General features: G+C 36.9%; 3 protein-coding genes across 8 annotated transcripts in view; 1 reads left to right on the forward strand and 2 right to left on the reverse strand.

Annotated features, from left to right (window-relative positions):
- The first annotated feature begins 33602 nt into the window (after positions 1-33602).
- Positions 33603-46921, forward strand: LOC117403548 (progestin and adipoQ receptor family member 3-like). 2 transcript variants are annotated; one of them, XM_058989715.1, is made up of 7 exons: positions 33603-33722; positions 35643-35860; positions 36546-36708; positions 36947-37102; positions 43939-44136; positions 44808-44898; positions 45032-46921. In XM_058989715.1, the coding sequence occupies exons 2-7, from the start codon at positions 35676-35678 to the stop codon at positions 45172-45174; spliced, it is 936 nt and encodes a 311-aa protein (XP_058845698.1). In that variant the 5' UTR covers positions 33603-33722; positions 35643-35675; the 3' UTR covers positions 45175-46921. The 2 variants fall into 2 exon arrangements, with proteins under 2 accessions (XP_058845698.1, XP_033861620.1); XM_034005729.3 differs by lacking the exon at positions 33603-33722 and adding an exon at positions 33790-34060.
- A 1005-nt stretch (positions 46922-47926) lies between these two features.
- On the reverse strand, positions 47927-114281 carry LOC117403562 (BMP-2-inducible protein kinase-like). 4 transcript variants are annotated; one of them, XM_058989673.1, is made up of 17 exons: positions 114051-114281; positions 113412-113721; positions 78673-78791; positions 76967-77072; positions 76339-76481; positions 74838-74959; positions 72769-72850; positions 68939-69071; positions 68145-68248; positions 67693-67772; positions 67092-67252; positions 66810-66985; positions 65937-66044; positions 63364-63521; positions 62938-63095; positions 60212-60325; positions 47927-51138 (listed from the first exon to the last, which is right to left on the reverse strand). In XM_058989673.1, the coding sequence occupies exons 2-17, from the start codon at positions 113560-113562 to the stop codon at positions 49724-49726; spliced, it is 3330 nt and encodes a 1109-aa protein (XP_058845656.1). In that variant the 5' UTR covers positions 113563-113721; positions 114051-114281; the 3' UTR covers positions 47927-49723. The 4 variants fall into 4 exon arrangements, 3 of the variants coding, with proteins under 3 accessions (XP_058845656.1, XP_058845651.1, XP_058845659.1); XM_058989668.1 differs by having other exon boundaries at positions 113412-114281; XR_009307534.1 differs by lacking the exon at positions 47927-51138 and adding an exon at positions 57819-58439 and having other exon boundaries at positions 58501-60325; positions 113412-114280.
- A 12524-nt stretch (positions 114282-126805) lies between these two features.
- The window catches only part of LOC117404107 (annexin A3-like), an 11006-nt gene continuing 2429 nt past the window's right edge, over positions 126806-135382 (reverse strand). For both annotated transcript variants that reach the window (XM_034006825.3, XM_034006823.3), the window contains 11 exons: positions 131760-131847; positions 131387-131481; positions 130803-130916; positions 130433-130523; positions 130010-130089; positions 129848-129904; positions 129212-129305; positions 129031-129126; positions 128512-128570; positions 127667-127789; positions 126806-127084 (listed from right to left, as the gene is read on the reverse strand). In XM_034006825.3, the coding sequence (XP_033862716.2) occupies positions 127025-127084; positions 127667-127789; positions 128512-128570; positions 129031-129126; positions 129212-129305; positions 129848-129904; positions 130010-130089; positions 130433-130523; positions 130803-130916; positions 131387-131481; positions 131760-131847 (957 nt within the window). In that variant the 3' untranslated portion in view covers positions 126806-127024. The remainder of the gene's footprint in view (positions 127085-127666; positions 127790-128511; positions 128571-129030; positions 129127-129211; positions 129306-129847; positions 129905-130009; positions 130090-130432; positions 130524-130802; positions 130917-131386; positions 131482-131759; positions 131848-135382) is intronic.

The following is a 135382-nucleotide window of genomic DNA, read 5'->3' on the forward strand; positions in this document are numbered from 1 at the left end:
AATTGTTTAAATAGGTATTTATCATAAAAAAATACTTATGTTTTAGATTCCAGTGTCATTTTTCAAGTTTTAATTGACTAAAAAGTGATGCTGGGTCAGCCACTGTTGACTGATTCATTGCTTTACACTGTAATTCCAATAGTAGAGCATTGGATTTCAAAAACTGTGAAAACCTAAACAACAGAACAGCGATCCTCCACCATATTTAAAGTATGACTATAAACATTTCTGGCAGGTTTCACAGACCACAGTTATCACTAATCTTGAACTAATCGTGGACTTGCTATTTTAGGTAAAGTAGTCCAAGACGAGTGCTAAGCACAGTCTGTGAAACCAGCCCTTCAACAGGAATTAAAAGCTATCTATTTGTTTATATTTTCAGATGATCCTATTAAAAAGGTGTGTCGACAAATAATATAGATCTTAAAATAAGCAATTTATAACTTCACCTTTAAATCAGGCTGATACGTTTTGATAGGTAGTTGAAGCATGCATACAGAATTTAAATCAAACAGATGCATGTTTGCACTTAAAGGCTATTATCACAGTCGTATTCAGAACAGAGGGCTTCATTCATATGTTATTAATACAGTATCAATTCGAGATGTAGATCACTGACAGATATCTGCATTAGTGAGCTTAAAACCCTGTCTATAATGCAGCAGCAGCCTGAGCTAGGTATGCTTATTCGTTCTGCTGCTTTGGCCCCTCCTGTACTAGCCTTTCAGATTATTATTTAATTGCAGTTTCAAATCAGAGACAAGACGCCTTCATGGAAATCTCCACGGATTCTAACTAGAGTGTTGAGGATTTAAAGCAGTACAGAGAGTTGATCAAATTAGATAACTGTGGTCTAATTTTATAATAATAAACAAAAACACTGATGTGTATTTAATGCAGCAATTATGACCCTAATGATGATAATTTAAGTTTTAATTTTGATCTCACTATACTGCCAGAGTCTATCAATTACTGCATTAAAGCAGCCACCAGCTGCAGATGCACAAGCCCAAATTGCTGTTTAAACTGCCATCCTCTCCATCCGATTTTCACAGGCATAATTGGAGTTCAGACTGTTCATCATAATCATGTTTCTGCTGGAAAATACTTTATTGTTTTCTTTGTTTCAAGGATTCTTTTAACTGCCAAATTTGGAAAGAAGTGGAAACCAGTGTTTTAACGTGTTGGGTATTAATTAAAAAGGGGGGAAATCTGTTAAAATCATGTTAATTACAACACAAAACAAATCTTTCCATTGCCTGTCCTAGTCAATACCAATCAATACAATCTGATAGTGTTATTTTAAATATAACCTATTGTGATCAAAGCAACTAAAAGCACTTATATTGTGTCTCTGATTATTTTTCTTAACTTTATTTTAACTGATTGATATAAAATAATTTAGATTTCACATCCTCATTTTTACTTTGCTTGTTTCCATAGAAATGTGTCAATCTTCCAATCTGCGCAACATCTTTGCAGTGAACTGTGGGATTGTAGTCCTGGGAAAGATTTAACTTGTGATTAAACTTGACAAAAAAAAAGTACATCTCCCAGTATGCCCAATAAGGGTTAAGGAAACATCATGTGCAATTGACGACTCAGTGGCATTTGCTAGTTTCACAACATGTTTTGTGGCTGTTTGCAGCACCACCTGTGTTACAGCAGTAGAAATGTCAGCTGCCCGGGTGAAGCGAGCATTTGCTTCCAATCACCTTTTAAATCACAGAGTATTGGAAGTTTATGGATTCCATTGATTGATACTCAGGTTTTCCTGTTGTGAAATAAACAACAAGCTCAGGGGGGCGCATGTGATTACTCTGCTGGCAGATGTTGTAATAACCAACGGATGGTAAAAATTCAGTATTTTAAAAAAAATTACAATATGTTGTCTCCGCTACCAAAGAACAAGTTGGGTTGTGCAAATTGAAAAGAGCAAAAAAGGCAGCTACAGCTTTGTCAGAAAGAAAAGAAAATGCAAAGAAAAAAGTATATTGTAAATGGTTTAATCTAACCCAGTAGATTAGATGGCGTATACATGGCCAGAGAAATTTTTATAGAAATGTTTTCATACTAACTTTTTGTACTTCAGAACATTCATTTTTAAATCGTATTGATGCCTATGATTAATATGTTTTTGTTACTAATTTGAAGCTATTAATTTGTTTCAATATTAACTAAATCAGGTTATTAATCAAATTGATTAATCTTGTTACATAATTGATTTATTAAAATGTTTCTTGTTTTATTAAAATGTTTCAGTGTATTGTTACTTCATTGATTACTGTCTTGTTTACAGTCAGCTTAAAATAAAGAATGTTTTGTTGAAAACTACTTTTTTTGACGGGTTCAAATTTTGTTGCTGATGTTTTTATTTTCAAAAGGCTTTCTTTAGGTTAAGCGCTGCGGGGGAGGGGGGGGGGGGTGGGGGCGGGGGGGATACTACAGAACGGATGGGTTATTGAACCAAGATTCTATGTACTCTGTGGACATGAAAGATCCCATTGACCAATTTCAAAGAAGAACAGGGATGTTAAGTTTCAACCCAGGTACAGTAAATATTGGCCTGGCTTAATCCCTCCTACCATGACTAATTACGAAAAAAAAGTCTTGAATTCCTCAATCCCTGTAAACAGAGGCAAGATGTTTAATCTCACTAGACTTATTTGTAATGGGATCCCTGACTTTCTGTAAAGGTCTAGGTATTTTATGCAAAGGAACTACACTACATAGGTTTGACAAACTTTAAATACTTTAACTGGTAGCTAATCCAAAAAAACTGTTGTGTCGTATATATTTTGTTAGTTGCCAAGGTCAAATAAGATCTGTGTTAAAACCGTAAATTAGAAAAGAGATGTTTGAATAATTTGTAAAAGCAGAGAATGAGCAGTTAAGAAATCTTGCCTTCATATGCGTCTTTGCAAAACAAATATACCTAGCAGGTCATATTTCACAATGGAAACGCGTTCACACTTCCTGAGCTACTTCTCTTTTCTTTTAAGCTTGAGCTGCTGGGTTCAAACTGGTCAGGTGTAACAATGCTATCGAGGAACAGATTTTCCGGTCCTGAATGACCACAGGCCTTTTTTTTATTCAAGTTCAGTAGACTGGAAAGCTATGAGAAATTCATGTGCATCCAAAAGTTTCCAGAAGAGCAGATGAAGAAAGTCAAAATGTGGAACAACTGGCCTGCGCTCTCTGGTGTTTGCCAAGCTGTTGATTGACTGCAGGCCTGCATGGCCATCTTGCCTTTCTGGCAGGCATGAGACTCTAACAGTTTGATTGAAAAAAGAGAGAGATGTGTGGGGGAGAGAGTGGGGTGGAGGAGGGTGAGAAAAAGGGTAAAAAAGAAGGATCTAACAAGCCTACTAAACTGTCCTTGAGAGAGATGCCCATTTAGAATTACATAATTCCATCAAACTGAGATATTATCCTGAGACAGCTGGCTCTTGCACTTTCCAAGGGTTAATGTCATAGTAGCCAACATTTCAATGATTCCAATAAGGACAGTTGTGGCAATGATTAAGAACAACAGGCTCTGTTTTTTCTCAGAAAAAAAGCTTTAAACCAAGTTTCTCTGTCTGAAAAAAGGGAGTATTTGTTGGCCTACGTTGCCATTTTGTCCTTATATTGTATTGCTGATTTTAATGTTTATTGTCTCTTTCTGGTCTAAATCGCTTGGACAATAGGCTATGAAGTGTAAAATACTGACAGTGTCTTAGTGTGACTGGGTATTTTTTTTTTTTTTCTACTGTTTAGTCAGCTTAGTCAACTAAAAATATTTTAGGTTTTGTTTTGTGAAAATGTTTTATATTTTATTCCAATTCAATAAAAAAGAGCAACTCAAATGTAATGTGTCCCAATTTTGTCCTAGTTTAACAGCACAGGTTCTTTTATTGGGAAAGAGCAATGCATGAACCACAAGGAAAGCAGAGGACAAGCAAAATTGAGTTCAATGTTTTTATTTATAAGATAGAATATGCTTTTCACATTTACAAAAAAGAGAATATATCAAATTGATCTTTTTTTCCAGGGCTTCATAAAAACAGAGGCATATTAGTTAACATCAGCTACACAAATTAGACACTGTCGTTCACAAGTCAGCATCACAGTTTGTAAGGCACTGAAGGGCACCTAAGCAGAATAAGACAATCATGAGTTTGTCTTATTTTGATGACCTGCCTCTTGGCCATCTCCTCCTGGATGCACTCGCCTCATCTCAAGCTCAACCTCTCCAAATCAGACCTCCTTTTCTTCCCCCCTCTTCCTCCCCCACCGCTGATCTCTATATCTCTATCCCTCTTGAATTCACAACCCTCTCTCCCTCCTCATCCACCAAGAACCTCAGTGTCACCCTCAAACCCCTCTCTCTCCTCCTCTCAGCACACCTCTACTCTGGCACACTCCTGTCACTTCTTCTTCAGCAACATACGCAGAATGTGTCCCTTCCTCACCAACTACACGAAGCTCCTAGTTCAGGCCTAGGTTGACTACTGCAACTCCCTCCTGGCTGACCTCCCTGCCTCTGCCATCCGTCCGCTCCAGCTTATCCAAAACTCTGCTGCTCACCTTATCTTTTCCTTCCTTATTTCTCCCATGTTACACTGATGCTCCGATCTCTGCACTGGCTTCCTATTGCTGCTCGCATTCCAACTCAAAACTCTTGTACTCGTCTATTGCTGTCTTGACCCTTCTGCTCCCTCCAATTTCCACACTATCATTTCTCCCTACACCACCTCTCCTCCACCACCAGCAGATTAGCTGTACCCCTCCTCCGCTCCCCCGCTTCCACCCTTGCTCCTCAGTGGTGGAACAACCTACCCATGGATATCAGGCCCTGACCACCTTCTGGTGCCTCCTCAAGACACACCTGTTCAAACAGCATCTGTAAACCTCACAACTCCTTGTCCAGCTGCACTGGCTACCTGTAAAGTTCAGGATTATTTTCAGAACTCTCCTGCTCACCCACAATGCCCTTCATCACACAGGTCCCGAGTACCTCCTCAACCTGCTGACCCACTATGTCCCTGCCCGCAAGCTGAGGTCCTCTGACTCTGGACTGCTTGTTATCCCCAAGCATAAGTGCACCACACTTGGAGAACACTTGTTTAGCTTCATGGCTCCGACTCCAGCTTTGGTGCATGATGCTCTCACCGTTGCTCGCTTTAAATCAGCTCTCAAGACCCACCTGTTCTCTCTTGCATTCCATACTCTTGCCTGATATCTGCTATTAGCTGCTGTATTGCTGCTACTATTTCATGTATTATGTTACTATCATGTATTATGCACTTTCCACTGTATTTAATGTATTATGCATTGTTTTGTTTTTTTACTGTATAGCATGTAGTATCCATTTCTCTGTATTTCAACTATTATGTATTTTCTTGTTGTTACTGCATCTTGTAAAGCAATTTGTGATGGTGGTCCACTATGAAAGGCGCCATATAAAATACAGATCGATTGATTGATTGATATATGGCACCCAGCTGTACAAGTACTTGCATCAGCTTGTACTGGCACTGAACTGCTCCATACCTTGCTGTATTCGACTACTGCTCTTAATTATAACTACTTCCTGTATCTTGTATTTGACTTTACTCTTATAGGTATCCGTATTCATGTTTTTTGTAATTGCTCTTATTTGGATGGATTCTCATCCATTTATCGAACTTACGGGACTTTACCCGCATAAGCTAGTATTTTTAATATAAGTTAACTGCCCTTAGTCGAACCCACTCTTACATGTAATCATTTACTGTATTCTCTATGTTTTGCTCTTATTATACTTTACAACTGCTCTTTTCTGTGATATGATACTCTGTAATGTGATAGTCTGAAATGTGATACTTTGTAACAATTGCAAGCAGCCCTGGATAAGGGCATCTGCTAAGAAATAAATAATAATAATAATAATAATAATAATAATAATAATAATAATAATAATAATAATAATAACAACAAAGTAGCAGTTTCTCAAAAAAACCTACTGCCGCTCCTACTTCCCAGCCTGGCATCCACACGAACTGCTCGTTATCCTGAACGTCCTCCCAGGTCTCCTCGTTCTTCTTAGTCAAGCTTTTTTAAAGTATTCAACTACAAACTATTGGGCTAATTGATTTATTACACTGTGATTACCTTGCACACATTCACACGTGCTTTAAAAACATATCAATATAAAATAATCAAAGTGCAATAAAAACAGACACATCTTAAATCATTATAAATACAAAATAAAGTGCAAAGAAAGCTTAACCCTGTTACATCAGCACAGGTATCTGCCAACTACCAGTATTCAGCCTTTTCTGTTAACAGCACTGCAACATGCAGAATGCATCACATACACATTTTTGTACACTGCATTGATACAGCCTTCTTTGTTTTTAATTACTGTTGCTTAGTGCCTTACGCAATGAGCTACTGTAGAGTCAGGACCTGTGTGCAACTGCCCATTACCTGATTCATTTCATGAGGTCTCATTATGTAGACCGCAGTGTGGAGTAGTGGTTAGGGATCTGGACTCTTGACCAGAGGGTTGTGGGTTTAATCCCAGGTAGGGGACACTGCTGCTGTACCCTTTAGCAAGGTACTTTACCTAGATTGCTCCAGTAAAAACCCAACTGTATAAATGGGTAATTGTATGTAAAAATAATGTGTAAAAAATAATGTAATTGTATGTAAAAATAATGTGATATCTTGTAACAATTGTAAGTCGCACTGGATAAGGGTGTCTGCTAAGAAATAAATAATAATAATGATAATTATGCCTTAAGGCTTGAACTTAACTGCTTGCAATAGCAGCCAATGTGAGTGCTGGATTTGTATTCTATCACTTTGAAGTGTTTTTAATTGTAAAGGTATGTGTTATTTGAATGTGCCCCTGTCCATCTTACAGGCGCTGACCATACACAGCTTTTACTGCAAAATCATTATTTTTCTTACTTTTCCTATATGTTTGTAGCTCAGTTGCACACATATTTGTGGGTCGAATCTTGCCTGGGGTTCACCTCTACATGCATACAAACACATCAGAATAGTGGTTTGCGGCACTGTGCCCCTTGGTTTATGAAATGGTAAATTGAGGACATGTCTGATTTTACTGACATTGATAAACTTGAGCAGTGTTGTTTTTTCTAAACAAAGCCTGCCCTAGCTAAAGGATGGTCCATCGTTGAACATGACCTTTCACGAGTAAATTGTTCTTTCCTTAAAATCAAAAAAGCTGTTTAATGTTCTTAGCAAACCAAGTTGTATTTGCCGTTCATAACACTATTTGACATCTTCACAAACGGAACTAACTTACTTTAGTCTTAATAAAGATGGTCAAATCTGTGTTTTATCTAAGCCTAGAAGAGATCACAACAAGTATTAACAACTATATTTTAAGAAAGTTAAAATCCTGTAGTGTAATAATGATATTCGATTAAGTTGAACCAGTTGTTAGCATTTGAGAGAAATAAAGTGTTGTTACTAATGACTTGATAATAAAACTATAGGCTGTATATCATTTACCAGTTAAATTAAATGTCATATACATTAATGCTCAAGTATTAACTCCAATTCTTCTTGGTAGCATGCAGTAACTTTTAATACTGGGATGTAAACTTTAAAGTTAAAGAAAATACTGTAGCCTTCAAATATTTAAAATGTGAAGCAAAATATTTACCCCAGACTAGAAGCTTCTATGTGATATGCCTGAATAGGTGTCAGTACTTATGATAAAACTGTCTTATACAAATTGTGTTTCATTTTCATTTTATTTTAGACTAATCATAGACAATATGTATTATCTTTTAATTAAGCAGGTGAAACAATTATTGATTTGGTATCTGAATCCACAGGATGTATATGACAACAGTATATTGTAACATGTCAGGGGGGTACCCCCTATAGGGTTTACAGTCGGCTGTCAGGCTCACTTGGTGTAGGAATACATCAACCAGTCTGGTAGCGCACTGCCACGTTAATTATTGGGAGGGTTCCCCTGTTACATTACTCCCTGTTCTCTTATTGGGTTGTTTTCCTGCCACTAAGCTGAGTACATGTGGTAAGTGATTGGGTTGGAATCTTGTCCGTCAGTGACGATAAGTGGTAGGCGGGATTGTTAATTAATATCGGCAGAACGGTTGAGAAGGGAGAGATTACAGGCACTGAAAAAGAACAGACCTGCACCGTGCCCTAGTGTTTAAATTAGGGATCGTTGGGGCTGTTCCTGCTTCACACTGTATTAGGGCTAACTAATAAAAGCCTAAGTATTTCCCGCACAGGTTATTAGGGTTGACCGCTGCCTCACAAAGTCCCCTGATGAAGCGACAGAACCCTGGCTCGTTACAATATGATAAGTGATTAATAGGAGACAGAGAAGCCAGTAATGTATATACATACATGCTGAGTAGTTACAAATAGCCCTCTTGTGGCTACGATTCTAATGTTTGTGGGATAGGTTGGACTACGGTCAGAGAAGAAAAAACAATCCCACAAAAGAAAAACAGTTAAGCACAAGGCTTTATTTATATATAAAAAAAAACACAATAAACACAAAATGGAAAACTAATTTTCTGTCTCATTAAGACTGGGGTGAGCATTATGATAAACACCTGAACATGATTTCAATGACCAGGACAGAGAGCACAAGAATCTACTCTTCTTAATTCCCAGGTTCAACTGAACAGACTAGAGACTGGTCATCCCCCTTAAGTGCACAAGGCAATTCCCAATTAACCAATCTAACCTGTTCTTTCCACAGTTTATAATATCAGTGTGGTACATACAATTCAGGCCTATGCTTAGGTGCTGGAGTTTTTTTGTTTGTTTGTTTGTTTGTTTATTCCTCCAACCATAACAGTACAGTTAAACCAGCACTGCCAGTCCACTAGTGACATCTTCTGGGTGGAGGCTGCATTACAGTAGCAACAAGTTCCCTCACATCTGCTGTCTGCTCCTGATTAAACAGCCTGCTTTGGCTTAACCCACAGGGGATGTCTTTAGCTCCAGATTTCCTCCTCCTCCAGGGCATCTGCTTTCTCCCTCACTTAGAAAAACTATCCTCAAGTCAGATGCGCAAAAAGTCGCCATATTTTTGCAACCAGTTTCAATGCTGTCACATTTCTTTACTGTGTAATTGCGCATTGTGCTTGAAAAGGTTTTAAAAATGTAACAGCATTTCAATCTCAGTGTGGGTATTGTTTAGTTTCATACAGTATGTTGTAAATTATATAAAATGACCATTTAATTACATGGTAGGTATAAATCATTTGCAGTGTGAACAGTGCCACCTAATCTAGGTGTTACTGAATAAATACCGCACAGCACTGAAGGTGAAAGCATACAGTATGAGACACAGGGCTGCAGTGCGTGAATCTGCATTGCTTGTTCTAGTGATTCACTTGACTGATTACTTCATGTTATGTTGATTTTATTGTATGTGCTATTCTTCTTTGGTTCCTGCAGCCTTTCTTTTCACCATAGCCTGTGTGTTTTAATACAACAGAATATTTAGCTTTTAATGTTACAGTTATTTTCATATTGCATATTCCTTAAACCAGGATATAGGGAACAGTTAAAAAAGAAGGTCTGGCTCTCTCCCCATAGACTTCCTGTATGGCAGTGGTTGGCATATTTTAATGACATAGTTATGTTAGAACTATCGACTGCCAGGATAAATATGGCAAAAACTGCCATCTTGGAGACTTGGAGTGGAGTAGCGGCTGAGATAGCCAAACTACTGACTTCTGCCTAATCATCATGGGGACGGTTAGGAAATGTGGGGCTTGTCGGGGTTCATGGTGTTCTTGTTACCTAATTTCTGTGTCAATTACTCTCATGGGGAGGGGTGAAATGTGTTTATTATTGTTTGATTGTCTTTGTTCTGTGTTATAAAAAACAATACAAATGTGATCACGCAGCAGTGTGGAGTAGTGGTTAGGACTCTGGACTCTTGACCGGAGGGTCGTGGGTTCAATCCCCGGTGGGGACACTGCTGCTGTACCCTTGAGCAAGGTACTTTACCTAGATTGCTCCAGTAAAAACCCAACTGTATAAATGGGTAATTGTATGAAAAAATAATGTGATATCTTGTAAGTCTCCCTGGATAAGGGCGTCTGCTAAGAAATAAATTAAAGAAGGTGTTCATTATTTTGACATGGCTAACAGGTGTCTGTTTGCTGTTTCCCTGTGAGATGAGCAGTGCCCTAGCTACAGTGCCCTAGCTGTACCCCAGCTACAGTGCCCTAAGTCCTTGGCTTGATGCACAATTACTGCTAATATTTTAACACAAGCCCCATTTGCCTCCAGTCGCTATCTCTCCTAAACCTAAGCATCGGTCTCCATTATACTGCCCTACTGCTCCTGCACTTACTAGTACAAATAGCAAAACCCAAAACGACCCCAATGAAACACAACTAAAACAATCAGCATATTACTTGCTCCTGCATTTGCTGTAGAAATTTTTCGCCAGTCTCTCCAATGTGCCCAATATGTGTCCTCTTCTAGCCAGAACCCTGTTCCTGGCCCAGCTAATGGGAATGTTCATATGGGTGTTAGAGACATTTTGTAAGTATTTCAGGAAAAAAAATAATAACATTTATACTGACAAATGAAAATAGTACATAACTCATCACTGTATTTTAAATTTGACATGTTAATCAGGCATGAAAAACGTTGAGCATGCCAATACATCTAAATCCACTAAAATAAACTAAATAGAGTAAACTGAGCATGTTTAGCATAAATAGAAGTTTATTCAAATTTGTATTATTATCAAGTGCAAGTTTGCGGAGGGTGTTCAGGAACGTTATGAAAACAGGCTCTCTCGGTTGAGTTTGACATCTCAGACGTCTATCTTCACATTGGCAGCCGTAGAGCACAGAAATGTTCCTTTCCCTGTTAGCATGTCAGAGGAAAGGGAAAAGTGACACATGTAGGCAAATGAAACCCTCGCTGGGGTTGAGGACTGCATTAACCCCAGAGCTGCACTAGTGCGCCTGTCAGCCTTTCCTAGCTCCACTGTCTCTCACACCCTGACCTCTCGCTCTGATTAGAAATGATCAATGTGCCCCTTTGCAATGAGCACATCTTAACCCCTCGCTCTGAGGCACTCAGCCGGATAATAACGGACATCCAGTCACTTACCTCACACCGGCTTTATTACATGGAACGACTGTCACCAAAATACATAATGATAATAATAAAAAAGACTCTTTAGCTGTCTTGTTGACAGCAGCCAGGTCAGAGAATTGTTAAGGTAAATAAAAGAACACAATAATGACAATGCTGTTAAATGCTACTTCTCTGTAGCATACCACCTTTATAAATTCCCAACTCTCTCCTTAGATATTATGCACTTTTAAAGTAAATAAGGTGACCTCATCAACAGTCTTTAATGGCTGCTATGCATTAATATTAATTACATCCATAACTATAAAACATTCAATCATAAGATATGCAGATATACTAAAAGGAACTTGAAAAAAATAGAAGTGTTCCAAACTGAATTGAAATGATCAAATATACAAGGTGATTAATAAACAACACACTCTGAAAAACAAAAGATCACGCCAAACAAAAACAAATTTGAATACTATTAGGATCAGTACAATGTCCAAGTTAACTAACATCAAAGAATGACCATGTGCCAGGTCACAAGTCGTGTTCTGCAATCATGTTGTTTACATATGCTGCATCGTTTATAAACCATTCTGTATATGCACAATTAGTTCATTAACTACAATCATGTGATGTTCCTACTTGAGTCCTGTAGTCTTGCTGAACTACCACAGTGGCAGAGCTTTCAGCTTTCATTCCCAAAGGCTCTGGATGTCTTCACCCAGATATACAGTACAAGAGTCCTGTTCCCTCCAGCTTGTTAAGTGTCAAGTTAAAATACCTTTGTTTGACCAGGCTCATCCTCACTTGTTTTATAATCTTGCCTTCTTTATCTTGCCAAGTTTTTAGTTTTTAGTTATTTATAACAATAATTGTTACTGTACTGCTCAACCACATTATACAGTAACTTTATAAATATAGTTTGTAATGTATTTGTCACATTCATATCATAAACATTTGAATACCTGATTTATGGCACTTTAATTAAAACTTCAGTTAAAACCTAAGCTAAAAAGTAAGCATCATTCCAGCTTCTTGTAAATATAATTCCACATTGTGTGGGATGACAAAGAAATGTTTTTTTTTTTCTTAAACATTTCTCAGAGATAATCAGATGGAAGAATCAGCTAAAGATTAAAGATTGTCAATTCATTGTACAGTTCTATATGAGATTTATGACAGATATTCATTGGAAAATGGCACACGGTTACTCACTACTCCTACTAAACAGCCATCGAGGAGGCAGTGGCATTGTCTCAAAAATGAATCAAGACGTTAAAAAGCAAAGCTGGAGTCGCTGTCAAGCACTTCTTTCTGTAAATGTGCTGATCCCAATACTAATACATGAAAGGGTGGCTTCAGCAATATATCAAGGTAATTGCCATATTAAGCTGCAAATTGGAGCTAAAATAACCAGATGCAAAGGAGATAGCCCTGTTCCACTTGTGAGATGGAGCTTCAAAGTTCAAGGAGAGTTCAAGCGTAGAGGAGGCAATCGAAGAGGGTCAAGTGTACGGAGACGGCTCGTTTTCAGGAGAAAATATCTTCACAAAAATGTGATTTCCATGGGGGGTAATTGTCTTCTCGCTTATGGCTATTCATACCTCATTTCCTTTTCCATAAGTCTTTATTTTCCTTACACTATTATGAGGGCATATCCATATCTAAGGCACTAAGATGATATAGTTTTATTTTTCCATTTAGAATCCATTATTTGTGCAAATGGCTATCACTCTAAATGCAAAGAAATGGGAACTGCTTGAAACTTTTATTGCTTTTTTAAAAAGTGCTTCCCCTTTGAAAACAATGGACCCTGAAGCTGACCAATCAAAAAAAAACCATCAACTGGTCAGGGTCCAGTGACAGTTTTCTTTCTCGAATATTACTTTGTGCTGTTTATGGCAGGTTTACATCTACTATATCTCATAGGACTACTCAAAGACAACTTCCCAATAGAGACACCTTTAGAAAAAAGATTGAATCAGGCCCATAACCACTATTAAAATAATTTCTATGTGTAGGTCAAACAACGAAGAACAATCTCTTGCTTAAAACATTATTTCATGCAAATATTGAAAACAGTGTTATAAATAAATACAATTTAGGGATACAGTATTTACAGAAATAGTTATCTTTGCATACCTCTTTCCTGTTATCATAATTCCTTCTTATTTTTTTCTGCTAATTTACTCGTCACCAGAGGCACTGAACATATGTTTCCAATGTGCCTCCATTTTGAGTTTTGCTTGTAATAGCCGCTGATTATTTAATTCAAGCTCCTGTTAACACAACTTCAACTGTTTACCCCTCTGCACCTGGATTGTCTTTTGTCTCGAAATCAGATATTTATAACTGGACTACTGTTATACTGTACCTGTGTATAAATATGTTTGTTTTTTTTTCAATTACGCAACATATATGTACTGGTTTAATATTTAAACCTAATATGTATATATTGTTTCATTTAAAATCTCTAGTCAGGTTTAATGGATTGAAACATATAGAGTAAAAAGGAGCTAATCCTACTATCAATGATGAATCACAGGGTAGAAGCATTTACTAGGGGACCTAAACTTGCTGAATGATCCCATTAGGTACCTAAAGTCCTGCAATGTCTTTTGGTACCCGTTCTAAATAATTATTTTAGGCTGTGCTCACACTGGGTCTGTTTAGAGGGTTTGGTCCGCACTCGGTATGGTTCGGTACGTTTGAACCGTACAGAGCCTGCTTTGCTTGCTAAACCTCAATGTGAACAGCAGCTGGGCTCGGTCATTTTGCACATGGGAAGCCAACCCGGTTTTGTGTTTTTTTTTTTAAAGTACAAAACTGTATCAGTGTGCTCAGCAAGTTAATAGCAGAGTAATGTATTAGGTTGTGTGTTAGCACCATTCAAAAATAAAATAAAAACAGTCGCATGGATTATTTGTTTAATCATTCTGATTTTGTGTATACCATATGTTTAAATGGTAATAGCTGATGTATTTTTTAAATCTGGCTTTTTGTACATTTAAGATGTTTTGACTAGATAGCAATATAGAGAAAATAAGGAGTTGTTATCATCTGCAATTCATTTTATACACTGTTATTTTTGTATGGTGTCAGTGATTTGAAAAAAAAAACTCCCCATTTTCACTGTGGAAATCTGGTAATCCTAAACTACATAAACAGTGCGAGAAACTGAAGCTCTGGTAGGAAATTTGGTCAGACACCAAAATCTAAGCCGAACAGGACAAAACTGGTAAAATATATTCAGTCTTTTCTCAAATTACTTTGTTTAATGCTGACATTAGGAGAACCGTGCAGAATTGCTTAAAACTGCATTCTCCTGCTGTAGGCATTCAAGAAATCTATTCATTAAATTAGCGAAGTGCTCCCCCAGTGCTTTTTAAACAGCAATATGTAAGAATCTAAAACATGCTATATTAAACTGCTTCAGGCAACTCCAGTCTATCCTGAAGCCTGGTGCTTTTTTTACATTTTGGCCTAAGTCCCAGAATTAGAGCCTTAATTTTTTTCTGGCACAGTGTACCCCAATAAAAGCGAACTTTATACAAAGTAGCTGCTCAGCTTGCTCGGATCTAGGATGACTGACCACAATGACATTTAGACATTTTTTTTAAAAATTATTTTTAGACACTATTAAAATGTCATTTTTTAATTTTCGTAAAATGCCTACTGCCTTGAATTAATAAAATATGAATGTCCCTAAACGTATCTTTCTGTATATTGTGGCAGCAAGGAATTAAACAGAACTGTATTTCACTCAAATGATTTTCTCCATAAGCATTAACTCCCCACAACAGCTCAGGAGAACTGAAGGTCAGTGGGAATCCTCATAATTATCTCATACACCCAGGAGCCTGTCATTGGTGTCTGCCCTGGACACCGCCAGGGGAACATCACAGTATACCAAACTGAACACTTTTCTGTAACCTTAGCTTGGCAATCCCTTACATTTTAAATCGGGCAACCAAATAAAATGTATGAAAAATTGTTCATCAGTGTTCAGCTTTATTCTAATCAAAGTGATATAAAATGACATACCCCACTGATCTTATATAATTGGCACTACAAAGGGTGGTACTAGTGTACAGTTTCATCTTGTCACCCAAGAGCACGACCGTGTCAGATATGCTTACCAGCAGCAGCAGTGGCTTGTTTCCAACACACCTGTAAATGCTCTCGTATTTGATGTGTTTATACAAGCCTATATTTCTACCAGCTGTGTTTCTTTAGCGATGTGAGTCTGCCTGCAAATGTGTACCTGGGACGCCCTCCCATCAGCCATAGAGATCTCACTGCTGTCAACAACCGGGAGCAATGTTCCACGAGACACTGCATATGAGATGTAGATTATTATGAGAGTACAGGGCATCCTACAGCTGAGACTGCAGATTTAATGCCAATTTAGGGAGCGTTGGGGATGTGTGCTCAAGTGCTTATCAGGGAGCGAGCTCTGACTGATTGAACACATGGGACCCTCACTGCTATCACTTCTAAAAGGTTCTTACTTCAGCAAGTGTGAGTGCCTTTTCAGGTCAGTGGGTGGCCTAAATGAATTGGAACAAATGTATTTGTATCTATTCATATATATTTTTTTATTAGACCCTGATATATGGCATCTCATTTTAAAGTGGAGGGGGCAGCAATTATTAATTCAGTCAATATGTTACACCATCCAAAAATAATAATAATAATAATAATAATAATAATAATAATAATAATAATAATAATAATAATAATAATAATAATATACAGTAACCCCTTTACTGTAAAGCAGTATTTTTTGCAATATAATTAAATACTTTAGGTTTTAAAGGTAAATATTTTATTCAGTAATAGCTGTACATTATCCACCAGTTCCAGATCTAATAAGAATATAGTCTGCTTTCAGCATGACTACTGGGCTAACTAGTATATGACAAAACCTATATACTAGTTGAGTTCAGATATGTTGTTTTTATATGCATTTTATGGTCCTAAAATGACTCACGTGACAAAGCATTATGTTTCATAGTCTGAATAGAGCAATAGACTAATGGGGCACATTTTCTTGTAAAGGTGGATATTATCATGGCTGTTTAGGGATGAAAAGATGTTCCACATCCACACACAGCTGGCAAGGCAGAATTCTACGACAGTGAGGGCTAATGATTTATTCAGTGTACAAGGCATAGAAGAATTACCAGTAAAGGTCATCCTCAATTTCTGTACAGAAATGATCTTTTTCCAAGATGTAATAAACATTTATCTGATCCCTTTATTAGCTATATTGGATTTGACAGTTTAGTTAAGCCATTTCCCTCCGCTGTGCTCGGTCATGACAGTTAACGTTGCTAAAAGTTTCAGCGCTGCGTTTGATATATATTGGAACGTGACAGGTAAGGGCAGAGTGGTCCATTCAGATCATAATTACAGGAGTGTGGGAAGGTTTTTATCCATGCTTTGTGTGTAAAGACATACCAGGGCAGTGGAGTGTTTGTACAGATATTCAAGGTAGTTTTAGACAGAAGATCACAATATTCACAGCATGTGTGCAGAACAGAAACGCCTGCACTGATACTCTGAATAGGATGTAGAGTCCCAATGAACAGCCATGTGACAAGTCAGAAAGGTGTTTAAATTAAATTCCTAGTTCCACTGAAGTTGAGAGTGGACTACATATTCTCCTGAACAGACCATGTAGACCTCATTTTGAGACTGTCCTAAGTGAAACATCAGTTACTGTGCAGTCTTAAATACCAAAGCACCAGTCAACAAAATGCCTGCTATCAGCCCTCTGCCAGGTGTGATGGGTGGCCTATTGTGACTGAAACAGATTTGTAACAGGGGGTATTTTATTTACTGTGTGACATATATTTCTGGGTAACATTTGCATAACACGTTAATCAGCTTGATGGCAAAACTTACTGTGGAACATACATAGGGTTACCATATGACTCCATGTTCACTGGGACAGGTAAGGCTTTTTTTTTTAACTCCCACCCTATTTCATTCTGGTTTTACCTGTCTAAGGTTCCAAACAAAACAGATTTCTTGAGATTCTTCTCAAGTATGCAGCAGAGAGTGTAGCCGATAATAGACTCCCAAGGTTAATTAAGTAATCAAGCTTTTAATAGTGAAAAGAACACAAGAACACGCTGCATTTCTTGCTTTCTTATTTTTATTACTGACCTAAGGGAGCCCCCAGGGAGTCGTGTTGGAGCCCATGCTGTTTAACCTTATTGAACACTGAATGCAGGGCAACTGAGAACGTTATGTGAAGGTAAAGTTGTCACTGAGAGACAGCAGAGGTGCAGTATGGGACTGAAGAGATAACAGTTCCTGCACTGCTCTGGATCCAGACCATCTGTGCCCCCAGCTGGAGTGCCAGTAATAGTCTGGCACTTGTACCACACCATATTTACAGATCTAAACACAAATGGCTACTGCCTGATTGTTTCACGATTCATTAGTCAGACAAGCTCTCCTATCCCGCCAGCACAGCTGTTACAGAGTAAACCTTTGTCACTTAATAGGGCTGATTATTACTTTCCATCAAACTTATTGATCTGTGTCAGGCCTCTTTAAGGGAAGGTGACAGCAACACACCAAGCCAAAACAAAGGTGGACTATTTGTTTTGACTGATACCATTTGTTGGTGGTTTTAGTGTGCTTAATGTTCACAGGATAGGGTAAGAAAAGCTTGTCATTAATGTTACTGCTTTTGAAGATGTCACAATCAATTTCTGTTGACCTTTATAGTAGTGTACTTGTATGTTTAACAAGCTCAAGTATTAACTACTACAAGTATTAGGGTTTTATTTTAAGTTTAATGTTACATAGTCTTTGGGAAGCCAATTGAATCCTCAAGAGCAGTCTCAATCAAAATCCTCTTGACAGGTTTCTATGACAACTAAGCAAACTTCATGGGGTTGCCCTTACACTAAAAGGGTGATATATAACTAAAGTGAATATTTCCTTAAAACACTGACCATGATAAATGTGCAGTTCACCATGCTACAGTATACTGTAGTAAACTTTTAGAAGACCCCAGTATATTTACATGAAGTAAAATATCATACCCAGATACAAATTTAAAATTAGGTTTGCAGCACTTCAAATGTTCACAGTGCAGAACCATTCACATTTCCGAACTACAGAACAAAAAAAGCAGTTGCTTTAATGAGGAATAACTTAATTCTGTGATGAACTGGAATGTCTAGTGCTGCCCTTTGATCTCAAGCATATGTAACTCCTTGAAAATAAAGGATGTCCAAGAGCCTATGTAGCAGCAAAATCGAAACTGCAGGTCAACCGTTTTACGTCTTGGAGGGCTATTGATTTTACATTAAGGGACAAAGACTGCTATACACTATGAAAATAATTCATTGATCTGGGCTGGGGACCGGTTTCCATATTGGCTTTATGCCATTCCCGATCCTTCTCTCCAGAGAATATTTACATCCCTGTGTAAAAAAGAACTGCTACCGTATGTTTGCGTAAATGTTCCATCTGAATTGATTGAATTAGTGCTTGTGAAGACTGTGTTATTCTTTGTTAGTATATGGTGATCAGTGATATAAGATTAAATCCCATCCATGTTACTGAGCAGATTATTCGTTTCCCTTTTTAGTCGATGTGAGGACTCACACAAGCAACCGTTTCGGTCCTCTCTCTGTTATATACAAACACATGCATTAGCAGGCTCTTTCAAGGATTGCCAGTTCCCTGCATCTGGGCATCATTAGAATGATAACAGCAGCTCGCTCTTTCAAGGAGCTAAAAAAAATGAACCGGTATGCTAGAATAAGCAGTCATTTGGTAGAACTTTAAATACATCATTTAATTAACATGTTATTAGCAAATTAGTACATGTTAGCTACTGCTCTATTAATTTTTCCAGACCCAATTGAACCTTTAATAGCTATTCAACATGGAGCAGCAATATTGTAATTAGTGAGAATTGATACACTGCAGTTTTATATTTTGAAGGGATCATTTTTAAATTGAAAGGAATGCTAACATAACCTAATTGGAATTGTTTGAACTAAATATCAGACATGCACTTTTGAACATATTCAAATTAAAGAACCTGGGATATTAAAATAATATATTACAACAACTTTTTACAATTCAGAGAGCCAGCTTCAGCATTGATATACAGTATTTTAGGGAGATAAAAACTGCTAGACAGATATATCGACAGAAAGCTCATAATATAAATACCAGCAGATTAATGGATAATTTCATAAACAGATAAAGAACATACAGCTCTGGTGCAAATTAAACAATTAGCACGTCTCATTGCGTTTGAATAAACAAAAAAAACAATTCAGTCTGAGCTAAATAATAATCCTTACATAAGAACATAAGAAAGTTTACAAATGAGAGAAGGCCATTCGGCCCATCTTGCTCGTTTGGTTGTTAGTAGCTTATTGATCCCAGAATCTCATCAAGCAACTTCCTGAAGAATCCCAGGGTGTCAGCTTCAACAACATTACAGGGGAGTTGGTTCCAGACCCTCACAATTCTCTGTGCAAATGTTCTGCTGAATGCCCCTTTATCTAATCTCTATTGGTGACCCCTTACGGTGGTTGTTATTGTAAACATGTACTTTTATTATAGGGCAGAAGTGTGGAGTATAGGGCAGCAGTGTGGAGTAGTGGTTAGGGCTTTGGACTTGACCGGAGGGTTGAGTCTTCAATCCCAGGTGGAGGACACTGCTGCTGTACCCTTGAGCAAGGTACTTTACCTAGATTGCTCCAGTAAAAACCCAACTGTATAAATTGGTAATTGTATGTAAAAATAATGATATCTTGTAACAATTGTAAGCCACCCTGGATAAGGGCGTCTGCTAATAAATAAATATTAATAAATAAATAAATAATAAAACATGACACCAGGTACTACATTAGGTTAACGAAATCTCTGTTTGCAAGCCATGGTTTCAGACAGTGTTGCACTTTGTGGTCATTGGAGGGTGAAATTGCACCCACCCCTTCAGGGACTGATTTACTGTCATTAACTATCCAGCTGCTTACACTATTAACTGACTTGCTTTCAGCCAATAACATGCTTTGACCCAGAAGACACTGCTGAGGTGAAATGACCAAGGAAGCTCAAGAAACAGATTTCGTTAAAGGCATGGAAAGAGAACTTTCTTTGACTTGGTGTTGTAGCACCTGTCATACATGCTCACTATAATGTGCTGCTTTCAAAACGGCACATTTAATGGAAGTGCAGAACAGGTTGTATTCACTTTAAAAAGAATTCAATATTCAAGTGTTCTGTGCTGTCCTACATACAGTACCCTGTGATGTAAAGCCTCCCACATCAAATCTAAAACAACGTTATCTTTTTCTAGAAGCCTTGGAAGACCAGACCACACCAGTGCAATATCCTGAGTTTGTTTTAATTTTAAATACAGGAAGTATGCAAATAATTCATCTATTATTATTATTATTATTATTATTATTATTATTATTATTATTATTATTATTATTATTATTATTATTATTATTTATTTCTTAGCAGATGCCCTTACCCATGGTGACTTACAATTGTATACAAAATAAAATACATATCAAGAATTACAGTACAATTCAGAGCAAGATACAAAATACAATGACTTCAGTAATAAGAGCAAATACAAAACACAGTACGATTTGATATTGGGGCAATTCAAGAGCAGATAACAGTGTTGATAGTTACATCAGGGTTAGATATGAGTGCAAGTGAAATACAAAAAAACTACAGTTTAGATTAAGTGCAGGATTAAATATAGTAAAATAGGGAGCAGATAAGTGCAAGTTAAAGTGCATTACAGGGGTGCAGTCTGGTCAAGTCATCGGTAAGTAGCAAGAGTCTTGAACTGGATGCGAGCGGTGATCGGGAGCCAGTGGATTGAGCGGTGCAGTGGAGTTGCGTGGGAGAAGCGAGGCAGAGAGAACACCAGGCGAGCAGCGGAGTTCTGGATGAGCTGGAGCAGATGGGTGGCGGACGCAGGGAGGCCGGCCAGGAGGGAGTTGTAGTAGTCTAGGTGGGAGAGTACCAGGGCCTGGACGAGGAGTTGCATGGAGTAGTTGGTGAATTTACTTAGACATTGGGCTTCATGTAAATTGGAAGTAATGTTAGAGAAGAATAGATGAAGGAAAGATGAAGAAAGAGAGCCCTGTGTTTCAAACGTACTGTATGGAAAACAAGTCCAATTAGATCACGTCACATCTATTGTTTGTTCATCTTTTTTAAGGTGCAGGTCCAGGTGGTTATGTTAAGATCTAAAACGTGGCATATCCCTGAGCTACCATACTGCATGACTAAGTATCTCATTCTGCACTGGTAATAGATGCACATACGTAAAAAGAAAGGTGCCTACTGTATATGGATTGTGTCGTCATCCTACATGTATTCACTTACCTAAACACATGAAAGAATGAATACATCTGTTGAAAGTTAATTTGCAAAGTACAGAATATTTTCCTTATAAAACCTTTTTTGTCATCCTATCTGATTTTAACATTAGCACTGTTCTTGGATTTTAATGTCTGTAATTACCAACCCATTTTAGATAGACTTTGATTTAATAGTTAGGTAGGTAAGTACAATGATACAGAAAATGTAACCTTTATTAATAAATGTTTACCAGTAGTGTGTTGTCTCCTCAGAAAGCTACAGTAAGCCCATTGGTTCTTGTGCTCCCAGTGTATCTGTCATCCAGCTGGCAGCTTTGTCCCTTCACACTGTTCCCTGTGATGTCTTCAGTATGGCTGCTTACAAGCTAATGAATGCTTGAATTTCAAGTCTAAATGAAATGAGCTCAATGCATAGGGGTTCCATTTAATAAATCCCCCCCCCCCCCCCCCCCCCCCCCAGAAATGTAACAAACTGGACTTTGTCTTTAGTGGACTGTAGTTAAACATGAATTATAATTAATAACTTAGTGCAACATACAGACAGGCTGCCTCTCTATATAGTACCACCCGATGCTGATACTCTCACTACAGTACAGACTCATAGCCCCCCCCCCCCCCCCCCCCCCCCCCCAGATTAATAGCGTGTTACCAACTATTCATCATCACAATTGGACAAGTGCTTCAACACATATACAGTATATTAAAATACAAGTGTGACATACAGAAAATCAAACAGTCTATATATTCCCAAAAGATTATTAAACATTATATAGCTAAATAAGGTCTAATCAGCATGTTTAGTCACAAATGAACAACTGGTTCACTAGATCTATACAAAAAGTGTGACACACACCCAATACAGTATATTGTTCTAGGCCTTTCTGGATAGCTTCAATTAAAAAAGTTGCAATTAATAGTGGAGTTGAACTGAATATGTCAGTATGACAGATGTATCCGTTGTGTTCTTCCAACCCCCTGGGTTAATGTTAAAGGACTGAAGCATGTTGCAGAGGTCCAGGTACTTTCAAATGTTTGTTTCGTGTGCACCAATCCTGACAGGGAGAAATCATTTTACATAAAGGCCAACGTTTGGACTCAATATGGGCTAATTATACATATGCCCCATGAAAACTCCCTTCAGCCGCAGGTATTATAGCTACTGTAGTTTCAGCTGTATTTCAGCTAATACATTTTACAATGATACAGACATGCACAGTTGTGATGTTGCCAGTCTTCACAGATTTATTACAAGATAGTAACCTAAGATGCTGGTTTGCATCATTCTTAAGACTACTTACACCCCCTGAATCAAATGGGTTGGTAACTTTATTGGATTGTTCTTCGTTCTCAAAAAAAATCTGTTCCATTAGATAAAGTCTTCGGTTTGCTTTGCCCAAACGATCCTTAATATGACTTAACACCATATTCTCAAGCCATTTGAGAGAATAAACCAAAATATAGATTATCTACCCATGTAGCCCCAGTATGTTATCAACATTAATGTCACTGTGTTTGATTGCAGGAGCAGTGACTTATGTTGAGTGTTATTAGTCATACCTCGCTCTCCGATTTTCATTTTTTGTCCCATTTTGTTGGTGAGCTATATTTGGCCCATGTAAACATTGTATCCAAAACATGCTTCCAATTGTTAATTGTCAAGCAATCTGATATACAAGAATCAATTCAAGAACTTTCAGTGTGGAAAGTCATGACTATGACAAGTTGCTGAGTCTAGTCTGCAAGTAAGTTATGTTCTGCAGTATCCTGGCACCGACATGGATTATGTGTGCCAAGACTCAGCCTGCTCCACATGGACTCTCTGCACCTGTTTTGCCCTTTGTGATACAAAGGAACGATTATTTGTATATGTTCAAGACTTGAGTTTGTTCTATTGTTATTCTTTTATACCAGATATTTTTCTACTGTATGAGGAGCATTGTTGTGAGGGTATATATTTTAGGAAATGTTAAAAACAAATATAGTAGTGTAATATTTTGTTTTGTAAATTAAAAAATGATGTTTAGCTTTTTTGTTTTAAATGGGTTACAAAACATGTGTATATAACCTAAACATGTGACACCAGAAATGAGTTTTAAGGGCCAGGGTTATGGGGGTTGTACTCACCCAATTGTATTGAGGTTGAATGATAATGTACCATGGTGCTCAGAATAATACAGAAATCAGTATCTTAAAAATGAATTACTGACAGTCTTTCAAAGCAAAGGTAATAGGCAATCTATGAGGTGATACACATGTGTACGAGCATCTCAGCAGAAGCAGTCTAACTGCAAAAAACAAACAAACAAAACAAAAAGAAAAACATTTTTGGGGTCTGACTAAAAAGCTGTCTCTTTTTACATGTCAACCCCCAAGGGCAAACCCAGTATATTGAAAAACAGTTTCAGAGAAGGCCTCAGTGTTTCCTGGGAGCCTTCGATCTAAGTTTCACAGAGATTACAGCACATTCTCAGTTAGATCAACATAGTATCTGAATGCACTAGGGGATAAGAACCGAGGAAGCATTCATAAAAACATTTTTAAAATAAAAACATTTTCAAGTTGATTTTCATAACACTCTCCTATGCCAACACATTATCTCTTTAAATTAATATTACATTTACTAATCAGAATATAAATTCTCCCTCTGTCTCATCAAGCTTTCACAGTATGGCCTCCTCTGACTGATATTGGCTCATCATACTTAATCTAGGGTGAAATTTCCTAGTCTGTGCTAAATGACTTGCAGCCGTCAGGAGGGAAGAGATATTTATTTTTCTCAGGGCTAATGACCTGTCCCCCAGTCCCACCCACTGATGGTTATTTACTAGGGCCCAGATGCTTGGGCTCAAAATGAGTGGTAATGTCAGCAGGTGCCATCCCTCATTCAGCTCCCTGATTGAATCGGAGTGATCCCATTGACATTGACTCGGTGACTTTTAAGGCCATTACCTTCTGCACGAGATGATCACCTCATCATCGCTCCAAAATGACAGCTGATTAGTAACAAATTATGGACAGGAAGAAGCTCTGACATCAATGGGAAAAGGGAAGAAATGCGAGAAGCCGGGCACAGCTTTCTCTGTGTGTGTCAATTAATGACTAGATGTTAGTTGTATTTCCTGTTCAGTATCTAGTGCTGAATAAAACAGACTTGACTTGCTTTAGCTTGAAGTTACTGTAGTGTCCCTCATGAAAAAAAATGAAAAAAAATGAAGAGCTTCTGCTGTTAAAATGAGTATTATGTATAGGGCCAAAGTGCAGCCCAAAAGTAATGAACAGCTCTGTTAGGTAGTCCAATATTGTTCACCCTTAAGTAGCATATTCAACATTCATTTTAAAACAAACTACTAAACCATTAAAACAAAGGAAAAGCAAGAACCTAGCAGTCCACACATCATATGAATACAGAAATGCTGGAGGGACAAACTCTGCAAGGGTTGGCAAAGCTACACCTGTGCATGTCTGTAAACTTGCACGCTTGCTACCTGCAAGTCCACGCAAAAGAAGCCAACACTGGATAGGCCTTTTTTTTCTCAAAATATCTTTTTTTTCAAATAAATCAATATCTAGTTTTTGTAAACTGTATGAAAATGTATATTCTACAACACCAAACTTACTGTTTGGAAAACCAACAACTTTTCGTAATGCTTGCTTGACAAGTTACACTGCAGCATTATACTGTTGGCAGTGGTGTATACGTTGTTTTCTGCATCAACAGCAGTCAACTCATCATGGGTTTTTAAATATGCCACTGTTTAGATAATTAAAATAGGGCCCATAGTGGTATTGTAGCTACAGTCCCCAGCTGCTATGAGTCTACTAACCGTCTGCTGCATTTCACTCATGCATTCCTGTGATCAGTACTCCGCTCTCCTCTCTCTGACACCCCTATCCACACAGCACCCTGCCTTAAACAAAACATACACTTTTTATCAACAGATACCTAGGGGTCCTTGTGTTTTCAGACCACAAACATCTCTGCAGATGAAATGCTGTATTTATAATGTCCAGACAGGAATGTCAAGTGGTATATTCACAGCACCCTCAAGTTCTATTTATTTCAGTGCAATGCTCATCTACATAAACAGACAATCCCAGTTTAAAAAATATATATAATAATAATAAAAATCCATTAGACAAAGGTGAAATGGATCCATTTTCTCTGCCAAGATAAATCTCACATCTTACACCGACAGGGTCATTACACAAGCCACATTTCAGAAAGAATGTATTTAAAAATCAGCCGATAGCAGCCATTTCCAGCTTTCCAATTATCTTTAAGAAAAGCTTATTCTGTGGACAATAAAGCACATTACTGCACAATATGATACAGTCCATAAAGATCACAGTGTTTGATGAAAGGTTAGAGAAAGCTCAGCATATTTACGGCAATGTCACAACCCTCAAGTCAATGCAGGCATATCTGAGTGCCTGCCATGCAAATGTCCAATTCTATCAAGTCAAAATATATTAACACTACTGTTTAAGAAAAATCAACCATTTATTATATTTTAATGCACATGAAAGGTAAGCGATTGACAGTACTGGAAGGGGGTGTCCTCTATTTAAACACACTCCTGGTGAAGGCCAAAGGGGGTCTCATTGGTTGTCGGCTTCCCACAACACAGTGCCCTAAACCTGACCTTGAGACAGCCCCCTTTTTTTTGGGAAGAGAAGGCCATTCTGCCTCCCTGGCTTCTCAGTCAACCCTAAGGTCTCTCTATTGAGCAGCAACTGCCGATTATGCTGAATTAGTGCCAATTCGAAGGACGGCTTTGTGCTCTGTTGCTCTGTACTCCAGGGAGAAGGCTGGAGAACGAGTTTGAACTCATTTCACAAGACCCCCACTGCACAGCTCATGGTTAAGAATGACTTTCAGTCACTTTTAAAGAGCCTGGATGCAAACCAGTTGCTTCCAGGTAATCGGCTGCCAATACTATATGCAGCAGTCTATTGGTAAGCTCTATGTGTGTGTATGGTAGTGCCTTACATTAAAATTGTAATACAACCCAAATGTCTAAGTATGGTAACTGGAAGATGTTGAATTTCAGGGTGAAGACATTATGGGGAACATCGCTAATATATGCTGCAGTGCACTTCTTTTTTACCTTTATATTTACATCTCAAATACACATGTTACACGGTTTAAATATCACAACACAATAGATAATTAAACACTTGCAACATCCCCATCTAGTGGACAGCAATCAATCTGTCTGTGAACGTCCTTTAATAGTACAAGGATGCTATTAAAATCATTTGTTTTTTTAAACCATTTTTCATCTTTATTTTTACTGCAATTATAAAACATACCAAAAGGTAACTCGAACATAATTGTTAAATGTTGCAAATCCTCACATGAATCACCTCTGTCTAAAAATTCTGTTAATTTGTGCAACCAGATATGGCCTAGAGGTCATCTACTTACTCTATTGTCATCCATTCAACAGTATTCATGGATTGTTCAATAAAAATAATTAACCATTGTATATTGTCTGTTGTTGTACCTTTTCTGTTTTTGCATTGCCAATAAATGACAAATGCACAACAGCATTGTGTTCTATCAGTGTTCTTCCTTGGCTGCAGAACATCTCTGAAGCAGATGATACATCACTGGTCTGATTCTGCACAGCTGGAGGGTGACACCTGCAGGAGGATTGTGATGTTGAATAATCAGTCTGTCCACAGCCTCCTGTGAGACCAACCAATCCAGCAATGATTATTAGTATTGTTATGTATGCTACCACCATACTTATCATATGAAATGTGCTATATATAATAAAGGCAGCACATCCTGCACACAATTTTCTTTGTCATGCATCATATAATACATTAAACCACAATCATATCGTAACTTTACATTTGTGAACAGTAGTGACCAGAGGAATGCAATTAGTTTTTAATTAACATTAAATCTGAATAATGGAAACTAATTTAAATAAGGCAAGTACCAGTACTAATCAAATAAATTTTTAATTGCAGATTGAACATACGTGATTATTTTATTAATTATTTGTCAAGATGCAATACAGTGTCAAAAAGTCCTGCCTCCCAGAGGCCAAGCTTTACAAGCACTTCATTCTACATTAAAATGTACTGGGAGGTATTTGTGCCAATATTGATGAACTGGGCCAGCGGTAAAGAAAGAATTATTATTATTATTTGTTTATTTAGCAGACACCTTTATCCAAGGTGACTTACAGAGACTAGGGTGTGTGAACTATGCATCAGATGCAGAGTCACTTACAATTACATCTCACCCCAAAGACGGAGCACAAGGAGGTTAAGTGACTTGCTCAGGGTCACACAATGAGTCAGTGGCTGAGGTGGAATTTGAACCAGGGACCTCCTAGTTACAAGCCCTTTTCTTTAACCACTGGACCACACAGGCTCCTATAATGCTGACAAGCCGTAAATTCTAGGCAAATTTCACTGTATGTGGTGGAAAAGGCATCCTGGCTTTTTAAGGATGCTAACTGGTAATAGCAAAACCACATTTTCAAACAGGTACAGGTAAACAATTCAAAAGTTCAAAGTAGCATATTAAGCGATAACACGGCCTGAAGAGTATTATTATAATTATTAGCATGTAATTCCGTCGCTCTTCTTGTGGAAGGAATATTATTTCTAGTTTCTAGTGATAAGGTCTACTGTGGTATACAGTATGATGGTAAATGTATAACGGTATTGAAACCATAGTGAAATGATGGTACAGCACATGCAAGCATGGTTAATCATCTTGAAATACAGTGTGTTAAAGCAAAAACATACAGTATTGTAAAAAACATGGTTAACCATTGTAAAGCATGGAAACCCTACTGTAAATTGTAGGGAACGTAGATACACATTCACACTGCCAATGTTTCCAGACCTGTATATAACATTAGTAAATATTTTCTTCATGATAAACTGATGAAACATTCCTAGGCTCTTGCTGGACAGTCTATTTCTTTCAGTAGTAGCAGCATTGTGCTATTGAGATGAGAAACTGACATTAAACCATTAGCTATGACATTCACAGCTGAAATGTGAAAGTTGCAAACTCTTGCTACCATGGTGTTTCTTTATTAATAATATACCTAAATAAATGTAATAAAACGTGAAGATATCTGATTGCTTTTCAGCGATAGCTTATGATTTAAACCCCCTGCCTAAGAACCTGTGATAGCCTTAAAAGGTGAAACAAGCAGAACAGCTGCAATTATTACAATGTATTCATCATCCTCATGTAAATACTAAATGGAATAAAAGATAATCACATTGTTCCCTTGATCTCTTTCTTATTGTGGAAATGGTTGCCTTCTTTATTCTCTATGGAATTATGAATATTAAGGAAAGCTTTTGTTATTTCTTTTAAAGGAAATAATTGCAAGAAAAAAAAAAGTAAAAGTAAATCTCAAGATAAATACGTAATCCCACAAAACAAATGTAAAAGCGGATCAAAAATTGGTTTAGCAATTTATCTTATTTTTAACATGGTTTTTTTGAGAAACACTGCTTAGAAAGTTACAGTAGATAGATTTGTCTATTTGAAATCTTCCAGTAAAATGGTATGCTAAGCATGTTTCTTGGTGCAGTCTGTTGACATTCATGTTTATGAACTGTACCTCATACAGGGAATGTTTTGATGTTCTTTTGTTTTAAATAAATCTGTGATTTTTATATCCTGCTGTTTCCCAATACATAACCTCAGGCACTAGTTACAATCTAATTCTACTGCAAAAGATTTAACAAGGTTTAAACCTGAAAATGAGTCTTAAGAAGAAACGCTTTAGCTCAAAATTGTATTTTAATTTCAAGATATACAGTTTTAATTTAGACCATGTGAGGTAAATGTTATTTTTCTCATTAGGTCCGCTTCATATTTTCGAATGCTAAACCCTGTGTCAACAAGAAACACTTTTGTTGGGAAACTGACTTGGTTTACTGTACATGAAGCTTAGGAACTCCTAAATCTCTCTCCACTGTCAAGAGAATATAACGTAGCACGGTCATACCACACACATTGCTCAGGCTGTATAGTGCATGGCTAAAAAAGGGTTCAGCTAAAAAGGCCTTAAGAGTTATGCATGTCAACAAGTTTGAAAGCCTGGTCATATATTTTGCGATGAAGCTCCCAATTAGTGACTGAACATTGCACAACTCTCCAGTAATAAAAAGTGATACCAAGAATTTCTTATATCAACTAAAAAAAAAAAACAGTGAGAAGCCCTGGCAAACTTCTTTCACCAAACAAGAAAAAATAAGCATACCAGGTTGCACACCATTATTGTTTACCATTTTCCATTAGCTGATGACTCTTAAAGTATTGTAGCAAGGTGCTTCTATTTTTTTGTAGTTTGATGAGGTAATATATAGGCTTCTATCATAGCTGAGGAAAATCTGCTGTGTCATTATACAGTACATGATGATTAAAATGAGATGCAATGCATGTGTTTATACTTCAGCAGCATCTATCTCCTGTTACAAGAAGAACAAAAAAGTAACCTCACATTTGTATCCCAACATGTGTTCATTAAATTAGCTTAGAGGTGGTTTGTTGCTTATGGGAGACGCATTACATTCATTAGGAGTTTTTTTTTTTTTTTTCACATGACTGGCAATTTAATGCAAAAGCAGAGTGGCAGCAAGACTAGTGTCCAAATTGTTTTGTAGTTGCAAAAAGCAAAACTGTAAGCTGTTCTACCATAGAATGCATATTCTGCAACAGGTTTTTTCATGAGAAAAAAAACAACACTAAATACAGTCATTTGCAGAATGCATTATTTATAAAAAAAAAAATTAAAAAAAATAGCATAGCTCACAGTGGGATTCACAGTGTAAATATTAATATTCATGTGCGTTTTTGCATTATTTGGTCTTTTGTGACCCTGTCATAGCTTACAGCTTACTGCTGCTGTGGGAGGCCCGCAGCCACTGTGGGTACACACTGTAGGCTCTTGCATCAACATCAGCCATTTCAGATCTGAACAGCACAAAGGGGGCTGGCTTTGTCTTTTCATGTCGCAGGCAACTGTTAGGAGTGAGACCCCCTGAAGTGTGACATTGTAATAAAAAACAAACGTCACATCAGAACTGTCCACCCAATTGTCAGATGTTGACAATGGAACTGTGGCACAGAGTAGACACAACACAAATAGCACTAGGATCAAACCTAGTAAAAATCGCTCTGCCCAAACTAAATGAGAAGTCTCCCATAGTCTTCATATCTTATTAATCAGGCACAGAAGACAGGATTCAAGTGGACACCCATCCTATTGGAACAAACTACTGTACTTCCTGCAAGTGACCAAGCCTCTAAATGTATTCCTTTGAAAAGCTGACATGCAGTTTTCATGTGGACACAAAGGAGCTAGTCACATCTGCAGCAGATGTCTTGTGGCGGAGGCTATAAATAAAGCCAATCAGACCTCAGACCACGAGTCCACGGATAAGCCTGGCAACATTCATGACAAGCTGTTCCCTTTTTTATACACAATCATTTCACGAATGACACTGAAGTTGTCACATCCTTGGTGGATATGTGCGCTTGTGTTTCTTTGTAGGAAAACAGACTGTTAAAGCATACAGCCTGAACATGTGGTGATGACAGTGAATTAAAGGTCCTGAGAAGAGAAAGTGGTTGTCATAGAGATAGCAGAGAGGGACAAAGGCCTTAATAAGGGGAGCACCACTTTTTAATTATACTGGTTTGCTTAAAAACAGACAACATTTTTATGAATTACACCATGACACACAGACACGTTTTTATCCAGCTGTTTTGAAATGTTCTCAAGAGCTCCCCTAGATTTTCCAAAAGACGTGTGCCAGTACAGTACAATATATTGAGTCACAATAGTTTATTTTCCACCTTTTATTAGATTAGTTAGATTCACTCCTGCAACTTCAAAACAACTATTTTATAAATGTATTTTTCCAAACAGGAGGTCTCAGGGAAGATGTAGTAGGGTACAGGATTTACAAATACTAATACAACAAATCATTCTGACCAATAATCAAACTTGTATATAACAAAAACATGTATAAGGGTCTTGGTATCACAAGTGTCCTGGACCATAGCGCAACAATATTCCTAAAACTATCAGAGCAGACATTGCTTGTAATTCAGGCACATGGCACTCAGATCATTTAAAATGGTTTATGGGCTGAGGCAGCAATTAGTTCACTTTTCCAGATGTTGGACAGTTTTAGAAAATCGTTTAAACTAATATTATTATTATTTATTTATTTCTTTCTTAGCAGACTCCCTTATCCAGGGCGACTTACAATTGTTACAAGATATCACATTATACATTATTTCACATTATACAGATATCACATTATTTTTACATACAATTACCCATTTATACAGTTGGGTTTTTTTTTACTGGAGCAATCTAGGTAAAGTACCTTGCTCAAGGGTACAGCAGCAGTGTCCCCCAGTGGGGACTGAACCCACAACCCTCCGGTCAAGAGTCCAGAGCCCTAACCACTACTCCACACTGCTCCACACTGCCATGTCTGGGTGTTTTTTTCACAGGGTACGTTCTAAAATGTGATAATTAGATTTTACAATTTAAAAAATCCTTACTTACAGTAGCTGCAGTTTGTATGATGAAACATTAAAGGACAATGTTTGATAGTCATTTAATCTCAAGTGGGACAAAATCCAGATAACTGGTGGCCTGCCTGGGAAAGGTTTTCATTGAAAAGTTATTACAGAAAGGGGTCCACAAGAAATCCAAAGTTAAAATCCAAAGTTTCATCTCTCCAGGCCCCTTCCAATTTTAGGAAATTCTTACTTACTGTAGCTTAATTGTGATTGTGGTGTGCACACTGTACATATACAAGAATATGCATCTCTATAGATATCAAGGTTACCAATCTGTATAGATTTTTTTTTTTTACATTCCCTAATAACCATGATTTAAGTATGTAATACTACATATCATGTGTAAAAAGAGCATGGAATTCAAAACATGGAAACCAATTACACAGGAATGTATTTTAGCCACACATATTTAAAGAAAGCATATCCAACATTAAGCCTGGCAAATCACAGTGCATTGCATTCCAATTACACTCTGCCTACAAACACTTTGAGTCCAATAACAGCTCATTAAAATGGGTTGTTATGTAGAACACTAAGAGAGTGATAATGAAGTATTTCACCCATATACTGTAAGAACATAAAACAATTAACCCATGACTGTCAATGGAAGGAAACAATCACTGTGATTATAACATTAAAGGACAAAGCATGTACAACTGAAATGATACTGTTTTAATAAAAATGACTGGATAATCATCCTATCTTCAAATACATACTGAATATTTTAATGCGCAAATCATCCAAGTGCAGTCTTACCCCAAATATTTTTAATTTACAACCAATGCAGAACGACTGGATGGAAGGAGCCAGTTCATGACAGGATAGCAACTGTGAAGAAGCTATAACAACGGTGTATGATAACTCAATCAGAATTTAAAAGTTACACATAGGGTGTATTTATAGCAGATCACCATAACAATTCAATGTTATGATTATCTCCTCGCTGGGGAGGTATGAGGGAAGTATGGACCATCAGTAGAGGATTTCATGGCAACTCCCAAACTGTTAGATACAACAATATTGCATGATGGTGAAGCTTACTGTGGCTCAACCAGGAAGGTTTAAGGATTTTAAAGTCAGCCGAACTGACTTTAAAATAATTATAAAGTAAATTCTCAAGCTTGCTCCTCGCTTCATGTTACACTCAAGTGATCTAATCGGAAACCTTCCAGTAAGACTACCGAATATGAGCTGAGAGCGCCAGGGTCAGTGAATGAAAACACGGATCTTAGGATCGACATTGTTCATTTATGCTGAGCCAGTCTGGCTTCCCTCAGTGACACATAAAGCACAGTACACGTAATAAATCACTTGGACTTTGCAATCACGGTTCACAGGCGCATCGCTGCAAAGATCCACAACTTCCTTGAAATCACAACGTCAATTGATGATTATTTGAAATGTGAAAATGATACACATTTCAAAGAAGTGGTTAAATACTCATTCAAAATAATTTGCAACAATCCAGACTTCTCCTACTGTTCACCAAGCCATGTTTTTTACAGCAGTGTTCAAAATGATCCGTCGTAAGGACACGGTACAACCTGGGTACCTTCAAAAAAGCCCCGACACTGCATTTTTTATTTATTTTTTGATGCCAAACTGGAAGGCGTGACGTAAATTACACCAAAGAAAAGGTCCTTTACGTTATCTTAAATTGTTTTCACTAAAATTATACAGATGACAAGGGAATAATTCAAATATGACGTGCTTTTGAGAAACATATATTTTTAATGCGGTTCGTTTCGTGGTGGAATGTGTTTATTTTGTGTTTCCACAGGCATTCAATTGAACACTCAGTGAGGGTCCATTCTGATCCCGTCGCAGAGCTGCTGTGAATCAGGGAGGAATTAGGAATTAGGAATTAGGAATTAGGAAGATGGAGATTGTTGGCTGAATAGTATTCAGTTTTGTTATTTATGTTTTTAATTCGCCAGTTATGCTTTCAGTGTAATATGTTTGTTGTATTTACAAGGTAAGTGTTGCACTGGGTTTCACGAACTAAAGGGGTAGAGATAACTACTTACATATACCGGTTGCGGCAATATAACGTGGTATGTCCAGTATGTAATGATGTGAAACGCGAGGGTTATACTGTACATGAAAAAAAAAAATTAAAATAAATAAATAAATAAATAAAAATAATTAACAGATTCTAGTCGATTTATAGTATCGTTAAGCTTTTTTTTCATTTATTTAATTATACTGGTGGCTGTATTATTTTATCTAAGCCTTTTTGTGTTTTAATCTATTGAATAATGTTACTGCTTGTGGGAACAGCGTTCGTATAGTATGTTGTATGTAACTACTTTTTACATTTCTGGATCAGAATTATGACCAACTCTGACAATTTCAGACACTTGTGCAAGAGAGACCAGCACGAGTTTGGAATCACTGCTTTATGCCCAGATGTTATTTACAGTCACTTGATTTTAAAACATGAACACATTTTGTACATTCTTTTTTTTATTATTTCTGATTGTATTTTAACCAACATGAACACCTCTTTAAAAAGCACAGCAGATGATGACAAGCACTGACTCATGCTGAAATGTCACCAGAGAGGTTGTTGACAAACAATACGTCATTGTGTGGTGCTAAGTTACATATATCAGTAAATACAGTGGATATTGAAACCTCAAATAATGTGTTTACATTAAATAGAAAAGAATATACTTCCTGGTTTAGTAGTAGGTGACAATAACTTTCATGACTGAGGATGGGCTGCCTATTAAAACACTTGTTTCCAATGTGTTTATATTAGACCATCTGAGGATAACATATGTTACATACTGAACAGTGATGCATTATTGGAAATGGGGGGGAAAAAAGCTATTTTATTTCAAATGCAATCCTGTCTGGGTCATTCCATGACAAGTGGTAGCAAGGAGGTGGCTGACCCGACTTGTGGTTGTGCTGTATTTTTGATTTAAGAAATGGATTCTACTGTATTAACATGCAATGCAATGCCGTTTATCTGCCAAGGAGATGCATATTATTGATGAGAGGGCTACCGTGGAGGACAATCCTGTGTGTTCTTCCATTTATAATATGTCACACTTTTATATTTTTACCTACATCTTGATAAGCGCCCACAGTAGGCTTCTTAAACCAGGCTTCTTGTAAAAGATACGCCTGATTGAGTCATCTAAGCTATGTCTTATAAACTGCTCAGAATTTGAAACAAGAAATTCTTCATTTAAAAAATATAGTTTTGTAAAATACATTTCAACACATTTTTTATAAAAAAAAATGTAACTGTACAAATGTAAGATGACTTTTTTTTTCTAGTGTAAAGTACACAGTTTTGTTACCGAAGGATTGCAATTTCTTACCTTACAACTTGCTGCTCTTCTTCACCTGCTTATTTGGTGCGGTGTGCTTTGTCGTGACACGGGATGCTTTGCTTTTGTCTACAAAAAGCATATCTTGTGTTTTCAAGCAAACCCAGTTGGGTCAACCGCAATTCTTGTGAAAACCGGACCTCTTGATTTGTGGTGGATGTGACAGGAAAGCAGTACTTACCTGCTGTTTTTGTTTGTTTATTTTTTTCCCAGTGCTGTAGTTGATCAACATCTCATGGTTCCAGCATGCCACAGAAGCTGCTAAAGAGTGCCCATTACATAGAGCTGGGGAGCTATCAGTACTGGCCAGTGCTAGTTCCAAGAGGGATACGTTTGTACACATACGAACAGATTCCTGTGTTCCTGAAAGAAAACCCCTACATCACAGATGGGTACAGGGCATATTTACCTTCTAGGCTGTGCTTAAAAAGGTGAGTTGTATAGTAGTGTCTATTTACTGACCATTGTTCTTTTTGTTGCCTGTATTATCGCTGGTAGATGTGATCTTTAGGTAGTATAAAAACCTCCTAGGATTAAGTGGTTTATATACATATTTATACAAGTGATTTCTAGCATTGGATAGCTTTTAAAGAGATACAGAACATTTTTTTACCTCTCATTTTTGGGATTTAGCTTGCATTCATTCAAATCCAACAACAGAATAACCAGGCAAATTGCAAATTACGCTACTTTGCTAAGCAGATGCAGAGCTTCATCCAAGAAAAGTAATTCTCTGATTTAGCTGTTTAATTTAGGGTTATACATACTTTTGCTTCCATGCATTGTACGTTTTACAATGGTTCATATATCCTGTAACGTTATTTGCCCTAATCTTGGACTACCTACTGTAATGTTACCAAAGGTAAGGTATTTAAAAGGTAAGGTATTAGTACTTTTGAGGGTCTGTGTAACCAGCCAAACATAAATTAACACATTGAGCGTGGGTAGGAGTGGGATGTGTATGGAAGAGAACATTTTGGAATTAGATAATTGCATCTTAGTTGGTATTGTAAGAAATTATTTTAAAAAAAAAAGTAAATATTCATGTGTTGTTTACTGAACCTGATCAGAATGTCAGTGGAGACCGAGCTAATTAAGCTTGTGTTCCCATTTCAGTCTCTTCATCCTGTCCAATGAAACGGTGAATATCTGGAGTCACCTCATGGGCTTCTTCCTCTTTTTCACCCTGGGGGTCTATGATATGTCAGCAGTGCTGCCTGCAGCCGGGGCCTCCAGGGAAGACTATGTCATCTACTCCATCGGCCTCTTCTGCTTTCAGGTGCTTTTACTTATTTGACTGCTCTTAGCATTAATCCTCCATGACTTACCACCCACTACCCGATGCACCATTCTTTAGCTGTACTTTCCACCCTAATTATATTCTAGTTAAGTAAGATCTCAGAAGTGTTGTACCTGGTTAGTGCTCTGATCAGAAACTTTCAAGGAACACCTAGAAGAGGTGCTGGTATTGATGTGGCTAGCGTCTGATAGAATGTATGCACTTTGTCTCTGTCCAGGTGTGCATGCTTTGCTCAGTGGGGTATCACCTGTTCTGCTGCCATCGCTCAGAGAAAACAAGCCGCCGCTGGATGGCATTGGACTACGCCGGCATCTCCATAGGAATCCTTGGCTGTTACGTTCCAGGGGTTTTCTACGCCTTTTATTGTAATGATGTAAGTTTTTAAATTTCAGCCATAACTTTTAGACACTAAATCATAAAATATAAGTAGTACTACTGAATACAATTTCATTCAGAAGTTCATGTTTAGGATTTTTAAGTACACTTTTAGGATTTTTTTTCAAACAAATGTTTTTAAAGAGCGTTTATAAAATGTTTAATTATCTGATAACCCATACAAACTTGATTTAATTAATCAAAATGGGCTTAACAAATGTTTTTAATAAAAATTGTGCTTTTTACACATTATTGAGTAACATGGTATTTAATATATAACCCTAAATGCTTGAAATACTCCATACAATATAGGGCTGGACGATAATTACATTTTCACTTATCGATTATCGGCTGTAAATTATCACGATAATCACAATTATCGGCTTAATAAATAAAATATGTAACATTTCTTGGAATTGATCAAATTTAAAGCTATATATACTTGAGCAACATGAAAACTGCTTCTACAAGTCACTGCGTTTAAAAGAAATACAACTAGACAGTTTTCAAAGACAAGCCCTTTTAATAAAAGTTATGAAACAATGGTTGGTTACAAGAAAGCAAAAATAATACCGTCAAATGTGTTTGTTTAGTAGCTTTTCAAAATACAGTCTGCTCAGTAAAAAAAGTGTTTCAAAAATGCTTTCCAGTTCATGCAAATTCTGAATTGCGATTAAAAAATATCAGCTGTTGAACACTGAGTCACTGTCAATCCACATCCACTGAACAGCCTTAAGTTTCAGACTAAACAATACTTGCAAGCTAAAGGTTTTTCTATTTAAGAAAAAAAAATGCTACAGTATTTATAGTACTCGTGTCTGTAGTTTTCAAATAAAGAAACAAAAAAGTAAGTTTACGCTAATATTAAACGCCATAAGGGTTTTTTTTTTTGCACTGAGAACAGCAGTTACATTTAATGTACGTTAAACTTAAAATTATTATAGGAAAAAGGTCCACTTTTCTACAGTACAGGGCTTGAATTTCATTTTTGTGTGCTTGAGAAATTTCCCCCCTATGCTCCAGCCAATGGGGGGGGGGGGGGGGTGATGGCCAAAAAAGGGACTCTTGCATATAAAAAGCTATTAAAGCTATTTTAACTTATCTTATCACTCACAGTGGTGTTGCTTCAGGTAAGTAATTTGTATTGCATATATTGCATAACAACTATTAATGTGAGTGACTTAAGTCTGCTCAACAAAACCTCTGCATGCATCTACTGTTCTATTTATCTGGTTGTATGGAATTAAATATTCCAAAAAACATCCTACCTTTTTTCCTGAAATCGAGTGTCCATCAATGCACCATAGCAAAACTGTAGATCCTTTGCAATTGTGAATTTCAAGTAATATGAAACTACATACAGTCTCTGAAATGTAAACATCTAAAGCCTATGTACATCCTTCATTTCTTCAGTTTATTTTACAGCATCATTGTTTGTCCTCTTCTCTTTTTCATTTGTTTCCATTTTGCAGCTGCCCTGAAATCAAAGTTCTCTCTGGAAGGGCCGAGTTCTGAAATGATCATCAGGTTGTCAATGTTATGATTGTTCAGCGAATTTCGGGAATTTAGATTTCACTCTGTTCTGAGTACTGAATCCACGCTCACAGGAGACACATGCAACAGGGAGGACCATTGCTATTTGAACAAGCTTTTCAATCTCTTGAAAGACTCCATTATGTTCACTCAGCACAGTCTCTGCAAACTGTTGAAAAGACATTAACGAGTACGTGTCATTTGAGACCACAATCTGTAAACTCTGATGTAACTACCTCTACACATACAGTAGTGGTGAAGTGTTTCAGTAGACGATCATGCTCTTCCTGGCAATACTGGCTAAACTCCTCTTCAGCTGACTGTTTTGCAGCCAGTGTTCTCCTTGGCTCTAAAACAGAAAACCAGGTGAGAAGATGCATGTTATCAGCAGGGAAACGTCGCTCAGTTTAATCAATTAAAGAGCTCACATATCTGCTCTTCACATTATCAAAAGCTGGCTTTTTAGTGTGGCAATCAAACCGTTTGTCTCCTTTAAACTTATTACCTTCAAGGGAGTTAAAGAATTCCTGCTCTGAGGCACCAGGATTAACTATTAAATCTCCCAGTGCTTCTTCAGTACCATGTACCACTGGCTGTACAGTGGAAAAATCTAAGCTTTGCCTTTTGTAAATGCTTGGAGAGAAGAACAATGTGCGTTAATACATCCATCATTAAATGACAAAGGGCCACACAATTAAACTACCTTGCTGAATTTAGCAGACCTTTGGCTTTGTCTGAATCCTGAGTGTGGGAGGCAGCAATGTGTTCCAGTACATCTCTCAGGGATTTCAGTGTTCTGCACACTACTGAAACAGCGCTGTGAACTGACAGCCATCGCACTGCATGTGGCTGGGTAAGCTTTAATGTGGGTTCCTCCCAATTGTCTCTGCAACTCATGCAGCTTATTGCTCCTTACAGCCAAACTACTAAAATAAATTAAAATGGACCTGCTGGAATTTTTTTTACCTGTACTGCTGACTTCACTGGCACTCTGCGAAAGCCTGTGTGCTGTACAGTGCACTCCTGCTAATTTTGAATTGTATTCTTGCCTCAGTTTTTGCACTAATCCCTGGCGGCATCCTGTCATAACTGCAGCTCCATCAGTACACACTGCTACAAGGTTGCTCCCATCTATGCCTTTCTTACTAAGTAACTTGTTAACTTCTTGAAAAATGGTTTCTGCCTTTCCATCCATAACTTCCACATTATTATTATTATTATTATTTATTTCTTAGCAGACTCCCTTATCCAGGGCGACTTACAATTGTTACAAGATATCACATTATTTTTTCATACAATTACCCATTTATACAGTTGGGTTTTTACTGGAGCAATCTAGGTAAAGTACCTTGCTCAAGGGTACAGCAGCAGTGTCCACCACCTGGGATTGAACCCACAACCCTCCGGTCAAGAGTCCAGAGCCCTAACCACTACTCCACACTGCTGCCGTTACTGTAAAATTTTGTACAAGGTTTATTGTTCACTATGTACTGGACATAAGTATCTTTTTTTGCCTTTCCCTTCACTGCTATCATTTGTTTTTGTACATTCTGCAGTGGTTTCATTTAACGGCTCTGTCAAGCTTTTTTTTCCTGCAGCAGAAGAATCAGCTGCCTCGTCGGTACAAGTTGCTTTTCTTTTTAACCAGCGCGCCTATTTCTTTTTTTTAAAGCGAAAGTCACCGCTTGCAAAACAACGCCTAGATTTAAGTCTTTTTTTTTTTTTTTTCAAAACTCTTTACTTACTGCAGTGTACTGAGTTTCTATAGTGCTTCAAGATGGCAGGTGAGAATCACGTGCGAGAGAATAAAATCTCGTGGCTTTTAAAATATCCAGCATTACTTTTATTTATTTATTTATTTATTTATTTTATCCAGCACTACTCAGAATGCGGCTCATAGTGCTTTCATCACTGACACCCACTTCCTTAGAGATTGTTGTAGCGTTTTAATTAGGCATTGTAAATTGGGTGAAAAATACAACAGCTTGCAGTCTTAAAATGTCTCTGCAGGATTTTCCTGCACTGAAAGTTGCAGATATGTGAGAGCAACTTAAAAAATGCGCGATTCCGTGCTGAAATTCAAGCCCTGCAGTAATTTACAGAGAGCTACATATTTTTATTTTACAAGTACCAAATATTGTGATTTTATGTTAGAAAACCTGTCCTGCTTTGCCAGTGCAAAATTTAGGATCAAAATTAAACCATGATGTAAAGTTAAAAGCAAGCATGCTGTTTAAAATCAATAATTACATACAACTTACATGTATCAACTTATGGCTGCATATCCTTGCACATAAAGCAAACGGTGGCATTTGTAATATGAGTGTTTCGGGTGATCCTTGATATATTTTGATTACGTTCTGGAAACTTGTTAATGTTGTGTTTGAACTTCTCTGCTCGGATTTCACTGGGTGTTTTTTTTTTTTTTTAACTCTGTCAAGGAATTGTCCATTTTACAGTACCTATAACTTACCATGTACAGTATAAATTCTGTCACTTCACAGGCCTTACGTTTCACTATAAGAAAGACACACGCTATGGTAAACTTGTATTTTGTTTTGTAGTTAGATAAGTACAATTGATTGCTTTACTCCATGTTTTGATCTTGTACGTATGATTTTAGTTTCCAACTTCTCCATGATTTTGGCTCACCTTTCTGTTACTGCTCGCTGCTTTTCCTAAGACTCACATGTTTCCATCATGTTGGAAGTTGAAAGGCTAAAATACGAACTGAAAGCGTGAGTGCAAGAGAAAAACAAATAACAGACAATTGTGCTTCATGAACTAGACTACTACACGACAATACCTTTAAAAACAAATGCACATTATTGGAAAATATGGGACCTGCAAAGTGACAGTAATTCATATTAGGATTTACTGAAATTATTTGGTTAGCTGGATGTGCTTTTGGATAGTTAAATGAGTCCTTATGGAAGAAAGGAAATCTGAATAAATTAGTATTTGCAGAGTTCATTTACATTTTAATGTGGTGCTCGGAGGTGCTTCTGTACTGTATGTTCATATTCTCTTTGCAAATCTGAAGATAACTTGCCATAGAATGTGCTGAAATCTGCTGCAATAAAAACCAGATGGCAGTGTTCATAGACCATCCCTTACTCCTGTTCCTCACCATATGACATTCACATGTGACTGAGCTATCTGTAGCCCAAGTGCCAAGCGTTTATTATTGCATGTAGGCAAATGTGCATCAGCCGTTTTCTTATTCATTTAAAAATCAGAGGTATAAAGGTGAATTTTCTGTCTTTCTTCAACCTAGTGCAGGTTTTGTTCTAGGTAATTGGTCATAGATCTAGCTGTTCCTTTTAATCCTGAATTTTCCCTTTTGTTTATCTGCTCAGTTTGGGCTGCTTTAACATGTCCAGGCTTTTTAAACATGTTCTTTTATGCTCTTCCAGTCACTGCTGTTTTAATCTGCTTATGTACTTACTTCAGTACACATGTAGAATGCTTTTTTTTAAAAAAAACAAGATGCTGCAATGCTGGGTGTTCAAGAAAGTCATATTAGCAGATTTCCGTTACTGTAATCAATGCTCAACCCTCAATTATTGTGTAACCTCATTTTAAAACCTTGACTGAGGTGCACAGTCAAGGTTAAATACATGGCTTTCCAGATGGGTTGCAGGTAAATGAGAAGGGGCAGTTTAAAAAGGTGTCTAGGCAATGAAATTGACCTTGACCTCATCTACCAGCAGTCTAACATACAATCTGCCATGGTCACAGGATGCAATGTAGGTAAGGTTGAGGATAGAAATATGTTTTTTGAGGTAACTCTTCACTTGCTTTATTTAGCTCCATGCTTACAAAACAAAAATAATAATCTGTGTCATAGCAGGAAACGTTTAGCCTACTTTCTGTGTCATGTTCATTCCAAGAATTGAAACTTCACAGCTTCCATGTTACCTGCTTATTGATGTTTATTAGGTCACTTCCTTGATCAAGGCAGATTTCTGTCTGGGGTTCCTGTTTAAAATAACAGGACTAATTCCTGTGACAGGGATGGCTTTGTTGACGCACCAAGCACCAGAGGATTAGCTGTGATTAGTGAAGACTGATCATTTTTTTTTTGGTTCCGACTCCTCTTGTTTTGGGTCACATATAAGTAGAGAAATGATGTCAATATAACCAGTGGCAATAGAATGAGGCTTGTAAAGATGCCAAGAAATGAAGAGCAAGTTCTAGCAGGCGTGCCATCATCTTCAGAGTTGCATTTAAAATGTATTCACAAAACAAAAACAGGTAGCGAGTCCTGAGAGAACTAAAGATGCCTGATGGATGGCGCCACAACATTTGGAGCCTAGTAACGCAGCGACAGAAAATACATTTTCTTCCAAGCAAATCTAAAAATGTTACTTGAATGCAATAATATTTTTATACTAACCAGGATTAAGACACTCACTGTAATTAGTACATTGTAGATACAGACTGATAAAGTCAATGTATTTCTATCCCAACGGAAAATGGTGTGTTGGGTAAGAAAAAAAATGTGTGCTCCTTTTACAGATTTAGAGCTATGGCTGAAGTTGCTACAGTGCACTGAAAGAAATGTACAACATAAACAAATCAATGAAATCTTTGTCGTCTTCTGTATTCACAATTTCCCAGGATAGAGATTACAGAAAAATTGTGCAAACATGAACACACTTTGCTGCACAATGCAATTTCAATAAGTACAGTATACAATGGAAAATCTCATTACCTGCACCTGTGTGAAGGTGAGCCAAGCCTCTTGCACTAGCAGAGTCACACCTTAAACAGTCTCAACGGAGTATACGACAAAGGAATGTGTCAGTACGAGGCATAGTGCTACAGAAGATAAAAATGCTCATTCCCATGTAGCCAAACTTAGCTGATGCAAGCAGTGACTGATCACTCTAACCGCTGTATTATCTACAGTGGCCTCTACAGTGGCTTGTCTGGTAAGAAATACAAAATCACATTCGATTTTTTGGTAACTTGGCCCTTGTTGTAGATCTTGCATTGTTTTCGTGAAAAGGCTATGCTTATTTATGTTTGTTTAGTCTATATTGAATCAAATTAATAATGGTTAGTTGTGGTGCAGTGATGTTTAGATCAACCACAGTTTAGAAGATCAATAAAATAGACTCCTATACAATTTTGTATGTAGTAATGCAACTCAGATTATCAAAGAGGTCCTCCGGCCACACACCTTAAATCAGATATAGAGACCTATGTGATGTGCAGCCAGTGAAATTAAACAAACATACTGCTTGTCCTTCTTTAACGTGTGCCATCTTTATTCCTTTTTTTTTTTTTTTACAGTACTGGCGGCAAGTGTACCTGATCACAGTATTGGCCATGATCCTAGCGGTCTTCTTTGCCCAGATTCACCCCCATTACCTCACCCAGCAGTGGCACAGACTGCGCTCTGTCATCTTCTGCTCTGTTGCTGGCTATGGAGTCATACCAACCATCCACTGGGTTTGGCTAAATGGAGGCTTTAGTGCCCTTATTGTCCAGGTAAAGGGCATCTTCATTACTTTGTAATTTGCACGCTTTGTACTTTGTATTGTCAAATTGAAATATAAAAATGGTAGCGGTTAACACAAACCCCAAACCCTCAATTCTGCCTGAAAGCCTTCCAATCAACATTATTTTATTAAGACCACCAGAAACATCTCAATATAAACTGCAGTGTCCCACAATGGTGTTCAGTTGTACTGTACAATATATATCTTTTTGGTTTCTGTTTACTCCATTGTTCCCTAGTTTAGCTTCCACTCTGTTATCTGAAAGGTAATTCACATTCATGTTTGTTTTTCTAAAGGTAGTTGTAGGGCACAAGATTCCACAGGCCTTAAGAACAGCCTGCCACTACACCAGTCAGTAAGCCCAATAGGCATGCTCCTTCATCTACACGCAAGTCAATGTGATGTTATATAAATGCTATCGTCAAGCTCCGAAAAAAGAGCATTCAATCAAATGTACATTTTTTGACAGTTTACAGAAGAGATTCCGACCTGTAGTCAGCAGGTACATTTCAGGTGGTCCCTGAATAATTCACTCTTAAATTAACACTTTTATTATTATTTTTTTATTCAATATCTCAGTCCTAGCACTATCGTCTTTCCTGAGTATCAGAAGAAAAGTGTGTTACGTTTCCAGATCGAATTTTGCTGTTTCTTTGGCAGGAGTTTGTCCCTCGTGTTCTAGTGATGTATCTGATTGCTGCTGCTGCCTTTCTCTTCTACATTTCCAAAGTCCCAGAAAGGTATTTTCCAGGTATGGTATCACTTTAAACATTTCTAATCCAAAGATACTGCATTCATTGAAAGTTTTTTACACAATCAGAAAATGATGGATCTATGTCATGACACATTGCTTTTAATACAAAACATTTTTCCTATTTGTACAGGCCAGTTGAATTACCTTGGATCAAGTCATCAAGTATGGCACATCCTGGTGGTGCTGATGTTTTACTGGTGGTACCAGTCTGCAGTGTACATCATGAAGTACAGACACAGCCAGCCCTGCCCTGTGTACCCAATGCACACCTAACACTGGAAGGAACTGCAGAGTATAATATCCCCACCCATTAAAGTGCCTACTTTAGGTGGTCTTTAGTGTTGCACTGCTTGTTTTTCTGTGTTTTTTTTATCCCTAATTAAACTGGGGTACTTCTCTATGTTTCTACAAACTTATGTACTGTTTAGAGTCTTGCTGTGTGTTTCCGTTGTTATTTTGCATAGGTGTATTGAATGGTTCATACTTATTAATTAATTATAGTACAGTGGTCATCTGCATTTATAAAAGCTGCTGTGCAACATTTTTAACCAGGTGTCATTCGTTTGTTATCGGCATTAAATCATGTGTTGTGTTAGCTTTTTTATTTTTAAAGGAAAAAAAAAAGCTTTTAATTATGTTTTTTTATCAGTTTTTTCACTCTAGTATTCCGGGAATACCTTAATTTCTGTTTTTATGTTTACATTTTTGCAAAGACCATATTAGCATACAAGTTTGTCAGAGATTATCTGTGAAGCAAGCTTAAGGGGATTGTAACTTTAATAAATTGGATGTGGGAATGCAATTTTAGGTTACGTTATTCAGCCGTTGCATTACAGCCGTGAAGATAAACAGCCTAGGTGTATTTAAAGATGTAATGAATGTATCGGTTTGTTGATTGGTAATTTAAAAGGTTATTTCATGTGTGTTAAACTAAATTTAAACTAAACTAAATGAACATTAAAGTCAGGTGGGCATGTTGATTGTTGCTGCTTTCCAGAACAGTCAAACTGTGTTAAAAGCATAAGATACAGACACATACCAAGTGATGCTTATTCACATTTTGTCAGCTTGGTATCTCCCATATAGAGTATGTAGAAGAAAGAAAGCAGGCACTTTCCCAATATAAGGCCAAATAACCTCAAGCCATACACAATGAAACCAGACATACTGTATTACAATCAGTTGGTGATGTGGTATTATTGTTACAGCATTTTGAATATGAATGGCTATTATTATTAGCTCTTTGTGTAATTTTACTTAACCTGCATAATGAAGCATGTGAGTTTTGTCATCTACTTAAATTTGTATGAAGTTACTTAATGTAATGGGGTCCAAAACACTTTCATTTTATAAGGGAGGACCCCCAGTTTGTAAACTTGAGTTAAGTTTTCCACTGCTGATGTATTGTACTGCACATTTATAGTCAAAAGTTAAAAAACATTTCAGTCATCTGTTAAAGGCCTTGAATGTGGCTGGGAACAATATGTAAATAAAACAATGCCATCGACTGGAAATAAATACCTGTATAGTGTTTTCCTAGAATCTAATTAGTGGTAGATTCAGATTCTTAAAAACCAGATCAATACATTTTGAAATACTGTATGTGAGCACTGAATTATTCACAATAAATCCCAATTATACTCAGTTTCCTACAAACTATTTGATAGAGACGAGAAAGTAATTCAGACTGTTTGTAATTCAGCTGAGCAAGTGGCTTGACAAGTTTAACTACCTCTGTTGGGTGGTGTGCTCTTTCATCGCTACCACTTACGGTAAAACATGATTTCTAAAGTATCTGGATGCTTTAATGTATGTATATAAATGGCACTTAATAAAGTAATTAAAATGTTGCATGTTAACCAGTAAAGGCTTTGTACAGTAAAAAAAAAACAAATAGATAATCTAAAATCGGACCACGAGCATTAGAGACTGTTGGTGTGGAGTAATATTCAATTAAAAGTATTACAGTAGAAAAATATATATAGGTTGATTTGAAACATTTTAGCATTTCTATAAACAAGATTTTAATGTGTATGTTTGTTATACTTATTAAAAACAAAAAACTGGCTCAGCTTTTTTGACATGAACTCTACATTTTTTTTTTTTTGTTGCTTTTCCTTGTTTACAATTGTGTAATTAATCACTGAACTTTTATTTGAATGTATGTGGAACACTGTACTGGAACAACTGTGTGACATTTTTGTAACGCATGTCTTAGAATGTAATAAAGATGTATTTATTTTGAATCATCACATTTTGTATACAGCAGTGTAATTTAAAAGGTTTCTGCAAAATGGCTAAACCCTGTGATAATTTGAGACGGCAATGATTCTGGAAAGTGTAAGGCAATCCAAACAGAAATACAAGTTGGTATCCCAATCCCTTTAACACATACTGTATATATGTAAACAAAATGAGTTTGCTATGTATTTTCACTCAGGTTTTCGCCCTCCAGAACATTCATGCAGTAATGTGTGATGCATTGTTCTGTGTCATCTGTAGTAACAACAGTGACCTAGTTGTTGCAATGTAAATGTGGCAGTGGTTTAAGATGAATCAAAGATTTGTAGAAAAGAAACAAACCCTCTGTATGTAGTTTTTTTTTTGCCTTCCATACTTTATTCACCGGTGAAATATACCGATATAGGTCATATTTGATTAGTATAAAACATTTGGACTATTTTTACAAGATCATCTTTTGCTTACAGTTCAGAATGTAATGCAAGTAAGAAATTGCATTCACTAGTGTTCGAGATAATACACATTAGTATTCTAGTATGAGCTTTATAATGCTGTATTTTGATCTACTGGTTCATCAGATTATCTTGTACAACTCGTCCGGTTTCACAGACCCCAATTAGCACTAAGCTTGTACTAACTCCCATAAGGTAACCTTAGGTACTCAAATATTAGTGCTAACTGGGGTCTGAAAGTTGTACATATTACACAGATCTCGAGAACGCAGGGTCATCACACCAAAACGTAATCTGGTTTGTAGAACAGAATCAGTGGAAAAAAACTCTGATTACGACTCCTGAATCCAATGTTTTTATTGCATTAGACAGCAGAACATCATGATAAATACAACCAAAGAGAATGATTAAACATATTAAAATAGTAACTTAAAAGATGGAAAGTTCTGTCTCTTAAAAGTATTGAATTCAACGTTGTTCTACAGCTATGGCCAAATGTTTTGCATCACCCTACAGAATTAACCCGTTTTGTTTCATAAAGCCGAATGAAACCTGCTGAATAATGTTACGTTAGCATACTGAATATTAAATATTACATACCGCTTTGTAGATTTTTGCAATATCATTTTCTAGTTTATTTTATTACATGGTTAAATAAAACACCTAAATTATGTTATATCTATCTATCTATCTATTTTATATCTCAATCCTAACATTCTAGGTGTTGCAAAACTTTTGGCCAAAGCTGTATTGGTAAAAAAAAAAATGCTTTATTATTTTATAATATTAATAACAACAATACAAATAATAATAATGTACATTTAATGATTAAATACTAAGATTTTCCTTTAATGCAAACCCCAGTTCAGTTAATGAAGGTGCAAAACAATGTTATTAGGTCTACCTTCAAGTATGAAAAACTGATAGAAGTGGACTTGTTTTGCATACTAGCAGTTTAAAAATAATAATAATAAATGGGACTACATCTCATTTAAAACCAACATTTCTTATTCTAAAAGTGTGTACAACTGTTCAATATTTAGATTCCCTTTTTGAACAGTTACCAATAATTTAAATTCTAATTTATTATAAACCTTATTCTGGTTATCTTGATGTGGTTGGTAGTATGTTTATCCTTCGATACAATCACCTAAATAATTTGACACCTTCAAAATTGTTTAGTTCAGGAATACTAAGAGCCACTGAAAAGTGGTTCTACTGGATCACAGCAGAAATCATGAAAATCCATTGGGTATTCAGTACACAAACATTTTCCAATCTGATGGGATATTAATAATAATACTCCGTTCAAATACAAGCGTCTCAAAAAACTCTCATAAAAAGTTATTGGCGACAGAATTTTGTCCCTTTTATCTGATGTTAAGGAAAAAAAAAAGGAAGTGAGCTTTTTTGGTTCTCACTGCAATTGTATGCCTCTTATATTTTAAAAAATGTGTGGACATTAAAAAAATACATATATTTAAAAAAATCTAAGTTTATGAAGTTTAATAAGAATCTCGTTAATGACGTGAAATAGAATTTAAAAGGCATGCCAGAAAAGTTTGTATTAAAAAAAACAAAAAAAAAAAAAACAGCCTTTGTGTATTGGCTCAGAGGTACTGTGCATCAGGGCTGCTTTCTGCCCATAAGGCTTTGCTGTGTGTGGTAAAGATCAAGTTAGAAGCATCTACCCACAAGTAGAGCTTTGCAGCCAATCACTATCACAGTAAGATTTCAGTCAAACAATGCATACATTTCCTTTAAACTAAAGGAAACTAGTTATAAATCTAAAATGCAAGTTCATACATACAGTGCAGCCCTGGTAATCAAACACTCTTTCAAAAAGATGCAGCATAAAGGCTTGTCAGCTGGGGTTATGCTCCACACTTAAAAATGCATATAGAACCTAATTATCTATATTCCACAGGGTTTACTCACAACTCAGTTATGTATTAAAATATGGCATTTTTCAACCACCTTTAATGCTGCTTGTCTCCACCAACGTTATTGGAGTTGGCTGCAAAGAACTACAACACTGCGAAGCTTCAGTCCTATAGGATCCATTCAATAAGGATTAGTAGGCTTTGCAAAATGCAGACATGGACTTGCTGCACTGGAAGACTACACATTCACTGTTTGGAGGGGAAAGGTGCTGCTCCAAAGGGATCTAGCTCCACCTGTGGAGGTTGTTGCATCACACTGTGTACTACCATTTCTGTGAAGGGTACAGCCCCGAAGTCATCCGTTTTAAGACCATCTCCGCCATGAAATGCTCCGTGTAGTGAACTGGTTCTAGGCCTCCCACTGTTTGTGTTGAGATCACTTCTGTTATCACCCAGCCCTTGGTGCTGGGGGTGCCTTACTAGTTCTTGTGGATGGAATGGCTTTGCACCAAATGGATCCAATATTGTCTCTTCTGTAGGCATGGGTGACCCTTTGTCTTTTCCGTCGCTTAGTGTGACACTGATATTCTCCTTAGAGTCCGATGTGCTGTGAAACTCATTGCTGCTCTGTGAATCCCTCCTGCCTACTTTCTTGTGCCTGCGGACTCGCTCTGGGGTGCGGAAGTTCGATTTTGAGGTCTTCCTCCCACTGGTAGGAGTGCCGTGGTGCCGTTTACCATTGCCACTTGCGTTTTCCTGCTTTGTGCGCCTCTGTCTCGAAGACAGTTTTTGAAGACTCCGCTGTTTCATCTTCAGCTGCTGAGCGGTAGAGACTTCATCAAAGGGAACCTGTCCAAAAATGTCCTCCTTGCTACCAAAAACTGGCCCGATTTCAGTGGGCTGAAAAGGGGTACAGCCAAATACATCCACACTGTCCGGCGAAACTGGTGGTGTCTGGGCCATTGAATCCTCTCCTTGTTTGCCAGTTTTAGATAAATTTCTACTGAATGGAGCTTTGCTGAACACATCAAACTCATCCATGCCCTGATCTTGGGTGACCAAATTGAATGGTGCCTGGGCAAAGATGTCTACATTTTCAGTCGCACTTCTTTGCTGGCTAGTTCCGAAGAAAGGTACAGCCCCAAACACATCCACCTCTCTCTGTGAAGATGCAGTTGCCCCCACACCGGGGGAGTTTGGGGGAGTGATGAGGGTAGCTGCAGACTCTCCACTCATCACACACTCTGCTTCGTCTCCAAGCTTCTCTGCCACTGGACCCACAACCTGAAACATTCCCTTCCTCTGCTCGTAGTCAGAGTCGGAGCTGTGCTTCTCCTCTTCCTCCACCTCCTCCTCAGAGTCCATCAGCAGGGGCCGCTGTCCCAGGTTCTCGGGCTCTGTATCGTTGTCTTCATTAAACTCGCCGTGCTCACTGTTCAGTGCTTCCTCATACTCCTGCTCATCTTCCTCACTGCTCTTTGGAGAAGGGGGGTCTGACTCGAAGTCGCTGTCTGTCTCTTCCCCACCTTTATGTGTCTGCTCCCCAGATGGGCAACTTCTTTTTCCTCCTTTATGCTCTTTCGAGTGCTGTGTCTGCCTTTCAGCTTTTACTGAGGTGCTTGAGTCTTTAGTTGAGTGCTCAGGATTCTTCACACTGGAACCTACAAGTAAAATAGGAAACCGTCAAATACTGTTGTTCCACCCAGACAATACAAATATCAGGGAAAATAAATCTTTGTGCATTAATTTGGTATTCAATGGGCACTGAAAACTTGCTTTCAAATATATATATAAAGACAGATAATACAGTATAGGACAAATTTACACCAGCATGCAATGTTGATAAATCTGGTCTTGTCTTAAATTGATTGTTTTCTTCTTTTTGTTTTTCTATTTATTTTTGTTTCATAATGTAAAAAAAAACTACAATATTTAGCTTTACTGGTATCTCTACAGCCATAAACTGTTAACAATTTGGTATATATTATTGGTTTTTAAAATGTCAATGCTTGATAACTTAACAATTTGGTCCTAAAGTACATATGCAAAGGATATGTACTTTAAGGATTAAGTTTTTCAACTTTCAGTTTTCTGTTCTGAAGTTTGGTTTTTATGCACAAAATGTGATTTGTCTTTTTAATTGTAGAAATGCACTTAATACAAGTTACCAAGACTTGATAACTCCCAGAGAGCCCTATTTGAGGACTGAAGCGGAAACATTCCGATCTGCCGTTATGATAATAAAATGTGAATAAACAAATTCCGTTTTTTATCAAATTATGGAGGTTATGAAAACTACAGAATACCACAAACTAGTATTTCTTGTTCTATCTTTTTTTCTTCAAACATAATTTCAGTCCTTGCAAAGAACCACTAAAAAGGCAGTTCTTCATTCTGGTATTAACAACAACAGACAGACAGAGATAGAGATAGAAAAGAAAAAACACAATTCAGAAGGCAGGTTGCTGCTGAGCTTTAGTGGTCCTGAACAGCGACTAGACATGCGATGTGCACAAAACAGTTATGTTCACAAGCTGTCTGTACCTGGTTTTTGCAACAAGGAGATGAAAGATTGTTTTGAAAATGTTTAAAAACTGGCACTCATCAGAAATCAATTACTTGTATGGTATGTTAAGTAATTTAATTACCGGTTTACTTCATCACCAAAATGCACAAAATATAGTACTAAACACTACTTTGTATATATTTTTAAAACCTCAAAACATGAATGTTGATTTATGTATCTGAGACTTCATAATGTAATAATAATAATAATAATAATAATAATAATAATAATAATAATAATATACCCATTTTCCATCATATGTTTCTGTACAATCAAACCTGACTCACATGTCTGAAAGTTTAACATGTTTGATCTGGAACATGTATGTAATAAAAATGTATTTTCTTACATAGTGCATCACTATGTCTAACATATTTATATTAAAGCAGAAATAATATTAAAGCACAGAGTACTGCTTATTAAAAGAAAAAATCATTCTATAATCACAGCTATACAGATGGACATTGTTTTAATGCAGGCAGGTTTATGCCAAACAATAAACTGGAAATGAGAGGTCACATCTTAAGACTAGAAGCATGATTAATGATGTGTTCTGTATGATGTGATGATGCTTCTTAGCTGTTGTAAGTTCTGTAATACCAAATGGATTTTGCATTAGTAAAATCTGGATTATCTGACTGCTCGCTTTGGAGGTCCAACCTTGATGGCATGTTAGAAACTCGCAATATCCAAACAGTTTGTGCAGTATTAAAACAGAAGGCAAAATCACCAAACTCATATGGTTCTCAGGCTACAGTACGTTCTGATCTTGTGCTGTCAAACATAGGCAAGAGAGAAAGGAATGTCAGTTCAACATGACATTTCTAGAACTTTACAACCCCCATTTAAATAACAAATGGTGGTCAATGAGCTGTTTTGTTGTTGGAAGCTGTTTGTTGTAGTTCTCTAATCAGAATGAATTATGTCTTTATAAGATGCTGTCTTGGCCACCTTTTACTGCACACCATTTTATTATGATTTCAGACAATACAATATAAATTCTTCAGCTACATGCTCAATATGAATAACAGCAAACTGGTAAATGATGCTAAGGGCTATGCAGCACTTCCAGGCATGTTTAATTAAATAAGTATCATGGGACTTCAGTCATACATGTATATTATTACCTGTACATTTAACACAACAAATTCCCAAGCAAGCCATTTCAGATATAACTGTTGAGGAACTTTTAACCTCAGAGAACAGAGAAGTCTACCCTGTTCAGCTAAATACCTCTACAAAAAAGAACCATTTTGGTGAATTGTCTTTGTAGCAAAGACAAAGTCTTATATAGCATATCTTTCCAGCTTTTAAATGCAGCATCAATACCGTGCTAAACTCTCTCAATAGTCACATACATACATTTAATACTACTTAAGCAATAAATAAAAAGGACATGCAGAGTGATTATTAATTAGTCATTTACCAGCCGATTTTATCCGAAGTGACTTACAGAGACTTGGGGGGGGGGGGGGGGGGGGGGGGTGAACTATGCATCATCTGTTGCTGCAGAGTCACTTACAATAGGACCTTGGTTTTATGTCTCATCAGAAGGATGGAGAACAAGGAGGTTAAGTGACTTGCTTAGGGTCACACACAGTGAGTCAGTGGCTGGGATTGAACCTGAAACCTCCTGGTAACAAGCCCCTTAGCTACTGGACCACCAACATCTGATACAAGTTTTTTATTCTAACATGGTGCAGAGTTGTCTCCATGTACACTTGGGAGTCCTCTAGGTATACAGTAGCTATTATGGGAGAAATCACTTCACGACTTTCCTCAATGCACACTTGAGCTGCCCATCTTCAGCATAACCAGACACCCTGTATTTATTTTATTTTAGACCATATGTGGACTTCTGCAATCCCATAAAAACACATTTTTAAAAATGCTCCTACTTCAAATCCTCAACATTCAATATACATATTCAAATTGGAATGTTAAATACAACCTTGCATTTCTAAGTCAGAAGGCCATGAAAGTCTGATTTTTTATAAGCGGTCATCTCTACAGCTGTAACTTCGGGGTACATGACCTTCCGCAACTTGACAAAGGATTAAGTAAATACATTTATATATAAAAAAAAAAAATGCACAAATATGAACAAATCTTAAAACGCAGGCGAAGTACAAAATGTGTAGTAACATCTGCTTGTGATGTCCTGAGCAGATTACTACATTAATCATAAAATCACATTCTTTCATAAAACAATCTATTGTTTCTAAAAACATCTATAATCATATAAGACCCCAGCCTTCAAAGACATTTTCCTTTCCGTTGTTCTTTTCTCAAACATCTGATTAAAACTGATGAATGCCTTGTAGCTAGTAATTACATGCCTTCTGCTGATTTATCAGCAGTTACATGGGGGATGCGCCTCTTTCAGCTTTCTTTGAATGACGAACATACTGCCACTGTCACTGCACAGCTATTCACCACATGTCAGCTTGGCAGATTACTGGCCCGTTTCTCCAAAATCTGTGCTGCTTCTATCAAGACAGCCAGGTCAGCAGCTGCTCAGTAGTGCAAGTGATTTCTTTGATCTGTGATTTGTCTTTAAAAAGACAAAAGGAAATTAAAGATTTGTTGGTACTCATTTCCTGTTCAATAAAAAATAAAAATCACATTTTAAAATTACTTTAAGCACCTTTCAATTGTTAATCACCTATTACTTTTTTATTTTTGCATTATGGCAGAGGATTAGAAGCCTTAATTCTCCCGCAGTCTGGCTTGACGAGCGAGAACAAGAGAAAGCAGAGAGTTAAGTTTCCACAGCAGGTGTTCTTTTGCATCAATAGCGACTCAATTTAGGCATCTTATTCAAGCATGTAATTGTTCTGCTGGACTGTAATGTATTTCTGTGGTAGAAGAAGAAAACCGGGTCTGGAATGAGTTAAAGCAAATGCATAAACTCAATGTTTTCATTTTTCCTTTAAAATATGTTGTGGCCAATTGTCCCAGTTATTGTTCCAATCAGTAATATAAATCCACTGTCTTAATACCCTGCTACAAAAAGCTGGGGCACAGCAGCTGCATGCAGAAATAGATTTGATTTTCCTTTAAATACGTTAAACAAAATAATTTAGGAGAATTACATATTACACTGGTATCTAGAATCTCTCGTGTTTGAATGCACAATATCAACTCCAGGTGTTGTAGCTGCTGCTGGACTATTTTAGGGTAAGAGAAAATGTAATGTAACATTTTAAAGATATTTAATCAAAACCATATTTACACACACATTCTGACATAACTGTGGAATATGGGGTTTATTTCTAAAAGGGGGTGTGGTAAAACTATGAGAAAAGAAAGGAGAAACTGGGTTGTACTGTGTATACCGTGTATAGCATATACAGAGTGATGTACTACAAGTGCACTGACAACCACCAAACACCACAGTTGCCATTCGTACCATGTGCTAAGCCCATTGAAGAACTCTGTCAAATGTTGTTTTGTTGTTTATTTTTTTGTGTTGTTTATGAATTACCCTGTAAATGTAAATACTATGTGTTCATAGAGGCATGTAATTACTGTTGGCATATAAACACAGGAAAAGATAATAAACTTCTTTCTCCACTCATACATTTAGATACAGTTCAGATTAAGTTGTTGTTTGGCTCGGAGTTGTTTCAAGTACTGAGGTGTTCTCTTTTGATAGCCGGTTTCTATCTAACTTGAAAAATACTGAATGTTTGGCCGTTGTCTCCCCTTTTCATTTCCAGGGGTTAAAGTCGGGTACAAAATTACACCGTGTAACAATTTTTTTTTTTTTTTTTGTTCCTGGGTAGTAAGTGTTATTTCCTAATTGCTTATGCCTCAAAAGTATAGAAAATGGCTATTATTCTCCACAAACTTTGCTTTTGTGACCAGGGCAGTGATATTTTGAAATTTACCTATTTTCCAGAACATTCCAGATAGATTCAGTGCTGAGTAAACTTGGAGTAACTTCTAGAACTTTCTAGAACTTTCCAGTAATATAAATAGTAGTATAAATACAGGGGCCTTAAGCCCACCAGTTCAGTTTAGTTCCAGCTGCCTAAGTGGATACATATCTGCATTTTTCTGAGATGGCATCAAGAGGCTGCAATGGTGGCATTCCTGATGGGTCTCCAAGGCGGTTTTACCAAGTTTCCCTGCTATCTTTGCCTTTGGGACAGCAGGGACACCAAGGCGCACTACCACAGGCGGGACTGGCCACAGCGGACCGAGTTCTCTGTGGGGAGGAACAACGTCAAGAGGGAGCCACTGGTGGACCCCCGGAAGGTGCTGATGCCACCACTGCACATCAAATTGGGCCTTATGAAACAATTTGTCAGAGCTCTAGATAAGGAGTCGGCAGCCTTCAAGTACCTTCAAGACTTCTTCCCTAAGCTGTCTAAGGCAAAGGTCAAAGCCGGTGTCTTTGTCGGACCACAGATAAAGAAGATCCTGGAGTGCAATGAATTCCCCAAGAAGCTCACTAGTAAGGAGAAAGCGGCTTGGAACAGCTTTGTCGCAGTGGTTCGGGGCTTCCTGGGCAATCACAAGGCCGAAAACTATGTGGAGCTGGTTGAGACTCTGGTGAAGAACTACGGCACAATGGGCTGTAGGATGTCCCTCAAAGTCCATATCCTTGATGCTCATCTTGATAAATTCAAGGAGAACATGGGAGCGTACTCGGAGGAGCAAGGTGAGCTCTTCCACCAGGATATACTGGACTTTGAACGCCGCTACCAAGGACAGTATAACGAGAACATGATGGGAGACTACATTTGGGGGCTGATTCGTGAAAGTGATTTACAGTATAATCGTAAATCTCGAAAAACTACTCACTTCTAAATCTTTTGTAGTCATTTTTGTATTACTTTAGTATAAATACATGTTAATTTGGATTCATATGTTGTTTTTTTCTGACTTTATGTGAACGAAAAGACACAAATTCGCCCATTTTCTCATTGGAAATAGGTAAATTTCAAAATATCACTGTCCTGGTCACAAAAGCAAAGTTTGTGGGGAATAATAGCCATTTTCTATACTTTTGAGGCATAAGCAATTAGGAAATAACACTTACTACCCAGGAACAAAAATTGTGTTACATAGTGTTATCAACCCACATTGAGAGTTTTTTCTTAACATCACGAGAAAACAATACTGTACATCAACAGAACTCAGAAGCACAAAAACAAACTGTAAACATCAATATTACTGATTGTATGTGAAGCTATATATCCTTTCAGCTTTAAAAAAAAAAAAAAAAAAAATTATGAACATCTTGTACTCATGATGCAATGGTGGTCAGATTTGTTTAAAGGGAAATCCCCATGAAACCAAGCAGTATCCATTAGAAATAGTTTTTTTTTTTTTTAATAAAATGAAATAAAACTTTCATGACGATGAACCAATTTTATTTTAAAAAGAAATACAGTCAATTATACATTAAAATACAAATTCATTTACAAACTTTCAGCTAAGTATACAGTTTATACATGTGCATACTTATTTTCAACTGAAGTATATTTGAACCACGTTCATTAGTCTGGCACTCTTTATACCAAGGTCACCTTTGACATTATTCATGTAAGAAACATTCAAAAATAAAACACACATATTCTTTACTACCATTGTGCTGTTGTAAATGTATGTTAGTTTCTGCACAAAAGATGCAAAGAATAGAAAAGCTGTTTGGTACAGCAGAGAAATGGAAGAAAGTGACCCAACACCCATGAAAGGGAAGCTGAAAATGAGACAAAAAAGTTAAACTAAAAATAAAAGTTTAACCACACTACACACAATGTGTCGTAGAAATAGTTCCATTTTATTTGCCTTAAAAGGATACATTTCACAGTAAAATAGGTTCCAGTTTCAATTTTCATTTACTGTGTTTTCCCTATGTGCCCGTTTGTTTGATATCCCCTTCACTGGTTTAAAATGATGAAATGGATTCATCATCTTCACATTATGGATCAGTTTATAAATTGTAGTGCAATTTTGTAATCTGTCCACCAATACACCACCAGCCCAAGATGCTTGCAAAAATGGTTGCGTTACCATGCTTTGTATCATAATTCAGGACAGAACTCGCCATAAGATAAAATTAAATGAAAATTCTGAATACATTTGGACCAGAAAGTTCCAATTTGGTATCAAGTTCCAATATCTAAATGGCCAACTTTTAGAAATGATTTAAAGTAAACTTACCTTTGTAGCTACAGTAATTAAGAATAAATACCAAAGCCTTTATGGAAGTCATGGCTAGTTCAATGAATAGAAATGGTTTAGAAACACAATTCTATTAATGTAATAGTTACTAAATATATTATTCTTTGTAAATGAAAGCTAACTGGACTAAAATCATAATGACATGTAATGCAGTTTCTAATTGAAGGTTGGGGTGATCTGATGTGCCATCATCTAAACCTTTAGTCTAGACTCACTTATTTGGCGGGGGGCGGGTAGGTACTTTATGAAGTAAGGCAACAGTTCCAAGAAAACCCACATGCACCGCACCAAATTGCCATTGTCTAATTTACCTTAAAAGGCGGAATGATTCTGACCTTATTCAGCTTATTACTTTGGCATCAGCAAAACAGTGTGGAGTTTTAGGAACATAGAACTAGAACTACATACAGTACAACTTACAACTAATGACAACTAATGGTAGTTTTGGTGGCATTTGGTTATGCATTCCTTGCATCATAAATACACATTGCTAGTATTGGAATATCTGGGTATTTAAGCTAAATGCCTCAATATCAATATGGAAAAATGGTGTACTATTGCCCATGAAAATATTCTGGATGTCACAATTTGCTGTTAGATTTTGATAAGACTTTCACTATGATACATATTTGGAGACTCATACAACAGAGACCTTTTGGCACTAACGGACAGGTAAACAACATGTCTGTGCCCTTGAATAAAAATAAATTGTGAACACGATAGTCGTGTGCTACAAACACAGTACTATTACCTTGCTTATGTTTTTGCTATTTTCTTAACAGAACAACATGCAAGATAAAATCCACCAAGATGAAATAATAATGTATTAAACCAAAAGACACAAAATGTGGAAAAAACAAATAGCTAAAAGCAGAATTTAGTAAGTTGAACAGGAGTGAAATATTTACAATACTGTACAATGTTTTCTCAGGAGGCAATAGCTTAGCTTTACGCCTGTTCTAAGCCCTTTTGTCAAGACGTTGTCCATTTTATTTTGACACACATTTCCATTTTCTACCACAGCTGATACAGCAACATTCTTTGTCTGCATTTAAAAGCTTTCAATTAAAGTGCCATTTTTTGTCCAGCAGAGGGCATCTGATGTCTTGCTTAACATTGTATTCGGAACTAACCCCACTTTGACAACGTAAAGCAAAAATAAAGTTTTTCAATATTTAGTTTAAATTCCTTCTTGCTAATGAAAAAAAAGAAAAAGCAAAAAAAGTCTCAGCTACCTTTTGAAGATAGCAGCCTTTCATGGCAAATGTATTTTGAATTGAATAATTTGAAAACAGTATATATAAACAGTACAGTGCTACTTCAAAGGAAGCTCATAGCTAATTGTTTTAGGAAGTCTGTACAGCTTGTAATTCCCCCTCTGTGTGTTTCAGGTAAAACCAGGATACTATAAAGACTGGGGAAAGGCCTCAGTGACCAACTGCTTCTCTAATGACCAACATGCTTTGCAACTTGAATTGCAGAGTCACAAAGCCTCACTTAACCCCAGGAAGCACAAGCTATGCAGGCAAAGCTAAGAGCTTCCTTTAAAACACAGGTATAGCAGCCTTTTTTAAATACTAATATATGTTTACTGTGATGTGTGTGTCTTTCAAAACTCAAAATATGGAACCTATATAGCAAATAGAAATTCACATTAGGAAAGGGTTGGCATGGTTTCACAGCTCTGAATTCTTTAGAAATATAATGCAAGGGTTATTATACAACACTTTTTATTTTTATTTTTTTTAAGACCATGAAGATATCATCTTAAGATGGTTTACTATAGGAACCTGAAAGAAATCACCATCTAACCAGACCAGAGTACTCTAACTCATTCTGCACCAGCAACAGGTGTCATGGTTTGAATTTCAAAAGTCTACTAAAGAGTCCTAGGATACTAGAGCAATATAGGTCATACAGTTTGTACTCCATGGAACAAAGCTTTTCTTCAATGTTTCCTTAAAACTTGCCTGGATTGGAAACAAAGGGTACAGAGCCAAAGAGGTCCTCCAGGAGAGGCTTCTGTGAAGACTGGCGAGTCTCTACACTGGCATCTAGACATGCTGCCCTTTCGTCAGGTTTCTCTGTTAGGAAATGGAAAGTTGGGTTATATTAACCAGGTGACCTCATCATTGGCTACTGTAATACAGGACAGGAACTTAAACTAAGCATGGCATCATGACATCCAAAATAATTCAATCTACTTATATACTATTGTACCAAAAACTGTCAGGTTCCAATACAGATCAAAACATACAGATTGACTGTTACAGAGCCCTTTATAGCAGCTATATCAATGAGCTTTTACAGACACTCAACAGAAAATATTTGAACTGAGCACCATCCTTTTAAAGGCCCGCTTCCCTCCACGTAGACACTGTACAGCTGGATTTGGATTTCTACCTCTTTCAGCATCAAGTAACTTTACAGAAAGATAACCCTAAACCACATTATGTTTTGCATACAGTTATACTTCCTACAGTTCAACGGCAGTCTGTAGTGTTGAGTGTTTTTTCCTAGACCTCTGGGCCCCACTACCATTCAAACAGTCCGGTAATGCCCTCTGTGGTGGATCTTAGTGGTTATACATCAAAATCTAGATCACTAGCACATGATGTAGCTCACACACACACATATCATCAGCAACACTACAGTAACTTACACTAAGCAGAAGCTAACTATGCAGAAGCTAACTTAAAATGCAAAATTATAACCATGAAAATTGAAATGTAAATAAAAAAAACACTACAAAAAGCAGGAAATGTGCCAACAAAATAAATAAAAATTAGTTAAACTGAATACTGTGGCTTGGTCAAATAAATCACAGCAAACAAATCCACCTAATAGCAAGCTTTCTAACTGAACAATGTCGGTAATATGTTTAATATTATTATTATTATTACTACTACTACAGTAGAGAGTCAATTCTCCAATCTTTGCTCAACCATACTGTCTAATCAACCAAACGCACCTGTACTCACGTGATGAATTGTGTGGTATTACGTACACAGCTTCTGCTGCTAAAACGGTTACAAGATTTAGCTGCCAAAAAAAGGACCAGCAGTCTGAGGCAAATGAAAGTTGCAGAATTATTTAGACCACCAAAACCTTAGATGGAGCATTGTGTGCTATAAATTGTTGCAGTTAAGCAAATTAAAACACAGTAACCTTGTTCTTGATTTTTCTTCTATTTCCTCAGTAAGGTCTATGTTGTTGAGCAGCTAAGAACTTAATTTCAATTGCATGTTATTACAATGCCTTAACAGCAAGTATCACAGTATAGAAACATTGTACTGAATTTTAATGATTCCTAAAAAGTTCTATAATTTGTCAGAGTTGGACTGAATTGTATTCTTTAATGATTTTCAGAGTTTGGTATATGGTACGTTTAATTACAGTATTTCATTACCTCAGCTGTAGGTGTTAAAGTTTTACTGAATTGCACTAATTTAATGATTTGTAAAGCTTTGTAATTTTGTATGCTTAATGAGATAGAATAGCTTACTAGTTATATATCATCAGAAGGTACTTGTGTATCTTAACTTTATTCTATACATTATTAAAGGTACAATAATTGTTATTAATACTTGTTTGATTATTCATACAAAATCGGTTATGTAAACTAGTATCGGTCCCAATTAGTTTGGATAACTGACTCTCTACTGTGTTTACAACAACTATTTTAGATAAGTTTTAGTTTCAGGTAGTGAGAAATATATGAAGCAACACAAACCCAAATAAATAGTTTATGTCTACAGTAACAGCAGTCAAAACTGTGGATTATTTCAATGATCTGACACAGCTGCTAATGATGTGGAGAGACTAAGGACAGAGGAAAGGGCACAAGAGAGGTGAAGGTATGGAATGGAATGGAGATAGACTAAGGACAGAGGGAAGGGCACAAGAGAGAGATGAAGGTATGGAATGGAGATAGACTAAGGACAGAGGGAAGGACACAAGAGAGTGGTGACGGTATGGAATGGATTACCAAGTCATGTTGTTGTTGCTGAATCACTTGGATCCTTTAAGATACAGCTTGACCTATCAGCTACTAGGTACCAGGTGAGCATAGACGGGCAGAATGGCCTCCTCTTGTTTGTAAATTTTCGTATCTTCTTGCGTTAACCCCGTACATAATAGTTATTAACAAACTAAATGCTTCTATAAAATCAGGAGCAGTTTTAAAATCATGTCCTGATTAATCTACAGGGATGTCCCCATTAAAATGTACTGTGTATTAGGCCTATATAGTTTCATTTATAAAGGACTATTGTTTAGTCATACAGTAAGACAAGTATTTTTCAAACCGTACCGAAACCACATAAACAGACAACCGGGACTTCACAGTACAGTGACTTGCACTGAAACAGTAAACTACTGTAGGGTCACAGATCTGGTTACCTTGATTGAGACAACAAAATCATCACTTAAAAGTTAATACTGTACTTAGTATAGAAGATATGAGATCGATTTTCATCACTTAGTGAATAGTGACCCACTTTCGATTTTATAAAACAAAAGTAAATGAAAAATACACTGATAGCCCCCCAACCCGCCCCCTCAGTTTAAATATTGAAAGTTTATGGATAAACTGAAATTGAGTCCAGAACATATTCAGATCCATACAGAGGGAGTGTTTAAATTAAATGAACAATAAAATAGAAATAATATTAATAATAATAATAAAAACACTTGCTTGCTCGGAGGAGGTCAAACTCCCTGTCCAGCAGCTCATCTTCACTCAGCTTGGAGAAATTGTCTTCTCTGAAGGGGTTCCAGCCTGACATGTCTGGTGGGTTACTGATATTTTGAAATGGGACACCCACTACACCTTCAGGGTCCAGCATGGTAGCTCTGAGGAAAAACAGTTAGAGGTCTTCAGATATATTTTTATAATCAGAGCAAGCAAGGTGATAAAATCCTTATGAAGTTACACTCGAGCACTACTATACGGATAGTTATTTTGTTCTAACTGGATATAGGACCCGGTAGTAATAATGGTGAGCATCATTGTTATACTGTTGATCTGGGAGCATTCCCTTTTCAAATTGTGACCATATTATTAATTTACCCAGGATTCACCAATTAGTGATCTCTCACAATACAAAAAGTGTTAGATTACCTTGCGTTATTGACTGATGGAACAACTATTGTCCCAACAGGAGTTGGCATTGCTGGAGCAAATGTGCCTAAAGGTGTGTGGAACTCCTGTGGAGAGGTGAGAGGCTGTGCTTGCTGCTGTTGCTGCTGATGTGCAAATGCTTGTTGGTACTGCTGCAACTGTGAAAAGATACAAAAGTGTAAGGTTTGTTTGAATACACAGTAAACCAAAACAGTTTAGCAAGGAGCTACAGAGGTAATATAAAAGAAAATTGTTGTTACATATACAAGACCAATACAATATAATACTTTTGGCAAAATCGGTTATTTCGGTTATTGAAAATAAACATCACTCACACATCAATTTACAGTTTCTATAATACATTGAATGTATGTTTCACTAATACATATACAAACGTTAGCTTACTGTGTTGAAGTGAGGATGTCCACATTAAGATTCCGGCAATGTAGATGCATTTTGAATCAGAGAATTGTGAGAAGTAACCAGGGACACGCAACCAGCGGCCCGTTTATCGTCTGACTGCGGTGTATTAATTTCATTTCATTTATGAATATATCGTAAAAATATTTTTTTAAACTTTGTTGACTTTGTTTTGCTAATTTTTTGCAGAAAAAGCAGACCACCGTACTGCAGAGGGTAATTGCTTCTCATCAGCTTGTATCCAACTAATTTCATGATTCTTCCTCTCCTTTCTCAAATGCACAAACCCGCTGCATTGAAAGAATCCATTCCCAACATAGGAGGCTTGTTGCTAGGGAGGTGATGTCACTGCCCTGTACCTTTTGCTACACTGCTGCCTGCTACAACTGAACAACTCATCGGCTAAAATAAAAACTGCTTCAGCTTTGTGTTATTGTGCAATGCGTGTGTATATGGTAACAGTGCGATATTAATGCTTTGTTTTTAATTGTTTTGTATATTTTTGTTTCTGATATGTATCGTGCAGTACGAAATAAAACGAACAGTAATTCTAAGGGAAATTGTATATGCCTATGTATATTGCAGCTAAGGGTTAAACTCGGATTATTCTTTAGTAATGTGCGGTCCGCTATAGACATGAGGTTAAACTAGTTTTCTGGATATGCGGCCCATGATAAAAGTTTGATTGTGCACCTTTGGAAGTAACAGATTTTATTTTATGCCCATTACTGTCTGCGTATCTATCACACTACAGTTCATGTTTTGTTTTCTGCCCACCGCATCGTATGACTATAGCATACTGTAGTAATTAATTTCACCATACAAGAAGTTTTTTTTTTTTTTTCTGAGGATTAAACATTCATTATGGTACTCTGATTAAGGTTTGATATTTATGTAGCTGCTACAATAATAATAATAATAATAATAATAATAATAATAATAATAATAATAATAAAATGGCAGTCGCTGTACACAAGACAGACTATAATATGCATTACTAGAAGCATAACTGTACAGCAGTTTTACATTGACAATAACATTATTGGTTCATCACTGAATAAAACCATGACGTCGTGTTGCTGGTTTGTTTGGGTCCGTGGTCGTTAAGCCCGTTGTTAAGCAAGTGATGCATTGACGCAAATGATGCATATTACGTAGTGCACATAATTGAGGATTGGTCGGTTGCAATGTCTTTGCACACTGCCCGCCTTCCGAAAGCTGTTTTCTTTATTTAGAAAGAGAGTAGAGAGCGATTGACATTATTGAAAACATGTTGCCAAAACCCATGTTTAAATCGGTTAAAACAAATATAAACAAACAATCTTATTAAAAGGTCTTCAGGGTGTTTTTTCAGTTATTATCGGTTAAAACCAAAAACTTTAAGCCCTATTTATATGTTAAGACTTTTCAGCCCCATTTCATTCTCAAAGGCATTTGGATGGAACAGATTGCATCTGGTATTAAACAGAGGGTAGCACTTTGGTGGAAAATTATATAAAAACTGAAATGCTTTATTGATAAATTTATTGATCTAGAAATTTTATTCTTCACAAAACCTAGTATTTGTACCGCTACTTAGACTTACTTAGTCCTAAATTGCATTGTACAGCTGTTCTTCACAAATGTACTCTTCAGATGAAGTGTTCTTAACCTCTCATAACAATTTTTTGTTTTGTGGTTATTGGTGATGTTCTTTTAAAGCCGTCAGTGTACATTAAAAAGATTAAAAAGTGCTTTATTTTAGTGTATAATTAGGGCTCACAAAATGAGGTAACTATATACAGTAACTATTGTACAACATGCCAAGACAAATTATGATGGAATAAACAGGAGCAACTGAAGTTAAAGGATTTACGGCACTTGTGCTCCCTTATTTACTTACACATTAAAACATACAAGATTAACTTAACATTTAAAAGATCGATGGTGTAAGTATGATCACATTAAAAGAAAATCATCTCTTTTGGTGCCTTACTTAGCCATATGCATATCCAATTAAATAAGTAGATGAGACTGAAACATATGACCACAGTCCTGATTCATTACAAGAAACATGTGTGCAGTTTGCTGTCATTTGTCATCATATGTGACTGTCTCAGAACAGTATTGGTCTTTACGCTAAATTACATTTTATATTCCATGCGATTGCTTACCATAGCTGCATACTGAGCCTGTTGTTGATACGTGGGCTGCATCATCATCTGTTGCTGAAGCATATGTTGCTGCTGGAGTTGTAAGGACTGTTGAACTGCTTGTTGATACTATGAGACATGTGGAAAAAAATAAGTTAGCTATACATGTAAAATCACATTAATGTATCCCTCCTAAATGGAGTACAATTCAGATAACAGGACTATTATTTATAAATTAATACATGATGGGTAGGGCGTCTCTTATTGTGCAAGACATCTCTTATACAATAAGAGACATTAACATTATAAAATCACACAAATGAAGACTAAACTCAGGAATAGCTTTAGCACGAAACAGATTTATATATTAAAAAAAAAAAAAAAAAAAAAAACATTTATCCCCCAGGGTGTAAATTGGCGCTGTCCCTTAATGCGTAAAGGTCTACAAGTCCTGTATTTTCTTTGCTGAAACTAGTGCCACATTAATACGAATGTAAAGAAAGAGTGACGTTGATAGGATGATCTATTTTACATTCGCTACCAGCTATGTGTGTTTTTCTTGTTTTTATGTTTTAACATTGAATTAGGTGTGGTGTTCTATGCACGTGATGACATCTGTACACAGGATAAGGTGAACTGAAATTTTGGTAAATACTTCATAATAACTAGACTTGGTACCCAGAAAGAAGTTATTTCAAAATGTTTTGCTTAGTCCTTTTCTCCTGCCATACTGGGTACTTGTAATCATTTGAATGCCTTATTATGATTAACTTGCCATCCATCTGGGGGGGGGTGTCTGTACTGCAACACAACTCATGTCAAACTAGGTTGTACTTTTTGAATCGATTCTTACGGTTTCACACTGGATATCTCGCATCTGACTGTGCTTTTCACCTGTTGCAAGTAAGCCTGGTGGATTTGCTGTTGGCGCTGCTGCTGTTGCTGCTGATGTAACTGTTGCAGTTGCTGAAGGCGGAGGTCTCCTTGCTGAAGCTGTTGCAGCACTCTGGGTGGCTGGATAGCCCCTTGAGCTTGTGGTGTTGACTGGCCATTTCCAGGTCCGGTCACAACTGTAAGCCAACGTGAAGAGTTCAAATCACCATTATCTAAAATTCATTCATTTGATGCATCTGTGTTCACAGCAGAAAACAAACTGTTTAGTAAATATAAACCTACCTTTCAGTCCGTTGCTTATATTTCCAGAAGGAACAGTCATTTTCACAGGAGTTACAGAGTTCTGGATCGGTAGTACATTTGAGTTTGCAGAGTTGGAAGCAGCCTTTGGTCTTTGTCTCGGTGCGATTGAAGTTTCTGTTGGTCCTGTGGATTCAGTTATTCTGAAAGGAGAAATACATCATTTTCAAAGCTAACCTTGTACCTTTAAAATGTGTTTGTCACATGATGCAGCAACTTGTACACTCTGCTAGTATCATTAGTAATAATATGAAGATGGATCCAGCAGAGTTCAAAGATAGGAACAACTGGGATTCTAAAAAGGCACCTATTTTGCCAGTTGGGGAAAAAAATGTAAGAATTGACAACTGCAGCAGAAGGTGAAGGGACATGACAAAATAAATAAAGTGATAGCTTTTTTTGTTCTAGACAGTTTGATTTTTGACTAATAAAGAATTAAATAAGCTGTTTATAAGTGAAACAAAATGTACAGAACAAGTTATTCATTGCAGGCTTTGCTTCACAGGAAAAGCCATGATCATCCTTATATTTTTAAATGAAAAACAATTCATACAAGCGCTTCATCAATGTGAAACAAAATTACCTAGCTTTCGTCATGCTCTTCTTAGCAGCTGCTTCACTGCTGGTCATGGGCTCTGGAAGTGTTGTGGGGATAGGAGAGTTCTGTAAGGAAAAAACAAACAAGTGACAAAATGACTCTGGTTCTGCATTTGACCATATAAAGGTTTAACTACAGAAGTATCTAAACTAATTTATCAAATAACCTCAAATAGATGTGGGTTGCACAGCTTTTGTGGGGAACTTGCTTTAGGGTCACAAGTTAAACCAGCAAATGAGAAAACCTTTAAAGAAATCTGCAGTTTCTCAGCTTTTGGGTCTAACCACATGGTGACAATTATCCCTTTACAATTATCTCGTTGATACATTTATACAAGCTCCCCTTACAGGGCAAGACAGGCTTCTGCTCAACACTTCTAATACATAAACAGTTACTGGTATATCGTAAAAGGTTGTAAAATAATTAAAATATCTTACAGAAATGTTTGGCATTGGGCAGTCTTTACCAGCCATCTTAAAAGCAAAATAGGAGACTTGGTAGATATCAGGCCTGTTATCTACATCTGGCTCAAGCATATAACCTGAGGGAAAAGGAGAAATGAAACATTTACATTAAATACACAATAGTGATAACACATAGTAAAGCAGTGGTATTCCAGTCCTGGTCTTTATTCCAACAAGGTCCTAAATTAGTTAATTGGTCCTAAATTAGTTCATTGCCTCTCAGCAGCTCTCAATTAACTATATTAGAACCTGCTGGAGTAAAAACCAGGACTGGATTACATCTCGAGGGCTAGAGTTGAGTACCACTGTAGTAAAGTGTGATCTTTTCATGTCATGAGATTTCTAAATTAATGTTAAACATGTAATATAGGAGGCCTCATAAATAAAACCTGCATTACATATATAGTAATTTATAAATAAATTAAAAAAAATAACTGTTTGTTTATGGAGGCACTTCTCAACACTGCAAGGAGTTTTATACAACCAATGTAATTCCTATGTTTCCCCACATTGGGGCACTGATGTTCAATTCAAGCTTTTAAAACTTTATGTATTTCAACAGGAAGTGCAACCTACCCTGCTAAATGTACCTTTTCTTATTTTAAAGCATCTCACAAATTGTTAATAAAACATTTACAGAAATATATAGTAATTGAGATTTAATTTTTTTTTTACAAATTATTGTTTAAATTTTTTTTAAATACTGCTTTTCCTTCATCCCTATAAAGTCAAACAGACAGAAAAATGTCATACTCTGCTGTACTTACGCATTAGGCAGTGCAATTTAGGGGAGAATTTGGAATTGTCAGGGACAATAAAGGTTCCATCACAGATTGCAACTTGACTCTCTCCAAAAGGAAGGGAGAAGAAACAAAGCTTGAACAACAGGCACCCAAGGGCCTGTAAAACAAAAGTGCTGATGTTTAAAAGATGAAAAATGAAAAGCATCAATCGAAAAGCTTCTGCAAGATCAGTGGTGGGGAGATCATTGCAGAGTAAAATCTAGACTACCTGACCAAATCTGAATTAAAAGGGAAGTTTCAAAATGTAACATAAACTGTAGTAGTCAAGAACACTTCTACCTGTTAGTAAAAGTACAACATGTTTGTAGTGTTCTGTATGCAAGAGGCAGGTTCTTCACTATTGAGCACTTTTACAATGCTCAATCTAATGCAGTTGGCTTGGAATCATCATATCCATGAATGCATAAGGATTTCAGTGCAGACAAAGCTTTAACTATGTTACCAACACGTCTAGAAGAAAGGTGAAAAGGAAAACTTGAAATTATACAAGATAATGCCAATGTTGCTAATACCTGGGAATATATTATTTAAAAAGGCAGGCTAGGCAGCAGATAAAGTTCCCCTTTTAAGAAAAAGAACACTGAACATCAAATTTCTGAGGGATGCAGTCCCTTTGTTTTTAATATCTGACACCTAGAATAAAAATAGTCAACAGCTAAACCAAAAGCAAGTATTTTTGTCATTTTAACCATATTAAATAGTTTTAACCATTGCAACAATTACATTTTCCATGGTGTTTACCGACACAAAGACGACAACAGTAAAAGTACTTTGCAACACTACACTTTGGTCGGCACACAGGACTCAAAATCATTTTAAATGTGATTGAACTAGGGTTGTTTTCTTCATTCTGTCACCTCAGTTCCAATTTTTACTGGCAGTCAATACATTATAAAACAGCAAGAAAACTCTACTTTAGAGCCGTTGGCTATAATAATCTCCACAAGGAAATGCGCTCAGGGAATCTGTGCTTTTTCACAGATGAGTGAGGCAGGAAATGGGCCTATTTCTTGGTGTATCATAGCTTTCTTCCTGAGAGACAGACATAGAAAACTGTTTGTTTTGTTTCTGGTTAACAAACACATTTACAGCATAAAGGCTGTTGTCCTAGTACAATCTGGTGCATATTTGTATGCTCAGAAGCCTAGATAATTAACCATAAAATATATTTGGTCCATTCTTTAAATCAGAGGGACAACTGGCAAATTTCAACTGGTGCTGGGATCCTTTTTGAAGACTGTTACACACATATTGTACAGATCTCAGTCGGAAATCACAACTTAGCACACTACCCTTTTGTAAGATTGTTTTTCAATATAACTTCCTTCTCGTTTTCAAGCCCTGCAGACCAAAATATATACATCATCAGTCAACTCCTAGACAGCACGTACAACTTTCTAATGCTAATATTTGAGGTTCTCTGAAAAAAGAATTCCACCAAGATAAAAAGGATGACAGTCAATGTACTGTAAATGCTTTTTGATTGTTTTATAAACACTTCACTTAAATGGCTTAAATACATATATTTTAAAAATAAACAAATTGAAAAAAACAACACAGGGCCATGACAAAATCGCTATTATGTGGCTTTTGTCTCTCTTCAAGGTCCATAAAGTAATTAGAAACCCACAACCTAAACCATGTTTTAGCTACACAAGTAGTTACAAAAGTCTTAAAATCTTTTCTTACCCCTTTAACATATAAATTAATTACTGAATATATACAGTTGTAGTCAAAAGTTCACATACCCCAAAAGGAAATTTATAATTTCTAGAAATTTCTCAAAGATTTTCAGATTTTAGGAAAAATCTTTCGTATCAAATCTTTCATATTTCGTATAAAGTTTTGCTTTTGTGGATAAGGAAAAAAAAAAAGGTTACAAGAACTAGAAGTCTACAATTATTTATTTCAGCAATTCAAAAGTATTCATACCCTTTGATGCTATGATAATATTGTCTACAAGGTGTTAGAAATTTCAATATGATAATGCAGAACCGAATTCTAGAAAATGCTGGATTGTAGGTGAACATTCTTACAGAGTATAAAAGTGTTAGGCATAGGATGATTGCTGTCATTACCAATAAGTTAATAAGGGAAAAAGTAGAGAGCTATCTGAAGACCTTAGGCAGAAAATGATTTATTGTCATAAAGCTGGAGAACGATACAAGATTTCCAAGCATCTGAGTACCCCCATTTCAACTACTGTTTTTATTATCAAGAAGTACAAGACTCATGGTACTGTCACATAGCTCCCTCAGTCTGGAAGAAAGAAGGTTATTTCACCAAGAACAAGTAGAAGAATTGTGAGGAAGGTTAATAATAATCCAAGATTGACTACCAAAGATATTCAAAGTGAATTGGCTGCAAGTGGGACTGGGGTTTCCATTTCAACCATAGGTCGAGTATTGCATGGTGAAGGTCTCAATGGTTGAAGGTCAAGGAAAAAGCCACTCGTAGGAAAACGTTACAAGGACAAACTGCTTAAAGTCTGCAAAACAGCATTTGAATGAGGGATGAGAGTTCTGGTCAAAGGTTTGCTGATAGTCGTTACGTTTGGAGAAAATCTGGTGAGGCATACAAAGAAAAGAACACCATACGTACTATCAAGCATGAAGGTGGTAATATCCTTCTATGAGGCTGTTTTTTCTCTAATGGCACAGGAAAGTTAGTTCCAATACATGGTAAAATGGATTCAATACCATACCAAAAGATATTGGCCAATCATCTGAAACCCTCCGCTACAAAACTTGGTTTAAAGCGCAACTGGACGTTCCAACACAACAACGATCCAAAGTATACATCAAAATCTACTGCAGAATGGTTAAAGAGGAATAAAATCAAGGTTCTGGAATGGCCTAGTCAAAGTCCCGATCTAAATCCGATTGAGAATCTTTGGTATGAGTTGAAGAAGGATGTGCACAAGAGAAGTCCATGGAATTTGAATGAACTGGAACAATTTTGCATTGAAGAATTGTCAAAAAGTCACTGAAGAATCATGCCAAAAGCTCACTGACAAACATCCTAATCGTTTAAAAGAGGTTGTTATTGCTAAAGCTACCTCAACTAGCTATTAATTTCATTTTCCTTGTCAGGGTATGAATACTTTTGAATTAGCATTTTAGGAATATAGCAAAAAAATTGCTGAAATAAATAAAGACTATCTATTTCTTGTAACGTTTTTCTTCATCCACAAAATCAAAACGTTTGCTGCAAAAGATTTTTCCTATAATTATTTGTTTGAGGAATGTCTACAAGTTATAACATTTCTATTTGCATATGTAAACTTTTGACTACAACTGTATACACACACATTCACATAGGCAAAAAGCAGCGGTAATAGGAGTACTGTATTTTCTTTAGAATTGTCAAAAGCATACATTTTAGATATTTAATATTTACAGTGCTCATTTTACAGGTCAATATTTTGAATTTGCAATTACAGTGAAATCCTTGAGGTTGCAAGACCAATGCATCAGAGCAGCAGGAACAACTCCATCAGTGAGCAGGGGTTCATGTGATGCAAGATGAAAATGTACAATTCTTGCATCACTCTTTCATACCTGTTTGCTAAACAAACAGGAAGATGATGTCAGACCATACTCTGTTCAACGTTCTAATGCTTATGCCATTACTCAGGGATTATATTGGAAGTCTTTTTACATATTATGGGGGGGTGTTGTCACCACAACGGTATCTTCCTGGTTAAAGTCATGGCACGGTAGAGTGCAAACTAATTACTTGTCGACGCCTTATCTTCTTACTGATACAACTGAAAGATTATATAATATCCTTACCCAAATATCAGCCTTCGTGGTGATTGGCTTCCCTCCATAAAGATTAATCATTTCTGGAGCTCTGTATGACAGTGTTGTATACCTACAGCAAGAATAAACCAATATGCTTTAAGGATTACATGTCACCTTACTTTCTCTAAATTGTAAAGCAACATAAAACACAGAACAATATATTGTGGGAAAAATAAACCCAATCCTAATGGCTTGTCGTCTGAGGCTTATGTTATCGTATGACAGCATAGGAATACATTTTCCTTCCACCTGATAGCGGACTAATTTTGTCATTAATACATTCCAGTTATATTAATGCTTATGTAATACTACGCCAACATTTTCTGGGATGTAAAAAGTCACTCATTTTTATAAAACTGGATAGAAAGAAACAAAATCTCAAACAGTTTCTATTACATAAACACATTTCAAAACACAGCTAAATGTTTCTCTAGTGTTATGTGTGGAGGGCATGTCAAGGTTTCTGAACAAAAAAATGTAATACACTGATAATCTTCAAAATAGTGGTCTGGGTATAGGTCTTTGCATTGGCTTTGTGAAATATTATGTTATGGGTAGGATGCAGCAATACAGCAAGCACTTTTATAGAGATCAGTGATGGTATCAAAGCATGGAGAGCTAGTTTTAAATTTTTTGCAGTACAGTTGTGATTAGCAGCATTCCGTGTTATATTTGCAGGACACTGTCTAAATAATAAACAGGGTTTGGGACACTTTCTCCCCAGCAGGTTAATTTAGTATGTCTCCTCTCAATCCCCAAATCAGCTGTTTAATATTTAAAATACAATAAAGCACATCAAATACACTTATGATGCAGAGGCTACTACAAGTTTCAGACTAAATTAGATAGACGTTTTATTCATTTAGTTTATGAGACACTGTGGACGCCTAGACAAGATGTAACCGTGATAAATAAAGGACACATCCAGATAGTTCCACCAGGAATAAAAAGGTATGAATTTTTAGTTAAAAAATAAATACATTTATAAGGGAAATCTTTAAGACCAGAGATGTTTAAATCTTTGAAAGTGTGGAAGTACAGCTACCCTGACAATATATATATTATATATATATATATATATATTTTTTTTTTTACATGTGTAACAGTTCTAACCTTGTATTTATTTTTTGTATTTTTTTTTTTTTACATGTGTAACAGTTCTAACCTTGTATTTATCCAATTACAGGCTGCCAAACAGACTGGCAATATACACAGTTGAAATAAAACACCTCTTAAAATTGACTTTTTTTTCTTTTTTATTCATTTAACACCACTTTTCTCCTTTTTTCGCTGTAGTAAAAAAAAAAAAAAAAAAAGGCTTGACAACTCAGTCATACTGCAGTTTCAAAGTTACTCAGCAGTGTCTGGTCTGACAGCTCTTTATGCACCAATTCAAAACAACAGCTGTTTGTCTACAACCAAACGAGCAAGATGGGCTGAAAGGCCTCCTCTCGTTTGTAAACTTTCTTATGTTCTTATGTGGCCTGTGCCAAAAGAAACATATCTTTCTAACATGACCGTTATAAACTGAAACTCATTCGAGAATAGAATTGCTGGATTGAAAAAGAGTCATATTAAACTCAAGAACATTTCTTTAGGATGACAACATCAGCACTAAAGAAAAGAAAACACAAAGGAATACCCACAGAGTCATGTGAAAGGTAATTATTCTGTCATCTCGAGTTATTCTTTTGGAAATGTTGTATTTTGCCACCCAGAAAGACACTTACACAGGTGGAATGTTTAAGTGTCTAAAAAACAGTAGAGCCTAGGCTAATGCTTACAATACCACTCTTTTACAGAAATAGCACAGTACAGAAACCCATTGGCTTGTAAATCCTTGTTTTGAGTGTCCAACACTCTTGCTAAGAGCCCTTATTGATTCGATTGCATTGCTGATGCCAAATTTCAACAGTTTTAATAGCAGTGGCTCTCTTAATTAGCAATCCGAGTACAATTCTACAAACACGGTTCAATTGGGCACTTATACAGTGTAGTGGAATGGGTTAGGTAGGCGTCAGCTTATGTAACAGAAGAGTTTAAAAATCATTGCTTACTTTTTTATTTCGTCCTCCACGCTTGTTACACCGTCTTTCTGTGGGTTAAGAACTTTATGTGTGGCACTGCCAAAGTCGCACAGGACGTAGTTGCCATGGTCATTTAATAAAATATTTTCTACCTGCAAGAAAAAAAAAAAAAAAAAATATCCAAATTTACTTTTACGCAAATGTAGACTCTTAGATGTGAATTTCATTTAAACTGAATATGAAATTCTATGATGATTTTTCTTTTGTAACACCCTAATAGTTTGCGATCATTTACTGTCAAATCAAAAAACACAATGAACCAAATAAAGTTCAATATAATTACAGAAAGGTTACAAAATTGTTACAAGCAATATCAATGTTTTTATTAACAGGACAAACAAGGGCAATTCAATTAAAAACCTCCAAATGGTGTCCATGCTATACAGCACACAAGAACAAACACTGCTCTATGAGTGTTCCCACGGAGCTCTACCAATACACAACCCTGCTCTTTAGCATTTGAAAGCACGGTCGTTCTCTGATGTAGCACACTGCATACTGTACTCCCCATTTCAATAACTAGCAATGTAAAACATCTTTACGTTAGACATTATTTATATATTAATACAGTATATAGGTCTGCAAATGAGGACAATTTAAAATACAATAAAAAACACTGCAAGGTTGTTGTTGGTATCAGAATATTTTATTTTAAAAATAGTACTAATCCACTGTTGCAGGCAGATATCCCATATTTAATATTCACCACATATTAAAAGCTATGAGCAAATTGATTTGCACTGGGTGAAAAATCTAGCCAAATATACAAGTTACTTCAAGCTCACACAGACTGAGGAAGAGTGATCTGAGTTGTTAATGTGTCATCATCAGGAAAATATTTTGCAAGACATTTTGCAAGAAGCAGTGGGCGATATGTCAGAGCAAGAAAACCAGTAGCAAAAACAAATGTATGCCTTTCATGGGTTTCTCTGTTCATTGTACAACTGCATACATATTTATTTGTCCATACCCAGACAAAAAGCACATAAAAAAACAGACAGGGGTTTATTTTCATTATTTTAGTTTTTTTTAAAAGCACATTGCTTTCATTTGTAGAGCGTACAATAGTCTTCACAGGAACCAAGGACAAAGACTTCCTTTGTTTAACCTCCATTTGCTAACTACTAATTGCTAATAAAAAAGGTTGTAGCCATGTGAACAAAACACTGAAAATAATGCGGAGAGGCAGCAGTTTGCAGATTACGGTTTTACTTCATTAGACACCGACGAAAGTGATGAAACACTTTGTCACACTTTTAGCTATCAGCGTTATTACAATTAAATTGTATAAAGTACTTATAAAAATATTATAAATACAATATATTAAATATGGTTGTAAAATGTTTAAACATTTATATGAATTCAACAAACTTTATTTTACTTCTGCACATGCTTAGCATTCTATTGAGCATGGCATTGAAAACTGTCTGGAATGGTTCAGCCTCTTTGGCAATAGGGTTTGTCTTCATACCTTCAGATCCCTGTGAATGATTGGAGTTTTGCACTGATGTAACCTGGCAACTGCCTCACAGGTGTCACAAAATATCCTCAAGACTTCTGGCTCTGTGAAACCAGTCTGCAACCTCTGATTCATCTGCTTCACCACTTGGCCCGCTGTCAAAATATACAGGAAACATCACATTTACTCTTCTATAGCTCTCGGCAAAACGAAGAAATCCTTTGTTTAATTGTGTTTGCTCTTCTGGAAGGTAACTGCTGATTTGTCAACTTTTTGACAGCAGCAGTACCAGCATGAGTTTATTCCTTACAGAAAAGCTGTTATTTCTTAAAATAAATACAAAATTCAGGAACAGTTGTTTTGCAAGGCTTGCCTCTTTAAAACTCTCAGTTTTTAGGAAGGGGACTCTGCAATTTTGTCAAGGCTAATTTTAGATTTTCAGTGTTGATATCTACCAAACAGGAGACTAAAAAGGAGGCTAGTTTGCTAAAGAAAGATTTTCTTTTTGGCCACTAGCAGCTACTGTACCTACTGATCAAATGTGGTGTGTTTATATTGTAACCATGTAACATCTGAAGGCACATATATAAATACAAAATATTTCTGACATACTGGAACAAGAGTATACAGTAGTTGTTACCTCTGCAATACTCCATGAGAATGAGCACTTCCCAAACACTATCACCAACTGTATTAATGGCAGAGTCCAAGTACCCCACAACATTCTTATGACCCGATAGCTCTTTCTGCAACAAAACAAAGAACATAACGGAAGAATTAAAAAATCAATTGGTTATTCAATCAGCATTCAATGCTATGTGCTTCATAGACAGGACCAGTGCTTCCACAGTACATTCTATAGTTTTTTGGATCTCTAACCAGTGAGTTTGAAGGTTGACTTCCTCACTATCTGGGAGAGTAACTGGGGGATACTATTAGTTGAGAGACTTTTAGCCACAGGCTGACAGAGTTAGCGCTATGTGTTAAATCACAGCTGTCTGGCACGGGTATTTGGGCTGTGGCTACTTTGGAGTCACTTGCTGGAAACATAATATTCATAAAGACCAGCAGCTGAACAATGAAGCACTGTACTACTCCTCAGATACTACTGCATAGCAGTATTCAGAGCATGTATAAAATGAATGTCCATGATTTTAAAAATGAGAAACACTCTGTTTTGGCCCTCTGTAAACATATACAGTATGGATTTACTGTAAATAGAACTTCTCTATTCTTTCCACTAACAGGACTAAATTCACAGAAAAACAACTTAAGTCAAAGATATGACAAAAGGCTTTTGTTATCAGTTTTGTAACGTTAACTGTTTGATTTTCCTTTTACAAAAAATGGTGCATTTCAGTGGACAGGCTGTGATAGATCAGGCCTTTGGTGTTTTGGAGATCGAATCATTTTTGAAGGGCTTGGAATTGGAATGGGAATTGATTAAAAGGGAATGGAAATTGGAATTGGAAATGTATTTTAAAAGGAATTGGGAGGAAAAAAGTAATTGACCCCAACCCTGGTGTTTACTAAAGAGTTTATTGCAACTTAATTGATATAATAATTACATAAATATACTAAACACTATTTCATATTAAAAACAAACACACACAACAAAGCTAATGGTGCACATGCAAGTGAGTCATTTCTTGACCTCAAGATCACATTTTTGCAATTCTAAGACTATTTGGGGATTTCCATGTCATAAATGACCAGATATTAAACATCCCGACGTATAGTAATAAGGATAGAAATTATTAGGTACTTTTTCATCCACAATGAAATTCATTTAAAAAAACAGAAACAATGCTTTATGAAAAGGTCTAACTTTTAACCATGCAATAAACAACAACCTCACAGGAGAGTCACTGTACTGTAGACTGCATGGATTGAGATGGAGGAAATCCTGTCTAACTAACCTCCTTGAATTATTTGAGGACGTTACAGAAAAGGTCGACAAGGTCAGCAATATACTGTAGCAATATCTGTGCTGTACAGTTAAGCTTGTTCAGCACACATGTACATGCATTCCCTCTGTACCACAAAGGAATAGAATATAACAATATGTATATTAAATTACAGTTATTTAGTGGCAGCCTCTGCAGGCTACATTATATGGAACACGTTGTACACATTCACTCCCTAAAAATCTAAAATTTCATATCTGTGGATCAGTAACCTATATCACCTTATTTTTTATTTATGTAATAACACCATCAGGGTCACACATTCTTGGTTTCCTGGGGAACAGACAGCAAATCTAAGGTCAAGTATAAAGGGGCGGGGGAAAAAAGCATTGCAATTAGAAAAGGTTTAGTTGTACTAGTAGTGTTTACTTCAGCTTACCATGATTGCTATTTCCAGTTTGCAGATATTTAGATCAGGTACATTGTTCACATACATTCGCTTCAAAGCACACCGCACACCACTGTGGGTCCGAGCAAGGAACACGATTGAAAAGCCACCTGAAATACACAATTTAAACTGAAGTCAATACCACAGCAACACAGCAGTTAAAAGAGAATCATCAGTAATATTAAAACACAATTGATTTCTTTCATTCTGAAACTACATCTAACCACAATTAGGCTGCATTCTACATGTAAATTAAAATATATACAGTACTTGCTGAACAGCAAAAGAAAAGGTATTACATTCACAGCTACTGTAACGTCAATTCAATGTAGACAATTCTTCATTGTCCTTTATAGCTTTAGTGTTATATATCCTTCAGAACACCAAACCACCTTTTCTGTAATTTGCCATCCAATTCAATGCCTTTAGATAGATTTAAAAACTTTCTATAAAGACAGCAGCTTTATGAACAGTAGTGCAAATTTCAACACAACAACTCCAAACTTTTACAGTACACCGATATTTGTAGTTTAAAGGAAGTTTAAAGTTTTTATTGGAGAAAATCTTTGTCACTGGGAGGACAATACTTAGGTCTGGTGGTATAACGAATAGCAAAAGAACGAGAGTGAACTGGATTTCAAAAGCTATTTTCAATGAGCAATGGTAAATGTTTTAAATTTTGGTGTTGAAAGCAAACGTTAGGTTATTATAATAACCCTGGTTCCCTGAAACAAAAATGTAACCATTACCGTATGGGTATTTGCCTTCTAAAAAGCCCCGAAACCTGAATAAGGACATACCAAAGCTGCTCAGCGAGCCTGTGGCACGGTCATGCCCCACCCGAGAACACAAAAGTACTGAGCTCACAGAAGTCTGCTGCAATAGAAGATCTAACATAGGACTAGGGCTTTTCTCTAAATATCATACTATACGGCATATACAGCGAGTGCATCCCACATTTTCCCTTAAAAAAAAAAAAAAAATTATGAAAAGATTTACAGTAGTTCATCTTCTAAGCACCAAGTTACTGTGCTGTCAGACCTGTACAGTATTGGCCAATAGAAGGACTACCTGTCTAGTGTGACCAATCAAGTATACAGTATTCTCCCAACTTAAAGCACCTTCTGTATAAATAAATTACCATGTATAACAGGATTTGACTGTACAATATACAGTATTTACAGTAGTACAGTGCTTATTTCCTTTTATTGTGTACGACAGTGGGTGCAGTGCCTGTTATACTACAGTACAGTAGCTGTTACTAGAATAGCTCCAGTTACAAAAGTGTAAACAGATTGACTGCAAAATGCTTATTATAGAAATATCTATTAGAAGCTTGTGCTACAGCATTAGTTGTCAGGCAGCTTTGACCGTGCTTTGTCACATGTTTCTCTTCTTTGAATCAATACCAGTCCCACTAATATAAAGCAGCCATTTCTCATGAACAACAACCGAGTCACTGCTTGTTCCACTAAGAGAGAGTGAGGGTGAGCAAGAGCAAACACAAAAGCAAGAATACAATACAGTACTTGTTTTCCGACAAACATACATTCGCTTGGGCTGCCTGAATACAAAACATGGTTGTATTAAAATCACACAGGAGATGCCTTGAGGCATAGTACAACAATCTGGTGATGCTGGGTATGTACTGTATGGCTGGAACGGCATTATCATAGGAAGAACTGGTGTTTAATACCCAATTTAAAATAATGAAAAGGTGCAGAATGGTTTAACTCAATTAGCATTCTTAGTTTACAAACTTCTCCCAACAAGTTCAAGATTGCAAAGGAAACCATTGCACAATAAAACACACAACGTCATAAAAAACAAACAAAAAACTATCAAATGTTTCTGACTGACTAGACAAACTCAGAACAAAGAAAAGTAATTTTCCTTGTTACCTTCTTGACTCCTTTTTTTCAGACTTACAAACGTATATCTAATTACTCACAACAGCTACACTGAATTTGAGGCTCCAGCACCTGGGAATCATAAGGAGCCAATCTTAGTTGAGCAGTGGGCCTCAGTTTATCATTTGTTGCTAGAGTTACCAAGCTAGTCCTTCTACCTTTCTCACCTTCTTGTTACAATTTGGAAGGTGCAGTGCAATTATAAATAAGTTTAACCCTTTAATCCCATTCTTAAGCAGAAACAGTCATATTCTTTCCGATGTATTGGAACAAATTACCACTGTAGAATTTTGGTTTAATAAAATTGACAAAAATCAGTTTTATTAGACAATACACTGACCTTCTGTTGTTTAAAAAAGCAACAAGAAAAAGGGGAAGAAATGGCTTAATAATGCTAAAACATGTCCTCTGTCATTATAGTGTGTGTGTGTATATACAGTGCCTTGCGAAAGTATTCGGCCCCCTTGAACTTTGCGACCTTTTGCCACATTTCAGGCTTCAAACATAAAGATATGAAACTGTAATTTTTTGTGAAGAATCAACAACAAGTGGGACACAATCATGAAGTGGAACGAAATTTATTGGATATGTCAAACTTTTTTAACAAATAAAAAACTGAAAAATTGGGCGTGCAAAATTATTCAGCCCCTTTACTTTCAGTGCAGCAAACTCTCTCCAGAAGTTCAGTGAGGATCTCTGAATGATCCAATGTTGACCTAAATGACTAATGATGATAAATAGAATCCACCTGTGTGTAATCAAGTCTCTGTATAAATGCACCTGCACTGTGATAGTCTCAGAGGTCAGTTTGAAGCGCAGAGAGCATCATGAAGAACAAGGAACACACCAGGCAGATCCGAGATACTGTTGTGGAGAAGTTTAAAGCCGGATTTGGATACAAAAAGATTTCCCAAGCTTTAAACATCCCAAGGAGCACTGTGCAAGCGATAATATTGAAATGGAAGGAGTATCAGACCACTGCAAATCTACCAAGACCTGGCCGTCCCTCTAAACTTTCAGCTCATGCAAGGAGAAGACTGATCAGAGATGCAGCCAAGAGGCCCATGATCACTCTGGATGAACTGCAGAGATCTACAGCTGAGGTGGGAGACTCTGTCCATAGGACAACAATCAGTCGTATACTGCACAAATCTGGCCTTTATGGAAGAGTGGCAAGAAGAAAGCCATTTCTTAAAGATATCCATAAAAAGTGTCGTTTACAGTTTGCCACAAGCCACCTGGGAGACACACCAAACATGTGGAAGAAGGTGCTCTGGTCAGATGAAACCAAAATCGAACTTTTTGGCAACAATGCAAAACGTTATGTTTGGCGTAAAAGCAACACAGCTCATCACCCTGAACACACCATCCCCACTGTCAAACATGGTGGTGGCAGCATCATGGTTTGGGCCTGCTTTTCTTCAGCAGGGACAGGGAAGATGGTTAAAATTGATGGGAAGATGGATGGAGCCAAATACAGGACCATTCTGGAAGAAAACCTGATGGAGTCTGCAAAAGACCTGAGACTGGGACGGAGATTTGTCTTCCAACAAGACAATGATACAAAACATAAAGCAAAATCTACAATGAAATGGTTCACAAATAAACATATCCAGGTGTTAGAATGGCCAAGTCAAAGTCCAGACCTGAATCCAATCGAGAATCTGTGGAAAGAACTGAAAACTGCTGTTCACAAATGCTCTCCATCCAACCTCACTGAGCTCGAGCTGTTTTGCAAGGAGGAATGGGCAAAAATTTCAGTCTCTCGATGTGCAAAACTGATAGAGACATACCCCAAGCGACTTACAGCTGTAATCGCAGCAAAAGGTGGCGCTACAAAGTATTAACTTAAGGGGGCTGAATAATTTTGCACGCCCAATTTTTCAGTTTTTTATTTGTTAAAAAAGTTTGAAATATCCAATAAATTTCGTTCCACTTCATGATTGTGTCCCACTTGTTGATTCTTCACAAAAAATTACAGTTTCATATCTTTATGTTTGAAGCCTGAAATGTGGCAAAAGGTCGCAAAGTTCAAGGGGGCCGAATACTTTCGCAAGGCACTGTATATATATATATATATATATATATATATATAATGTTAGGGCTGTCAATCGCAGTTAACTTCTGTGATTAACGCATTAATGTTTTTGGAGATTACTTATTTTAATGTGTGTTAATCGCACTTCTGACTGTGTCTTGAGCCTTTCAGCAACATTGGAATGAGTGTCTGAGTGCAGTTATTGTTTAAATAGAAAGTTAGTCACTGAACCACGTAATAGAGCAAAGCACTAAAAAATGAATGAGATATATATTTTTTTTTTCCTAAAACACTCTGACAGCTTACTGGATAGAAAGACGCTTACTTGTCTACTGTTAAAGTGAGTTCCAGTATCACACATGAGTGCATCTAGTCTGCTGCGTGCCGAACACGCCTTCAGTTCTCAAAATACACTAGCAGCAGCTCTTCAGCTACAAACAATACAACAAATTAAACCCACCAGTTTCGACAGAAATGCAGGATCACTGCAACCCCGTGATTCAAGCTAAATATGATAAGCCTTTTTCTTTTTGCGCGTAGTATGTAAAGCCTACCAATTTTTCTTGTTTGCAGTTTTTGGATAACATTTTTTTTTATGTTCTATTCACAATAAGCAGTTAATTTCCTATAAGTGCTTATTGTAGCTACATATTTTATCATTTTATTAAAAAAAAAAACACACATTTAAAAACAGATCTGGTCTGTATTCTGTTTTCTGATCTCTGTATATGCTGCTGATCAAGCTCGAACCGCATGTTTTATTGTGTTGGTTGTATTTGTAATTTCTAAATGATTGCCCCTTGTAAATTTTGGTGACGGTCTCAATGGGAACATTTCGTGGTTAAATAAACGAGACACTACTCGGTACCATTGTACCCTGCTGGTCTCTCTCGTTCATATTACGTCATAAGAATATTCCTGGTTCCCACTAAACAAAAATGGATACGTGTGCAGGTGGACACTCTCAGTTAAAACAAACTAAATAATACTCGTCAGACACGTCAACAAAAACTACAAAACGCCCTGCAGACTCAGCAACTCAGCATCTTCTCACAGAATGCAGGGTGTACGCAGACCTGTTGGGGGACCTAAAAATAAAAACTGCCGCAAATTCAAGTGAGCCTAAAACAAGCCAGCATTCTGCAGTTCATCCTTGGTAAAGCAAAAACACACACGATAACAGAGGTGGTTTATAAATCGTTTCCAGTGATTAGCCTACAAATTGAAAAGGCCAATCCTAGTGTTTGATTTGTATTTATTTATTTCTTGACCAGTTAGGATTGCCTGCTTGTTTTCTTGAGTTTGTTTGAAGTTATTTACAGTTTTCAAAACGTAATGTGTACTAATTATTTATGTGCAACACACAACATTGCAGACAATGTGACAATCAAAAAATGTAATTTTACTTAAATTTGACAAAGATGGCAAATTTGCATGGGGTACACCAGGTACAGCCTTCCGTCTCAAATACATACATTTTACACAAGTTTATTTAAAGTGAAGGATAATAATAACAATAGAATCAGTAATAAAACAAATTTTAAATTAGATGCATGTAGTAATTGTATCAATTTAATATGCGATTAAAACCAAGGTTAACTAAGATCATTTTTTTTGCAAGATTAATCACGATTATTTTTGTATCGCTTGACAGCCCTAATATATATATTATGTAAAAGATATGGGAATTTTGAATAGTTTCCTATTCAAATACACGGGGGTCAACATTTTCGTGTACTCGAATACCTGAAATAAAGAATAAAAGGCAAATACGTATGTGTACTACAGCAGACAGCATAAAAAGTGTAAGCGGTTAAAATTTAAGTTCACTCTTCAGAGGAGCTGGCCGGGTTCACAAAGTGTACAAACAATGTCAAAGACATTGTTCAAGTTACTTGCTTTGTTCAATAACCTGTAAATAATTCCAAACAAGGCACATACCTGGTTGTACTTTTAATGGTCAGTGCAAATGTTGAAGTTACTCCATCCATTCACAGAAAGTCAACAGTAGATGTTTTACACTGTACTGCAGTCCACAGAGTTAAAAAAAACAAAAACAAACAAACAAAAAAACACATTACTTCTTTCACCCTGTTTTCTCAGTCACTGCGGTATTCTGCTTAGCATTTCGTATGTCTTTATATTCAACATAAAGCTAAATTAGCGTTCTAATTTCGATGTTACTAAAGTTAGGCTTCCTTTTTAGTACTTGTTATATCCATTTGTTTACAAATTTAAAGTTAGCCCGTGCCGTGCTGCCGGAAGCTGTTTCATGACTGCCTAGCAACAGCGCCTGTGTGCAGTCATTACAGGAGAACTCAAGTGGAGGATCTGTTCACATTAGCTGAAAACTAAGGTAACAAAATTGTCAACAATTTCAAACAGAATACGTTTACTGTAGAATTTTGCTGTTAGAAGCATTGCATGATTAATTAGAGTCTTAAGTTTAAATATGCCAATCTCATTCACATGACCGCGCACTTGTCAAGCGGCAGCATTCATATATATATATATATATATATATATATATATATAAAAAAGATGCGTTTGCTTCTAGTAGTCTTTTTCGTGTACTCTTTTTAGCCCATTTCAATGTTTTTTTTGTTTTTTTTAAATAAATTACATAATAGCTTTGGAAAATGAAGGGTTAAAATCTATATCGGGAGAGTTTCCATAACAGGCAGATTGTATCAGACAGACGGGGCTACGAGCCACAGAAACATTCTGTGGCTACTGATTGATGCCATATGTTTAAGGATCATATTCTCTATAAAATCATCGTGTTTTTTTTTTTTTTTGGGGGGGGGGGGGGGGTCAACACAAGCACACAGGAGTAAGGTTCATTTCTTATTTTTGATACCAGATGCAGTATTCTTTCAAATGGAAGGGAATAAGGTCCCCACACAAGTACAAATTCTTGAAAAAGATCATTGACTTACAATTTTCATTTAACACTAAAATGGTCAATAAAAGGTATAGGTTACATAAAGTGCAGACAATTAAAATATACAGTAGTGTCCTCTACCAGTACTTACTAGGACTACTAATTTTAAGAATTTAGGTCATTCATGCATGCTCCTGTACACCAACTAACTTACAGTAGGGTCATTCCATGTCAGATCAACCAAAATCCAGGAAAATCACCGCCTCAAGATTTGAATTTTGCTTATATTGTGTGTGTGGAACTCACAGGTCAGGTATGGGGGGGTGGAGGGTAGTCATACTTGAAACACGTCTCATTTCTGAGTGATTTTAAGGATTTAAAAATGGTATTTAGAATGTCATTAGCCCTATGAATGCTTCTGTACAGATAGCCAGGCAGTAGAATTCATGCAAAGTAAGTACCACCGCTTTAGTATTTCTGTGTTGCTGGGGGCCTTCAAATTGAAAGTGTCCAATTGTCAAATTCTGAGAGATTTTTAAGTGCATGTTCCTTCTAAAGTAGGAGTTATCACTTTCAAATTGCTTAGGTGTGCTCATAATTTAACTGACTTTCTGTCTGCAGCTCTGCTACTGTCTACCTTCTTTACTGTCTGATTTAATGACCACACAAAAAGGCTTCAGGATGAAAGTATCAACTTTCGTGAAGGGCTGAAACTGACCATTGTTGGGCTTATAGATGAGGATTTGAAGGACTTGTGGTAAAATAACTGACTTGATAATCTGTCTCCTTCACAGTTTAATAAATGTACAAACATGAACAACAAGCATGTATGTTGTTTTGGGTTATATTGTACAATATTTGCGAATAGTTTGAGTTTAAACCAAGAGAAACTGTGTATAAATAAATAAATCCATAAAACTTAAAACATAAAATGTGTATAATCTTTATATGCAAGTGGTTTGTCACGGGGCTACAGAGGTACTGTAGACCTCTTATTTCTTCTTTGTTGGCATCTTTAAAAATGGATTCTTGCAAAGTTCTGAAACAACCATTCACGGGTTATAAATGAGCATTTGAAGGACTTGTGGTGAAGTAATTGACTTGGTAAATCGATCTGTTTTTTCCAATGGTTACCCAGTCAGATTATCAAGTCAGTTATTTTACCACAAGTCCTTCAAATCCTCATCTATAAGCCCACCAAAGGTCAGTTTGTTAACTCGTGTCCCACAAGGGGTTTCAGCCCTTCAAAAGATAGGGCCATTTTTGATACTTTCATCCTGAAGCCATTTAGTGGGGTCATTAAATCAGACAGTAAAGTAGGTACAGTAGCAGAGCTGCAGACAGAAAGTCAGTTAAATTATGAGCACAGCTAAGCAATTTGAAAGTGATAACTCCTACTTTAGAAGGAACATGCACTTAAAAATCACTCAGGAATTTGACAATCTTTCAATTTGAAGGCCCCCCAGCAACACAGAAATACTATAGCGGTGGTTCATTTTTAGATCCTCAAAAGCACTCCAAAAAGATGCGTTTCAGTATGACTAAGCCCCACACCCCCCCACACACAAAAGGGGACAAAATCTTAAGGTGGGAAGCTCTGGTTGTTGACACGGAATGACCCAGTAGTACAAATGGGAAAGTAGGGGTTAAATTGCATTGGCATTATGTAATCCTATTATCAACACTGGCAACAGGAAGACAGATCCCAACATGAAAATCTGCGATTATTTCTTCAATAAAATATCATGTAGTTTCAGAAACCCTTACTGTTTGTGAATAGTTCAAGTGGTACAAACCAATTCAAATAAAAAGTCTGCAAAGCAACACTGTTTTACATGCCACAATTAAAATCAGCATCCTGACTGATAACGTCATTGCTATAATTAGTTGATGATCTTGTTTTTTTTCACTTTCACCCAGGAAAAGCCTAGTTTTCCTGCCGCACCCGAGGCAGACTGTTTATTCTATGTTGGCCATGCAATATGAAACTGAATGGGAGAAGATGGGTCCTAACACAATATTATATTAAAGCATAGTGGCAGGATAAATGTGCTTCAGCACATTCAAAGAGAAAATGAAATACAAAACAATCATTTATTTTAAAGCGGGTTATTAGACATATAAGCATGACTACAGTTACACTCCCACCCACCTTCCCTTTAATTTGCAACTTGGTCCACACAAGAATGGGCACTGTAATGATTCAATGCATCGATTCAACTAAAAAAAATAAAAAAAAACACTATGTATGTTTGTCCATATTAAACATTGTACCGTATAACAGAACAAAGTGTAATTAAATCTGTTTTTATTCCCAAATGATCCTTCGTCATTGGTAAACTATTTCCCAGCCATGTGTGGTACCTTCAGCAGGCTAGGCTACATTTTCATAAAGCTCATCTGTACAAAGAAGATAATCTAGGTTTGTGGTTCATAGCAAAAACTGCATTTGAAGGACTAATGAATCAAGAATATCTAGGAAATGGAAACTACGTCATACTTTAATGCTAGATAAGGGTTGTTTCTCAGAACCACAGATGTTTAGGTCCCAAGCAAGACGTGGGGTTTTCAGAGTAGGTACTGTACTGTAGGACATGCACTGTTTATTGCAATATACTCTAGTATTATTTGGAATAGGCTACAATAGCCACACATTGCCAATAGCCAAACAATTCATTAAACAAGATATAGATATTGCATCATCAACCTTGAACCCATCCAGCTTTATTTTCCCTGCCACAAACTGTTGCAATGTGTAGTTCAAACCCTAACCAAAGGGGCAAAAATGTTACGCCATTTCTCCAAGCACTGCAGGATTTTTATATTGATACACCTCATCAACGGTAGGTTATGCATTATTGTTTTGGCATCTGTACTTATTATATCATGCTGGGATGCTGGAAAACAAAGACTGTGCCTTTACAGGAGTGGTACCCAAGGTAACCACATTTATCAGTGCCCCCCTTATTTCTTCTCTTGAAGATCTTTTGATATTTGGTTATATTTTACAGGTTTAAACAGATCATTTAAAGACAATGGTATACCGTGTAGATTAAGAGCTCCTGCTACCTCCTGGTACTGAATGACTTCACGTGATACTGTACTGTAGTTCAAATTCACCAATGGTCTAGTCGCAATTATATTATGTGGGCTACAGCAAAAGTGCCAGAATGCAGTAGTTATCTAGACTTGCATTTTAAATATTATTGTAAAAAGACAAGTGAAGAACCAACAATATTTTGTTGGTTAATATTGTAAATACAGCTGTAGCACACCAAGTCAAAACTATGAATTAAATGTGATTGATACAGTAGGATACAAAGCACATAGTGTTACCTTTATAACCTACTGTAGGATTCAGCATCTAAAGTTATGGTTTACTGTACTATTAAATGTTATTATCAGGGGTTAATGTTTAAATTGTGGTAAAAGCAGTGGTGTTTCAGCATGTATATCCACCATACGTTTAACAGGTTCGCTAACTTTTACCACGGTGGTTACCGGGTTAAATGGCACAAACAGTACAATGAATGGTTTCTTTTAAAAAACAAGCCTCTTAAAATGAGCATGAAACTGCTGTGTTTAAGACCTGAAGATAGATCAATACAATTCCTCAAAGCTAAGTTCCAGCTTGCCCAATGAGATCAACTTCCTAAAAACACGGAGGACAGAGGAGGCATTGGCCAGAACATGTATTAAACCGAAGAGCAGATCAGATGAATGCTGATATGCTGTCAAACTAACTTGTGCTTACAAACTAAAAACAAAAACAAAAACAAAAAATACAAAAATGCACATCTCGCTAGGATACTGGAACAGGGAAGGTGTAAGTCTACTATACAGTATATATTACTGTAAATAAATCTACATTTAAAATGAGTATTATAAGTTGTGTGTCTCTTATTATATACAGTGATGTCACCATGTTCAGTTTGGGTAAGAGGACCACACAATGATTTATATTGTTTTAACAAATAACAAAAACTGATTGGGTACTTGGGACTATTAAAAGATAAAAAATACCAGTAAATGGAGGTCTAATTAAAAAAAAAAATAAATAAATAAAAAAAAATACAACAGTTTAGAACAACATTTCACATGTTACCAGTGATCAATTTAGATCATAATCCACCAGTAGTACCCTTAGACCAGATTGGCTTTAAAACCTTAATGCAGTCAAGACCGTTTTGCAGAGAACTGGAAGTTGTTTAAACTTCTTTCATTAAATACCACACATTATCTTTCATGATCCATATTGAGTGAGAAAATATCTTTAAAAGACCAGTGTGTAATCTGTTTCCTCATGAGTCTCTCAAAGTTACACTATAATGAAACTTTAGCTCCACAGTTAAAAAGCTAAAAATAGACATGAGCTTGCTTTTGGTGACCAGATGAGAGATTCTGCACTACGGATAACAGTGTCCCGTGGCAAAATAGCAGTTTCATCAGTCGTTCTTCAATCATTTTCAAAGCAAGCAATGTTAAACATTCTTTATTTAAACAGCTTTTTCCACACATTTCCCAGTTCATGGTGCTCTCAGGTGTGGAGGGGGGCAGACAAATCTCCAAGGTAAAAACCAATGTCATAGCACACACCGTAACAATTTCCAACCACACAGTAAACAAAGAAATCTACATGCAGTGTCCTAAGCAGCACACAAAGAGCTGTAAAATAACCTTTGTTTCAAGTACGTCAGTAACATACTGTCCATCCGTTACAGTTGTAAATTCAAAATGAGAGAAATCGGTATTCTGAAAAAGCTGATAACCATCACACAACAGTATGTACAGAGTAAGAATTAGCAATGTAATGTTTAAACAGTTTGATATAGGCTACAGTATGCGAGTCACTAGATTCATGCAAAAATGTGTAGCAAGTGGGGTGGATGGGCATATATCCCCAGAATCTGATCCTCTCAATAACTTTAACTAAATTCAGTAATGTTAAAGTAACTGTAGATACTTCTAGAAACGCTCTCCGTTCTCCTCCTGTGCACATCCATTTATTATATAGGCCTACTGTACTGTAGGTCTCAAATGTTCAGTTTTGAGAGAAACACATTTTAGCACACATGGTATCTGGTACCACTCTAGGTTAAAGAAATCTCTGTTTGCAAGCCATGCTTTCAGATTGTCTTGCACTTCCTGGGTCAATCCACCTGGAGGGTCCAATTGTCCCCACCCCTTCACTGGCTTCTTTCCTGTGAATAAGCAATTAGTTGCTTCCCATATTGACTGACACACTGTACTTTCAACCAGCAACATGCTTTGACCTACAGTAGAAGGCAATGCTTACGTGAAATCTGCAACACAAGAATAAGACATAGGAACTGAGAGCTTTCTTTAACCTAAAGTAGTAGCAGACACTGTATCACGATTTAAAATGAAAATACATGTGTTGTAACATGCGTTTCTTTCCAACCTGCACATTTGAGATCTTTTTAGCTACAGTAATGGAAGTAAGATTTATGAAATGATTTTGTTTGCAGCATTTACTGACAATTGGATAAGCTGTTCACTGCGATATACTGATAGACAGTTGTACAGACAGACAGACTCCTCCGTATACCGCAATAACCAAGTTATTACCAAGTTTCACGACAATTGCATACACTTATCTATATATAGAGTATGGAAACATAGTGTGACAGTGTACTGTGCACACACTTCCACTACTGTATCCCCCAATAGGGAATTGTAACTGAGCTAGGACACTGTGAAACTATTTATTATTTTAATACGGTTGCCCTAAAGAACACATTGCAGATAATTGGCTATTAAAGTCATTTGCAAATGTTTGCAATCCAGATACTATTCAAAATTCTGAATATAAACTATTTCATGGATGAAATATTGAAAACAGCTGAAAATGTGGACACAATAATGAATCCCACTGCTTTATATGTGGGACAAAAAATTGGCATCCTCATAGGAGGTCATCATGCATTTGCATCTTATGTGTCCTCATATAAAGACTGGAAGAGTTTTTCTTTTTTTTTTTTTTTTTCACCCGTCCCCATGCATGAAAGGGTTACACTTAACTTACGTAAAGTGAATAAATGACGTGCAAAAAGACAGTTCTGAATTCTTCCAGGAGCAGTGCTCTAACACTTAAAAATGATTACATAGCAGAGCCTTGGAATCCAAAACAACAACTTCTTCTGGGAAGCAACATCTCAACTTTCGCCAGAAGCCTGTCATCAAAAAACAAAAAAGGAGACAAACACAATAGAGTTCTGTTTCTGCCAAATAGGTCGGGCTTTATAGGTCTGTCTGAAATAATGATCAATAAAAACCTTGATCCAATTTCTTTTACCAAGAGGGTAGTCATCTATGGAAGCCGTAAATGGACACCATATAAAATCAGGACTTAGTTTTACTAAACCCTGACATTTCAAAAGCCAGAAATGTTTTTGTTTCTCAGGTCCTCGTTCAAAAAACGTGGACCCTTCTACGCGGATTGTGTCCATCTGTCACATCATACAGGGTGAACATGCCAATTGACTTGATTTTGCACCAGTCTTCACCAAGCTTCTGTGATGCATGCCTAGTCTATAATAGATGTTTACAATTTTGCTTGCAAGATCCATCCTGGAAGTTTCAAACAGCCTTCAAATGACATTCAATGACATTTTCATTAATGTCAAAGATGGCTCACTTGCTCTAAGCTTTATCAGTCATTTTATAGCCACTTTTAACCAGGGGATCTGGTTTGAAGTCAAATTCAGCCAGCATACAGTAAATACGGACAGCGTTAATCATGTTATAATATACTGCATGGATAAGTAATATAATTGCATCTCAGCCCATACGAAAAAAAGTCGACACATCGCCTATTTATGACTTCTCCATAAAACTGCTGACTGTCGTTTTTCTTTTTAAACTTCCAAGCATTGAAAATGACTGTCCGTTTTGAAATTCCAACACTAGAAGCCAGGGAGTCATTCATTGGAGACCAAGAAAACAAAAACACAACGCAAAACACTGCCTGACATAAACCTTCAAAGTCATGAAATCCATATATTAGCCTATAAAAAACTAAACAAATGGGGCTGAAGTGAATTACTTTAGGTTACAATTGCATCTCGAAGTTCTGGTGAATTCATCATAAACCACTGCCACTCCAGCTTTTCTTGTGTTACCAGAGCTAGTGCTGCATCGATTCGTCAACTTAACTGACTACCCGATTAAAAATAAAATACACTCATAAACAACCACCAGTTACTGACAATATATTTGCTGTGCTAACACTGCAACATGTTAAGTAAAATAAATAAATAAATAAATGCACTTCAGTAATAAACCTATGTATCTAACTAGGTTCCCACTGTTTGAAATAAAGTTTAGTATAAATAGCTCATCTCTACGTATCTCGTAGTTAAAAAGGGCATAATAACTGCAATAAATACAAGAGATAAATGAAAGCACAAAAACAGAAAAGCACAAACTGAGTGCATATGGCAAATGATTGTGCATAGCCTAGCAGTACTGTATATGTGTACCGGTAACATGAGACTGTAAACTGTATTAAATATTTAGTAAAACTGCAAAATGTACTCTGTAGTAAACTTGATTTTTTTATATAGATCTGTACTGCTGAAAGTTCAGTTGGAATCGCTGCAATTTCTTATATATATATATATATATATATATATATATATATATATATATATACACACAGACGTGCTCAAATTTGTTGGTACCCTTACAGGTCATTGAAATAATGCTTCATTCCTCCTGAAAAGTGATGAAATTAAAAGCTATTTTATCATGTATACTTGCATGCCTTTGGTATGTCATAGAATAAAGCAAAGAAGCTGTGAAAAGAGATGAGTTATTGCTTATTCTACAAAGATATTCTAAAATGGCCTGGACACATTTGTTGGCACCCCTTAGAAAAGATAATAAATAATTGGATTATAGTGATATTTCAAACTAATTAGTTTCTTTAATTAGTATCACACATGTCTCCAATCTTGTAATCAGTCATTCAGCCTATTTAAATGGAGAAAAGTAGTCACTGTGCTGTTTGGTATCATTGTGTGCACCACACTGAACATGGACCAGGGAAAGCAAAGGAGAGAGTTGTCTGAGGAGATCAGAAAGAAAATAATAGACAAGTATGGTAAAGGTAAAGGCTACAAGACCATCTCCAAGCAGCTTGATGTTCCTGTGACAACAGTTGCAAATATTATTAAGAAGTTTAAGGTCCATGGAACTGTAGCCAACCTCCCTGGGTGCGGCCGCAAGAGGAAAATCGACCCCAGATTGAACAGAAGGATAGTGCGAATGGTAGAAAAAGAACCAAGGATAACTGCCAAAGAGATACAAGCTGAACTCCAAGGTGAAGGTACGTCAGTTTCTGATCGCACCATCCGTCGCTTTTTGAGCGAAAGTGGGCTCCATGGAAGAAGACCCAGGAGGACTCCACTTTTGACAGAAAAACATAAAAAAAGCCAGACTGGAATTTGCTAAAATGCATATTGACAAGCCACAATCCTTCTGGGAGAATGTCCTTTGGACAGATGAGTCAAAACTGGAGCTTTTTGGCAAGTCACATCAGCTCTATGTTCACAGACGAGAAAATGAAGCTTTCAAAGAAAACACCACCATACCTACAGTGAAACATGGAGGAGGCTTGGTTATGTTTTGGGGCAGCTTTGCTGCACCCGGCACAGGGTGCCTTGAATCTGTGCAGGGCACAATGAAATCTCAAGACTATCAAGGCATTCTGGAGCAAAACGTACTGCCCAGTGTCAGAAAGCTCTGTCTCAGTCGCAGGTCATGGGTCCTCCAACAGGATAATGACCCAAAACACACAGCTAAAAGCACCCAAGAATGGATAAGAACAAAACATTGGACTATTCTGAAGTGGCCTTCTATGAGTCCTGATCTGAATCCTATCGAACATCTATGGAAAGAGCTGAAACTTGCAGTCTGGAGAAGGCACCCATCAAACCTGAGACAGCTGGAGCAGTTTGCTCAGGAAGAGTGGGTCAAACTACCTGTTAACAGGTGCAGAAGTCTCATTGAGAGCTACAGAAAATGTTTGATTGCAGTGATTGCCTCTAAAGGTTGTGCAACAAAATATTAGGTTAGCGGTCCCATCATTTTTGTCCATGCCATTTTCATTTGTTTTATTATTTACAATATTATGTTGAATAAAAAATCAAAAGCAAAGTCTGATTTCTATTAAATATGGAATAAACAATGGTGGATGCCAATTACTTTTGTCAGTTTCAAGTTATTTCAGAGAAAATTGTGCATTCTTCGTTTTTTGTGGAGGGGTACCAACAAATTTGAGCACGTCTGTGTGTGTGTGTATATATATATATAATTTCAGGTAATGGTTTTTATATTTTTATATTTTAAATAACATTCTTTTGCAGCAGTGTGGAGTAGTGGTTAGGGCTCTGGACTCTTGACCGGAGGGTCATGGGTTCAATCCCAGGTGGGGGACACTGCTGCTGTACCTTTGAGCAAGGTACTTTACCTAGATTGCTCCAGTAAAAAATCCAACTGTATAAATGGGTAATTGTATGTAAAAAAAAAATAATGTGATATCTTGTAAAAATTGTAAGTCTCCCTGGATAAGGGCGTCTGCTAAGAAATAAATAAATAATAATTTAGCTACAAATCAAGGAGACTTTAAAATTACACATTTCAAGAGGTTACTACAATTGGCAACATTTATGCAGAAACGAAAGTTTCAGGAGTCAACACGTTACAATATTGCTGTACACAACAGCAAACGCGGAATCTAAATAGCATTATCTGCAAAAGATTGGCGATGATCAATTAACATAATTTCTGTTTGAAATACACAGTAATACAAGAAGGCGAAAAAAAACCCTGCTCAGGGAAGAGGAGGTGCTTTGTACAACTGGCTTTGTTACCAGCTGATCAACACGCATTTTTACCATGCATAAACATGCACAAAAACATATGTTAAATATTATAAAAACAAAGATTATTATTATTATTATTATTATTCCATATATACTACTGCATGTATAATCACTTTTAGAAATCTACATAAAACGTATTTCACTTTAATTTGCAACAAAAAGAAACAGACACCCTGATGAGTTCCTCTATTGAAAGCCCCCTTGCTGTGACTTAAATAAGCAATACTTTTTGTAATTAAGAAAATATACTGATTATATCAAATAATCAAAGTATTAAATCGATAGACTAATAGATTATTCTATTATTCAAAAGGTGCAGCTTTAACCAGAACCCTTTAAAGCAATTATAGCCTTGTAATTCACTGCAGCTCATCTACTGTTCTATATGTAATGCTTTAGCTATTGTCTTTCATCAACAAAGAGGCCCAATCATCAGTGTCTGAAAACTGAACAAACAAAGCAAGTACTGATCAGTTTACATATTATGGATTAACATGCAACGCTGCTGAAATTCCAAACTGTTCCACAACATTGTGCCATGACAAAGCACGGGGATTAGTGTGGGTGAGGCAACGCATGTGCACATGAAGAGGTACTATTATGATGTTGTGGAATGTGTGCTTAAAGGTGTACAGTCATTGTTAATATTTGAAATCCAATCTCTAACCATTTACTTGTGTCCAATTAGAATTAACCCCATGTTAATTTTACCTTTATCTTGATTACCAACCAAAAAAATCAGTGAAAAGTATTACCCCAATTCGAAATCTATTGAGGCCTAAATCATTTTCCCTTTATTCAGTTTATAAAGTGTCCATGGGTGGCTTGCATACTTTAAAAACGACTACAATAAATGAATACTGTAATGTGTTTGACCTTGCTTCTGCTCAGGCAACAATTCACATTGTAAGGAAGCATGTGCCTGACACAAATTGAAATAAATTTGAAATGCATCAATGTAGACAAAAAAAAAATGACTTTTTTGTTGTTAAGAACTTCAATCTGGACCTCAGTTTGAGTAGGCATAACTTGCATGAATGCTTAATAGTAGACTACAGTGAATGCTACCATGCTACTGTACATACATTTAGGCCTTTATAAATGTAATCAGCAGTCAACATGGTCTAAAGCTTCAACGCTAAGGAGGGTTTGAAATATTTAACAGAATTTACCATTTTGTCAAATAGTGAAGGTAAAGTTGCTATAGTGTTTATTTTGCCTTGCAATTTAAAAAAAAAAAAAAAAGTGTGTTGTTTTTCTGAGCCTGGTGTGCTGAATGTAGATAATGGAGATGGCTATCCCACTGAAACAAGTTCAAGGACAGCAGTGTAGATATCCCGTTCTTATTCCTCAATGCCTGTTTGATCTATCAAACAGTCATCCTGAAAGCTTCATTAAATAATAAAAAAAGTCCACAGCCACTGTACTAACATCAACTTCTTTACAGCAGCCACTGTTTCAACATCTCCAGGACCCAAAAATAATAAGTTTTGTACTAGTTATCAGATTTTTTTTGCCTTGAGTGTATTTATTATCTGGACCTCCAGTGTTAAAAAATGCTGACAAAACCCACATATTTAATAGTGTGTGCAAACCCTTACAAATTACATGTTTGACTGTAATTTAATATTTAAACATTGTCTCTATTTAGACCTGTCACTGAAGATCAACTGAGTGTAAAATGTCTGTGATTATCAACCTCTTTTAGGCTATAAGTGTTAACCTTTAGGTTGAATTTCAAGGAGAGAAGGTGAGACTTATCTCCTCCTTTTCTCTATCTGTAACTCGATCTCTACCAGCACATCAATCAATTTCATGATGTGTTGTCTCCCGATTGGTTAACCAATCTATCCTGCCTCTATAAAACACTACCATTTCTAGCAATCTCTCTCTTCTGAGCTTTGTTTGTTTTGCTGCTGATTCCTTACTATTATTACTACGTACCTGGTTTGACCGTTTCACTTTATTGGTTCTAGCTGACGACTCTCGCTCTTTGGATCTCCCTTGCTTACGGACCTCGGACCATTCTTTCGGAATACCCTCATGCTTGTTTCACCAAATATGGAGTCGCCGAGCGAGGCTTTCCTTCCATCTGACTTGGAAGACAGTCCTTCACACTCCCATGAAATATCATTGCAGTTAAGTAAAAGCTTGTGCACAAAAAGTATTACAAGGATAGGCCTACACGCAAGCTCTTAAAAGCACTGTGACAAGGACGTGGCAATCCTAACCTGAATCTGAACTCTGAACCTGCAGTGGAGGCCCAGCTCCTACACCTACCTCTACTCTCCGAGCTTCCAATCTTGCCACCTCTTCCAGTGCAGAGGTAAAGTCAGTGGCTCCGCTCCACATACGAAGCGGCCTCCTTCTCCAGCACAGCCTCACAATCAGTAGCTGCAAAGCATCTAGCAGTGCCCGCAAGCAGCAGCTACTCTACCTCACCTTTCAACCCTGCTCCTTCCACTTACCCAGCCGCGCAGCACACAGCCGCACTCCATCTTGCAGCACACTGCTCAACCTCAACCTGCCATTACTCTGGCCTTCGAAGCAGCATTGTCCAGGGACTCGGCCGTGCATCCTGCAGCAGTTCTCGCCGGAAGCTCTGCCTTCTAAACAACTCCATCTATCAGTAGGGCCGCAGCCACGCAGCCTCAGCTGACATTGTCAACCTCCATCGCGACATCTCCAGTCACCGGACTGGAAGCAAGGAAGGACATAAAAATGTGGACAACTCTACTGCAACACTGGAATGGGCTATCTATGTTCCACGAGGATTGCATAGGGGCTGCAGATCTTGCCTTGTTCATGGACGCTTCTCATCTAGGCTATGGGGCAATCCTGGTCAAATCAATGGTTTTTTGGCCAATGGCCCCCTGAAATAGCAATTCTAAATCACCAGAACAGAAATCCACTGCATTATTGGAATTATACCCAATAGTTGCTGCTGCTTTCATCTGGGGCAGATTATGGTCTAGAAAATCAATTCTGTTCTATAGCGACAATTCAGCCATAGTCCAAATAATCAATAAAGGCCTATCTTCAGTACCATTCATCATGAAATTACTGCGAAGGCTCATATGGCTATCTGTGTCAAAAATGTCTTGATTCAAGCCAGGCATGTGCCCACTTCCTCTAATAACGTTACCGATGCTCTCCTGTTTGCAGATCTCCAAATTCCACCAGATCATGCCAGCCACATCGCCTCTCCCTCTGCAACCTCCTCCCTTCCATCACCTCATCAAGGAATAAATGAATCCCTTTCCAGTTTACTTCTCTCTGCTCAGGGCTACATGACAGCAGCTCTGGCTCTAGCAACCAACTCATCATACACAACAGCATGGAATTCATACTCTCAATTCTGTGGCCAGCACCGAATCATCCTGACACAGTTCAATCACTACAGGATCCTGGCATTCGTCGTGCACCTCTGGGACATCCTCCAGCTGCCACCCACTACCATTAGATCATATCTGTCAGGGATTCAACACCATTACCGAATCCAGTGCATCCCAGCACCCACCCTCCTTTCACTGCCTGCAATTAGCATGACTCTCCGCGGAATCGAGAAGTCTCTCCCACCTACTTCTCCTATCAGGATGCCGGTCATGACGGATATCCTCCTTAAGATGATTTCCATCCTCCATAACGGATGATTCAATCCAGTAGACATCGTAATGGAAGCAATCTGATACCTTTTTCAGCTTCAGGAATCAGAGCGAGCGACCTCTCCTGCATTAAAGACCAGCACTTCCTGCTGTTTTTTTTTTTTTTTTGTTGAGGACATCAAAAACCGATCAATTGACATTATATACAATTCTCAAAGATTAACTCTTCCCTTTGCCCTTATAGTTGTCTGGCAAAACTCTTTGCTCAGATCTGCTGTTTACCGACTGCTCAAGGAACATTGTCACTAGGAACTGTTTTTCATCTCATCTGTCCTCTCTCATTATTAAAGCAGGTCTGCCATAGCAATTCTTCACTCCTCACTCCTTTAGAATCGGAGCTGCAACTTCAGCTGCCAGAGCAGGACAAAAATCAACATATTATTAAAACTCAAGGTCGCTGGACTTCATCAGCATTTGAGACATTACATTCGAACATCAGCATCAGACATTATTTCAGCCCAGCAATCCCTAGCTAGCTTGCCCGGAGTAGGGGCGCCCTCTCCGCCAGAACTACCAGAGGTTTCCACCTTAAAAAAAAAAAAGTAAAAAGAAAAAAGAAAGGTGTTTGTTCCTCTCTGCTGCGTGGATGTTGTCTAGGTTGTTTTACTAAGCTTGCTATGTCCTGTTTGTCTTCTATTCTATAGTCTTCTTTACCCTCATAGGTGTGAGACTTTCTAGCGGGGAGCTGGGGGTCCATTCTCTGGGGGGGATATTGATCTCTTCCCCTAGCTTCTCAGGCATTCGCCATTCAAGCTCTCTAGCCAGCGGAACCCCCGGCCACAATCATCTTACCTTTCGCATTACGTTCGCTATTCTGCTACATTTCCATCTATACTGAACCTTTAGTTCCTCTACTCTCTCAAAATTTATAATTATACAAACATCTGTTTCCTTCGAGCCCCCTCTAAGTGCCGTTGCTGCGTAATCATATGGGTCTCTATCTTATTTTCTTCCTTCAAGGTCTTGATCACAAGTACGTTCGGCCCCGTCGAGTTGGGGCCATTCTCCTCCCCCGTGGGTTTGCGTCCACATCCAAGCCACCGCCACGGCTCTCCTGTGAGCAGGAGACTAACACTTTATGTTTTCCAGGTCTCGGAGGTCATCCGACCAGCCTTCAGTCACCAAGGCTCCTGATCACAAGACTGATACTTGCTTTCCTAGCCACTTTTTCCCCTTCAAGTAAATAGCGCTCATCGAGCCTGCTATAAATCACTCTCTATACACGTTTCACCGATACTCAGTGAACGGGCCATTTAGATTTACAGATCTAAAAATGATACTGTTCCTTTTTTTTGCCTACCTTTTATTTTATAACTGCAATTTTTTTGGGAGAGTCAAAGACCTTCCCCCTTGTTATGCAGGTTTCCAATCATAAGTGAGCAGAGGCAGGACATAATTTTCTTTCACAGCAAGAAAAAACAGCTACAAAACAAAAAGGTGGCCAAGCTCGGGCCAAGCGCTGCTCCCACTAAAAGGGAGTTCCCACTCCAGGAACCTTCTCCCTACACAAACTAAAACTTTATAGTACCTCTGTACCAATGATCCTGGTTAAACACCCAGTGATCAGTGGTGTAGCTCACCCTGGTTCCACACCCAGTGATCAGTGGTGTAGCTCACTCTGGTTAAACACACAATGATCAGTGGTGTAGCTCACCCTGGGTCCACACACAGTGATCAGTGTTGTAGCTCACCCTGGTTAAACACACATTGATCAGTTGTGTAGAAGCTCACCCTGGTTAAACACACAGTGATCAGTGGTGTACTAGCTCACCCCGTTTCCACACACAATGATCAATGGTGTAGCTCACCCTTCCACACACAGTGGTGAGGATTCTTCTCCTTCCCCTCCAGGGAAGCACCAACAAAGAACAAATGGCTGGCTCTCCAGACCCTTTTTAAAGGCATGTGACCAGGGTTAATCGGTTATCAATTTGTCAATTGACACCTGGCCACCTGCTGCAGATTCCTTTCAATTATATAATTTATAAAAAGAAAAGCACCTTTTTCTTCTGCTGCATGCAAAAACTTCACATCAGGCAATGGCAAAAGCAATAGAGTGTGCTCTGTCTTACAGTGATGAACAGCTGTTAGGTCTCCTGAAAGCACCTTATTTTAAAGCAACACCAGTGTGAATGATGATGCAGTAAAATATATATATAGTTTTTTATAAGCAAAAGTGCCTTTTCTTTTGTCATTTCCCCCTAAAATTTTGGAATCCCCCCCATTGGCTGCAGCATAGGGGGGAAATCCCCCCAGCACACAAAAATGAAATTAAAGCCCTGGTTTATATTAAGGCCTAATTTAATTTAAATTATTAAGCACTTGTAGTTTTCGTACCAAGTAATTAAACTGAATACACATTGTCCAGTTTTGTATGCTACCCCCGTCTGCTAAGGATCTTTCTGGAACCTATTTACTTATAAACAGAAAATAAAATCTTTGATGTTTAGTTGTTTTGTAAACAAACACAATGCCTCAGGCCAATAGGACATGAAGCTTTGCATACATTAAGAAAATGCTTTCAATTGGTCTTATTACATTTGTATTACTATTATTATGTCTGAAATTGGTTGTACCTGTCTGAAGAGATGTTTATAAAAAGGGCTTATAAAAATCTGTACAAGGTAAAAAAAAAAATTACAGGAATTTATTTTACATATAATAAATAGGGATAAAATCGGTAATAAATAGTTTTTAATTGAAACATCGGTAAAAAATCGGGGCAAAAAAATCTCAGTATACACACTTTACACGTGGAATATGATGCGTAGCAATTCTGGTTCCTGATTAACTTTAATGTCCCTGGCATGTATGATGAAGCAGAATCTGTGCAAGTCGAAGCCACATCCCAAGTTAGCTGATACTTTGCAAACGTTTAGCCAATCAATGTGCTGATGGAAATAGGATCTAGTACAGAAGGTATGAACATGACATTTTATCTGACAGTCTAAAATGTGTTTAAAAGGGGGGAATATTTGGAAATCCCCTTAAACTGCTGTCAGCCCCAACCACACCAGCCACCACCAAGATATTTAATTGACTACTAAGTATAGTTTAACAAACAATATTTATTACACTTAATAAATAACACAGTTTCATGTTTAACAAACAATATTTATTACACTTAATAAATTACACAGTTTCATGTACAGGGTGTTAATACTTATGTCTGCAACTGTACATAAACACACACATATATAAAATACATGGATGAAGGTTATATTTGCATCCTGAGCCATTCGAAAAAAAAGGCATAATCCCACAGTAGTGACGTCAAAAAGTGATAATTCCTCTAGAGGAAAATATACTTGACCTTTGACCCATTCGACTCCGAGACCATCACTTTCAATTCAAGCACAAAATGTCCCAGAGTAGAGAAATGTTCATTAATAATTAACAAAATGAGAATACGTTGAAAATAAATAAATAAATAAATAAATAAATAAATAAATAAATAAATAAAATAAAGTAATGCAGCTACATTCATCTCAGAGAAACTTGAGAGGAAGAGGAAATTAAAACAAGGTAAAGGCAATCATCCAAATAAAGCTGAAGCTCTTTCGGATAACAACATAAAACATCTGTACAGCAATGAAACAAGTTTAAAAAACCCAACTGTACTGCTGAACCTAGTCGTCTTTAATATTAGCATCACAAGGTACCCATGTATTATAAAAGGGCAGTAGTGTGGAGTAGTGGTTGGGGCTCTGGACTCTTGACCGGGAGGGGTCATTGGTTCAGTCCCAGGTGGGGGACACTGCTGTTGTACCTTTGAGCAAGGTACTTTACCTAGATTGCTCCAGTAAAAACCCAACTGTATAAATGGGTAATTGTATGTATACACACCGTAAAAATCGTGGTATAGGTCGCAGTGACGTAAAAGTCGCTCCCCTCCTTTGAGACCAAAAACACCTTTGTGTTTAAAATATTTTACAACTGATATCTGCTCAACACCGATAAATAAAGATACACAGGTTTAGTTTCAAAATAACCCTTGTTTGCAACATTTTATTACATTAATAATGTGTGTTGTTATTTGTTTTTAGTTAAACTGCCAGACACTCTTTTTTTTCAAAATTTCAAAATAATTGGTTTAAGTAAATTTAAACGCAATGTTGAAATACATCAATATAGATATAACACTACTACAAGTACTGTAAATTGCAGTAGTAACAGTGTAAACCACTGACAAATGGTACTTGAATGGATTTAAAAATTAATAATTACGAGTGTAAAATCAAGTTATACATCCCACATCACATTTGTATTAACCTATTTTATTTTCACTTACCAAGTACCCAAACAAGTTCAAGATTTCCATTACATGAGAGTAGGTGTTAAAACTTCATGCTGATATTGGGCTCAGCTCTTGCCAAGATAAGCACCAACTAAGACATAACTTATTTTACTGTAAACTAATGTGATCCATCTGTGTTTCCTTCCATCTGATGATGTAGATATCCTTCTACCTAGTGTTGATGGCTGAAGTGTAATGCTGGCTCCTGGGATCAGCCTACTTTGCCTCCCTGGCGCATCAACACGGCTGCAATGCTGGCTCCAGGGATCAACCACAGGGCGGCCTCCCCTAGCGCATCAGCATGACAACTGTCTGGACTGAGCTGAGTAAGGTACTTCTCTGAGTAATTTGGTTTGGTATGTAGGTCTTACTATTCACAAACCACCAGTTGCAACACCCTAAGAGCGTTAAATTTGCATTATTTGCAAGTAGAGCTACAACTATGGTACTATTGAACATGATTTTATATATATATATATATATATATATATATATATAGCTCAAAGAGCCAGCTGCCCAACATTGATATGTTGTACATATCTTTCCCAAGGGAGCCTGTGTTTGAATCAAAACATTGGAGGTAGTTATAGGTTTTTGATGGCATGACAACTACTTGTTATTGTTTACATTCAAATCCATGATTTATTCTTACATGATGTAATGGTGTTCTATATATTGTGACATCATTTTTACTTCTATCTTTGAATCTGTATTAATTCTAATTAACATTACTTTATATAAACTTATATTTTTATTATATCATGCAATGCTGGCTCTGAGGATCGGTCTTGATTTGGCCTCCCCAGCGCATCAGCATGTACAACTTTTGAATGAATTTTGTTTATTTATTTAAATGTTATATATTTATTGAAGTTAATTAGTTCATTCTTTTCTGTTGAGTCCCACTGGCATAATCATGTTCAGTCTATTTATCCATTTACTTTCTTTTATTCTTCTACATGTCACATTGTCTAATTTCAGCTGTTCTAATACTACAAACTTTACATCGTGTATGTCATGTCCTTGACAGCAGCTGGCTCTTTGAGCTAAAATATATATATATATAAAAAGAATATATAAAATATATATATCAAAAGAAAGTGACTATGTAAAACAAAGAAATGTATTAAAAACAAATCTTAAAAAAAGAGGATACAAAGAAAAAATTATAGAGACAGAGTTAAGAAAAGTGGATAAACTAAAAAGAGATGATCTACTAGATTATAAAAATAGAGATAAAAAGGTCAAAAGAGTCCCATTAATAATGACTTACTCTAAACTTTTGCCCAATATTTCTAAGATAATTTGGAAACACTTGCGGATTCTACATAATTCAGAAAAATTAAAAAAAGTATTTCTTAAGGCCCCAGTTGTAGCATTCAAAAGAGAAGGTAATTTAGGTGATATTTTAGTTCACAGTAAACATAAAAGAATAATTGACAAAATAGGTTCTACGACCATATGCACTAGTAGATGTAAAATGTGTAAATACACAGACAAACGTAAAAATATAATTAAACATAAGAACACCACATATCCACTAAAAATTAATACCTACTGTAAAAATAGCAATGTTGTTTATGGAATAGCCTGTGAAAAATGTGATGAAATCAAATATGTTGGAGAGACTGGAACAACTTTATACAAAAGAATTCAGAACCACCTTTCATTAATTAGAAATAAAAAAATGAATGAACCAATAGTACAGCACTTCACCAGTCAGGGACATGACATAAATGATGTAAAGTTTGTAGTATTAGAACAGCTCAAATTAGACAATGCGACATATAGAAGAATAAAAGAAAGTAAATGGATAAATAGACTGAACACGATTATGCCGACGGGACTCGACAGAAAAGAATGAACTAATTAACTTCAATAAATATATAACATTTAAATAAATAAACAAAATTCATTCAAAAGTTGTGCATGCTGATGCGCTGGGGAGGCCAAATCTAGACTGATCCTCAGAGCCAGCATTGCATGATATAATCATTTTTTTTTTTTTTTTTTTTTTAATTCGCTAACTCTGCTAGAAATGGATTTTTGTGGAAACCTGGTTTTTCCTGGTAATGGACATAACTGCTTGGAATTCGCTACTTTGTTTTAATGAAAACATAGCCAAAGAGAAAAACTTTTAAAGCTCAGTCTATGTACACTTTCTTAAGCTTATTTCTAACTAATCACTTCTTTGAATAGACTTTTGCAGGATTTGTTCCAATCCATGAAATAAAAACAAAAAAGGTCTCTCAGGGGTGGTTTCAAAAGTCAGTGAAAAAGAAACTACATTTTCATTTAAGGGTAAGCAGTGTTTTGCTTTCACTTTTCTGGTAACCAGGTAGTTAATTCAAACCAGCCCTGATTATGACATTTCAATCTGACGTAATGTGGACTAAAGCAAAAAAATATATATTGAAAACTTCTTGGCTTTAATAGATGATTGGTGCATTGTTCAGGAAGAGGACATATCCGCAGTTATTGTACTGCAACTCTCTTCAGGGGAGCCAAGGAAGAACACTCAGCTTAAACAAGGGCCAGCGTTATGGAAATCCCTGACACATATGCATCCTGTGGTGTATGCTTATCAATGCATTTCTTGATATAATTTTAGAGAGCACATTTCTTATCCCTTGTCACTCCTTTGGGGTGCAAACATAGCTCAGCAAAATAAACAAGCATGCCATCATTCAGACAGATCAGCCGTCACAGAATGCTTTCAAACAGCAGAATTGTTACCCACCAGCATGCCCAATTGCATGGGACTTTTATATAAACCTAATAAAATACAATACTATATTAATAGAACATGTACTGTACACTGTAGGCTAAAAAAACAAATCTAGCAAACACCCTTTGTGTGATCAGCACTGCAAACAATGGGGTGAGAAGAGGTACATTTTGAATCCCCAGAACTACAGCAATTAACTGTTTGAGTTTCTATGTTGACGTTTTATTTCTTTTTGTTTTTATTAAATCGACTGCATTGTTATGGTTGTAATGGTTTAATGACTGCTATGTAAAGCATGGTTAATCATCAGCAAAATTGATAGCACAGCAAATCTTACAGATACAAAACAAAACGATGCGACTACAGTGCAAGCACATTACATGACAGGAAATGCTTAGAACATTTGGCCTGTCCTCAGCTAACACTTTTTGTTTCTGGTGATAGAAGCCTTCAAACAAACAGAGGGTGAACCATTTGTGTTTACTTTTATATTTAACATTTTTTAATTAAACAGCAGCTGCATTTGCCTGCCCTTTTCAGTGTTTTGCAGAAATGAAATGAACAGGGAACAGTGGCTATAACTGTATTGTCTTATCTTTGAAGCCTTCTGGCCATCCTACAATATGAACTTACTGCAACAGAATGTTTTGAATGTATGCTGCAAGCCCCAAGGTACAGGGAAGCAAAACAAAGGGAAAAATAGTGTTGTAACATTACACTGTTAGCATTTAACAGGAAACACACAAAAAGCTACAAACAAGGCTCTGGACCTTTAGATAGCAGGCTTATATTTAGTGGAAAAGCTGTGCACATAACACGACCCAAATATTAACAGTTTTGTCATGGGGGCCCCACTACTGACAATGAGTAAGGGAATTATGTAAGAACATAAGAACAACAGAAGAAAGCTTACAAATGAGAGGAGGCCATTCGGCCCATCTTGCTCATTTGGTTGTTAGTAGCTTATTGATCCCAAAATCTCATCAAGCAGCTTCTTGAAGGATCCCAGGGTGCCAGCATCAACAACATTACTGGGGAGTTGGTTCCAGACCCTCACAATCTTCTGTGTAAAAAAAGTGCCTCCTATTTTCTGTTCTGAATGCCCCTTTATCTTATCTCCATTTATGACCTCGTCCTTGCTTCTTTTTTCAGGTCGAAAAAGTCCCTTGTGTCGACATTGTCATTACCTTTTAGAATTTGGAATGCTTGAATCAGATTGCCGCGTAGTCTTCTTTGTTTAAGACTGAACAGATTCAATTCTTTTAGCCTGTCTGCATACGACATGCATTTTAAACCTGGGATAATTCTGGTCGCTCTTCTTTGCACTCTTTCTAGAGCAGCAATATCCTTTTTGTAACGAGGTGACAAGAACTGAACACAATATTCTAAATGAGGTCTTACTAATGCATTGTAAAGTTTTAACATTACTTCCCTTGATTTAAATTTAACACTTTTCACAATATATCTGAGCATCTTGTTGGCCTTTTTTATAGCTTCCCCACATTGTCTAGATGAAGACATTTCTGAGTCAACATAAAATCCTTCTTTAATTTCAGTATCTCCCATATTATATTTATAATGCACATTTGTATTGCCTGTGTGCAGTACCTTACACTTTTCTCTATTAAATGTCATTTGCCATGTGTCTGCCCAGTTCTGAATGCTGTCTAGACCATTTTGAATGACCTTTGCTGTTGCAACGGTGTTTGCCACTCCTCCTAATTTTGTGTCGTCTGCAAATTGAACAAGTTTGCTTACTATACCAGAATCCAAGTCATTAATGTAGATTAGGAATAGCAGAGGACCTAATACTGTGGTACATCCCTGTGCTACACCACTGGTTACCTCACTCCATTTTGAGGTTTCTCCTCTAATCAGTGCTTTCTGTTTTCTACATGTTAAGCACTCCCTAATCCATGTGCATGCGTTTCCTTGAATCCCTACTGCGTTCAGTTTGAGAATTAATCTCTTATGCGGGACTCTGTCAGTTAGACATGATCTCCCTTTCCTAAAACCATGCTGACTGTCTCCCAGGATACTGTTACCATATAGGTAATTTTCCATTTTGGATCTTATTATAGTTTCCATAAGTTCACATATAATAGAAGTCAGACTTATTGGTCTGTAGTTACCTGGTTCGGTTTTGTTTCTCTTTTTGTGGATCGGTATTACGTTTGCAATTCTCCAGTCTGTCGGTACAACCCCTGTCTCAAGAGACTGTTGCATGATCTTGGTTAGCGGTTTGTAAATAACTTCTTTCATTTCTTTGAGTACTATTGGGAGGATCTCATCCGGCCCAGGGGATTTGTTTATTTTAAGCTCCTAGTCCCTTTAACACTTCTGCCTCGGTTATGCTAAAGTTATTTAAAACAGGATAGGAACAGGTTGACATGTGGGGCATGTTGTCTGTATCCTCCTTTGTAAAAACTTGTGAAAAGTAGTAATTTAATATATTTGCTATTTTTTTTCTTCGTCTATGATTTTGCCATTTGTATCTCTTGGACATTTAACCTCCTCTTTGAATGTTCTCTTGCTGTTATAATATTGGGAAAACATGCTGGAATTGGTTTTAGCCCCCTTAGCAATGTTCATTTCTATCTCTCTCCTGGCCTTTCTAACTTCCTTTTTGACTTGCTTTTGCAGTTCCAAGTACTCTTTCTGTGTAGTTTGTTTTTGGTTCCTGTAAATTACCTTTTTTCGCTGAATTTTTTTTTTTTTTTTAATTGATCTATTAAACAATTTTGTTTTAGATTTGAATTTGACTACTTTTGGGATGCAATTGTTTTGCGCCTCTAGTACTACATTTTTTTTTAAAAACAGCCATCCTTTTTCTGTGGATGTTTTCTCTATTTTACTCCAATCTACTTCTGTTAGTCTCTGTTTCATACCTTCATAGTTTGCCTTTCTAAAATTGTAAACCTTAGCTTTAGTCATTACTTTTCGGGTTTTAAAAATCACTTCAAATGAGACCATTTCGTGGTCCGAGTTTGCCAATGGTTCTCTGACCTCTGTTTTAGTTATTCTGTCTTCGTCATTTGAAAAGACTAAATCAAGTGTAATACATTCAGTAGATGATTTAAAAGTGATAACACATGCTAGTCATCACATTACGCTGTCATCTTATACTTGAATATGTTAATTTGTTTTGTGCTTTCTTGCTTTTTTAATAAGAATATATTTCCTTGGCAAACGCAAACCCTACTTTACTATTGTTACTGTAGGCACTGCTGTGCTGATCTGCATCAGCAACACAGTGACAATGCTTGATTCCACTGACCTCAACAACAAACGCTGTATACAAATGAGAATCTCTTTGTCCTAACTGATGTATTTAATACAGAAACGTACTGCCAGACACACACCACAAAAAACCTCCTGCATGCAGTAGGATTCAGGTAAAAGGCAGCCAGTGTCAATGATGTTGGCATCCATAAATGGTTACATGTTTTTCAATAGGAGTTTTGACAGAGATCCAAAACATTTGTTTTACTTGTTAAAGGTGAACCACAGTAATAACTTGTTTTCCTTCCATTTGGTCATGGAATACAAGTAAGCTATCAGGCATGAATGCGCTTAGCAGAAGATATTACATTTTTACACAAAACAACTAACAGTAAATCCATACAGTACAGTAGCTGCCCAAAACTGACCGTGACTGACAAAGAGTACAAGACATCTTGAAAAAAAAGACATTTTATATGATATTTCTTTTTGGCACATTGTACAGTATATTGACAATTATTAAGCCAAGGGTAATTCCAGTATTGCCCGCGACTTACTGAACTAGGAAAGGAAATCAGAACTACATGATTTATAAAAAGAAATAGTTCAATGTTTTTTAAATTTGATTCATAGTTGATGCTGTGACGTTCCAGTGGGCATCTACTGTCTGATAGAATCCTTCTAGAGCTGGAAGTTGATGCTAAAGCCATTTTTTAAAATGTGTTAGAAATACAGTTACTCTACGGTTAACAACAGCAAGGACATGTAATTGCAGATCATTTGCTAGCAATCAAATTAGCCCCATTTTCATTTTCACAATCTCTTTGCCCATTTTGGTCTATTTATAAGCTATTAAATTGGTCTAAATGTATAAGCTCCAGCAACCATTTACAGACATCTGTATGTCTTCCACTGCTCTCCAAAGCAGAATGCTCCAGCAGGAATACAGACTGGGGGAGGTGTGGGTACTTCAAAAATAGGAATAGCACAGTTACAATAGCTGGCTGTTTTGATAGCACAGTCCTGCCCTTTTTTATTTTCTAAGGGTGTTCAGAGACACCATCTGCTTTACAAAGACAACAGCACTGTAAATGTTAAGTCATGCTTTTTTCATCTACAGTACAAACTGTAACCTCTGTATCGCTGAACAACAATTACTGATTGTTTGCCAACTAGAAAACTTGGATGAACCCACCCTTCTCTCACACACACACACACACACACACAGATACTAAACTGCCAAACTGTGAAACTCCATTCTTGATTTAAGAGCATCACATTTTTTTTTTTTCTTTTTTCAATTTCTATTTATTGTACACTACCTGCTGGAACAATGGACACCTCATTATTTCGGACAACCTGTCTGTCTCCAGACATGTCTGGTTTATCAAGGGACTACTGTACTAAAAACTATGGATTGCAGTATATGCACATTTACAGTAAACACATTTCTATATTTAGCATCGATTTGCATACTGTAGGCTTTGTGTGTTTTACTGCGTCTAATATCACTTTTGCAGAATGTCCTATTTTAAACTTGAATAACTTGAAGGTACCCCTGGCTGTTGACTCCAGATACAGTAGGTGCTACTGCAGGTGGTACCAAAGTCACTTCTTTGGGTAAATCTGTCATGGGCAGCACCACTATTTTGAAGTGCATTCATTACAACCCAAACATATAGATGGAAAATCAGTACCACAAATGTAAAGTCTTGCATGACAAATTCGAGTGAGCTCATAAGCAAAGCCGTTGCTTTTCATTGAAGGCCAAATGTTGTCATACAGTAGTCTGAAACAAGGTCAACTTCATGCCACACCCATGCTTCAAAACAGATTTAGCAAGAACCAATTGCTTTTTTTCAGATCGATTGCAGCTGTGTCTGAACATGTATTTTTTTTTTTTTTTTACTTCTCAGCAAGATAAATATTTCTGGCCTAGTGTGACACATCTAGGCTATACCTTGCTTATGGTTTTTATTCACCCTATCATGACAAATTAATATCATACTTAGTTTCGATACCTTAGTTTCGATACCCAGATGGTTTGGCAAGGGATGTACTGGAGATACTTTTATTAAAAGAAATTGCACCAAATTACTTTGAACTGTAATGCCTTCATGAATGTGTTGAAGAATGCAGAACACACTAAATTGCTTTATTAATGTGACATGCAATACAGATGTTTGGTGTATTGTTTTTTATTATTATTATTATTAGTTTATTTAGCAGACGCCTTTATCCAAGGCGACTTACAGAGACTAGGGTGTGTGAACTATGCATCAGCTGCAGAGTCACTTACAAATACGTCTCACCTGAAAGACGGAACACAAGGAGGTTAAGTGACTTGCTCAGGGTCACACAATGAGTTAGTGGTTAAGGTGGGATTTGAACCGGGGACCACCTGGTTACAAGCCAGTTTCTTTAACCACTGGACCACACAGCCTCCTTAATACAATAGCTTTCTCCCTAATTACCACCTAGAGTATCAGGAAGTAGCATCACATAGCATTTGCAGTGATATTGAACAACTGAATATAAACTGAACGAAAGTCATTAGTAAGTTGCACCTTCCAAATCAAATCGGTTCAACTTAATGATTCAATTGATTTGTCTAATCAAAAAATGCTTTCTTTTCCATTACCAATTTCCAAGCCCATCTACTAGTCTTCATTAAAACAGTGTTTAAGGGGTATATTTTAAAAGTGTTTACTCCAGGCACCAGCCTTTTTTTTATTTATTTATTTTTTTAAACAACTAGTTTGAGGAAAAAAAAACAATTGTTTATTTATTTTCCCTGAAATAAGTTAAAAGCTGGAGTAAATGTTTTTAAAATATATCACATTACATTTTAAAGAGTGAAAACTAAAGCTGTAAAAATGAGTTCTCTTATTTATTATAATCACCTTATTGATGATCACCTTTCATGGTGATGGAAGGTTCTTTATTTATTTTCACTTTTAGGGATATAGCTATGCTGCCAATGTTGCTTTACAGAAAGTGGAAGTGTTTAGGTTTCAGGAAGCAGCAACTTTTAATGTTGTGTTGTCTATGATGAGCATTTCCCCATTTAAGTAAAAAAACAACAAAAGATCCTCAACATATACAAAAGGGAGACTGTAAAAAGAGAGGGATGGGATGCCACAGCAATATTAAGCAGCTGTAATATGTACTGTGTAGAAAGTTCTGGTAAGTTACAATATGAAATCATACCAGATGGTGACATAGGACACACTGCAGCTGACTGTTACATGATCATTCCATACAAAATGTACCCAATTAATAAACAAGTGATTAAACATATGTTCTGTAACTTATGCATGGCAGGCCAACATGGTCCCAATTTTCTAGAAAGTGTTCATAAACCAGAAGATATTTATTGGTGTAAAATGCCTCCTATGTTCCATTGGAAATGCAGTCAGAATGTATGATTACACCATACCGAGAAGCGACTGATTGTGATTTAAACTACAGAGTACAGAATGGTGGGTAAACATTTAGGGCCAGTGGCCTCTACTGTTTTTTTTTTTTTTTTTTTTTTTTTAATTCAACATTATCGATAGGGGCCGATGTTGATGTTCCTGTTGTATGAGATTCCTCTAGAAGTTAATAGAGGACACCATTTCTTTTTTTTTTTCTGTAAAACAAACATTTCTGTGCGGTAAACAGCTAACTAATTGGACTGTTTTACCAACTTTGTGAGCTGCTTTGTCATTCTAAACAATCCTCCATGTCGAAATACAAACTTTACTTACAATATAAATGTTGTTGTACAACTCTCTATAAAGAAGTCAATGTTTAGTGATTACTTGCATATGGTATCCTGGAGCAACGTGTGTTTATTTTTTAAAAACATGTCTCGAGGTTTAATTACGCAGGTAAAGTATAACTGTGCTTGTTCTTACAGAGGGTGGTGCTTTGGGCAACTGCTAGTGCTACACTAGGCAACGATAGGCAATAAAGATATTGAACCTGGCAAAACATACGAATATTTTGAAATGTAGTTCTACACAAACCCAAGCACTCCAGTACACATTTTAAAAAGAGAAAAGAAAAACGGTAGATAACAAAAACAGCATACCTTCAGCAATCAGTTCTTCCACTGTGACTTGGTATCGGCCCACACCAAACACTCTTCCGATGTAATTACTGACTCCAGAACCCGAACCGGACCCAGATCCTCCTCCTAGTCCACCACTCTCTGACCTTGGCATACGGGAGAACTTCTTCATTCTTGAAAACTAAATCACCGACTCCCAAACACTACTTACTGTACCAAGCCACTGCAACTCCAGTTCAAATGTGCGATTGTCGGCGTGTCTCTTGCCTAGCACTTCATTAGCACAGTCCTATGTGCTTTCTAAATATCCAATTCGAATGGCAAAGTGGACCTGTGCAAACCATTAAGCTCAAATCAGTTGGGTGTAATATAACTTACCATGTATTTTTTTTTTTTTTTTTTTTAATATAATGTTGATTACTGATTTTCAGTTTTCAATTGTCAAATTGAAACTGAAATAGTTCAAAGAATTATGTAATATATGTATAAACCAATTTCAGCTCACTAAAACGCCTAATTCTATTGCTTGGGTTCAGGAGTGTAAAGATACTGTTATGAAAACTAAGGCACATTAAACCAAGGCAAAGGAAACGCCTCCTCTCTCGTCTCCGTTCAACACAACACGACTTCCCCACTTCCCCTTTACACTGTGACACTTACACACTAACGCAGCCAAACTGCATCTGCATACGCCTAACAAAACACGTTACTAACGACTTCCAGCGATATTTCCGAAAATAAATCCTAAACCGTCATTTCAAGTCTTGCAGCATTATTCTCTACTCCGTTCCGTTAAACTTCGAACTCTCGTGACTCCCAGCACAAAAAAAGGTGGGTGGTTTGTTATTACCCAATACGTCCGACTAAACCTAACCCAACTAAGGTCTGCTTTGTCCCTGTGGTGATTGGTGAATAAAGCTAGCGTTTAGGCACCGCCTCTCTCTGATGGGACAAAAGGAATGCCAGTCAAAACGTCTCTTCTTCTTCCTTGTTTGGTTGAGGGGGGCACTGACAGCTACAAAAAGCGGCGAAGCAGCGGGCAGTGTCGGGAAGGTTGAGTCTGAAGAGTGGGTGTTTATGTTAGATATGAAAACCTCGCTCATTAAGGATGACACGGACCACTGCTTATTGTCACAAACACATACATAGTTTCTTTTATACAGCATAACACACCCTGGAAAGCCAGAATCGCATTGTATTGAATTCTATTGAATTGTGGTTGACTTGTTACATATTGTATGGAAAACAAAAAATACTGGGCCCATACACAAAACTGTGAAGCATGTTTTAGTGTATATAAACATCCTCTTTGACTAAATAGTGCTTTGAATAATGAGAATACCGTAAGAAACACAATCTAAACAATTACAAAACAGTTAATGAACAATAACACATTGTAAAACATGTAAACGTTCTGTAAAACAGAATTATGTCATAGTTTAGCCTTGCAGTATGTACAGCCTATTTTATCAGAAAGATAGTTTACATTGCCCAAAAGTAATTTCTAGCTATAAATCCCTGAAAACATGTTTGTCATGTGTAAACCCAAAATTAAAAAAAATCCTGCAAAACATCAAATTTGCATTTATTGATAACATTTCAAAATAACCCATTGATCTAATATGTTCATCATGGACTTTTAAGGCAGCAACATTCTTGTCATGTATATGATGTATACGAACAAGGGAAATTGCACAAGTACAAAGCTATACAATTGGCCTTCCCTTTAAACGTAGTATCAAAAATGTCTTATATTTCGCAGCTCTATATTTTAAATGATTTTTTTTTTTTTACCTCTTAATGCTTTTTTCTAGTTTATATTAAGCACCCAATAGAACTTATTAAAGGTAATGGCTGTGATTAAGATATACCAAAAATAAATTCCTATAATATATTACCATACTATAAATAGGATCTCTGGTCTGAGGGTTACAGGGATGAGGTAGTTGACAGGTATACAACATTCCTCTCCAAAACCATACTCCAAGATGGTTACAATCAAATACATTTTTAAAATGTTCAGTTCATGCAGTTCAACAGAGTTAGTTTTACTAACAGATGTCTAGTTTTGGAGTCAATGTCATCCAGTTTTACTTGTCTGTTCCCACTTGCTTGTGCCAAATACGGATTCCGAGAATAAACATACTGGCCACATAATTTGCATGCAACAAAATTCTTATTGTGTGCAATATCATATATGCTTTCCGAGGCCTTGGCATATATGTATACTTAAGGATCTATGATTCAGTTATTGTTTTTTTTTTTAAAACAATGTGTTTCTAAGGTAATGGTTTCAGATTTCTAAGACCCATGTCAGTATTCGTCTCCACAATAAATGGGTTGTGAAGTACAGTATATGATCTCTGTCTGTATCTGTTGCACATTTTCAATGTCTTCTGCTAGCCTGTCCCAAAAGTTCTAGTTATTTTCAAGAGATTCTGTAAAATATATGCAGACTTAAAGTTGAGGTTTATGAAACACTGACCTTGTGACTTTCTAGTAAGATATAAGATGAAAACATTCAGCTCCAGTCTCTCTAATTCTTTTAGTTCTTACTGCAATGATTCAAATACTCTGAGTTCAGAAGCTGCTCTTCAGTTCTAGCAGTCAGTCATAGGCATGTAAGCTAAATCTGTGTCTTCATGTTGAACGTGTCAGTGTCCCCATTTGTATATGTGGACAGTAATAAAAAGTATGTAAAAGCTGAAGCAACTTACTCTTTAATTAATATATAAAGTATTCAATACAATTTAGCAATCATAAAAACACAGCGACACACCTACTAGAATGTATTAATAACAGAATATTGAGGCTACATTTCATGTTTTATGGTTAATCTTCGAAGTTTAAAGGTTAAAACATGAAAGTGAGCCACAACTGTGAACAAGCACTATTTCCAAATATATATATATATATATATATATATATATATATATATATATATATATATATATATATATATTTACTGTGTGAATGTTGTTTCTGCTGTAGTTTCACCAAAACAAGATAGTATAGTATATGTGCAGCCCATGAATCATCATACACATCGTATTTCATATTCGGAATTCTTAGTATCAGTGAATAAGCATTCCAGTCATATTCCAGATATGGATAACTGGAATAATGATATTTAAAACGTTCAAAACATTGTTTTAAAAGTATGTACAGTATGTGCATGAAATATTGAGATTCAATCCAGAACATTGGGCTGCTTGTTTGCATGGAGACTGTCAGGCGGGAGCTGTGAGGAAGCTCCCTGGGACGCCAGGTGCAATCCTTCCTAACAGGAGCCGATGCAAGTGCTGTTCCCTCACTGAGGAGGTCAGGGTTAAAGAGACAAAAATGATCCGTATTCCTCCACTGTTTTAATAACATCATTTACTGCTGCTACGAGCAGAACAGCATTCTTAAATCTCAATCTTTATAAGCAGAGAGGAGTTATTAATATCTTATTGGAAAAGTGAGTTCCACTGATACGGTCATCTTTCGTTTGAAGATATATAGTAGCAGGGAAACTAAACAAAGCTGAACTGTGTGTGTTAGCAACATTGATCTTCTCCCAGGTGTTGGACATTTTCTATTGATTGGTCACAATGTAAGGAAACATCATAATGTACAGTTTCGGGAGCTAACGTGTGATGAGGACTGGGGTTATTGGTGCTTCATTTTCATATACAGTAAAGTACTTGCACATCTCTCTATCTCTCTCTCCCAGATTCAAATCTGTCATAGAGTCATTGTGTGCCCAGTTTCCTCTGTCCTGTTGAACCCTTTTGCACTTGCTGGCACCACTTTAATTTCCTATTTGTGCCAAGGCACCCAGAAAGTGCCCTAACTGCTGTGTACCAAGACAAAGAGCCCCAACAAAGAGAAGAAACCGTACAAAACATGGATTGACACACAGGGAGAGAAGAAACAATACAAAAGAACAGGCTGACACCATCTGAGTGCTGTGGTAACACTGGAGTCCTTGTGCATCTTGAATACAGTAAATGCTTTAAAAACAAATCCAAAACAACACCAATAAAATACAATGATTGCCAGATGCATTTGGTAGTATAATCATCATGATTATTTCTCCAGCATGCTAATCTTGAAATACCTGCAGAAGAACGGACACAGCAGAGAGAGTTTTTATTAACATTTCTATTAAAGTGGCAGTGTCTCTCAATCATGTTCAGCTATATATTTGGTTCCTGGGTTTTATCAGTCTGTTATAGTTTTGCATTCTGTGTACTTCAGCAAAAACAGATATTGATGTCTGTCCATTTTGTTTACATTCCCTCACTGAAGCCTTCTTGAGCAAAACAGGCTAGTGCATGCCACAAAAGAAGATTATGAATATCAACTTCAGATTTCACTGTAAGTTGTAAACAAACTCCATAAAGTTATACAATGAAGATATTCTTTTAAAACCCCTTTTACAGGAAATGTTTTATTCGTTACAACTTCCTTAAATACTATGTGTAAGAAATGATATATTTCTAAAACCTTGTGGGTACAGTGCCTTTAAATATCAATTGATCATGCAGGTTTATTAGATGCCAATAAATTGAGTCAGTTTGTCAATAAAGTGGACAGGCTAAAATTCAGCCAGAGTAGTCACCAAATACAGCACTCCCCTCTGAGAACAGACAAACGGTACACAAATGTGACAAGTGCAGATTAGTTTAGCTAGTGAAATAGATATGTTTTTAACGAGAACGCTCGCTGTTAGTAGTGAGTAGATGTGTTGTTATGCCTGTCAGAATCACTGCCAAATACAGGTTTTGTCTTTTTTATACTTATATTTGACTTGAATGTGTCTGCTATTCCCTACCCCCTCCAGTGCAAGCAGTATGACATAGCTATAGCTAAGCTTGTGCTGAAACTTTTTTTTTTTTAAACACATCAATGAAAACTATTTAATTCCGGTAGGTTTTTTCCATATTACCTCAGAAGGGATTTAAAGGTCATCCAACATTTACATGTAAAAGTCAACAACATTTTTAGGATTTAACACTAGAACGACCAAGGCGGTCATTTTGACTGTTTTTGGAATTTACATTTAAATTCCGGTGTGTGTGTTTAAGATAAGGGGCTGTGCTTTCCTGACTTTTCCTAAATATATGCACTAATTACCCTGACAAAGAAAGTTAGGGAGATCAAATACGGTCATATCTATTCCGACCAGGAATGGTGAAATTCAGAACAAATCATAAGCAAAAGAGAGAACTACCACCATCTGCAAAAAAACCTGCAAACACAACAGTACAAAATCCTCAAAAACTCTGACTGCACACTGACTGTTTGGAAATGCAAGCCGAGAAAGAATGTGATTATTCTCAGTTCCCTTCATCCATCAGTTGCGATCAGGACAGGCGGAAAAAAAAAAGCCAGAGACTGCTGAGTTCTGCAATTCAAGTATGGAGTTGACATTTTACTATGGTCTGGATCTCACAGCTATCAATGCCCTATTGAAAACATAGGAGAGACTTTCATATTGAAGTTAGCCGAAGAGCTTCGCCAGACGCATTTTCAGCAAAAGACTGATAACCCGGTACCAGCAGCTGCAGCTGAAGGGGCAGAAGAACCCAGTGCCAGCCACAAGAGACGACAATGCCAGATTGCAAATTGTAATGGCAACAAGACTGTTGATGGCTGTGCCAAATGGCAAAGACAGTCACTGCATATGCTGAAAAGCACAGGATCTGTGTGATCTGTGCCAGCACTTGGACATTGTAAACGATTGTAAATGAAGCCCATTCTGTTCAAATGTTTATTAATTCATGTCATTTCGATTATAGTATGTCTGTGTATAAACGCATAGCTTCGGTTGCATATATGCGCTTTGTTATGTAGGCAATATAAACCCATTTCATTTAAAAAAAAAAAGATAATTATTTACATGGTGTCTGTTGTACAGTTTTGTATGTACATGATATACCTGCATACACACAAATTTATTTTCAAATATGTTTATTTCATTTTTTTACCATTTTTTCAGGTTGTGCTTTCTGTAATATGTATTCTGTAATATATATAAACACATTTCTGTTCAAATATCCATTTAGTTACAATATTTCGGTTGTGTAGATGCTTTATATGACGTTCCTGAATAAAACTACAACTTATATTCAATTATTTGTCCTTTGATTATAATATTTATGTTGTTTTTAATATGCCGGTCAAATTGACCGATCATGGTTGTTCTAGGTATGTGTATAAACACAGTCATTCTAGTGTTAAGGGAATTTCATGTTTAGAATATGGAGCCAATTGAAATACATAAAAAGTAACCCAAAACTATTAAGTGTATATAAATCTGGGTGTCTTGTGTTCATCCTAAAATACTTTCCCCCCCTTTTTATATCGATTATGGTAGTGCTATTTGGATGTCTCTCTGTTTTCTTATAACTTTGGTAATGTCCAGTGAAGAAAACACACCAACCTGTAATTCAGAACCAAACTAAGCTGGTTCTTAAAATGTAACATAATACTATTTGACCATTCAGATCAAGAGTTTGTGTGGTCCATTTAAATCAGTGCTAACCAAGATTGGTCTTTATCACTGATCCCCCTTGCTTGTGTTTGGCTCTTTGCTTGTGTTGTATACCTCAATCAGAATATACAGATAAACTGAAGTCAAACAGTTTTTTTTCTGGTATCTATCACTCTGCAAGGTCTTTCCAGTGAAACTACAGCAGTTGGTACCAAGATCCAGCAGAAACATTTCTATGGCACTGTATCTGAATATTACAGATTTAAGTATGGAATACAAGAACGAAAAGATCTTCAACAGAACAAATGGTGGACCCGTGATAATATTGCTATGGTGTTAATAAGAAAATTGATTTTTAAACCTTGAATAGCACTCTAAATGTGTCTCTATAACCAAGTCGTCAGACATACGTATCAACAAAACCTTTTTCAGCTTAATTGACTCCAAAGTGATTACTAAAACCTTACCATGCTTGGCAGCAGAAACGTGGCAGTGAAGAAAGAGAATGACAAGACTGCTCCAATGACAGATATGTGTGTTGGCAGTATTTTAATGTTTAGTAAAACTGAACTTCTCTCATGATTACATGGATTTAATTTAGAACAATCCACTTTTGCCTGGAGGCATTGCTTCAGCTCAATAAGCAATAACAAAGCCCATGTCACGTCTCATGAATGATACTCGGGCTGGACACAGAAATGGGGACACCTGCAATAGCACTGTCACTGATTTCATGTGACGAGACTGAAAGGAGGATTAAATTGTTCTGGAGGGATTCATGACCATTCCTCAATTATTAGCGCCCTATTCCTTTAGGGGTTAGGGGGTGGAAATCTGCAGAAAAGTGTTTCCCAGAATGACTTGAATAAGAAAGCAATTACCAATCTTCTCCAAGTACCCTCTGGGTATATCAAATATGCCTTTGTACCTATGGAGCCAGAAACTGACTTACAGCAGGAAAAAACTCATATAAGGTGAGGAATTCTGTTTGCATAACAAATGAATCAATCATGAAAGAGGTAGCCAGCCCATTTAAATAAAAACAAATTTGTTATATACTGCAGGTGTTTCTTTTTTTGCCCAGCTCCTGTATATTTTATATTCTTATTATCTTGTACATTGAGTCACATGGTGAGTAATTAGCTTTAGACCTTCGGATGTGGCGTCAATACAACATGAGATGGAGGTTTTTTATCTTTATGAGAACCTGTGGCTGTATACAATATCGCAACCCCATTACATATACCATACTTTTGATAACAATGGTACTCACTATAGAAAGCTATGATCATTGTAAAACTACCCTGCCAATCTTGTTGCAGGTTAATGACACATTTCCATCTTGGCTTGTGACAAAAATGGGGGTTGTGGCTGGTTCCATCTGCTGTTTACAATAGAATCTGCAAACAGACATTGCAATAGGGAAAGGACTGCCTATGGTAAATGTATGACTTTTCTGGTATAAATTATATTTATAAAGTCTGTCACCTACTTAAGACACACCTAAGAATTGTGTCCAGGTAGTATAACTAATTGACAGCCCTCTGTTCTGTCTACATGGTTTTTTGTTTGTTTGTTTTCTTCCCAGCTTCCTATGTCCTTTACTTTGGATGCTTACAATCCTAACTGAAGCTGACCATGATTCTCAATTCAAATGTAATCTATTTTCATGAACCCCAACCCCTTGCAGTATAACATTTTCTCTCTTGCATTGCTTTACAGGCCTAGTTAGACAGGTCACTGCACTGAACAGCTTGTTCTAGGTCAGTTTCAAAGGATATAAAAAAAAAAACAATGAAGTTCCTGCTGGAAAACAATTGACTGGTTAACTAAATAACATATAGTAGGCCGTACGCAGATGTATAAGAAAAGAGGGTTTTGTGCTTTGAACTTATCACTATTGACTAAAACAGCCAGCATCCTTCCTGGTCAGCTGTATCCTGTAGCCCCTGACTTGACTTCCTCTTAGGTTGTTTATTAATATCTTGCCTAGCAACACCAACATCAGTCGTTTGGCCATTGATAAAAAAAAAAAAAACTTTGCACTGTTAAATAGTTTGTTGCTACATGATGCAACTGTAAAAAGATGAAAAAATACACCAACTACATGTATTTTTTTTTTTAGATGATCAGATTAAAAGAGTGCAAACCAGAGTGATTTAAATCTACATGTTGGGGAAATTCACAAAACCATACAGTCATTATCAGCATTATTCCCCAAAAGGGAAAAACACACATTCATTTTACAGTATTATAAATGAAGAGTATCTAACAGGCCTTGAATTAAATTACACAGAAATATAAAAAAATGATTTATATATATATAACAAAAATCCAAACAAATTGATCATTTACAGTATCAATCCCTTTTACTGTTGCAACTCACAGAAATGAACATGTACTGTAGCTTCAAACACTCTACAAATGAAACTTTGTCCAAAGAAGAATATTTTGGCAGGGTTTGTTTAACATTTTATTGAATTTCCATTGTAAAAAGTTCATATTGAAATGTGTTTTGACTTGGAATGAGACCTGTATTTCAGGGGAACACCAGCATGTCTAGAGCTCAATCTGCAATACAATTGTGCACTCATGTTTGTTGACCTAAAGGTGTTTTTTTTTTATTTTTTTTATTATTATTATTTTAATGCTGGCTCTGAATCAAAAGAAAGAATTGATTTTATTATGATCCATAAATACTATCATAAGAGCCTTAAGACAGACATCTTACGCTACTGTTAAAAATGCCATTTTAATAAATGTTTGTGTAGACATTGTTTCTTGAGCCCTGCATGGTTTATATCGCTGAGTTGGGGGTAGTCTTGTTGTTATAAGATTTGTTCTCCTGTAGATTTGTAAAGACAGAGGACCTACTTTGGAAAACGTTTTCAATCATTTCATTTTGCCTGTCCAACACGCTGCTAACCAGGTTTGGGTTTCAGTTTTGTTTCTAATCTCATGAGATCAAGTGTAGACTGAAATGAGATTTCACTTATTCAGGGAGTGCATAATATACCAAGCAGAAGCAATACTGATTCTAAATTTTATCTACAGTGTTTTTAATCAAACACATGATGTGTGCACTGTGCAGAAGTGCTGATATTCAGGATTGTGAATGAGTTATTCGTTTGGATTCGGGTGGCTGGATATGACACTAGGAAATTGCTCTCGTTAACACTCAATCCTGTTACAGAAGAGACAAACCAGGATTTGTGCTGCTATTAAAAGATTAGGTTGCGATTCCGAGTCGCTGATTAGGATCGAATCTCAGCTCCCAATGTGGGAGGAAACCTGTGTTCCTACAGGTATAACTACCTTTGGAGAATGTAAACAAACACCCTGTAATCAAAGCTGTCATTGTGTAAAGTAACACAGATGAGCAAACCAGGAAATTATATAGTAAACCGACACCAAGGAATTATATTTAGCACATAGTTATGCATAACTGTGCGGTACTGCAGATTTCAATGGAAACTGTTCTACTTAAGTAGAAAGAAGGAATTAGGGTACAGAAGCACAATCAGTTAGAAGCTTCATTTGGTCAAAAACCTGTAATGAACAAATATTGTTATTTTAATCCAAAATAAAACAGACACACGTTTTTATAAATAAGTTACGTTAACTGTAAAGATTCCAGGAGTGCTAACTAAACATTTTAGTTCTAAACTATACCTGACAGCTAAGCTGTTTACTGGTCACAAAACCCTAACATTTATTCACGTATGTTTCACACACTAGCCCTTTTCTCTGGTTCCAGCTCCCTGGTTGTCTCTCCCTCGTGCAGCCCTGGCTTCTCCTTTTATATGATGTGTCAGCACCCAATTATGACCAATTATTCCATCTGGGAGCAGCCACATTCTCACTTGTTTCTGGCAGGGACAGGAATTAATCCCATCCCTGCCAACCACTACCAAAACACATACAAACATCCACACTATTTACAGGCAAAGTTCTTGTTACGTTAAATACAACTGAATCTTTGCATTTCAGAAAGAAAACCTAAAAAAATACAATAGATTTTAAAAGGCTAATCATAATAGGAAAAATATTAATGTCACAGTATACAAGCTGCAAAAAGAACATTCTTTTCATGCTATTTTCTTTTCCCAGGTAACTTTTGAAAAGGGCTACATATCTCTAATCCCATTCAACGTTTGTGTTGATATGAAAAACATAAAATAAAACTAAATGTCTCTTAATTTGTCTAGACAATACAATGTGCCAATTGCAGAACCCTAATGGGAAAGGACAGTACTATACATGCTTCTTACTTCCTATTTCAATTGCTATTGCATCCATATTTCTTTTAGAATTCCCAGAAGAGGGACATTCTAGTCTCCCCCGGTGGAAATTCAAGAAATGCTGGTTTGCTTGTAGCCAGCAATACATCATTTCGTTTTGGAGACACATTCAAAGGATTCTTACAGTTTTCTCATCTATGGTAAGTTATAAAAACACAGCATGGGTTAAAGTAACTAGTTTCATCCAACAGAAGACTACCTTAGGCAACAGTAATTTTAAGGTGGAAAGGTATAGGAAAAAGATAATTTTGTTCACAGTAATGCAGATGTATGACACAATTAAACCAAACAATATTGCAAAAGACTAATTACTATTATTTAGGCTATTCTATTAAAATGAAGTGAAATGTGAGCATTGTCCAATGTATGAAACACTCCTTCAATTCAATTTCCGCATGCATTGTGTTGCAGATTGTCGGTGTGTGGTGCTTCGTTTAGGGAGGGTAATAAAAAAAAAAGAGGTCAAACTGGCGATTGTCCAAACATGGATATGCTCTTTCCACCACAGTGGAGGTAGTGCTGTTGTTTGCATTAAAGAAGATAGATTCTTCCTTTGGTTCTGCGCCATATTTGGTTTGGAAAACACGCACAAGGTAAAAAGATACACAGATTCATAAAACCTGTGCATGTTATTGTTTTTAAGTCTGGTTATTAAATTGTGGACACCTGTCTGTTCATCTGTATATGTATCTGCTGAACCTCCTCCCCCCCCCCCCCCCCCCCGCCCCCGCCCCCGCCCCCAGTAATGTTTCAGTATTTAACAATGATAGCAATTATGCCCAATGACCCCACATTTTTTTTATTTTATAAATTTAGAGTGACCAATTATTATTTTTATTTTTTCCCAATTTGGAATGTCCAATTATGTTTTTTCTCCTCACTGCAGTGTCCCCACAAATCACAGACGGTCTGAGGGCATGGGAGTGTCCTCCTATCTCACAAGCCTAAAGCCAGAATCGCTTTTCCACCGAACAATCCAGAGCAGAGGTGGGCAGGCTACTGATCCTGGAGAACAGAGACCAACCCTGTCTCTTATTCACTCTGAATGTGCTCAGTGTCTGGCCAGTAGGGTTTGCTGTTGCTCGATGAGGAGAAGCAATCACTGCCGGTTTCCCATCCCGGGAGCGTCGGGGGTCCCCAGCAAAGTTCGGCCTCTTTGCACAGCCTGGACACGAACTGGCGCCGACATATCCTGTGCTCCCAGCGGCAGCACTTCAACTGGATGAGCCACTCAGGAACCGACCCCACAGCCATTGGTGGTGTTTTATTTTCCATTCAACTTCACAAATAAAGGTTAACGATAGCAATGAAGATAAAAGTTGAGCAGAAAATGTGGAATTGAAATGGTAAACAGTATTCATTTGCTTTCCTCCTGTGTTAATGAAGCAAAGAAGTGTTTTTGTTTTTTTTTAACTGCCAAAGAATATCTTATTGTTTGGCAATTTTCTGAAATTCCCCAAACTTTCACAGATTAAAATGAGAAACTTTCACAGATTAAAATGATTATAGTAAATAAAACAGTTGACACAGCGGGAAACCCACACAGGAAGTGAAACCGTTTACTCTTTTTCTTTTTTTAAGCTTTGCACTTACATAATAAGAACATGGACATCTGGACACCTAAAATAAATGGGACTTTTTTCACTGCTGAACTCCCTCGCAGTTACTGAGGAAGTATATTACACCTGTCTGACAAAAGGATAATTTGAACAAGTCTGTTGCAAAATGCGCTTGTATCTTTTGTAACATGAACACTGTAAAGTAGATGATTCAATGGCAGAGTGTATTATTTCATACAACTGTCAGAAATATGAAAGTGTTACCACAGTGATACAGAAACATTTTACAAATGTGATACAGAATCATTAAATAGATCTACTGGTACAGAACAAACAGTGGCCTTAAAATATACAAATGATTGGAGAATAAGAAAACCAATGCACAGTGTGCAGGACCAGTTTACACTCAGGACACAAGTTTCTTCTACTGTTTATTCCAAACTATCCACAATGGAGATAATGGACGGCTTAATTAGCAGTGCAGCTAGAAAGGTGTGCAGTGTGCACCTGTCTGTCGAGGATGACTCTGCACAGTGTCATCACCATCAAATGAGTACACACTGCAGAGGCTTGTGTTGACTATCAGTAAACCCCAACACCACAAATAAAAGAACAAACTAGAAGTGTTGGAAGTGGGAATGGGGCCACAGCAAAGGTGTTATTAATAGTTTACACTCTAAAATCAGCAAGTGACTTCTACCTCTATAGCTTTCAAAAACTCTCCGTTACCTTAAACTTACAATAGTTCTGAGTGGTTGTTCCCTCCCCCCCACCCCCCACTTTGCTGTTTGTGTACTAGGTTTGCTGTCTTGTCACTTGCTGAATGCTTTGTGAATATTGGCTATGCAAACAGTGCAAGGTTTTGGCTGTCGGACTGAATTGACCATATCAGTGTAAGTTTTAATATACAACAGTTCCACCTACTGGTAAGATTAAAAAAAAAAAGAGGAAAACAAGTAAGCTAGCTGGCCCCTTGCTTTCAGATTTAAACACAACACACTTGAATGGTTCAAGGTTCATCACCTGCTTAAGTGACAATTCCATATGGACAGATTAACGTATGAAAAAGCCAGATTCCATGCTTATCCGTTACATTTTAATGAGTTACTAACATACAGTAGATATTGTTGCTTCTGTTGTCACAAAATACAAGCTGGGGTATTTTTTTCAACTTGCAAAACAAACTGAGAAAAGAATTAGGACAGAGGTGTTCAGGTGCAACACATCCCAATATTGAATGCAATAACAGCAACATATTATAAGGGAAAAAGCAATCGATTTATTCTTAGAAATTTAGTCATCACCTCCGCAGATCTTCAGCAGACTGGTACAATAGTCTCCAGAAACTTCAGACTGGAATAAAAAATAGAAATTTGGTTCAGAAAAAAAAAATGCAAACTGAGAGCAAGCCTTATTCAGTTAAAGCACACCTAGTGTATAAAACTGAACAGAGAGAACACCCTTCTTTCAAACTATGAGCAGAATCCCCTCAAGAAAGTACATTCACAATGCAATCGTGTTTCATCCAGCAGGTGGGGCTTTTTTCTTTTTCACTTTAATACCATAAAAGCAGCAAGAAGGCGGCATCTACCGCTATATCTTTCAAAAACGCTCCCTTACCTTACGCTTACAATAGTTCTGGGTTTGTTTTTCCTATTCATGTCTCACACTAGAATAGTACTGTACAGTATATTGTAGTTATCTAGATACTTTCTATGTAAAACTCTATATTGTCATGTACTTATGTGGGTGACTTCCACTATCCATGTTGACAGAACTTCATCCCATAGGGTAGAATATTAGTTAAATCTCTGGCCTGATCTACAGTTATTTATCACTCAATCAAGTTAAACACCTTTGTTCTTATAATTGCTTCCCTCCACAAAGCCTTGCACTTGAATTGAAATGATTTAGCACTGATAAAGGGTCTCTCACCTTGATGTTGGAGTGCAGGGAATAGCCAAACAGTTTTTTGTATTCAGCACGAATGTCCAGCAAGTCAATTTCAGACCTGGAAATCATTATTCTGCTAAGAGTGGCCTCATCTGTGCCTCCACCCTGAAAATAAACAATATCATCCCGGGCCTTAGTGCCAAAGTAGAAGACTCCAGACTTGCATCCAAAACAATAAGCATCCCAAGCACCTGTGTGACTTGAGTTATATTTAAGCAATAACTTGCTTTAACAAGTGGTAAACATTACAAATACTAATAAACAACGAGGCCTACCGAAAGGTTGTGATGGTGTATAATACCAAATATTCCCATTGTGATAACTGTTTTTTTTTGTTTGTTTTTTTTTTTTTAAATATTAAAATGAAATAACACTGATTTTTCCAGAACGAGGATCCACTGGGCACTATAATTTGGTTTAAAAAATAATATTAAAACGTCCAAATCATAGCACCTAAAACGAAGGGCCCCGTGCACTGGAATACAATAGTTGCACTAATATTACAGCAACATTTCTATTTCTATTTACCACATTTACATAATTATAACTACCCGTATGAATATCTACAGAATGTAAATGGAAAGGATCCCCAGAACAGTGAACATGTACTACAGTTTCTTTTATAAGCCACTATTCATGTACAGTGTATTTGAAAGCTAGGCGAAGTTTCCTTTACAGGTACACCCCTTTTCAAGTAGAACACATTGAGGATATCAAGAGCCAGCCAGGGAGTGTTACATGCCATCCATTGCGTTTCAAACTGTGTGAAATTCTTTACATGTGAAGGGAGCGAAAAGCAAAGGCTTTCGTTTTGTTGGATAGATTACCTTCATACTCTTGTAAAGTCTCTCAGCAAAGTAGGCCGGAGTATTCACCACACATTTCACTGTAAACAAAAACATCAGTAATTCCATTTTATACCTTTGCTTCAGTTCGGTGGCAGTCAACTGAATCTAAAAACTAAAGTAAGTCAGTGGCTATGTCTGAATAATCCACATATACTGGGGTCCATACTTCCAGGGGGGAGTGACTTTATATTATCCTTGATCCTGCTTGACCGAGACCCAGAAAGATCACATTAGAAGTTAAAAGTATTCTGCTGAATTCAAACACTATGCAGAACATTACCCACAAGAGCATGATGGACCTCTTCACATGCATCATCACAGTGAAACTTTGTTTTTCATTACTGGTAAATAAATGACACTTCTGTACTTTAATTATCATCTGAACAGAGGTAGAATGTACTGTAGATACGGTATTTATATATAAAACAGGGTCTGTAGTATATATACCCAACAACAAAAAAAATGAATTGTGTGTGAAAAGCACGCAATTCCCCGTACCAACTGCCACCAGCAGGTCCTCTAGGTTGCCAGATATTTCTCCTTTTATACTCTCCACGATATTCGTCTTGCTCACAGTTTTGTACTCCTCGAATGCTACAAAAACAATAAACGTCAAGTTTTAGCAACATATTCAATCCTGTGTAAAGCATGGTGTGTCTGTATTCAATTTATAATGTACTTTTTCTTAGTTGTGGGATGCTCTTTTTGCACAGGATATCAATAAATTTGCTTTCATCTGTCCCCCATTTCTTCTCCCCAGCATCATAAAGGGCCTGCCGGGTTGAAAAAGAGAGACATTTTTAAGAAAGGTTGCACTGAAACTGACTTCATTTCAAACAAGCAACACAAGCATGCATATTGCTAAAAGGCCAGGCCACGAGAAGCTTCATTTGTGCAATACAGTACTTAAAATACCATGGATGAGATGCTGAACTACACACAATTCACCAACAACATACTAGAGTTTGTTTGACAAAAACATTCCCTGCGACACATTAGAACATGAATGCAACTAGTCTGTTCTTTGTTTTATTTAGTTTTTTGAATGAAAAAACCTTGAAAAAGCTTTAAAAATTGCACTACTGTTAAAATGAAAGTACAAATGTACCATAATCAAAATGGGCATTTTCATGCAAGTTTCAGACTTGTTCGCACAATCAGGGTGGGGTATGTTACACGGCTCTTTTTCATTCACACCACACCTACCCTGCACCCTTTTCCTTCTATACATGTGGCATCAGCCAACACAAAACACCTCCCCATGTGGGGCTACCAAAATAGCCGAGCCAGAAGTACATTTCAATTTTGAATATACCTTTGCATCTATTTTAGCCTGCTCTTGATTGAAATTGATGCTTTCATCCCGTTTGCCCTGTTAAACAAAAAGAAAAAAAGGCAAATTATTAAAACTAGTCTGGTAGCTGACTAAAATGCATTCCGTTATGTTTTTATATTCAGCACAATCGCCTTTATTTACCTGCAACAAAATGAGCATTGCTTTCCCGAAGTCCCCAGATATATCAGAAGTGAGGTCATCAGTCAGGCTTCTCTGGTTTTCTGGAAGATGAAACAACAAAATGTCACCAATAAAGGAAGCAACCTCTGGGTAACAAGTGTTCCAACCTGTGCAGATATGTCACCAAACCAGCATGGCTTGGAGCCTTTAGAACTACTGCTTTGATATTGTATACAGCATTCTTCACACATCTCCAAAATCGTTTGTAGTAAACCACCACAGTTGTACGAACAATAAACCAGGTCAGGGAAGTCAAGTGCTTATTCAGACCTTGTCATAAAACCTGGAACTGTTTTAATTCCCCCCGATATGTCTGATTTTCCTAAGGTGTGTAGAATACAAACTGCTAGAATACATGCAGAACCTTCTTTTCACTGCACATACCCGCCTGGTATGCTGCAGCTAGCTCCTTTATCTGCAGGTTGGTTCTGGAGGCAAGGATTTCTATTAATGTACTTTCTGTGGTTCCAGGCCCCTGCAAAAGATTGAATACAAGCGTTACTGGAGCAGTATACTCTGCATGTTGATCATATCTCACAGTCGTGGAATTTAAATCAATGATATACTGTATGCAAAGACAATTTATTGGACTCAATAAGCAGGTGTGGGAAATGGGATGAAAAGGAAAAAGCATTTCTAAATCATAACATGGTCTACCACAGGTTGTCCGATTGTCTGGCTGTTGAGCTTTTGTCATGGTGTTCGTATCCCAATCTACAGTAACATCATTCTATATGAAGAGCTGTGTACTTACTTTGAGTGCTCCTTTTATTTCTTTGGCATCAAAGGCTGCAGGATGCATCATCAACCCAACCATAACATTTTCAAAGTCACCACCGAGGTCTCCTTTTAGGTCATCTATTAGGTTCTAAACCAAACATGGTAGAAATAAAACATTTACATTATAAAGCATTTATGCTGGATTGAAATCAGCTCTTGCAGTGATTAGACAAAAAATAAATAAAAAAATGGAAAAGCCTGCCAAGTGGACTACTATTGTGATAGTAGTAGCCAATTTTGACAGATCACAAAATAATGTGATGACAATAGCATCAAAAAGGTATGCAGATGTTTAATATCTAGTTTTCTGTGAAAACTATGCAAAGGGAACTCCATGAAAATCAGATGAAATTGTTGTTGACCAGGTCCATGCCATTATGTTCAGTACTATCACTAACCAGCTTGAGATGGGTGGTTCGAGATAACAATTCTCCTATACACAGCTCCCACATTTCATGAATCAATGCTGGGAACACCCCAATGACTGTGTTACTAACCCTTATAAGGGAATCATTTGGAACACTGTACACATCACTTTCATGAAATGTAATATCTTACCCTTCCAGTGGCTCCTTTGTATTCTTTACAGATAATCTGACGTTGAGCATTACTTCTCTGCGTTATAGTATCAATCACAACAGATTCAGTGGTCCCTAAAAGTGAAAAAAACAAGGCTGAATTCATGATTTAATTATTTACTGTAACTTCTTATGTAGTCAGGATTAAATCTGTCCAATCATTGTAGTTTATATAATTATTTTTAAAAATGCAGGTATCCCCCAGTGAAAATTAACCTTGACTTGAACATCCTACTAACATGAGGGCGCGGCCTGGCCATCTACAAGGAATTTAGAAACTACCCCTCATGAATCTGGTAAAGAGTGTATCTGAAAAGAAAAAAAATATATAAAAAAAACCCAACCCCTCATACCGATGCCTTCAATCGCACTCCGAAGAGCTTTGACGTCTGCTGCTGCATTGAAGTTGGAATATGCTTTAATTGTTCCTCTCTGGCCAGCCTTCATGTAAATCAGAGATGTATCGTCAGCAAAAGCACCAAGTAACAATTATTCATTTTCATCATTTGTTACATTTCCGACCAATAACAAAGTATATTCTAATATTGTTCACTTTTGACTTTAAAACCCTAAAGAACATGAGGTAATTCAAAAGGCATGAGGAAAAACTTGAGATGCGATTCAACCTGAACTGAAGGCTGTTCCATCAACAACCAATAAAATACTCAAAATATTCTAGGCCTTATACTGCACAATTCAACTTGTAATTAGCAAAAGTAAAACCATCAACCAGAAACATGATAGAGCAGATAGTGTCTGTGCCATGGAATGAAAACAGAACTTCCATCCTTTCTGCAAACTAAATAAATAACACTGCCAAAGCCTAAAATGACACAAATCAGCAAGGATATATAGACTGAATAACAGAAATGAAGAAAAGTTACCAACAAATCCAACAACCAAAAGCAGTCGATGGAGTGTTTCATTCTGTTTTTAAAATTCAGAAGACCAAAACGGAATACAAAAATGCGGTATTGTACATAATACATGCATTTCAGTGTGGTGTACAGGGAAAAAGCATAAACGGCTGGTTTCACAGACCACGATTAGTACTAATCTTGAACTACTTTACTGAAGGTAACATTAGGTTGTCCAAGACTAGTGCAAATCAGGGTCTGTGAAACCAGCAGACAGATAAATACATTTTTCCTGACAGCTTTAAATTCAAAAACAATTTTCGTAACACTCTGCTTGTAGGTGGCAATTGCTTAAGTAGCATTTTTTTTCCCATAAGAAACAAATAATTTAATTAATTATCCAAGGGCAATATCTTCTAATATACAGTAGTTACTTAGTGTTGAAATGAATGTGGTATATGCCCCACAATGAAACACATGCAGCTGCTCCCCTGCAAAGCAGAATTTACTTCTACCACTCCTAGGTCAGCATGTTTGTTCTAAGAGTGACTGACCATGGTCATTCACATTGCATTACGTCAGAATAGAAAACTGCACACACTGTAACCAGCCAACACGAAGCAGGGCACAAAAACATTTTTTTTATTTTCTGTGGTGCTCGACAGATTAACAGCAAATTCGGGTAACAGTTCAGTACTGGAACATTACATTTCAACCAGTCTGGCAGCATATCACTTGATTAAAATGCTGAGATTCATTCTTCAAGCCCTTGACAGGAATGGCAGCTCCTTTTTATATCAGGTGTATTCACAGAGGTGAAACAAGCCCATGTGTGAAAAAAAAAAACCTAAGCCCCTTTCACACTGACACTCCTACCCGGGTCCCGATCCAGGTTCTGGCTACCCCGGGTCACAATCCTGCATAGTGTGAGCGCTGTGATTCATGTACCCGGGTCACAATCCTGCATAGTGTGAGCGCTGTGATTCATGTACCCGGGTCACAATCCTGCATAGTGTGAGCGCTGTGATTCATGTACCCGGGTCAACACTAGCTCGACAGCGACCCACTTCAGGATGGGGGTTGACACTCTTTGACCAGGTTCAAGCAAGACAAAATGCATGATGGGAGTTCGTAAGCGGACGAAGTAACAAACAGCCACGCCTGCGTGAAGGTTTGAATTTCAGAACAATAAAATTCCTTTACAGTATATTAGCCATTTCATTTTATTCTGTTTAGCCAGATGTCTATTGATTGAGACACACCATGAGCCAGACTGCAGCAGGGATGAAGAAACATTTGCTCTAATTAACATTTGGGCCGACGATTCAATCCAGAGAAGCTTGGATGGAAGCGTACATAACAATCACGTCATCTTGAAAGCCTTGACAGATGAAAGGCCGATCATGTGAACGTTGCTGCTTCCGAGGTATTGTGTACACGCATGGTGTACTTGCTTCTGTCACCCAGGTCGACCCTGCTTCTTCAAAAAGCAGTGTGAAATCACGTAGCTGACCCGCGTGACACTGACCCAGGTAGAGCAAGCCAGTGTGAACTACTTGAAAATTAAAGTTTCTCTGAATGCAAACTGAACAACTTCTATCTAGTGTAAATAAATACATAATCCTTGTTTGTTTTGTAAGCTACTAGTTGTATAGATTTCAATTATTCTCTAAAATACTTAATTTAAAATAAAATCCATGGCAATGTTATAGGCAACTCCCACAGTTGGATCCAATATATCGAAATAGTTTACATTGCTGGACTAGGACATGTGAATGGCTACATGGTGTGTTTTTGGTCTCTCCCATTCATGTTTGCAAATGTGTTTAGTGAATATACGGTAGATACTGGTCTTGGGCTACTGTATGTGCAAAAAAACAGTTGTAATTGTAACAAAATGCAATTTTTACAATTTAGAATTTTGCACTATAGCTAAACATGCCTAACCAGCAATTTAGATAAAGTCTACAGTTCTTGTCTACCACAATATAATTTTCTTCCTATTAGCCAATTTTGAAATGTCATAAGTCAAATCAAGTCTTGTAATTTGAAAAAAAGTGTTGTTGTTTTTTTTTTTTTTTTATAAGATGAAACATATAAATCCTTAAATGAATGTGCCATGGATTTATAAGAAGTTGATATGTACATCGCACACAAGATAACAACTTGGCATTCTCTTAACATTAACTAATCTCTAAAAGACTTGCAAAGGAGGTCAGATAAGAGCTGGAAGACCCATTTTATTAATGTGTCTGTTCATAGACTCTTCCAACCAAGCAACAAACACAGGTGGATAGAGAACAGCTCTGCGTCTTTTTTTGTATCCACGATAGCTCAAAAGACTCTCAATCCACGGATTCCCCTTTCTTACTGTAAAGCGTGAGTGAATTACAAACAGGTGAGATTACTTGCTTACAGCCAAACAATTGGTAAAGAGGAAGGAAAATAAAGGAAGGATGGGAATGTTTCTGTGCTGTAATTAGGATGATCCTATCAAACGGAAATATGTTTGAATGTTTGGCAGAAAGTACAGGCATGAACCTAGTAAAGGTGACATCATAAACCAGGATGGGTTACATGTTTTAAGGTGGATGCATGTGTTCAGGGCGTGTATCGTGTGCCTAGAGTCTCACAGACAAGCAGAAACTACAGCACAGTTAGAGCTTAGAGTCATTTCATTCTTCATTCTCTTGAGCAGGTCAGACAAAGAAAAAAGCTGCCATTTACCTTACATAAGGACGAAGAATTTGAGTTGAATTTTAGATCAATAAAATTCCTTTACAGTATATTATGATGGCAAAGATATACGGCATGCAAATGTCTTTTCATTAACAATGTTGTGCTTACTGTATATACATACCAGATAAATATGACAACATAGTTAAGCTTTCTGTAAAGAGGACTCTACAGTGAGAAAGCAGACCTTGTAAACTTGACAGTCAGGTTTGTTTAAATTCCCCAAATGTGGTGTTGCTCTGGGCTTTACTGACAAACCTTTAACTCCTAACAACTGACAAAGTATAACAGTTTCATAAAAAAGCATTTTATTCATAAACAGACCTTAAGAAAATAACTTGTTAAAGATAACGTTAAAGATTTGTGAACAAAGCTCAATGTGT

The sequence above is a fragment of the Acipenser ruthenus genome, chromosome 2 (assembly GCF_902713425.1).
Source record: "Acipenser ruthenus chromosome 2, fAciRut3.2 maternal haplotype, whole genome shotgun sequence".
Lineage (NCBI taxonomy): Eukaryota > Metazoa > Chordata > Actinopteri > Acipenseriformes > Acipenseridae > Acipenser > Acipenser ruthenus.

Excerpts from the sequence above, each read along its gene's own strand:
- LOC117403548 (XM_058989715.1), top strand. The coding sequence starts at position 35,676 with ATGCCACAGAAGCTGCTAAAGAGTGCCCATTACATAGAGCTGGGGAGC. Across the intron at positions 35,861-36,545 it reads TCTAGGCTGTGCTTAAAAAG|TCTCTTCATCCTGTCCAATG; the intron begins GTGAGTTGTATA and ends TTCCCATTTCAG. Across the intron at positions 36,709-36,946 it reads TCGGCCTCTTCTGCTTTCAG|GTGTGCATGCTTTGCTCAGT; the intron begins GTGCTTTTACTT and ends GTCTCTGTCCAG.
- LOC117403562 (XM_058989673.1), bottom strand. The coding sequence starts at position 113,562 with ATGAAGAAGTTCTCCCGTATGCCAAGGTCAGAGAGTGGTGGACTAGGA. Across the intron at positions 76,482-76,966 it reads TCTCATGGAGTATTGCAGAG|CGGGCCAAGTGGTGAAGCAG; the intron begins GTAACAACTACT and ends ATATTTTGACAG. Across the intron at positions 67,253-67,692 it reads AAGAGCATGACGAAAGCTAG|AATAACTGAATCCACAGGAC; the intron begins GTAATTTTGTTT and ends TTCTCCTTTCAG.